The sequence below is a fragment of the Pholis gunnellus genome (genome assembly GCF_910591455.1).
Source record: "Pholis gunnellus genome assembly, chromosome: 5".
Taxonomy (NCBI): Eukaryota; Metazoa; Chordata; class Actinopteri; order Perciformes; family Pholidae; genus Pholis; species Pholis gunnellus.
In genome coordinates, this window is record NC_136531.1 from 25,444,819 (window position 1) to 25,554,173 (window position 109,355).

At 40.9% G+C, this 109,355-nt stretch overlaps 6 protein-coding genes across 9 annotated transcripts in view; 3 read left to right on the forward strand and 3 right to left on the reverse strand.

The window, feature by feature from the left end:
• dok1a (docking protein 1a) overlaps nucleotides 1–2,255 on the forward strand; it is a 9,055-nt gene extending 6,800 nt beyond the window's left edge. Inside the window, exons 6-7 of the mRNA XM_079159520.1 lie at nucleotides 591–757; nucleotides 940–2,255. Coding sequence (XP_079015646.1) covers nucleotides 591–757; nucleotides 940–1,866 — 1,094 coding nt within the window. The 3' untranslated portion in view covers nucleotides 1,867–2,255. The remainder of the gene's footprint in view (nucleotides 1–590; nucleotides 758–939) is intronic.
• Nucleotides 2,256–10,982: 8,727 nt separating this feature from the next.
• Nucleotides 10,983–36,951, reverse strand: LOC306695855 (neuronal membrane glycoprotein M6-a-like; the record flags this gene model as incomplete). Its single annotated transcript, XM_079159269.1, has 7 exons — nucleotides 10,983–11,135; nucleotides 16,905–16,970; nucleotides 17,104–17,180; nucleotides 22,633–22,786; nucleotides 25,102–25,258; nucleotides 25,975–26,167; nucleotides 36,915–36,951. 7 exons carry the CDS (start codon nucleotides 36,949–36,951, stop codon nucleotides 10,983–10,985), a joined length of 837 nt encoding a protein of 278 aa, XP_079015395.1.
• A 19,537-nt stretch (nucleotides 36,952–56,488) lies between these two features.
• LOC306695777 (uncharacterized protein) lies at nucleotides 56,489–76,388 on the forward strand. 2 transcript variants are annotated; one of them, XM_079159126.1, is made up of 13 exons: nucleotides 56,489–56,618; nucleotides 61,450–61,495; nucleotides 62,327–62,474; nucleotides 62,594–62,651; nucleotides 63,612–63,693; nucleotides 64,599–64,714; nucleotides 65,692–65,860; nucleotides 69,692–69,822; nucleotides 70,247–70,330; nucleotides 70,484–70,513; nucleotides 70,708–70,902; nucleotides 71,604–71,687; nucleotides 73,058–76,388. In XM_079159126.1, exons 2-13 carry the CDS (start codon nucleotides 61,450–61,452, stop codon nucleotides 73,178–73,180), a joined length of 1,266 nt encoding a protein of 421 aa, XP_079015252.1. In that variant the 5' UTR covers nucleotides 56,489–56,618; the 3' UTR covers nucleotides 73,181–76,388. The 2 variants fall into 2 exon arrangements, with proteins under 2 accessions (XP_079015252.1, XP_079015253.1); XM_079159127.1 differs by lacking the exons at nucleotides 71,604–71,687; nucleotides 73,058–76,388 and having other exon boundaries at nucleotides 70,621–70,720.
• A 5,181-nt stretch (nucleotides 76,389–81,569) lies between these two features.
• tmem109 (transmembrane protein 109) lies at nucleotides 81,570–86,304 on the reverse strand. Its single transcript, XM_079159373.1, has 3 exons — nucleotides 86,012–86,304; nucleotides 85,136–85,238; nucleotides 81,570–83,808 (listed from the first exon to the last, which is right to left on the reverse strand). Exons 1-3 carry the CDS (start codon nucleotides 86,213–86,215, stop codon nucleotides 83,438–83,440), a joined length of 678 nt encoding a protein of 225 aa, XP_079015499.1. The 5' UTR covers nucleotides 86,216–86,304; the 3' UTR covers nucleotides 81,570–83,437.
• A 919-nt stretch (nucleotides 86,305–87,223) lies between these two features.
• tmem176 (transmembrane protein 176) lies at nucleotides 87,224–96,299 on the reverse strand. Of its 3 annotated transcripts, XM_079159353.1 has the most exons (8): nucleotides 96,176–96,299; nucleotides 94,824–94,952; nucleotides 93,550–93,660; nucleotides 93,294–93,350; nucleotides 92,827–92,973; nucleotides 91,083–91,199; nucleotides 89,721–89,804; nucleotides 87,224–89,615 (listed from the first exon to the last, which is right to left on the reverse strand). In XM_079159353.1, the coding sequence occupies exons 2-7, from the start codon at nucleotides 94,947–94,949 to the stop codon at nucleotides 89,748–89,750; spliced, it is 615 nt and encodes a 204-aa protein (XP_079015479.1). In that variant the 5' UTR covers nucleotides 94,950–94,952; nucleotides 96,176–96,299; the 3' UTR covers nucleotides 87,224–89,615; nucleotides 89,721–89,747. The 3 variants fall into 3 exon arrangements, with proteins under 3 accessions (XP_079015479.1, XP_079015477.1, XP_079015478.1); XM_079159351.1 differs by having other exon boundaries at nucleotides 87,224–89,804; XM_079159352.1 differs by lacking the exon at nucleotides 96,176–96,299 and adding an exon at nucleotides 95,485–95,553 and having other exon boundaries at nucleotides 87,224–89,804.
• Nucleotides 96,300–96,392: 93 nt separating this feature from the next.
• LOC306695918 (uncharacterized protein) lies at nucleotides 96,393–107,940 on the forward strand. The gene is made up of 6 exons (XM_079159355.1): nucleotides 96,393–96,558; nucleotides 103,201–103,285; nucleotides 103,400–103,510; nucleotides 106,086–106,142; nucleotides 106,532–106,702; nucleotides 107,063–107,940. Exons 2-6 carry the CDS (start codon nucleotides 103,205–103,207, stop codon nucleotides 107,168–107,170), a joined length of 528 nt encoding a protein of 175 aa, XP_079015481.1. The 5' UTR covers nucleotides 96,393–96,558; nucleotides 103,201–103,204; the 3' UTR covers nucleotides 107,171–107,940.
• The last annotated feature ends 1,415 nt before the right edge of the window (nucleotides 107,941–109,355 follow it).

Below are 109,355 nucleotides of genomic sequence, written 5' to 3' on the forward strand. Positions count from 1 at the left end.
ATTGTGTGTATGCATTGCTGCCCCCTCATAGTTGACTAATAGGTCGCTCTCTTAGTAGACTAAGATTTCTTTAAATGCTTTTTCATTCTGAATGTTGTATTTCCAAGAAACATATGAGCAAATCTCTGGTTAACACAAGATTTAAAGTGGTGCTTTTGTGTGATTCTTTGTGAAGAAACTCCATTTTACAGGTCTGTCCATTAAATCAACTATTATAGTATTCGACTCAGAATTTATTTTGGCGAGGACTGCCCTAGTTCATCCTTGAGGCCTAATAAATGTGTTGCATGTATTTACATCCTCGTAAAATATTTGCAGTCTTCTTCTTCCCTGCCTTTGTTGGCGCAATGCTACCAACAAGAGGAATGGCATTAAGCCGGCAGTTTATCTTCTTAAGATAGAAACTAGACCCACTCCTTAAACAATAGCTCAATGGCACAGCTAGTGACCAGAAAGTCCACAGGGCGTTTCTTAGAAATGGATGTTGTCACTCTATTTAATAGTATGTTTACTTTACGGAATCAAACAGTGATTGGCTTTATCAAACTACAAGTGGTTGTAATGTCAACAAATATTCTCTTCATCCTCAGACTTCTGGGTGACGGTTCAGAGGACGGATGCAGCGACGCGGTGCGGCCTGAAGGGGACATACTGGCTGCAGGTGGGGCGAGAGGCACTGCTGCTGAGAGAAACGCAGAAGAAGAACATTGTTAACGAATGGTCGTACGAACTGCTGAGACGATATGGAAAAGATAAGGTAAGGTTTTCAATATCAATAACATTCCCAACTTCCCATTTACCCGCTCATAAGGTATCAATTAAAACGGAATTATACACTTTCACACAGGTAGGAATCATGACTGGGCTGTTTTGGATTGCTTTTCATTCTTAGTTGGTCACATGAACATACTTGTGTGCCTTTTTGTTTTTTCTTACCAGCTGGCCATCACCATTGAAGCAGGTAGACGCTGTGACTCTGGTCCTGGAACATTTACCTTTGAGACACAGCAGGCTGAGAAAATATTCTCCCTCATTCAGAGTACCATCAATCGAAAGACTTCAACTGTTACTTTAGGCAACCAAAACCAAGAAGGTGAGAAAGTTCCCGTAGCAAAAATACGGGCTCATTCCCCCCTCCCTAAAATACCAGATGTGACCAGTATGGCTGTCAATCTGGAGCATGTGCACTCTTTACAAAAGAGTGCACATGCTCAAGAAGCATCAGTTGGTTCGTCAGAGAGTGTATCAGTGCAGCCAGCTCCTATCACCCTCATGCCTCTTCCACTGGTCCCCACACATGGCAGCCACTCTGGAGGTCATCTTGGTGGCCAATCAGAAGCTGTGTATGCTGACCCAGCTGATTGCATCCAATCTGTACCAAAAGCCCAACCGACCATGGCTCTGTATGTAGACCCTGCAAGTTTTCTCCCACTCAAACCCCCCAGCTCAGGAGAAACCATCCCTCCCCCTACTAACCCTTGGGCTCCACATCCCTGTGTCACAACCGATCACCCAGATCCAGTCTACTCGGAGGTCTATGACAAAATCAGTCAAGTCCAGAATAAACAAACTGAAATTCAGAGCAAAGGAAAAATTGAGTGTTTTGCAGATGATGACCCCATTTATACTGAGCCCATGGCCAAGAAGGATGAAGTTTCTCCTAAAAATGAAAGCAAACCGGACCCATTTGCCCATCTTTATGCCCAAGTTTGTAAAACAACATCAACATTAAGTCTTTCTTCATCCTTTAACACTATCCCCTCCTGCTCTTCATCCTCTTCCTCGCTTACTGCCAGTATGAGCACAACAAAGGCCACAGACCTGTCTCTTGATGATGTAATCTACGAAAACCTGGGCATCATTTAATTTTGTTGACATATTTTGGTACAGTGACTGCTAGAGACATTGAGTTCATTGAGAAACACTCTGCCTGCAGTAGTAAGGACTCCTCCCGTATGTGTATATCTGTATACAAACTAGTATTTATTATTTCTAAAAGGTACAAATAGGGCTGTGTGACTGGCTATTCAAAAAATAAGCTAGTTGCATCAAACACATTATAGTGGGCTCCCTAAACTAACCTTTCCTAGTGAGTCACTTTTTAAGCACTGCACTCCGACTGATACATAATAGTATTTTTGTTATGCTATAACACTGACAATATATTAAACTGTTAAAGACTTGTTTGTTAGTTAGTTTATGATGTTGTTATGTTATGATGATGGTATGATTAATATGTGTATAGTGCTGTATAACCTGTGAAGATAAAAACTTGTATTTTTCACAGTGTTGAGAGTTGTGCTTTCTAAGTCCAGTCCTCTTTCCTCCTTTCTTTCTCAGCGACATCATTTGTACCACTAACACATACTGCAACGCATCCTCATACAACAGCTCTCATATCTTACAAAAAGTGACTGAGTATGATTGAAACAAGACTATGTAAATGAAAAAAAAACATTCCATTTGTCATAAGCAATGAAATGATGGTCAATTTAATACACTTTGGAGTTTTTGCTGCTACAGCCTCACTTAGTCTGGCATGACCAGTAGCTTATCATGGCTAGTGTTAGCTAATGTTTGCAACCTGCAGTTATAAAAGTTTAAAAGCTTTATGTCTATACGTTTTTCACTAATTCCTCTACATTTAGTACTGTATTTACCATTATCCTGCCACTTGTGGCCAGAGTGGCTGCTATTTCGTAAAGGTGACATAGTTTTTACAAGTTTTTAATAAAAAAAATAGTTAAACCTGACTTGAAGCTACTTCAAGGAACTATATGTTTGGAAAAAAGTTGGAAATGTTTCCAAGCACCAGATTCCCTTTAGAAAACCTCTCATTTTACTACAGCAAGGTCTGACAGTCCTGATTCTTGTTCTCCCACGCCTCACTTCCCTTCAGCGTGCCCAGCAATACGGCCTGGGCATCCAGCAGCGTGATGATGTTGTTGACTCCCAGCGAGGACTGGCGAAGCAGCGAAGGGCCGCTGGTGTCTGAGCTGAAGGAGAATAGGCAATCTTTTCTCTGATGGTCTCCTTTACTCATGCAGGTCATATCGAGGCATCAGTATTACATTGGAATCTCTGTGAGTTGTTAACAGGACAATATAACCTCTGATCAGAAGTTCTGTATCAGCACCAATTAAAGTAACTTGTCCTTTTGAAACTGTTGCAGCATGTGAGGGTAATTATGATTTGTTCCAAGTTAGTCCTTCTCAAAATATGAATATCTCATAAACACCTTGAGGGAGTTTCCTCAAATTCACAAACGTCCACCCATGGAGCTTTGAAACTGTGATTAGGTGCCATTACTTTTATCACTACATTAAAAAACATAACAATGGATACATGCAGTAGGATGCACTTACCTCGTTAATTAATTGTTGGCACAGATATGTACAAAAATGGAGGAGTGAATCAGATAAAGCTTGCTAGTAAGCATTCAGAGTGAGGTACAAAAAGTCGAGAATCTATGGTGAAACAAAAGAAAATGTATTCCCAACGTCCAAATGTCCAACCTGACATCGCGTGGATCTGAAACATGCGATGATCCGTTTTCAGATCACAGACATCATCAGCGTTCAGCTCTGTGTTTCAGTTCATGCTGGACAAGGGCTGAATATGGATCGGGTTTTCTCGTCCTGTGATACAGTGCTTAAGGTTTTATAGCTGCAAAGACAAAACAGATCAAATCTTTTTTTACAGAGGGTCAGAAATCACAATTTACGGAATTGAAATTCATGCTTTCTGAGTCCTGTCACAAATGCATGCGGTCAGGGGACGCAGGATTTGTTTGCGTCAGTACACATATCTCTCTTACAAGGAGTCATGGGTTAGAGCAGTGTTTGTCAACCTTTTCTGAGCCGCCGCACACTTTTTACATTAAAAAGATCCCGCGGCACACCAACAACCAAAAGCGTTACAAAATGACACCTTTTAGCATATAATACAGCATCTATGCCATGGTGTCAACCTCAATCTCAGAGAGGGACTAAACTAAAAATTGGGACTACGTTGAGGGACAAATAAATTACCATTTAATAAACAGGATAGAAGGGATATTGGACAAAGTGCAAAAAGAATACATGTTTAGGTAGCTACATTATTTTATGCATAGTACCAGAGCCAGATGTTTGGCATATTCTCTTGGCTGCCAGTTCATTAATATCTGGGGTTAGGTTCTGTGGAAACCCTCAATGTGGAGTGAAGGTGTGCATCAGTGATGACTCCTGTGTGGGTTTTGGTTCATCTTCATCACAGAGAAAAGCTGCTCACACAGGCATGTGCTTCCAAACATGCAGTAACATACAGTAGGCGGAGTTAAGGCATCGTTTCGGGGATGAAGCTTGTAAACTGTGCAGCGCCCACAGAGTCAAACTTTGCCTTGAGCGTCATTACACTGGAGGTCTATCAGCTCCATGTGGATGTGCACAGGTGCTCTTTCCACTTCAACTGCAAACGGATTGCTGAGCAGTTCAAATATAAATTTCTGAGCTGCAAAGTCGCCAAATCGCCGAGTGAACTGCGTTCCAAGTGCGCCCAGTTATCAGCAAAATGCGCAGTCGGGAACACAGCGGTGGAGACTTTTACTGCATCACACATGTCTGTGATCACACGTCCCTGAAGCTGGAGGTTTAGCGCAGTGAGATGCTTCGTTATGTTGCACATAAAGCCAGCTCACATCGCCACGTTTCGTCCCGGAGCTCTGTGGTGTGGTGGCCAGTTATGATAAACATATATGTTCTGGCGGGCCGTTGTACCGAGGGCCGGATATATGCTGACAATTTAATGACAAGTCTCTCAATGTGTTGATCCTCACGAGGCTTTTCTTCTGGGTTATTTTGTCCAGGACCCAGTTCAGAGTCTGCATTTTTCTTTTTCAAATATTTCTCCATCGCTGTTCGTCTCGTCATCACAACCTCTCCCGCGCATCATTTAACTCTACTGTCTTAAATGAACACGGTCATTATTGCGCTGCCTACTGCCACCCATTGGTATGGAAGAGTGTTATTACTTAGCCAGCCACTATATTGCAGCTCAGACGCTCAACAATGGCAAAGTATTTGCAACAACTAAATTATATTTCTTTTGACTCATTAAGTGAAATTGGACATTTTCCCACGGAACACCTGGCGATCTCTCATGGCACACTGGTGTGCCGCAGCACAGCCGTAGAAAATCACTGGGTTAGAGAGAGAGCAGCTCATATCGGCTCACTGATTACAAGAGCTTCTTATGTATAAACAGCACATTTCAGATTTGTCTTCATTTAGGTACCGCCTGGCATAGATGACCCATTTTGACATTTTTGCTCAGTATACATATTCTTTCATCTATTTTGGGCCAGATCCCATGTGGAGATCCAATGAAAGTGGAATCTGTTATCTACCGGTTTTAAGTCACTGCTGCCCACGACCAGGCTTCATTCTTCTTCGCCTTCAAATGTGATTGTGCAGATATAAATAGGCATTGTAAGTGACCTGAAATATTATTTGGCCTTAGCATCCATTACAGATGGTGATTTGGCTGTGTGAGCTGGGCAGACTGTGCTTGCTCCTATGGTTCCATGGAGCTTTACTTATGAATCAGTGGCCCACGGGAAACCCGACCTGGGCAACTTTTGAGTTCAAATATAGTCCAAAAAAAGAATGGGAATTGGACATCCGGAGCTATGTGATTTTAACCTAAATGGCCAGAATGAGGAAAAAGATGAGAGCAGAGGTGGGTGCATCACAATGGGTGGCCAGAGCAAGATAAGCATTAAAGAATACCATGATCATATCACTGAAGACTTGCAACCATTAATTCATGCACATGTATGCCAGAAATTTACAGTGTGGATTTCTCGTTTACATCTTGATTTCGTCAAACTGCTACAATATATTGCTCTGGTGGTAAACAACTGAGCAAGCAAGCTAGCTTAGCAACACCATTAGTAACAAGAACCGCAATGCTGCACGCTAAAATAAATGGAAAACAAAACAAAAACAGCAGAACAGCGCCAGTGGAAAATAATGTTTTTTGTATTGTTTTAATCATTGAAATTATGACCATTGAATGCATAACCATGCCACAAACAACAACTAGATTCATTGTCTTTTTTTATATATATATACCTAGAATAACATTACTGTATATTCATCATTATGAATTCATTTGTTTTCATCATTGTTATGTCTTCAGATAATAACCAATGCAAGACTATACACAGGTCCCACAATGGGGATCTCAATGAACTTACACACCAAGAATAAGAGAGAGGCAGAGAGAGAGAGAGAGAGAGGCAGAGAGAGAGAGAGAGAGGCAGAGAGAGAGAGGCAGAGAGAGAGAGAGGCAGAGAGAGAGAGAGGCAGAGAGAGAGAGAGAGAGAGAGGCAGAGAGAGAGAGGCAGAGAGAGAGAGAGGCAGAGAGAGAGAGAGAGGCAGAGAGAGAGAGAGAGAGAGGCAGAGAGAGAGAGGCAGAGAGAGAGAGAGAGAGGCAGAGAGAGAGAGGCAGAGAGAGAGGCAGAGAGAGAGAGGCGCAGAGAGAGAGAGAGAGAGGCAGAGAGAGAGAGACAGAGAGGCAGAGAGAGAGAGAGGCAGAGAGAGAGAGACAGAGAGAGAGAGAGAGAGAGAGAGAGAGAGGCAGAGAGAGAGAGGCAGAGAGAGAGAGAGAGAGAGAGAGGCAGAGAGAGAGAGAGAGAGGCAGAGAGAGAGAGAGAGAGAGGCAGAGAGAGAGAGAGAGAGAGGCAGAGAGAGAGAGACAGAGAGGCAGAGAGAGAGAGGCGCAGAGAGAGAGAGAGAGAGGCAGAGAGAGAGAGACAGAGAGGCAGAGAGAGAGAGAGAGAGGCAGAGAGAGAGAGACAGAGAGGCAGAGAGAGAGGCAGAGACAGAGAGAGACAGAGAGCGAGAGAGGCAGAGAGAGAGAGCTCAAAAATGTTCAATATGTGCACAAAAAACTTTTTTCATTTATCTGAAGTTAAAAACACTGACAAAACATCCATTGTCAGGCAATGAAATGATAGAATACTGTTACTGTAAAACTAGACCCTTAAAAATACTGACTGTATGCAGCCAAGACACACCTGAACAAGAGACGAGTCTGGTGGAGTCTCCCTTCCTTGACACTGATGGTAATTGTTTTTGTTTTGTTTGTTTTTTGTCAATTTCAGCTGCATTTACACAACACAAAGAACCGGGTTCGAACTGTGTTTTACCAAAATAATGCTGGAAGAAATTACATTCCACAGGGTTTGGGAGAAAAGCCCAAGAGAAGCAAAACGAGTGCCTGTATGGACACTCAGCCACTAAATGTGTTATTGCATGTTTTGTTGACTGGCTATGTCCATCAGTTTGGCATCTGTACGTGTGACACCTCAGGTCCGGCTTCACTATTACCAACTTAAAGGCAGAATGAGAAGGATATGTCTGTTGCGATTTGTAAACACAGCATTCTGATTTGCTTTTTGGGTCGAATGATGAAAAACAACCCACACGCATTTCTATCAGAGTCTGAGGTGCCATCATGTGACCAATTTTGCCTCTTGAAAGACTCTACAGGTGTTTTTACATTTTTTAAACCTATTTTACTGCAAATAACATTGAGTATTTTTTTTTATTATTGTAGCACATTATCCGATAAGTATGATTTTTAGTTATATTAATGTTCATGCTACCCTTAAATTAGCCAATATATCCACTACCTGGTGAAAATCCTCTTGCAGTGACCCGGACCTTATATGGATTTCTGGCACACATCTGTCTTTTATATAATAGTCTTCTCTTTCCAGCTTTCGATAACCATTGTGTTGCAAATACTTTCATGTGTGTGTAAAAGCAGCTCTCTTGGGGAGTAGAGGCTCAATACATTGGGACTCAACGGCCTCCTCCAGACTCTGTAACCAATAGGAAATCATTCTTCCTGGCTGCTCACCTCAACTGTTTCACATATATGTATATCTTTTTACAGAGTTAATGTAGGTACAGTGCTTAATACTGACCACAAAAAAACAAAAAAACACATTTACTTTCTTTTGAAATAAATGATTTCACATTTAAAAAGTCTCAAAGATTAAAAGTTGATAGTAAAATAGTGAAATGTAATAGGTGAAAAGTAAAAGACCGATGAATTTCGTCTCAGAGTAATGGCGGTGGTGGAGTGTGTGTGTCTGTGTGTCTGTATGTGTGTGTGTGTGCTGGTAGTCTCCAAATAAAACCCTTCAATTACTAATGTCATCAACACTATAACCATCATCATCATCATCAGCAGCACATTCATCATTCTGAGGATAAACTGAATTCCCTCTCAGTCATCTCTACTGGCAGATAGAGATTCATCCCTTCACAGCTAGAACCAGGACATTTACAACCTTCAATGATGCCACTCCTACACAACCGAAACACCACCCAGAATTCCTTTCAGTGATTCTTTTTAAAATTCAACTTGTAAATAAATGGTTGTTTTGGTCACATTAGTAGGACGGTGCATTAGGGCCATTGAAGGTAAAAAACATTACAATGATTATGTAGCCTGGAGAAGGGGTGATATTCCGAGAAATAACTAAGAATTTCTGAGATAAAATTAGTACATTTAGGAGAAAAAAAAATGAAATTGGATATTCTCTGAGAATAAAGTGGCGAATTAAAAGACACACACCTTTGTGTAGTCAAAGATAGAATGTGTTTGTCTCTACTTTCCTCTAACTTTTACATGTATTCATGTTTATAAAAGACAGAAAGAAAGAAAACATGTATGTATAACTGTTTTATTCTCATAAATTTGCCACTTTAAATCTCACAGAATATCCTTTTTTTCCTCATAAATTTACAACTTTAATCTTGGATGTTTTGACTATTTTGTCAGACTATTACCACCCTCCCCCTCTCCGTAATTATTAATATTATTATTATTTTTACGTAAAATGGCCCTGATATGCCGTCGTATATTACGGCTTGTGAGAGAAAGATATGAAAAAGAAAACATAAGTGAGAGAATTGAAACTCTCGAGAAGACGATTGGTGTATACGCATGTGTATGTGTGTTTGTGCGTATTTGTATGTGTGCAAAACCACTGAAACACAGAATTGTTACATAAAAATGTGAAAGTGATGTCACCCTACACCTGCCCCATTTGAAGAAAAACAAGGCTAATATTATACATAAATATTACTGGTAAAAAATGTGGCAACATTTTAAAAAGTGAGAAAAAAAGCATTGTTTATCAGACTGATGAGAACATGCCACTTTGTAAAAGACTTAATGCTGATAAGGTGTGCTGTTTCTGAGGACAAATCGTCAGCTTATACAAACTGGGATGAAAGGGGAAGAACACAAAGCCCTGTTTCATTAGGTGTTTTAAATGGCCTCTTTGAAATCCCCAATGGCATTGTAGGTGGTTTTACTCTGAATGTTCAAGTGACCTTAAGGAGCCTCACATATCATATAGAGTACAAATAAAGCGAAATTTGGGGGATTTGGACAATGAGCTCATTTATGACATCATCTTCATTATTAATATTTCAAAAACCCAACCCCCTGCGCCACAAATGGCTACTTGTGGAACGTACCGGTCAGTATGCGGAACAAGGATATGTGGAACAACTAATCAAACTGGGCTTTAAGATGAACAGGGGCACATAGAGAAAGAAGATGGGTAGGGTTCAAGGGAAAATGAGTCAAAAAGAGAAGGGGAGGAAAGGAAAAGGTATCAAAGCTACCCATTTGTACCTGGGAGGTAAACATTTCCTTGGGGATCATATTTCTCTGCAATACCAGTCATCATAATGTGGCGAAACGACACGACACAGCATGACAACAACATACAACACTGCCTGCACAACACCGACCATTCAGCCACATCTACGGTATGTGTGTGTGTGCGTGAGTGTCTGTGTGGGTGAATTCTGTATGTCTGTACTGCACATTTTGATGCTGTTGGGGAGATACAGTGACTTCGCCCTTTTGAACGGCCCCTACATTACGGGGTGAGCTCATAGACACTTAACTCCACCTTGTGTCTGCTGTAGATTGTTGACTTTAGTGTACCATGCTAACAACTCATAGCAGTTCTGCAGCAAGCTATGATGATCATCATGGTGACCGAGGTTAAGCCAGTAAAAATGACACCAAGAAAAGACCAACCTTTTAGCACAATATTTGCATTTGTTTTTAAAAGAAAAAGGCATAGGTGGCCCAAACTAATTAGATGTTTAAGACCACAAACAAGTGAATTAAAATTAAAAAAATCTTTGGGTTCTTCTGGTCATCATTGTTTCTTTCTGCAATATCTTGTATGTTTCTTGTGCTATATTATACACACACTGTACTTGTTTTGTTTAACAAACTCTTTAGTAGTTTTCCAGTTGATTGTTCTGCCCATTCACACACTGCAAAGCTACTTTGGGGAATTGAAGATGAAGGCAAGCTTCGGGCCAAAAAACGAGAGGCCAGCCCTGGTAAACTTAGGCCTTTATGACTTCTGAGTGAAGTATCATGAACTCTGTAAAGTCGATGTTGCCAGGTTTCCTATTTGGAACAATTTGAATTATGCGATCACGTGATTGTGGAGCTTCTGATCGGTGACTTTTAGCAGTATGCAATCTGCCATCACCAGCACCACTTCCTGTGATGAGGGTTGGTTCTGTGCTTGTTTTCTTTTTAGGTAATGGTAATGTCTTCACTCAAAAGTCAAAGTCACGGTTAATATAAGTATGAGGTTAACCAACAGAGCGGATGCTAAAGTGTTAGCACAGATCACCTGAGCCAATGATCTACTGCATGGTTTTTGTGTTTTCATCATTTTTATGTCATCAAATCTGCCTAATGTCCTAATTTGTCTTTGAATGTATGTTTGTCTTGTCGTTTTTTCTTTCATGTGTGTACTGTATGTTTCTGCTATCCTTAGGCTTTTGTCAGGCCTTGTGTGTGTCTGTGTGTGTATATCAGCTTGTGTGTGTGTGTGTGTGCGTGACTGGTATGCGTGTGTTGTTTCTCTCGTAAGGGTGTGTTTATGTGTAGGCATTGAGACGTTCTTTGGAGCGTGTGGAGTGGATGTCATGCAGCTCCTGCTCCTCCTTCGATTTGATGTCCTCATACTTCTGCATCCGGCTAGCGTCCTTCAGATAGCCCCAGTTAGCAGCTAGAGCCATCAGGAAATGGACCTGAAGGAGGAGAGGAAAAGCCAAGGTTGATTCAAGTACATATGAAGTAAACCAGAAAACAAACCTCTAGTTTGTTTTGCATATACTGACACTTTAGACCAGGGGTGTCAAACATACGGCCCGCGGGCCGGATCCGGCCCGCCACGTCATTTTATGTGGCCCGCGAATCTACCAGCAAAAAAAAAAAAATGGAAATCGCGCACGGCGGAGCTCCTCCCCGATCCGCGCGCACACACCTCCACCAGCGTAAGTGGCAGCCCCCCCCCCCCCCCCCCCCCCCCCCCGCCGACGACGACGGAGCAGCAGCACACACCCCCCCCCCCCCCGCCGACAACCGGCCCTTTGGGGGAAACCATGATGCCGATGCGGCCCCAGAGCAACAATGAGTTTGACACCCCTGCTTTAGACCAAAAGGTACACAAATGAGATACAGATAAAGTTTGGACAAAGTCTGCTTAAACAATAGATACTAGGTGTGTGGACACAATGATAATTCTACCAGGTGCATGTAGTAACATTTGTATTCTTTTGGAGAAAATGTCCGCAAATCTCTTTCAAATTTATTCCATCACTCTTACCACTAAACAGCAATAACGTGCAAAATTCATACTACATACCAATGGTATATCTTGTGTACTGTATATACTATATAGTGTCTATGGTCACAGTACTTTTTTTGCTTTCATACAAAGAAAACAAAAAACAAACATTGGATACTTTGTTTTTGTCTTTTAGATCTTGCTGTTGCCATCCCACCACCAGGTGCATATTTTCACATGTGCATTGAATTGCATCAACGATACACAATCTTTAGGGTGCCCTGATGGGGGTGGTAGATAAAAGAGAGGGTTGCTCTTCTCCCAGTAGTTGGTTAGGAGTGAGATCAATTGGGCTGTATAAAAGGTAGATAAATGAGAGGGAAAAAAGAGGTGGAGAAATCACAGTCCCTTAAATCCATCTTTAAGCTGCACAACCTAACCACACTAATGCTGCTCAGCCCACTTCTGGACAAAAATAACTCCATTTTAGCATTCGCTCACCCTGCAGCTAAAAATAATCCCTCATGGTATCAACAAGCATTTGTGTTAGAGTTGTAAACTTGAGGCAGAGATCTGGTCATGTTTGGCTAACTCAAGAGCCAAGGCAGCAGGCCCGAGTACACTTAGGTATCATCAGCTAATATTAGCTTGCTGCAGATACGGTGACCATCAGACCATTCTCAAATTGTGTGTATTCTTGCTCTGTTGTTAGTTAGTAGTTGGCTTTTTTAAAGTATGATGACTGAATTTAGATTGTGTGGACCCAGTAGTAGAGGTGAAATGCTTTTCCATGGCTGCCTGTTGTTTCCTGTGTTTCAGAGCCACCTCGATGTGAACTTATGCATCCGTTAAGTTGATTGTGGTGAACTAAGCCCAGCTGAACCAGTTCCAGTAACTGCCTGTTACTCAGCATGTGGAACGTCTTGCGGGTAATGCATTGGTTTAGGTTGCGTAGATCCAAACTGCGTTTGGAATCTTCTGGCCCATGGGGGGGGGGTCAACATGGGGGTCCAACCACCCACCCGAACAAATGACATTGATCAGAAAAGCCCATCTATGATGGCAGTGACTCTTTCCTTTTGAGTGTCGTGACTCCCAGCCACAGCTATGCTCACAGCTGAAATATTTTGTGGAAATATGTTTTTTTCCGTGCAAAATGAATGGTAAAGTTGACCTTTTGTTGTGTAGTTGTTGACGAACAACACTAACAGCTCACGTTAGTTGCTAGTCACGGGAGTCGTTAGTCAGTCAAGTTAACGTCAAACACGCTCTTTTCCCAAAGCTAACTAAGTAGTAATGTTGCCTAAACCTAACTTCCTGTCAAGACGGAAGTTTTATTTTGAAAAGACACATGTAACGAGCATATATTGACATGACGTCACTAACACGTGCACTGACCGAGCTGCGTTATTTGACGCATTGGTATGTTGCTCTCTTAGTGTAGTTTTCGACCACAGCAGGTAGCTGTTTTCAGTGAAATAGCTCTAAAAACCCAGTGACACAGTTAGTGCTGCATTCAAGAGCTAAAGAGCCAGATGTAGGAGTCGGTTAAGAACAGCACACACACGAGTCCATATGAGTGCTACTGATACTGTGTATATGCTGGATGTGTAATGATGAGTTTGCCATTGAATGTGAATATGAGGTGGTGTTTACGGCTTATTTTTGCTGCTCCCAAGTTGCCAAAAAATACGATATTGCAGTTTTAAATACAAGTTAAAATAGAAATGAAAATATTTGAAACACTTTTCTATTGTGAACACTTTATTTCTGGGTAGAGAACAGACAGCAGGTTTGAGACAACAGCAGCTGTATTGTGTTGACAGAACTCTCCCCTTTGTTGAACTTTGGTGCCCCCTACGGACCACATACAGTTAAGCCTAAACTGTGTATATATGTATATAGATCTATGTATACAGAGAGAGCATTATTGTTTGTCATTTTATATAACAATTAGCTGAAAACAGATATATTGAATCCAATGCTATTTAGCATGGATAAGTCTGGGAACCCGTGGTGTAAAGCATACATATGAAAAGGACTCTTTGTCATATTAATAAACTCTATATGTTCGACATCCCACCAGCAGGAGAAAAACCTACCTTATGGGCTCTATCAGCAGAGGACAGGAGGCTGAGTACAGTTGGGAGAAGTGTCAAATCTCTACTTAGGGAAAAGTAGCAATAGTACAGTGTACAATAGTGTGTTAAGTAAAAATCCTGCATTTAAAATGTTACACATAGAAAAGTATAAAACTGTTATTAGCTAAATATACTGATGCAGAATAATATGTTATTGTGTCATATTTATTATTTATTTAATTTAATTTAGGTTTTATATTCTCAGTCTGCAAAGTAACTTTAATAGTAAAATATTTCCCTCTGACGTAGTAGAGTAGACCTATAAAGTAAAACTTAAAAAAAATTGAAAAACTCAAGTAAAGTACTTCAGTATTGTACTTCAGTATTGTACTTGTCAACGTCATTCCTCCACAGACACCATGTGACCAATAGCTTCTGTGTGGTCCCGTTTAATTAGTTAGTTTCACTTTCACCACTTGATAGTTGATGCGTTTACTCTCTTCACTGACAGAGACAAAAGTGAAGACTGTCAATCAATGCTCAGCTTTGGGAGCGGAAGAGAAAGGTTACAAGAGAAGAAAGAGAGAAGGTGATGGAGATGAGAGAGGAAGAGCAGGCACTTCCCAGTGCACCCAGAATAGAATAAATATGCTGATTAACACAAACAAGAATTCTATCATGACATAAATATATATGTTCTTTGGGTTATACAGTGAAACCTGTAGGCTCAATTTCACAGCGCAAACACCTTGGATAATTATAGTGTAATAACATGCTATTATTTATTTTTCTTGTTTTGTTATTGTAAAACACACATTTTACTTACATTTATGTGCTGTGAGACATATTTCTAAAATTCAAAGATTCAAAGTGATGCAACTCAAACATAAAGATTGAATAAAGGTGTATATCATTTTAAGTAAATTATCTTTAGGAAAATCTAATTTTTCAAAAATTTCAGGTGGTATGCCGAGGAACTCAGTTTTTGGACCACTGTATTTCTGAAATACTGCATATGGCCATGGTTGCCATTAGGTGACATTATGACTATGTCCAGAGACAATCATTCCCAGCTGAAATGGCTACGCTGGAAACGATCCCATCTAGAGTGCAAAAGAACAGTAAGATCTGCAGGCTTGATCCTATGCTAGATGAAGGAATTATAAGAGTAGGTGGCCGACTGACTAGATCTGCAATGCCTGATGAAACCAAGCACCCCTGTATCTTGCCCAAAGATGCTCACATTTCAGTTCTCATTCTAAGACACATCCACAAATGCTCTGGACACAGTGGTAGAAACCATATCCTTTCAGAGCTTCGTAAGAAATACTGGGTTATAAAAGGAAATTCAGCCGCAAGGAAAAGCCCATAACCAAGCTGTGCCGCATTCTAGAGAATGAAGAATAGGCCTTCCTTCTAAAGCCACAAGACAGCCATGAAGGGATGTAATGTATATACTTTATTTTTCTAAAAACATTGATTAGTTCTTTATATATAGTTCCTTTTTTTTGGTAATACATTTAATTGACTCTTTAGAGAACAATTAGGGGCTGGTGTGTAGGAGCCGCATTTGAGTTCATGACTATGTATTTTAATTACTGATCTTTTTATTTTATTTTTGTTGAAAGCAAGTGTGCACCACACGTGAGGAGGGCAACCTATAAGATGGTGGTTATGGCGCATAGGGAGGTGGAGAAAGCGGGTGACGGCGATACCGTTTTTGACCTCGGCCTCAGCCTGTGACAGGAGCAGCTGATTGAAAGGCATCAGCAACGCTGAAGCAGAAACCCCAAAGACATTCAAACAATAGCGTCTTATGTTGGCTCTTTTTGTTTATGTTGCAATAAAAGAAAAGCAATAGTGAACCATCAGGTCCTTCTGGAGTTTCTTTTAGGAAAGGCTGCGAGTCTGACGTGAAGCACCCGAACTCCACATAGGGGCAAAACTATATAGGACAAAACATATAGGGGTTAAAGCAGTGGTCCCCAAACTACGGCCCGCGGGCCGGATGCGGCCCGCCTCCACATTTGGTCCGGCCCCCTGAACAATACCAGAGACGCATTATGATTTTTTTTCAGTCTGCACAATTAATCGAATTTTAATCGCGATCACGATTTTGGCTGCCACGAGTAAATGAGCATGATCGTCTGCGATATTAACGTTTAAAATACGTGCTCTGCGAACGAGATGAGAGCTGTCATGCGCGCACCCTGTAGAAGTAGAAGAGTAGAAGAAGTAGAAGAGCCGAGAGACGGGAGCTTGAAGGACGAGTAGTTGTGCTTAATTTATTTACACGCTGGCATGTCATGTCTGTCACTACATGGTCGCGGGTTTTCAATGCCCCTGCTCTCTGTATCGCGCACGGCAGTGTTCCGCCCCGATCCGCGCGCACGATGCAACAGTCGCTCACCTGCGAGTAGCACGCACGTAGCACCCCCCCCCCCCCTATAAATTGGCCTATAAATGTATTCAGGCCTGGAGTCTTATCAGACAGCTGAAATTTGGAAAGGATCTGACCGTGTGGATTCGAGTAACGTTTTACAGTTTATTCGTTCATGGCGAAGGTTCAAAATTCCCCAAGCCGCCAAGCCACCACCGTTCAACAATTACTTACAATCTTTGCAACGAAGCACTGTCGAGGTCTTGAGGCTTTTCTGACAAAATGTAAGAGGGATGTGACTGATCTTCTAGGAGGAGGATGTAAAAGTACACAACCTGTAGGTTCCTGTTGCCAGTAGGTGGCGCTATGACTATAATTCAAAATTGTCTTATAGATGACTTAAGGGACAGAATATGATGGAGCATTAGATATTTGGAGCAGATTAGACAAGGTATGGCCAAGTTACAACAACTTGATGTCTTCCACAAATGTCTAAGACAAATGGTTTATGGGTTATGAAAGGGGGCAGGACTAAACTATCGGTGGTGGGGAACAACTGCAAATCAAAAGACAGAACATTTAAAAAAAATTTAAAAAACATATTCAGTACAGTATAAGACATTTCGAGTATAGGGCACAAGAGCTGTTTCAGTGAGCTTTGTGAGTATTTTTTTCCTATTGTAATTTGACCCACGGATTGGAGGTCATACCAATGGCAATTAGTACTCAAGGCCCATGGCCAATTAGATATGAGAATAATGGTTCTCACCATGGCGATGACAGCTGCTCCTGCTCCTGCCAGTGTGCACACGAATAGATGGAAGGTTAAGTCCAGCTGTAACACACAACACAAGCCATTTTTGGTTGAGTTTAAATTTCTCAGCTTTTTGTTTTGAAACGGGTCACAAATCATATTTGCTGTCTCTATCACTTCAAATTTCTTGAAACGTCTCTCCATTTCTTCTTACCTCATTGGATTCACACATCTTGAAGAACTTCTCAGAACCAGTACACACCTTCCTCTCCTCAGAGATGGTCACCGCTCCTGATGAACAGAAATATTAGAAACACATATTCTTCATTACTCTGGCCATCTTTTTCACCCATCGTTGTTTTGCAAGAATGCTGATGAATATACTGAAGAACCTCTGGATATTATTTTCCTGCTGCTCTGAACAAGTATCTGAATTTAGTTAATAAAATGGACTGACATTTATGATTCACTGGCACTTCACTGTTAGTCACTGGAACTGTACAGTGTGACCACAGTGTGCTGCTGGTGGGAATGCACTCAAAGTGACCTGAAAATGATCAGTGTTGAATCCAAACCTTCATGAACCACCAATTTTATTCTAGTGAAATGTTGTAATTATTATCCATGAGAAATGTTTATCAAATACATGTATTAGTTTCCTGACAGGAGGCCAATTGGCAGTTAAAAACGTTGTACAGTAGAGGACAGTGCTGCAAGATACTCTACAAAATGCCTCTTGGTGTGTGTCTTCTGGTCTTATGTGGGCGCTCTGGAGAACAAGATGGTGGACAGAGCTGTGACTGCATCATGTAAAATAATATATAATCATTATATGTTGTTAAAATACAATATGTATTGATAACATGTATAAAGGTGTATACTAGAATGAATCATTATTTTCATACTGTGTGGTTTTCAGTTCCATAAACGAGTGTGTTCTCAATTGCAAAGAAAGTGCAAATCTGTGCTTATATGATTAATATTGGTGCCCAAGCACCAACCAGCATTCAGCGAAGGACCTATTAAAATTTAAAAAATGATTAGGGCCCGAGCACCGAGCACCGACGAGGACCTATTTTTCTTCTAATGATTGTTCTAAGGGCCCGAGCACTGACAAGCTACATTTTAGGAATTATTATTAGGGTTTAACATGGTAGGTGCTATTGAGTTTGTCAGTTTGATATAATTATAAGGGTCCGACCCCGAACCAGTGGTCAGCGAAGGCCCTATTAAAATTGCTAGAATTATTAGTGCCCAAGCACCGATGTAGTCAAAGTGGAGGACCTATTGTTGTTCTTATTAGGGCCCAAGCACCGACAAAGTCAGATCGGAGGACCTACTGTTCTTTTAATGTCTATTATTAGGGCCCAAACACAGACCTCGTTTGGGGAGGTCCTATTGAAATAGCTCGGATTATTATTAGGGCCCAAGCACCAATCAACGGTCGGGCTGCGAAGGCCCTATTAAAACTGGTATGTTTGGCCTGAGCACCAACGAAGTCGGAGCAGATGACGTACTGGTCTTCTTATTATTATTGTTATGGCCCGAGCTACTACGTCGGCGAAGGAATTATTAAGATCGTTAGGATTATTATAATTAGGGCCTAAGGGCATACTTATCAGGACTAGTGAATATTCACATATGTTTTGGGTCCCGTGCTTGGGGGGACTAAAGTCAAACTTTGAAGGTCTACGCTCCTCACACTGTATATCCGATTGACATGAAATTTGGCACAGCTGTCCGGCTTCGTGTCCTCTACAAACAAGCCTATTGGACCATTCAAGTCCTAGATTTTCTGCTATTTGGAATTTTTTTTAAAACAAGTTTTTCTATTCTATTCTACTCTTCCTGAACCCTAGATGTGATCAGATTTTTTTATTTCTTATTGCGTTTCGAAGATTTTGACCAATAAACTTCAAAAGGAGCAAAATTTGCAAGACATATCCACATAAGGACCTGAAACATACTGTGCAAGTTTCATTCTAATCGAATCCAAGAGGGCCAACTTGGTCAATTTTAAGGCATTTTGCCCATTTCCTGTTTTTACAGAGGTTGTACTTTAACAAACTCCTACAGATTCCATCACATCAACACCAAATTCGTTCAGTACTATCTTAACAATTTCATGATGAAAAGTTATTAAATGTGTGACTTTTGATGGAACTATGTTGCTGTGGCGTGCTTTGATTTTGTGCCATTCGCCATTAAACACAAAGTTGTTTTTGAGGGGCTAGTGAGGCTTATAAATAAACGAAACTTGGCATGCTTTAAAATAGCTAAAATATGGTATCTGTTATGCTTTTTGTGCTCGGGTGTGGCAAGGGGCATCGATAGCACCCCTACACATTTTCAATGAAGTAGCCCTCACCTTGACCTAGATGTATAAAATGTAGTAGGCAGATGTATCACATGTACACTGCTCTAAACCCAACAGGAAGTCAGCCATTTTGAATTTAGAGTAAATTTGCAGAATTCCAATCTGGTCAATACAAATTTCTCGGTCTGATTGCTTTTTTACTTAAATTTACTGTGGATCAGTACTGAACAAAGCTGATCAAAAGTTATTGAAAGCGTGTTGATATCTCATTGCGCTTTGATGATATTGAGCAATGAACTGCAAACAGGGCGTCGGTGTGGAGTTTGCATGTTCTCCCCATGGCAGCGTGGTTCTCTCCAGGTTCTCCGGCTTCCTCCCACAAAGACTTAAAGCTTAGGTTGATTGCTGACTCTAAAATTGCCCGTAGGTGTGAATGTGAGCGTGAATGGATGTCTGTCTCTTTGTGTCAGCCCTGCAATAGTCCGTGAGGAAATCGAAGCAGTGGACCAGTGAAGCTACGGAGGATCTTTGGGCATGTTTAGGCTGTACAGACTGGGATGTTTTCAGGACTGCTACCAACAGTCTGAATGAGTACACAGAGGCTGTGACGTCATACATCAGCTTCTGTGAAGACAGCTGTGTTCCAAAGAGCACCAGGGTGAGTTACAACAACGACAAACCCTGGTTCACAGCTAAACTCAGACAGGTAAGGTTGCAAAAAGAACAGGCATTTAGGAGTGGGGACAAGGACAGGTTTAAAGAGTCAAAATACAGGTTTAGCAAGGAGGTGAGAGATGCTTAACGACAGTACTCTGAGAAACTGCAACACCATCTCTCAGCAAGTGACTCTGCTTCTGTCTGGAGAGGCCTCAGACAGATCACCAACTACAAGCCTAAAACCTACCACTCTATGAATGACCTCTGCCTGGCAAATGACCTGAACAAGTTTTACTGTTGCTTTAAAAGACAGTGGGACAGTCCTGACCCCATCCCTCATGACCCCATCCACCAGCTATAGACCACCAGGTCCCCTTCCCCCAGCTCAGCAGGGGCCTGCGCCTCACATCCATACATCCCAGAGCCCCCCATCCCCCACCACAATGACGACTCTTTCTATTCTGGAGAGACGCTAACAGACTGTTTAAAAGTCAAAACCCCCGCAAAGCAGCCGGCCCAGACTCTGTCTCTCCCTCCACCCTGAAACACTGTGCTGATCAGCTGTCTCCCGTGTTTACAGACATTTTCAACACCTCATTGGAAACATACTACGTACCCCCCTGCTTCAAGATGATGCTTCACCATCATCTATGTCCTCAGAAAACCAAGGATCACAAGACTTAATGACCACAGGCCCGTCACCCTGACTTCTGTGGTTAAGAAGTCTTTTGAGGGTCTTGTCATGTCTCGCCTCTAAACCATCACCGACCCACTCCTGGACCCCCTGCAGTTTGCCTACAAAGCCAACAGGTCTGTAGACGAAGCAGTCAATATGGCCCTTCAGTTCATCCTCCAGCACCTGGGCTCCAGGTTCCTGTTTGTGGACTTCAGCTCTGTCTTCAACACCATAATCCTGTCTCTGCTGCAGGTCAAGCACTCCCAGCTGCACATGTCCGACTCCACCTACAAGTGGATCACAGACTTCCTGTCTGACAGGAAGCAGCATGTGAAGCTGGGGAAACACGTCTCTAAATCTTAGAACATCAGCACCTGAAGTTTGCGGATGACACCACCCTCATTAGACTCATCTCTGGTGGGGATGAATCCGCCTACAGGTGGGAGATTAACCATCTGGGGAACTGGTGCGGACTAAACAACTTTGAGCAGTCTGAAGACAGTGGAAATGGTTGTGGAAGAATGCAACCCCACCTGCACCTATGACCCTGTGTGACTCTCTGGTTGCCACTGTGGAGTCCTGCTTCCTGGGCTCCATAATAACCCAGGACCTCAAGTGGGAGCTGAACATCAGTTCCATCACCAAGGCTCAGCAGAGAATGTACTTCCTGAGGCAGCTGAAGAAATTCAACCTGCCAAAGACAATGATGGTGCACTTCTACACTGCCATCATTGAATCCATCCTCACCTCCTCCATCACCATCTGGTACACTGCAGCCACTGCCAAGGACAAGGGCAGACTGCAGTCTATCATTCGCTCTGCTGAGAGGGTGATTGGCTGGAATCTCCCATCCCTCCACGACTTGTTTGCCTCCAGGTCTCTGAGGCGGTCAAGAAAGAGTGGACACACTGTTTAAGTCCCTTCCCTCTGGCAGGAGGCTGCAGTCCATCAGGACCAATACCTAATGCCACAAAAACAGTTTATTCCTGTCTGCAGCCATTTTACATGATTTACCATTAAACATCAAGCTGTTGTGACTCGACTGTCCTACCTTGAATCTGGCCCAAGCTTCATAACAGCACAGGAATGAGGACAGCAAGATACCAATATTGACTTACCCGCCAGTTACTTGCAGTCAGACGTCTGCGTTACATGACAAACTTCATATCATTCTTATAAAATGAATATATTATATGGCTGACACTTCAGATACAGCAACGTAATGAATGTTTCTCATGCCTCATCTAGTGCCACGTGGTGGACAAAGGAAGTTGTGCCAACTTTGCACTACATCATTTCCATTGTGACGACTAATAAAGTCCAGGTTAGTTCAGTTTAATTAGTTTTGAGTAGGGGAAAGATCTGGGCTTCATTGTGGCACTTTTGTGGTAATTTTGTCACACACACAGGTTTTTATATAGTGTGAAGTAAGTAAGTAAGTTGCCTGCACTAAGTGGGAGGAAAAATGCAGTATGTGTTCTGTCAGTAATCAGTCACTGCAGGCGAAATTTGGTGTCCAGGATTATGAGAACCTGTATTTCTTAACACCCGAAACAACTTCTGTGGATAAGAAAACCATTTTCACTTTAATAAACCCAAAAGAGAGGAAATATAATTGCTTCTTTCAAAATGTATGACTTGTAGTTGTGATATGAATGATATCATCCAACAAAGATTTGTATGGACACCAGTACTTCTCAGGCAAGAACAGCACAGTATTATGCTCAAAAGCAGGTCATTATTAACCAAGCTTGAACTCAAAAAACCAAGAGAGATAGATGATTTTCTCTGTCCTCTCCATGCTTTTCAACTGAAGTGAGTGGAATACGAAAGCGTTGAAAGTTGACTGCACCATGGAAAGCAGTCTTTACGCCTTGTGGCATACAAGCATATACAATGCTGAGTCTCTCTTACCAGATACATGATGTCTTACTTTTATACTACTGGATTTGGGAGTTTGCCCAACATACCAATGGTATAGGACATTGCACAAGATAATGCTGAGATGGTACTCACTATTTCAGTAATAAAAATTGATATTACAATACATAGATATAACACATCATTTCATCTATTTCAGAGATGGCACACACCAAACTGACGCAGATCCAGGCAGAGGTTGGCTCCCTCCACCAAGCTGGTGTTCTGACACATGGACCAAACGTTGAAGTACATGAAGACCGGCAGGCTGGTGAATGCTGTCACTCCAAGCCATACTAGGAAGAACAGGTAGGCCAAGAACATCAACTGCAAACACAGAAAAAAGATATAATGAGTGACAAATATGATGTGTTTTGCATCAGTGATGTGCTTTTTAAACATACTAAAACAGTGAAAATATAATTATTAACTTATTTTTAACAAGGTTACTTATTGTATTCAGGACTGGTTATCAAAGTTGTAATTTACTTCATATACTGCATTTAGTAAGTAAAGTAATATTCAAATTGCAAAAAGGACATTATTCATTTACAAACTCCCATTAACACTAATCGTGTCAATTGGGCCAAAATCTTCTATTACGATATAGGTCATTTCATACATCAATCACAACAACCAGTCATGCTGCAGGTTAATTGAAATGTGATTGTGGTAAAAAAATGTCATGTTCATTAGAAGTATTACTATACCCAAATTGTGTAAACGTTATCATTTTTATCACTGAGATAATAACTACACCCTTTGTTTTGAAATATACAGTATATCCTACATTGAGGCGCCGCCCTCTTTGCTGGCGACTCTGTCACCTGTGCGACTCTGTTACCTGTGCGTCTGTGTTTTTAGTACTCGTGTTTTATGTTTTTATGTCTTTTAAATGCCTTCTGATTCATGATCATCAGCGTGATCAAACTTTGACGACGAGACCATGGCTGCACTTAACAATCACACTTTTCTTTGCCTTCTGTGGCTTTGTTTTATCCTTTTCTGGAGAGCCGCTCAAACACTTCAAGTTAGGAGCGAAACCGGCCCTTTTTTATCTCCTTTAGTTGGCAGGAGCTTCTTCACCTGCAGCCTCCTGCATCAAGTGGACAGAAGCTTGACTTCGATTTGATGGATACCAAGCCCGGGACCAGGAAGAGAGGCCGCAGAGGTGGAGTCCGGGTCAGGAACAGTCGGCGGGGGTACAAACCTGTGCTACCCTCCGCTATTATGGGGAATGTCTGCTCCTTGGCTAATAAGACGGATGTCTGACAGGATACCAGAGTCCCATGTAAAAATTGAAGGTTTTTCACTTCGCAATATCTTAATGGTAAATTACTGTAGATAGACTGGGTTGTTTCATAAAGTAACAGATGCCCTAAATTGACAGAGGTGAACCTCGAAGGTACTTTTCTTTATGTATTTTGACACAATCTGTCTGTTTTCTCACAGTTTAATCAACATTTATAAATGAATACATTATATACTCTAATTCGATACATTTTTACTGTAAAACCTGCTCTGTGTTTTTACAGTTCATAATGTTCAATGTATCTATCTCAGCATCACCTTGAGCAAATTTATTCAGATTTGGCACAAATGTCCACTTGGACTCAAGGATGAATTGATAAAAATATGGTGGTCAAAGCGCAAAGATCAAGGTCACTGTGACCAGAAGTCAGTCCCGTCCATTATCGTGAACGCGATATCTCAGGAACACCTTGAGTGAATTTCTGCAAATTTGGCAAAAATCTCCACTTGGACTCAAGGATTAACTGGTTAGATTTTGGTTGTCAAAGGTCAAAATCACTGTGACTTATTTCAAGTATTGATCTGCAGAAATGGATGTAAACTCCAACTTAACTTGTTGGCCGAGGCAACTCATGATATGCACTGAATTAAGAATCCAGTTTAATCAACTTAGTGACTGCAATTTATTATCCTATCCCATTATTGAAATATCATAATTCTATATAGAGAATAGGTGTAGAGATTCCATGTTTCTTAAATCAATAACATTTACAGCATGTAACCAGCTATCCCCTATATGTGGGTATATCACAAGATATTGCCTTTTTATGAATGATAATTCATTATAAGGGCATAACTTCTCCGATTTAACCTGAAAATGTTGTACTTTTTAATCAAACAAATAGGAGACAGTGCATTTTTTGGGGACTATTTTCAGTTTAGTCCACATTAGGTGCTCCAGTGAGTATTTGTGGTAGCAGCATGCTTTACGTGGAATTGTCAAAGTAAACTACTTTGGTTGTGTTCATGGTAATGATGTAACATGTCACCCAGTGCAACAATGTGGCACACTGATGTGTTTTTAACAACAATGGAGCTCTATGACAGAGGAAGAAGATTTACCAGGGCTTTTGATTCACCCGCAGTACGATTCACAATTCACTGTTGGTTTTGGTCTTTTCATGGTAATTATTGACCAAAGGAAAAATAGGATAAAAATATTTTTTTTCTAGCCTTAAACTATAATACATATCCTTATCCATTAGTAATGATCAGTTACTGCAAACTACCCAAAAACATCTTGCTACAAAGCGCTCTATCCAAAAGTGTAACAATAGAATTTAAAATGCCACTGTATCAAATTACATCTACAGGTTAAAAAGATCTCTTACGAATGCAGTCAAGCAGCGTCCGCAGGCAGTGATCTTGAACTCCCCATAGAGATCCCTAATAGCTCCGGTGGTGAAAAAGCCCTCAACCAGCAACAGCACTCCAAACACAAAGAATCCAGCTGCCAGGCCGTAGATGATGTACTTCAGGATGTCGATACTGTGGAGAGAACACACACACACACAGTGCCAGTGATTAATAAGTATTTGTTTATTTCATGCTACACTGCATCTTGAAATGTTATTTGTAGGCATAATATAAGTCAGAGATGATAATTAAAGATGGAAGATGAGTCCGGATGGTTTAGGCAGTGGGCGGGACTACCTGCACTTTTCCTCTTATATTGAGTGGAAAACATGTATGATTAGATAACTTACATTCACAGTTGTGTGACTATTTATTTTCATTTATAACAATTATGAGAAATGAAAACACTCTATAGCTAATTTTGGCAGAAATGGAATTCCATATATATCTGGTCGGTACCATGCCAGCAAAATAATCTGAATCTACTAAAACATGTTTTTTTCCATCACTGACAAATTGAGGCATTAGCACAATTCTCTCTACACATTTATTTATTTTCATTAACTGCCAAATGGACAGTTTGTTGTGTGTTCATTAGAAAGTCCCCAAAAGGCTGCAATGATCCTTACAAAAGTGATGGACAAAAAGCTACTACACTACCAGCAATGCACCTAGAAGAGATTGTCTTTTGATTCTGACTGTGATGAGTCCATCCTAACTGTGATGAGATATGTTTGGCATGAGTGGAATGTTATGTAATTTGCAAATCATCATCAAGTCATGCTAAAACCCACAGGTAAGGTCCTTTACTCCTCCAGAGAAATAAATGGGACAAATGAGTCACTTACATGGTAAACACATCCAGTGTTTCTCCCGGGGCTCTGATGACTTCAAAGTAGTTCTGAAGGATGGTGACGGTGCCGCTCAAAGCCTCGTGGCCACACCCACAGAACAAGGCCACACCCATGTAGAGGAGAATGGTAGCAATGAGAGAGGCCCAGGGCAGACTTCCCACACATCGCTCACAGCACTCCTTACAGCCTTGACATTCACAAAAAAACAGAATTGTAAGGTTTGGCAGCATCTTAACATACAATATGATGAAATCAATAAATAAAAGTTGAACAGCAAACTGAATAGCAATCGACAGAATGTCAATATATACTAATAAGATGATTCGGAAAGCTGATAGTTAGTACACACAATGGTAATGAAGATATAAGGTAAGTACGAGATCCTAAGGATGAACAGAGAGAGTTACATAGCTTAAAAATGAACAAATGAAACCAACCAACATCAAAACAGATCTTTCTAACAAAGTAGAGAAAGTAATGCAAATCAATGACACAAGCACCACCCCACTCCCAATGAATTTTACTCTTAAAGATTTAGCTCCATTGACAATGGAGAAAAAAGTATAACAAAACATGTCCGAACCGCATTCTGAAGTGTATTTATACATTTTTAATTTATTGATGATCAGTTTATGTTTATAATTATCTGGCTTTAGTCTAGAGCCTTTATCTCCTCTATACAGTAATATTAATTAACACACAAGGCTTGTATACATACATACTTAGTTACAGCTGACACAAAGACATACATCAATCTGTGGCAGCTGCAACACTTCAACTTTTTGGTGCCATCTTACCCAAAGTCAGCTGAGACAATCAATATCACTTTCTACTCTGTGTCCAGTACATATATACAGTACATCCATGAGCCTACATGAGCTCTTTAAATTACACTTGTCGGGCACTTATTAGAGAAGTTATGCAAACAGGCGGTTAGAGCACCATTTTCCATCCATTAATGAATCCTTTTGAAAAAATCTGATTAAACCAGAGCAACCAGATAATTTATGTAATGTGATGTTACTGTTGAAGTTATTGAAATAATTTCAACAAATTCCATCCACTTCCACTGTATTAGGGTGGAGGCAGAATATGAAAATCTGGTCATAGTCACTTACATAAAACTACAACCTAAATGTTGTCAGAAAAGGTTTGTTCTTTGAACTGCCCCTTTAACTCTGTGAGAGGTATTTCTTTCACATAACACACATTTCATGAGCTACATGACACAACATAACAGAGAAAGAAATGGTGTTCTCAGAAATATTTGTAGTTTTGATGAGGCATATCTTTAGCTTGCAGTAGATTTATGGTTTGGCCTCCAGCTCATTTTTATACAAAAACTAAAAGACAAACAAAGCCCTCTACATAAAGAGACTTCATACAAGCAATGATATTCCAAACGGCAACCTCAAACTCTTCCTTTCCCATTGTAAGGGTGAGAATCAAACTGGATTTACAATACAAGTTCTTACTCCACTGCTTCACACTGTACCATGCATTTTTGGAATGAATTGTGACGAGGCTAAATTCAATCATACCAACCCGCTGGTTACTTGAAATCAATCTAGACAGATTTGATCCTTTATTGCTTATGCAAGCTTTCAGTGTCACTAAGGCTACATCCACACTACTACGTTTCCATTTTAAAGCGCATATCTTTTGCTACGTTTACACTGAGCATCCACACTACTCCAGAGTTTTAGAGCACCAATAAATGAAGGAGTTTAGAAATTGTACCGAAGCCGGGTACGTTTTAAAACACCAGGGTTAAGTGTGGACAGGTAGAACCGCATACATTTTAAAATGATTGCGTAGACACCCGCGTTGGCTACTTGATTGGGTCTGTTGTGCAGTTCAATTTAGCATTTTATAATTCTACTACTGCCGACATGCGGAGGAAGCAGCTGTTATTGGAGCGATTAGCCAGAAACGTGTCCAGTGGCAGCATCAGCCCTACAGAGCGGATGTTTGAATTCACAGTTTGCGGATTTGAGGAGGACAATGGACACAAAACGGATGACTTTCCTTTTCTTAATAATGGTTATTGTCTTCTGCACAACTATTGTGAAGTCCGCACATAAACGGTAAAGGAACGAAAGCATAAATGCTCTCCAGTAAGACAGGGACTTCAGCCACCAGCCAGCAGAGCTCCGAGTGTAAAAACAGACAACAAAACCGAGGAAACAAGATTATGACCCATAATCTTTGATTTGTAAGTGTTCATTTTAAAGTAAATTGATGTGTGTGTGAGAAAGAGATAGAGCAGATAGACCTGCAGCATTGTAACTAAGTGTGAAATATAAAACTTCTAAAACTTTCCACGAAATTTGTCTGTTTGAATATATAGAGGAAGATTTTAAAGAAAGATCTTAAGTATCAAGCCCTACCTATAATACTCAACCAGTCTACTTCCTGTTTACACCGGCAAACAGTCATGTGATATTCATTTTCAGACTTGCTAGTATGGACAGAAATAATTTCTCAAACGACGCTAAAATGCTTGTGTGGACGGAGATCATTTTTTCTTTTAAAACCCCGTTTTTAAACGAAAACGTATTAGTGTGGATGTAGCCTTAGTCAGTGTTGATGAAGATTTACCTGTGATCACTCTTTGTCTTTTCTATGCCATCCTGCTGTGTTTGGCATATCTTGACGTGATCAAATAGAGTTCTCCACCTGCAACATTGTATAATTGTGCAGTGGCCTTGAATGATGAATGAATGAATTGGATTCAAGCAGACATTTTCACTTGTGTGGCTGCCTTTCCAACTGTGATTTGCTGCAGTTGCAACCAGATAAAGGGTAATCTATCCTCTTTTAGAATAGTGAGGGGTAAAGGCACAGTAAGACTCTTTTACTATGTAACTTAATCACACATTTACACTATGTGTCCAGCTTAACTGCAATAGGTCTGTAACAAATAATTAGATTCAATGCAGATTGTTGTATTTCACCAACTGATCTGCCTTGCATGTGCATATAAAGGAGATAATTAGACTACATGGTGAGGGCAGCGTTGGGATTGGGTTTAATGAAGTGACAACCACCACATCTGACTGGTATAATCACTGTGGACGTCTTTTAAGACGCAGATCCGCTCAGTGCTGCTAGCTGCTGAATCCAAAAATGATCTTAAGTGTAATGAAATCTATTTAAAATCTTTTACAGCTAGAAATACATCTATCAATGGTTTTCCACAAGGATTCTTGATCTATTGATTTAGAGTAGTTTCTTCTAATGTCAAGGTGATCTCACAAAAACATGTGAAATGACCACAACCTCCTAACAGCGCAATACTTGGTGGTGGTGTTAAAATTGCTTAATATTAGTTTTAGGCAATATAACTCATGTTATATTTATACAACAAAACAGTTAGGATTTGGAAAAACGTCAAGGTTGGGCTTAAAATTCAATTCAATTCAATTCAATTCAATTTATTTTTGTATAACCCAAAATCACAAATTACAAATTTGCCTCAGAGGGCTGCACAATATGTACACATGACGTCATCTTGTCCCGGAACCCTCACATCAGAACAGGAAAAACTGCCCCAAAAAAACCCCTTAACAGGGAGAAAAGAGGAAGAGAAGATAAGTATGTAAACGTTAGTTTAGTCAATAAAACCACTTTAAGTTTGGAGAAAACATCATGGCTGGGCTTAAAGTAAGTACGTAAACAGTAAAACATGTCACGAACGTAACTTCACAATAACTCAACAACACTTGGGGACGTGATCACATCTTTCGGTTGAAAGTCTGTCTTTGTTTGACCCATACACCTCCCCCTCCCCCTCCTACCCACCATAAGTAGTCGTTCTCACTGTTTATACTACGTCACTAGCTCTGAGCATTGCATGTTCACGGGGGTGCATTTAATATTTGTGTGTCCACCAAAGGAATCCTTGTTTACTTTCCATTGGCATTTTTCTTCCGTGAAAAAATGACGTACCGCCACCAATTAGCTGTGGTGGTCATGTCACATATTTTTGTGAAATCAGGCTGCGTGGTGTATGTATTTGGGAGGATTTTTAGATTCCATTTTGATTAAGAAGACATAATGGTTAAAAGAGGTATGTTTTGGTTGTTTGACAGCTGTTTCTGCCTATCAGAACCAGCTGTAACTGCTTTCTTTAAAAGTCTCCATTCTGGACTTTAAAAATCCGAATCAGCTTGAACACTCTGTCTTTAAAATAAGCCCACATGCAGCCATGCGGACTCACTGAAGCCTGCATGTAGACAGAGCAGCAATCCTACAGAAAGACAATCACACAAACAACGCTTTCCTACCCCCTCTCCCTGCTGTGTGTGTGTGTGTGTGTGTGTGTGTGTGTGTGTGTGTGTGTGTGTGTGTGTGAGTGAGTCATCGTGCTGCTCAGGTTTAATGGACCAGCCTTGTTGCCATGCCAACAGGGGTGTGGCAGGAGCCTGCTGACCCACTTTGCCTGTAGCATTGTCATGGCAACAGTGTGGCTCTGCGAGTGTTACAGTCACACTAATGCACATTTTCACACACACACACACACACACACACACACACACACACACACAGCAATGAATGCACAGAAACATTTACATAAACACAAAGTCAGCCTTCGGCCTCACGATTGTCTTAGTTTGTGGAAACAATCAATGTACAATTTCAATGTGCCTCTCGACAAAATATGAGCCGGTTATGGAGGAACAAAGATGTCTGCTATGTCCAGCAGGAAGGTACCATTTTGTGCCATTTTAAGATTCAGAATTTCCAAAATGTGCACCTGCCACATTCTAATGTTCGTTTTACACACACCTGAATCATTTCATGTTTGTAATGCCATAAAAGCCCTTCATAAAGAATCAGATCCAGGTCACATCATAGCAGATGGGCAGGCACAGAGAGAATTATGATATTGTGATATTAATGTGTTTTTACGAGCATGTGTGAATGTTGTTTTTTGAGAGAGAGGGTTTCATGCAATGTGTTTGTGTCTTGCGTATAAATATTTTCATATCTGCATGTATATGACTGTGCAATTCTGTTTCTGACACTGTCTGTGTGTGTGTGTGTGTTTTTTTTAATGTGTGCCGATCTCAGTCATGTTATAATCCTCACCATATTTCCGTATTTGGGCTTCACGACACAGGACAGACGCTGTGACCTGCTAGAAAGTGGAATAGGCTGAACAAAAAAAACAGCCGTGTGCTTCATCTGTGTGTGGAAGCTTTCTTTGTTTAGGAAGAGGGAGATAGTTTCAGATGTGCTATTACAACAAGAATCTATTTGCCGTCCTATTATTCAAAAGGACCGTAATGTATCTGCAACATTGATTTCCTGTTTTCTTTGAATCATTTTAAAATCATTTAAAAATGTATTCATTATATCCCTTTCTCCTTTACACAGGTTGGTGTTTACATTGTATTATTAATTATTTATTCCTTTTTTCATTCATTCATATTAGACATCGATGAAATCTTTTATATGTTACATATCGGTAATGTCATTGTATACGTTCCTGGTGGTTTCGGTGCGGATGACACTTCAACTTGAACTGGAAATATGATTTATGGAAAACCAACGTCTTGGCCTAATGATGGTAATGTCCGTCCGTCTATTTGTCCGTCCATCCAACACATTGATCCTGCGCATGAATTGTAATTGTTTCCAGAGGATCATTTCTCATTTAACCTAGTACCACCACCACCAGGACTTAATTCATATTCACATATTTACAAATCCATCCCTTTGATTTTGATCATCCAATGGTCTTTCCCATATCTATAGGACCAAATTTGACCAAATCATTCGACTCAACATGATGTTTACGTTCATTGTGTGTTATCTGGGTGTGGTTCACGCACACAGTTCTTTTCTAGCTTTTCCCACTCAAACACGCTTTTATAATTTCACATTGAGACTTGGTGCTCATTTGGCAAGCAATTTGGCCGATGCTGTCTAGCCTGATTGTCTAACGCACTGCTGTATGTGTGTGTGTCTGTCTGCATCACTGTGTCTTAGCTCTGAGAGAGGATTACTGAGGTCTCTCTCTCTCTCTCTCTCTCTCTCTCTCTCTCGCCTACATCAGAGACACACATACAGTGGCATGAAGATGCACTCAACAGTCAAAGGCCTGTTCTAACAGAAAATGACAAGTTCGTCCCCAATGCAGGCTTTCGAGTGAGATGCAGTTGAGCCCAATGGAGTATAACCCAGAAAAATGTAAATATATGATTATTAAAACAAATCAGATAATACTGTTTAGTTCAAGTCTGAAGATTTAGAGAAGGTCCTTTTGTGTGGATTGTGGAAATGTTCTGTGTGACTTACACACACACACACACACACACACACACACACACACACACACACACACACACACACACACACACACACACACACAGTTAACTGTAGACTCTGCTGGCATGGACTCCAGAAATGATTCTCCCAGCAGCCAAACAAATCCCTCCTTGCCTCTTCATCCATCACTCACTCATAGAGCCTGAGTTGTGTGCATGTGATGCCACAGAGACAGATACTATCTTTACCTGTATTATCTATTGATGCTGTATTTATTAATAACACTAAATAAACAGCTGCAATAGTTGTTAAAGCAACCAAGGAACCAGTCGATAATTTGGCGAGATATATTTCACCAGGAGTCGGTTAAAAAAAATGTAAATCTTAAATCCTGTTTGACATGCCAAGATTGTTTGATTTTTAAATGCACTAAACATTACAATAGATGTTTATTTGGATATCATTTGTTGTGCTGGATGCTTTCCACCTGCATTCACAGTAGCTGGAGATCAGTACACAGTGCTGACTGGATGAATAACTGGTTCATCACCAAGAAATTGTTCAGTTTAAACCACTATAGGAGAAGAACAAGTCAACAGCCAAGCAAGCAAGCATCCTCAGGATTCACCAGTTCCCCACTGTAGGATAATGTAGTCCTATCTTCTGTTAATGACAATATCGGCTGTGATATCTGCAGGAAGGCAGCCCCGCTCCAGCACCATCCTCTTTTTCATGACTGCTTTAACTTAAAGAAGATACAGAGCAGCTGTAAAAGAGACAGGAGGAGGGGGAAGCCCCAGTGACTCGCGAGACCAATCGCATTTCAGTGATGGATGCGTTTGAGACAGATTCTCATGCAGGCTGTCAACAGGAGACATTACAGCATTAATCAGCTGATATTGTCAACGGGCACACACATGGAATGGGCATGTACTGCTCATGTCTACCTGCCAAAGCGACATGTAATCATGATTGGGTAATTATAAAAAACACAACATGAACATTCTAGATGGACTATGTGTTTCCCTTTGCAGGTGAAGTTAAAACAAAAAGAATCGATTGCATTGAGTATTAAAGTTGTGCCTCTATGTGCCTCCCACAGCTCTCTGCTAAATCCTTTCTTTCAACTTACATTTCAGTTGTGTGACTGATCACAGTCAATAGATGGTTTCTTGTATTTCAACTCTCAAAACTCTGATTTACAAGTGTTCATAAATATTCCACCAAGACATTTTTAAAATTGACTCAAAACAGAAAAAATCTGCCTGACAACAGCCTGACAAATGGTGAACAGAAATATAAAGTGTGCAATATTTGTCGTTGTATTTAATGTATTTAACTGTATCTGTTTTCCAAAAAATCCTTCTGCAATCTAACCTGAGTAGACTGTGCACATATAAATACACCTAAATAAATAAATGCCTTAAAGGGGACATTTTGCATTGTCATAAAACACAAGTATTCAGAACAGTCTGAAACACCATTTCACACAACATAAATAAAATACAGAAAGCTATTTAAATTACAATTAATTTGCAAGATATTTTTACTGTTAAAAGGAAAATCCCCAATAAAATAGTTCTTGGAGAATTGGAACCGATCCCTCCTTAAGCCAAGTGGCAGAGAGATAGACTAAAGTGATGTTTTCATCCACAGAATAATGATTTTGAGCAGCTCCATCGACGAACTGGAAGCGCTGCCGAGACATTATGACAGCAGCCTCTGTGACAATGATATAGGATTCTCTGATGAAACCCTCCATTCAAATACAAGTAAACAATGCAAACATCTAAAAACAACCATACCCAGCAACAGGGTCAACCACAACTCCTCACCTACATATATTTGGTCCTTGAGCCTTGATGATGAAGAGCTGATGAGTGGGAAAGACACGCGATCATTGCAATAAAAAAATGTTCATTCCCTTGGGAAGATGAACGCCCCTGGAAAATGTCATGTCCATCTGCTCATCAGATTTTGAGATATCTTATTTAGAAAGATGACTCAGTGTATCCAATATGTGTTCAATAACTTCCACAGCAATCTGCCCATTATATGTTGATATATGTTATGTATGAGGGCAAATGTTGGGCTGGTGTTGGTGCAAGACATTTCAAGGCGGTCTGCCCAGAAACTGGTGATATCTGGATCAAAGTGTTGGTTGGACAAACCAACCACGAGCAGAGTAATAATTATACTGCAATCAAGGTTTGTGTTAACCTCTTCCACCCACTATTGGTCATAATACAGCCCAGTGAGCCAGCTGCTCATAGTGTGTAAATGCCATACACTCACAGGCAGCAGATTGGACCTTTTGATATGGTTTTGTATTTCTTATGTCAATGAAAGGTCATGAAATTAGCTTCAGAGAGATACAGCAGAGCACACTATTGCCACGGCTTCCTCCTCTGCTTCTTTCTCTCTCCCGTGCTCCTCACACCCTCTGTGGGCCTGCAAGTCAATTTGTATTGACTTATTCCTCTGTCCATTAAGCTCCTTTCTATTAGTGGTCATACTAATGAAATGGATACGAGGCCAATACACTAAGTCCACTTTCAGTTGCATGACTCCTGTCAGTTTTCCGTTTGATTTCTACAATAAATGATACGACTTAGGCAAGGCGTATGGATATGCTGTATAATAATCAGAAGAATTCTGCACTTTGCACAAATTATTTGTTGTTATTAATCATATTAGCCAGCAGCACATCTTTGGCAGTCATGTGTTCAGCCAAGTTCAGCAACATAAGAAAAGAAACAAACAGTTATCCTAAAACGTCAAAGATCACGAGGGCAGAGAACTGATGACCATTTGTGACACAAGATTAAGGGTTAGGCCTTGTGTGGAACTGATTTAAGACCCGAACCAGATCCCTGACATGGAACCGATTCCACACATTCTCTGGATAAAAAACGGTGCATCATTGCATTAGAAATGTGAAAATCACATTCAATCTCATCACATTGATATTAAAAACTAAATTCAAGGTAATTCATCAGTTTAAAACTAAGCCCATGTACGACATATGGCGCTGTAGTCTCTCTTCATGTCTCTATCAGCCACTCGGCATCACTCGCTGTCTCTGCCTAGATTCACATACTCCCCCATGTCTCCTCGTCGTCTAACCGACCACATTTCATCACACATGGAAACACACCTGTATTTTGTCAGATGTGCGCATCCCATTCATTAAAACGAGAAGATAAGGGGTAAAAAGAAAGCAATTACGATGGACAGAATGACGCAGATGTAGGATGGGAACTAATAGATAGGAAGAACAGAAAAAAAAGAAAAAGTGTCTGTAATAAAAAAATCACGTTTGCTTGAAACATCATGCCTCCCTCTTTAGCTTTCTGATTGGCTGAAACAGGTTCCTTCCAGAGAAAAATACATGAATCCGCCTATCACACAACGGGATACAATTCCAATAGCCGTGTTACCATGGATACAGTGTTAATAAACGTGAATAGTGTGACAAATGCAAATAATTGTTTATTTTTGATTAAACAAATCCATCCTCGATTATATTTCTGAATCAGTTTAAGCAGCAACAATATGACCGATTTCAGACTGAAGGTAAATTAAGGAAATGGACACGCCCATTTTTAACATTGACAGCAACAACAATACAATGCAATAAGAAATATGAATATGCTATTTGGCAAAAAAAATCTAAAACATACGGCAAGATTACTTGTTTCATTGTGTGAGATTAGAAATTGGCAAAAAAAATGGGTGGAGAAAGAGAGGGAGGGAAGTGACAGTGAGATGGTGAACATGAGAGGAGTCAAAATAGAGGGTTAGAGACAGAAAAAGATGGACAGCGAAAACAAGAGACAGAGCCATGAAAAGGCAGAGAGACCGACTGAATGTTGTTGGGAATATAGTGAATGAGAATGACTGAAGAAAAAAAATACAGAAAGGGAGAGGGCTAGTGATGGAGAGATGTGAAGAAAATGGAGGGACAGGGTAGGGAGTGACACAGACGGCAGAAAAAAAAGGGAGAGCGAGAGAAAAAGGAGAGGGAAAGGCGTTCAGACAAGCGTGTAGCACCAACAATGAAGGCTAACAAAGAAAACCCCAATGCAGGCATCAATCACTGAACCACTTGGCTGTTTTTTTGGAAGGTTTTGCCCCACACTCTTCTACCCCTCCTCCCCCCCCTTGCCACTCCCACCTACTCCTCCATCCATCCACCCAGCCATCCATCCATACATCCATCCGTCCATCCATCCATCTGTCCATCCATCTGTCAGTACAGCCTCCAAAACAACACCAACCCTCCGGTGTCTGCCATCTCCTCTCACCCTCAACCCAAACAACCTGCTTATTTATGCATCCCTTCATAAAAAAAAACGCACAGCAAAAAAGGGTTATATAATCTGTTATATTATCATGAGCAGACATATCGATGGTATGATTAAGAATTCAAAGCCCATCGTCCCACTTCTAGGAAAACAGGCTATTTTGGCAAATAAATGTACTGACAAAGATCTCTGCTTGTGTTTTTCTACTGCAGGACATGTATGCTGTCTTCTGTCTCTCTGCCCACTGAACACACAAAGGAATCCCATGATACCGAGAGGAACGGATGAACAGAACAAAAGGCACAGCTGATTAAAGACAAATGAGATGAACAAATTAGTCTTCTGCCTTACCTTTCTGGCTTTGTGATTCATCCATGTTTTCCTCCATTGTGGCAAGTTACAGTCCCTTTGTCTCTATAGTGTGAAGCTGTTTAAAGCCCCTTGCTAGCGCTCAGCACAGTGTGCGTGCGTGTGTGGGAGGATGTGTGTGAGAGTGATTTTTTTTTTTTATCTCCCTGTAGATGATGGAGGCTCAGGGAAGTCCCTGTTTCAATTTTCTGCTCTCTCTCTTCACACTGCCTATTTGGGCTTTTCTATCATCCTGTTTCTTTAATTATCTATAGCTTCAGCTTTCTGTACTGATATTGATTTAAATAGTGTTTGTATCAAAAAACAGAAACAAATGTAAAATCCAATACCATTTACTTGATATAAAGCTATTTCATTTACACTCAGCCAAATTTGATTTTCATTGTTGGGACATTATTAGAAAAATGAAGCATTAAAAACAAGGTATGAGGCAGGTAAGAGTTAACCCATTTCATTTAATAAAAAGAAATGTGTAAATGAGTTGATGTACGTCTGTATTCCCTCTAAGTGAATAAGGCACTCTGACAAGATCAAGAATTGCAAATACTGACACATAAAGAGAGCACACATGGACTAGAGAGAACACCTTGAAAGCACCATTCAATTGCGGGACTCTTCTGAGCAAAATACACTGAAAGACAACAAAGAGGAGCAGCCAAACAGCTCAAACAAGGCAGCTCTACACACTGAGACGACAAAACCTTAAAACGGTGTGTAGTACAGTGAGCACAGGATGAAAACACAGGTACCACAAGTGTAAGTTTCTCAGCCGTCACAAAGGAATACATTTTGAGAGATAGAAACCTCTGCATATACAACTCTCCCCAGGCTATTCATTATGTACTTAACTTTAGTAAAACACAAAAGGGTATTAAGATTGAATCCAGCCCTGTACTGACCAACAGCAAAAGTTAGAGAACAAACAACACTTCAATAAAAAAGCAGCTTGTTTTCTCTGTGAAATCATCCGCTAACATTAGCTCAGCAGACTGAGAGCTGCAGCAGGATCATTTCAAAGACATCTGACGTTTAAGACGTGACTTTAAGTTTATTTTTTCAGAATTAGTATATGAAGAAAACTACATATGGTATGACTACCAGCATCTTTCACTAAATTAATTCTGCTTTTGAATGCAATGATTATTATAATGAAGGTAATCAAAGTATTACAGCAATTTTGGTATTACCACTAAATGTGAGCGACAATAAATGAATTGGTTTTCAAGATACAAACTAATTATCAAGTTCAAAAATTTGACTTAAAGCTAAATATTAAATAACCTGTTTGTCAAGAGCACAATTAAAGCATGGAATTCATTTTAGAAGCACTTTTTGTTGTATTTGTTGAAATTCTCTTTGCATTCTGACAGCAACCAATAAATAAATTGACAAAATAAAAAAATCTAATATCCGTCCAATCCTTAAAAAAGGGTACTGGCTCCATTTTACCCCCTCTTGGACCATTTCTTTGTCATCAACCTGATAAAAGAAATAACTGAATTGTCCTGGCATCAGCAGTGATATGAAACACTTTAAATTGCATTAATCAAACTTATCCGTCATAAGAGGTATGAAAATATGAAACTGGTCCTGACACTACTCGGGTTACTACTACTACTATTATTGCTGCTGCTCCTATAATGTTAATATTACTTACTACTGTACTCTACTACAGCAAATGTCCCTATTACATTTACTCCTAGTCAGTGAAATGTGTGGACAGCATCTGTAAAACACAAACAATGTTAGAAGGTAAAGAGGGTCATACGGATTTGGGTAATTGTCAAAGGAAAACAATTTTATCAAATCAAGAAATCCTTCCGATGTGGTTTTCTTCTACACTCAAAAAATGTAGGGGAGTGAATTGTGTTTTATAATAAATCACTGTTGGGGCATTATATGATTGTTGATAAGTCCTTCAGGTGTATTTTCCAGTAAACCCAACAACCAGTCTTTATTATTATTATTTTTCTTTTATTGCAAGAAAAGAGACAAGACATGAACCGAACAACACAATGGGTCAGCGGGATCAGGCAGGCTGGGTCAACCGGGTGTTGTGGTTATTGACAAGAAATGTTATTTATTTCATTCATTCTTTGTTTTTAAAAGGCAATTTGTGTATTGTTGTTGTGTTTTTTCTCTTTTTTTGTTTGACTGATTGTTCCAGCTTTGGGTCGCCTCCAGACCCTTTAAGGAGGGGCTGGCCCATTGATCCCTTCAAATAAAAAAACAGCTCCCAGACCCTTAGGAGGGGCCTGTTTTTTTTTAGGGGGATTAACAGTCTCATTAGTCACTGGTGACCCAGCCTTCCATCCCCATGCCGCCCGCTCCAGAGGGAACTGTCAGAGTGCCCTGAATTAAGCTCGAGCCGCCAGGGACGGGACAGAGCACAGAGGAGTGTCGACAGACAGAGAGAAATACTTCAATATACCAAAAATAAAATAAATAAATAAAATAAAATAAATTAAACAAATTAAATAAATTAAATTAAATAAATTAAATAAATTAATAAATACATTGGTTGACAGACGGATGGGAGGTTGTCAGTACGGGGTAGGATGTGAATAACAGTTTTTTATAATTATTATCATAATAATAATTATTATTATGAGAGTAATATTGTTAATAACTGTAGTACTACTACTAATAATAGTAATAAACATAATTATCATCACAATAACAATATAACATTGTCAGAAATAATATTGACAAAAATGTAATTAAATAGTTTCAAAAATATATCTTCTGTAATAACAACACTGACCAAGTGAGCACAGAAAAAAAGTGAAGACCAGAAGAAATATAATATATATAAACATGCTATATATAAACATGCTATGATGGGATACATAATATATAATTAAAAAGGTAGGACCATAATCAATGTGTGTGTATGTATGTGTGATTGTTGATTTTAATTGGTGGACAGGCAAAAAGAAAATAATAAATATAAATAATAATAACTTAAATATTAATAAGATGGGTGGTGTCACGTTTATACATAATTAAGGATGACCAGATGGAGCGGTGTTCTGTTGTAGGGCATATGACGGAGGTGGCTACATTTTCCATTAAAATGTATCTATTTTGAAGGATCTTCACATATAGAACCTCCTGCCAAGGGCTTCCGGTTCCGCCACTGAGAGGATGACAGCTTCATTTTTGAGCTCCCCGACGGTTTTCTAAAATAACCTATACCCTAATCCCAGTGCAACCTTTGTTTAATAATGGAGAAAGGGGTTATTACTAGAAGTATGACGACCACAAACGTGACAAAATACGATCCCCAACTGGGACAAGACAGCCGAGGCAGCTCTCCGGGTCCGTACTCACATGAAGAGGATAGCTCCGAAGCTAGCCCGCGAAGCATTCTCAATGAACTTCAGGACTTCAGAAAAGATAACAGGGTACAATTTACTGACATTAAACAAGAATTGAAGAGAGCAAGTGACAGACTGGACGAGGCAGAGGGGAGAATAGAGGAAAACTGAGACTGTGCTTCAAGCAACATCAACGCTAATTAAGCGGCTAATGCGGCGCCAAGCTAATCTGGAAGCCAGGCTGATAGACCAGGAGGGCCGAGCGTGTAGGGATAATTTAAGGATTTACAGAATATCCAAAGATAAAGAGGGCACCGATATGGCTGGTTTTCTGCATAACCTGCTAAAAAACGCGCTCGACCTTCCCCGTGACAGAGACCTCAGAATAGAACGGGCACACCGAGCACTGGCACCAAAGCCCAACGGGCCGCAGGCAAAGCCCCGATCGATAGTGGTCAAGGTCGGGAGTTACCGCACAAAGGAAGAGGTGCTCCGGAGAGCATGCCAGAGACTTTTACAACAATGCTCGCTTCTACGTTGACCATGACTTCCCCCCGAAGTGCTTAAGAAACGCGGTGAATACGCCGAAGCCAAAAAAGTCTTGAAAGAAAAACAAATCCAGTTTCAGACACCGTACCCCGCAAGGATGCGGGTCTTCTACAATAATGGCACTCGGCTATTCTAGGATGCTGCAGAAGCGACGAGAGACATGGCCTCACGAGGATTTCCAGTTATGCTGACCAAGAGAAGATCCGGCTCCTGTCTACCTGGCAGGTGGCTGGGAGACGGCAAGACCGGAGTGACGACCAGGAACCCGGTGCAGCAGACGGCTTCACACAACCCAAAAAATCCCACCTCTCTCGATACAAGGATAAACTCCAGGAATTCAGAAGGCGATCCCCCACGACAGGACACTGATGATTCTTCACAGAAATGCAGAGTTGTAATAGACTCCAGAGTGATAATTATTCTGTTTGTTTGCCCGGAGGACTGCCTTGGCGTTCTAACTACTCCTACAGGTTTATTTTCTGGTTAATCAAAGCAGTCGGGACTCGTTAATTAGCTTGTTATCCATGGTTTATTTTATTTTATTTTGTGTGGATTTTGGCTAACATGCGGCCACATTTTGGGGCCCCACCACTGACACGATGTGGGACTTTTCCTTATGGGGGCTTTGACTTTATAAAGTCCTCTAAGGCTCATTTTAAACAAGCCTCTACATCAGAAACAACTGTTTGAAACTGTTTCGGTGATTTTCTGTTCAAATTGTTTGACCTTCTTGTTCCTTGGGAGAGATGTTTTCAGCTCTTTTATGTTGTTCGGGATATTGGGAGAGGTTCCATCTGTGATCATCGATGGCGGAAACTATGAATAAGAAGGTCCTGAAGGTCATTTCATTTAATGTGAAAGGAATTTTCAACCCAGCTAAGAGAAGTCAAATACTGTCAAAAATGAAAAGGAAAATGTTCAGAACATGACAAATTAAAGAGAATGGGCTTTTCAAAGGTATATTATTCATCTTCTAAATCAGGCTGTAGGAGTATCATTTGAATTACTTTCAAAGGTAACAGACAAGGAGGGAAGATATATAATAGTCTGGAAAATTAGATGGCATTACAATAACTTTATGTAACATGTATGCCCCCTGGAAGTGATTTAGTTTTTTACAGAAAGACATTTGATTTAATGATAGGGGCCCCAGGAATTGTCATATGTGGTGGAGATTGGAACATCCGTCTTAATCCATAACTAGATTCATACATTTATTTATTTTTCACTATTTTTTGTGATAAAGAGAGATCACCATAGAATTCATAGCTGTTATATAGGAAGTATTGATTTATCCGATCATGCATCTCTGTCCTGCACTGTGTATATTGGCGATAAGGTAGGAAAAACATTGTGGAGGTTGAACACAAGTATCTTAAACAACCTACAATTTAAGACCCAAATGAGAAAGGAAATTAAATGTTTCTGGAAGAAAATGATGACGGGGAGGGTAATTCAGCTATAATATGGGACGCATTAAAAGGTCATCAGGGGGAGGATTATATCTTTCTGTGCCCATGAAAAGAAAGAAAAACATTTACGACTACCAAACGTTAATAAAGAAATAAAGAAGGAAAAGATAAACTAGAATGTGGATCTTATAGACCAATCTCAGTGTTGAATGTTGACTACAAATTATACACAGCCATCCTGGCCAAAAGACTGGAAAAGATCCTTCCTCAATTTAAACATAATGACCAGACTGGCTTTATCTCACAAAGACAAACCCACGATAACATCAGGCGATCGCTGCACACACTGAACCACATTCAACAGAGTCATCTTGAAGTCTACCTAGTCAGTCTGGATGCTGAGAAGGCCTTTGATTCAGTGAGCTGGCCTTTCTTGTATAAAGTTCTTGAAAGATTTGGCATGCAAAACTATTTTATTAAAGGCATTCGTACACTATATGCTAAACCATCGGCCTGGATAAAAATAAGGTACCTCTCAGATATCATTACATTAGAGCATGGAACTAGACAGGGATGCCCAATTTCTCCATTGTTTTTTGCACTTTATGTAGAGCCTCTTGCGCAGTGGATAAGACTAACCGAAAGCATCAAAGGTATTTGTATAAATGGATCAGACCACAAGGTGGCCCTGTATGCCGATGATACCTTGATCTATTTAAGTACCGCCTCTAACTCTTTTTTTTAATTAATGAACCTGGTGAAACATTTGGTAGATATGCAGGATATAAACTAAATCTGCAAAAACACACATTTTTTACTTATAATTGTACACCTCCTAAATACATGAGAGAGAAATTTCACCTTAACTGAAACCAGAAGTCCTTGAAATACCTAGGAATACACCTACCAAAATATATCTCAACATTGGCAGAGATAAATTAACACAAATTAAAGATGACATACATCTATTTCTTTCCTCGGATTAAGTCATAGAATTTACTTTTGATTCCCCCAAAACAATTTTCTGAATTGGATAAAATCATTTCAAGATTTATTTGGCAAGGGGAAAAACCAAGGGTTAAATTTAAAACTCTAGAACTCCCAAAAGAGGAAGGAGGATTGGCTCTACCCAATTTTAAGGATTACTGCTGTCCAGATAAACCCGTAATTAACACGTGTACCCCAATTTATTGTGCCAGGTGGAAAGATATTGAACTCTCTGAATTATCCCTCAATTCATGCAGTATTGACCCACAACATTTTGGGAACATTTATAGACAAATTACAAAATCCATGGATCAAATTTAATAAAAAAATCTGGAACATGATAAGAGTAGAATATAAACTAAAAATACTGCCATGGTGTGCCTATGGTCCTGGGTTCAAACCATATGAAATGGATCATAGATATAAATCCTTGTTTGAGTTTCATAAAACATTAAAAATCATCCTTAACACTGCAATTTTCTACATTATTCTTAGGAAAATTAGTTTTTCAGGCAGGGCGTCCAGATAAATACATGTTTGTAAAAAAGCGTGAAATGTCTCCTAGTAAGCACAGTGAAGGGGATAGTGGGATGTGGGGATAGTGGGATGTGGGGATAGTGGGATGTGGGGATAGTGGGATGTGGCAGCCCAGGAAGACGGATAGTGACTCAGAGTTCTTCTTCCAAAAGTGTTTAGAAAATGTTTAAAAAGGGATTCACGTCAGAAATCTGTTCACATTGCAAACAAAATAGCCCGGATAGCGATGTTCACACATTTTGGAATGTCCCTGCTGACATTATTTTAAACAATACAAGTTGCCTATACATACACTATTATTTAATAATTATGTTTTCAATGACACAGCAGGGATAATTTTATTTTAAATATGATCTTTAAAATGTAGCATTCTGGTGTACTCTGAGAAGAAAATTAAGTGATAAAACATTTACTTTAAGCAAAAAACAAATGTATTATTCAGTTATTAATCAGTATTTCAGCTCTGGTTGAACAGCTGGATAGTTAGCTTTTTTTTCAATCAATATTATTATTATTATTATTAACCTTTTATGTAGACAAAATCCATTGAGAACGAGGTCTCATTTTCAAAAGTTTGTCATTTAAAAACAAAGATAGCAAGAGTAGCGAGAACCATCGCCTGTACAAATAAAGTGATTAGTTTTCATTGAACCCCGTTACTGTATTAACTTCCACTGTTACTGTAAAGCTGTTAGAATTGTGGCCTATCTTCTAATTGCAAATAATATGCATTCAATCCAGTTCAATTATTTAAATTAGAATGAAGAGTAAAGTAATAGCTGTGCTCTATACACACCTCTGCATTAGCAACCTGCTGAAATGAAGATACAGGCACCTTAACCCTCTCTATCATTACTTCAGGGCCCTGTTGGGACCAGAAGTACCCTGGCTGTGGTCATCACAGTGAACAGTGTCTGGGAGTGTGATGAGAGGGCACGTGAGCCCTTGTTACTGTAGTTCATCTCCTTGGAGCAGAGGCAGCATTTAGCATACCCTGCCTTATCAATATTTCTAAAACACTGCGACAGCAGGAAGCTGTACTCACGTCTGTTTAGAGTAGACCTCCACCTTTACCAAGGCCCAGCTCCACCTTTATCCAGACCCAGCTCCACCTTTTTCCAGCGGCGCTCAGTATTGACTTTCCTTATTTTACTTGACAACCATGACAGTTGAAGGGTCAGAGACAATTTTAAAAAGCCATACAGTTACAGAGTGGTGCTGCCACCATGAGGTGAAAAGAGGAATTGCATGTTGAATTTGTATGATTTATTCATTCCGTTTTGACTGTGCTGGCGGGCCATAAATAATGCATTTTAAGACAGAAGGCGTGGGCCGTATAAAATCTGACCTCGGGCCGTGATTGGCCCGCGGGCCGGACTTTGGACATGCCTGCCGTAAATAGTTCAGACACGTGTCGATAACGCAATCTCTATTGATTCCTTTGCCATTTTAGAGTCTCGCGCCATTTTGTGGTCTCGCGAGTTGTGGTCACGTGCAAGGCTACCCTTCTATTTTTGATAGTTTTATCTTCAACGTGTAGTCCCATGTGAGACGTAGCCACGTTTTAGAATCTATCTCATTACAGATCGATGGTTGATTTTTGATAGCATTCTCATAAATGTATAGTATTCGTTGTTAGTTGACTAGATCATTATCGTTGAAACTTAATAAACTCTGTTATACTTTAAAGAGCAGCTGTCTGTGATTACTTTGTGCATGTGTATTGTGATAGTAGCCTGATATGTGGCCCGTGCTCGTACTCGAAACCTTCACGTTTCACTCTGAATGTGTAATAGTACTTTGACTATTGACATTGTGAGTGAACACTAATGAGACTTAGTTTATAGTTTGGTTATTGGTCCCTGTTCTCAGGGTAGTGCCCCGTTATTATTAATAATTGTTAATAATCTTACTGACATTAATAATTCTATTAATGGAAGAAATGTGGGGGCTTTAAGTCCTCCTTGTGTTTTCGGTTTTTGTAGCGTACTGATTTTTTTCCCATCTGCATTGTGTGGGGGTGTTCATGTGAAATGTTTCTGTTGCTCGGGTTGTTCATTGTGGGAAAGGAACTTTGTGATGGTAGGGTAGTGTAGCCACCCTGTACAGTTTGGAGTTTGTATAAAAGGGGTCAGTCTGTCATCTCCCTCTCTCTGGCCAATCACGGGAATGCACTCTACGTGTTGGTCAAGGTGCGTGCCTGTGATTGGTAGAGCAGAGGGGTAGGGCTACCTGTTCTGTGACGGGAGCTAGTCAAGGTCGTTAGACCGGGACAGACGAAGAAGAGAGTTGTATGACACTGTATGAAAACCGAAGCAAGGACTTCACTCTGCCTCCGAATCGTAGGTGGAACATTACAATATATTAAAGTGTTCAAGACTGTGCCTGCAAACAACCAGTATGTAAACATAAAACTCGATGTTAGTTGTATCCCATCATAATGTTTACATTCAGTCAGGAATGTTTAACCATTTATTGCAACAAATGGAAATACAGTTAAACTTGGCACCGATGGCTCCGCTCTCCCGGATTAGCCATCAGCTACCAAGCCAAAACAGGGAGCACCAAGCATCATTTGTTTATATCGGGCATCTACTAGACCTTCTTTGACTCTGTGGTGGCATCAGCCATCTTTTATGGAGTGGTCTGCTGGGGCAGCAGCATCTCGACAGCCGATAGGAAGAGACTAAACAAACTCGTCAAGAAGGCCAGCAGTGTGCTGGGGTGTCCACTGGATACGGTGGAAGTGGTGGGAGACAGGAGGATGATGGCTAAGATATCATCCCTGATGGATAACACCTCCCACCCCATGCGGGATGCCATGGCAGCTCTCCGGTGGGTGAAGGAGAGGTACCGCAGGTCCTTCCTTCCTGCTGCTGTCAGGCTGCATAACCAGCTGTGCTCCCAGTAGACCACACAACACTACATATATACTACACAATACACTGTGCAATTATAAACAATTATTCTGTCTGTATATATTATATTTTAGTTATTGTGGATTTTTTACTTTTTTACTTAGTTAATATTCTTTACTGATTTGTTACTTATTTATAATACTTGTTTTTTTACTATGTCTCTTGTTTGCACTATACTAATGCTGCTGTAATCCTGTACATTTCCCCACTGCAGGACTAATAAAGGATTATCTTATTTTATCTTATCTTACTGTACATATGCTGAAATGTAAAGTTGCACTGTAGACTTGTATTGTAAAATAACCTGTTACAATATTGTATAGAGGTTTTACTAATTATTTCCATGTATATCTGTTTCAGAACCACACACACTTGTTTGACTGCCGTCAAACTTCTCAGAGGAACATCTTGTCTGGAGTGCATTCTAATCGATGCCCCCTGGTGCCCACAACTTTTAATGAACCAGTAGAATTATACAGTCCTTCCCAGTCAATCTATCGCACATCCACTGTCACAGTGGAAAAAATTATCTTAGTCTGTGGCCTAAACAACCGGGCCCAAAAGAGCCACTAAACAACAGCAGAGAACTCCAAAAGTGGCCAAACGCAAGTTCCCCTTTGCAGAAATCTTCATACCTGAAATCAACTTTTCCGCTTCCCTCCCACAGGGAACGGACACACCTGACACATCTCAACACACACATCATCAACCAGTGTGAGTTCATACCTGCAATACCAAGCACTGAGTTCAAAAACAGCGCCAGACAACATGCACTGGACCCATCCAACAGCTCACAAACTACTGAACCACTGGTGCGCTCACTTAAATGTCCCCATAAACCTGCTTAATGTTATTAATCTGACTAAAAACTTTAATTTGACTCAACAACAGTTTGAACTTTTTAACAGAGGTCTCAAATCAGAATGGACTCATAATGGCTAATTATCAATTTAGATCACTGCCCTGGTCGATGCTGAAATTCAGTACTTTGATACTGTTTTTAGTGTTTAACATGTGCCAACTAACCTCAATACAAAGGAGGTTCATGCTCTGAAGGAACTCAGCAGTAACAAACATATCATTAAACCAGCGGATAAGGGCAGCGCAATTGTCATTGTGGATAGAGAACAATATTCATGGGGCTGTAGACAACTCAAGGATCCCAAATACTACTCTAAATTGACTAAACCTATCTACCTGTACACCATTCCAATTATTAACAAAATCATCCAGGCCCTCAATGAGAAAAGAATCATGAATGCCAAACAGAAAATGTATCTCTTAGGGAGCTCAGTACCCAGAGCCAGATTATTCTACATGCTACCCAAGACTCACAAAGACCCTGTTAAGTGGAGCAAACCACATGAGATCCCTCCGGGCAGACCCATTGTGTCTGACTGCTGCAGTGAAACTCACTACACAGCAGAATATTTGGACTTTTTTCTCAAACCTCTCCCGACCGCGCACCCCAGTTACATCAAAGACGCAAATCATTTTCAAAAAAAAACTTCACATCCCTGACAACTCCATCCTATTTACTCTGGATATTGACTGACTTTATACTAACATCGACATTGTTGAGGGCATGCAATCCATTAGAAACATGTCTCATAAACATCCCAAAAAAAACAGACCAGATTTATTTCAATTAGCTAATCTTCTGAAGACAGAGTACATGACTCACCGCAGAGTCAGTCTGCCTTTGCCTGATGACATCTCGGAAATGTTGCAACAAAGGCAAGACTTTATGCATAAGTCCAAGATATTAGAGTCAAATGTTTTGAACCACTCCAATCCCGGCTGGGATGGCGTTATTATTTTGTGTGGATGGAATATTGTGCGCTTGTGCTTGTGTCCGATAATTTCAAAATGGACGCCCCATTTTAGGTTAGGGTCGTAATGAGTGGTGGCTGTTTCATTCCCAGGTTCGGAGTCATTTTTCAGCATTCAATCCCTAAATCTCCTAACCCCCTAATCCTACTCAACAGGATAGTTAAATTCTGAATACAATTCACAAATTGCAAACCAGTACATCCCCCACTACTGATGAGCCATGCCTTTAGCTGGGCACCGAGATATAAAGTGACCAGCCTGGCCACAGTACAGGCAGAGATTCCCCCGGCGGCGGCGCTCACGCTCCTCTGGAGTGAGGCTGGTGCGCCCCACCTGCACGGGTTCAGTGCCCCCAGGTTGAGGCCCTGGGGCAGGGGTCGGCAACCCGCGGCTCCGGAGCTGCATGCGGCTCTTCGGCCCTTCTGTTGCGGCTCCCTGAGTCCTCCGTCCACACGGCGTTTAAGCATCATTTTCGAGATGATCGCCTTAAACGCCTGAAAACGAATATCACGTGACTATTCACGTACACTGGGCATGCAGTGGGTGCCGGTCCTACTGGTTTCCTTCCGTGCGTGTGTTGTGTTCGCGTAACAGCAGCAGCTGTTTTCTGCCTCTGTTGCCAGATTCGTCACACATTCACAAACATAAATCTAAAAGATCTAAAAGCCACATCTCATATATATTGCGGGGATTACGATTGTATAAGTGAGCACTACATCACAGCCACGTATGAAGAAATACATTGAAGAAAATATATTTATGGAAAGATCGCATCAACCTGGATTCCAACTCTGTCGAGCAAAATAGTAATATATTCAAAAGCGACCGCGCTACGCGATGCGCCACTTGCATCTTACGTCGCTGTCTAGCGCCTTCCCCTGCTGTTGGCTCTTCATGATCTGCAGAGCGGCCCTCAGTAAACTATCAATGAATAAATCCAAAAACAGAAAAGTCACGGAGGAAAATAGAGAGTTTAATTCTGCGTGGACGTATTCATTTGCTTTCACTGCCAACGATGCTGGCTTACCTGTATGCTTGATATGTGGCGAGAAATTTGCAAACAACAAAAAATGTAATGTTGAAAGACGCTTCCAGAACAAACACACAGCATTTGCTGGAAAGTATCACGCTGGAGATGACCGAAAAAGATCGATTCCTCAACTGCTGCAGCAAACTCTCCTCTTCAGAAGAGTTTGATATTGTTCTAACACTTAACATAGCAATAAAATGTCAACAAGTGTCTTTATTCTTGTTCTATAATTTCATAAATACAACAAACTATAGTTTTTGTATATATAATCAAATAGCTTTTGCGGCTCCAGACGAATTTTATTTGGTGGAAAATAGATCAAAATGTCTCTTTGGACAGTAATGGTTGCCGACCCCTGCCCTGGGGTGATGCTGGTAGCTGCTGGAGGACCTTGAGACCGGGTGGAAGAGTGGCGATCTGTCTCCCCCTGGCGTCACTCCTGTCTCCTTGCCTGGATGCGTCTATCCACTCTGGAAGTCAGTTCAACAAGTAGAGTGAGGAGGGTGTGGAGCGGAACTGTGACAATGGTCTGCGCATAAATATGACATAGGACCGGTGAGGGGTGCGACACCTCCGGTGGTTCACCCAAAATCTGATTTAAGTCCATGCATGAAGCAATATCCACTCAAACGAGAGGCTATTGATGGTATTACACCAGTTTTTGAGTCTTTGTTGAAGGCTGGTGTAATAATCAGTTGTGATGATTCACCGGTGCGCCCCCCCCAATTTTTCCGGTAAAAAAATTACGAGATCTGGGGGAGCCAACTAATTTGTCCAAGATTTGCAAGCAGTTAATGCTTTGGTGCACCCGCGAGCACCTCAAGTTTCTAATCCACACATCATTCTGCCTTTGGTGACATAAAGAACGCATTACTGTCGATAAAATGTGATGCTCACTCTCACTCTTTTGGCCCTGGCACCCGATCATGATAGCTTGACTATTGCCGAGGTCTGTGACCCGGTCGTAGCATCTTGGCCTCGTCTGAAAGAAGGGGGAGACGAGATTGTGTGCAGCAGGAATTGCAGTTCAGCCTGCGTGATGCATATATACTCCACAAAAACGTTGACTAGTTGTTAGACCTGTGAACCATCCATTGGGAAGTCTATTCAATAAAATACATAAAGACATTTGAGAGTTTCTCATCACGTTTATTTCTCACAGGGAAATCATTACAAATAATTTATACCACATCTCTGAAGACACTTTTCTGTTGTTTCTTCTTTCCTGGCATGGTTTCCTGCATCTTTACATGCATCCCCTATGGGAGGGACTAAAACACAAGGAAGACATGCTCGAGATGGACCTTATGAATTAAGCTTGAGCCCAGCCATGGACATGACAGTTGATTATGCACCATTCACCATTCACAAAATACACTAAATGTATTACTGTACATTAATGAATGAATCAATGCATTACACACCTACGTACATACACTTAATTACAGAAATGTAACTAGTAATATTCAACAAATACCTTTTAAGATCTTTCACACTATCCCAATAATCTTAATTGAAAGATTGGATATTGATGATCAATAAACTTTTTGGGGGTTTATAGCAAAAAGAATTTCTCCATTACTTTTGGTTTGATATTCGTGTTTTTGTCATAAATGATTCTTCCTGAACATGAGTAGTGTTTTAGTGTTTGGTTTGCAGGCCTTGCCATAACCAAATCCAGGCACCACTATATTATTAACTTCATAATTTGCATATTTGCACATTCAGAATAGTACATTTACCAAAAGTATCACAACACCTGTTTTCATGTGGTCTTATATACACATAGCAATATATGCATACAGTTCTTTAGGTCGTTGAAAATGCAGTTAAACAATACATAGTAAATACCTTCAATATTTATATCAAGTCATTTATTAATATATACAACAATATTTATATTTGAAAATCAACAATTCCATTAAGTGCTCCTGTGCTGTCTTAGTTTTTGGATATTCCCGTCATGTCCTGATCATTATCTACTAGGTTTCTCGTGATTGTTTATTTTTTGTGAGTTTAACATTAATTTAAAAATACAATACTAATACTGGTTCTTCTATCTTTCTCGGTGGCAGCCAGTAGGGGCATTGGGAACGGTTTTCACTTGGTGTGGCATTTGCAGTGGACTGGTGTTCAGCGGTGGCGTGTGGTCACCTGTAGGTTATTTTACCCATCTGCCATTGTAACACACTATGCTGCCTCATCTGACTACCCTCTCTTCATTCAGCCTCTCTTCCTAGCAGCAACAGCAGATCATTTATGATCCATCTTGGTCACTCATCATAGTGCATAACAGCTTGTGTGAACTGTGTTTAGGCTACGGCTACATTGTGATATTCCAACCATGCCTATCTGCGCTACTACAGCTGATGCCGGCTTAAAATTAATATCGACATCATATTTCCTTCAGAAAACCCTCGAAAAAGAAAATTGGAGAATCAGTTTTTCCCCCTTATGCTTCTAAACTGTGGAACAGCCTCGCCCAACACATAGAGATGCCCTCTGTTGACATTTTTAAGCATCATTTATTTCAAGTATGTTCTTTTTGAACAGCCCTTTATGTGAGTCCCACGTCTGTCTTTCAAATGATCTTTTACGTATTTAAACACTTTTATGTTTTTGGTATTTTATTTATTTATTTGTCATTTTAAATGTAAAATGTTTTCCAGTTTTTTAATTGATCCTTTGAAATGTTTTAATTACATTTAAAATGTAAACGCAAAAAGCATGCTCTGTAAAAAGAAGATTTTCTGTTTTTGTTTATTTTTTAAATGTACAGCATCTTGAGCTACATAGTCTGTATGAAATGTACTGTATAAATAATGATTATTATTAATATTTTGTTTTATCAGCACATATATGTAGATAAGGCTATTACACCAGAATTTGTGTGACAAAGGCTAATTTGTAGTCTTTTTTTTTACCACAGGAAAACACAATACAAGTTTAAATAAACAGATGACAAAAGATTTGTTGTGAAAGTGGTGGATCTCTAAACTATGGAAGCCCATTTCCGCAGCAAAAAAAAAGAAAGAAAGATACAAAGTCGAAATTGTAAAAAGTCATAATCATGAGATAGAAAGTCGAAACGATAAGATACTTAAACACAACAGTCATAGAAGCAGCTCTTTGGCATAGGCTACCCTACATTTGACATAGAAATGGATTGTGACATTGGAGACTACTTTAAACGTGACTTTACAACACATGAAATACTTCAATTGTTTGCTGTTTCACGTGGGATTGTACTAAGCAAACGCACCCTTGAAAGAATTTTAAGCAAGAAGCAGCTCAGGCGTAGAAAGAATAAAACCGATGTGGCTGAGGTGGCGACCTTCATTGAACAGCAACTGGAAACATCTGGTCAGTGTCATGGTTACAGATGGATGCACCAAAAGTGTTGGTTACATGGAATTGTGACTGACAGAGAAACAGTTTGAATATTGCTGCAGTTATTGGATGGTGAAGGTGTTGATCTGAGGTCAAGAAACAGACTGAGAAGGCGTGTTTACCACAGCTGTGGTCCAAACTATGTCTGGCACATTGATGGCTACGACAAGCCATTTGGAATTGCAATCAATGGATGCATTGATGGGTTTTCCAGAAAGATGATATGGCTTGAAGCTTGACCCAAAGATCATTGCTGGCTACTTTATGGATGCTGTGATCAATGCTGGTGGATGCCCTGCCAGACTCAGGCTTGATTTAAGAACAGGAAATTGACATGTGGCTGAAATGCAGCGGCTTTTGCATTTTTCTGGGATCCAAGCTGAGACAGACAGTGTAACCTCTGGTCCAAGCACTGGAAACTAACGGATTGAGCGATGGCTGCTGGTCTTGTGAGTGTGTCCAGTTTTGGATGGACCTATTTGACAAACTGAGAGATGATGGCTACTTCTCAGACAACTTGGACAAGTCCTTGATCCAGTTTTGCTTTCTTCAAACAATACAGGTAATTGACACAAACAGGGGATTGCCCAATAATATTTTTAAGAGCCACAAATGACCATGTGTAAGACGGTCATTGCCTATGTTCTGTGTAGAGATTAGTGTAATAAATGGCATGACATAATGATGTAAAAGACCCTTTTCATTTGTAGGTTCTTCAGAGACATTTTGATAGCTGTGAAATATTATTGCAACATATGTTGCACTGCAGCAAATTACATTTCGCAGGTATTAATATTACTGTATTGTGCCATCCCACCATACAACCAGGAGGCAAATCCAGAATAAAACTATAGATAAATATGCCATCAATCGGATCGATCTGTGATCCGTTTGTTTTTTTACAGTTTAATCATCATTGGGTGAAATCCCCTCACGCACCCACTTCAGTATGAAGATCGTTCCCGGCCTCTATGAAAAGGAAAAGACTGTGACAGCTCAGTTCATCACAACACATCCATGGAGGGAGGCAAGACTGATTCAAAAGACATTTCCTGAGAGAGAGGCAAGGTATCATCAAGACTAGAGTATCCATCCCAGAGATGCTTTCTGTGTGGAAAGTTACAACGCCACGATCCTCTAAAGCAGGGGTATCCAATTGAAGTTCAGCGAGGTCCAGTTAGAGAGAATTTCCTCATCCAAAGAACACCTTTGGATGAGGAAATAGTGTCTTAACTTGCGCTATGATTTAGTCCCATGTATATTAAATTAGCCAACAGTTGTATTAACGTCTGTATGTTGTCAACAGCTGACTGTCAAATCAAATAAAGAAAATTCAATTGAATAATATCTAAACAATATTTATTGTCAGATTTCAAATTGAACTGGATTAATTATAAATAATATATACTCTGGTAATAAATACATGTGTTTTGCCTATTAGTGACCCCTGCTCTAAAGCATCCCCATGATGTAATGTGTCAAGTTCTGGCAAACTAGTTGGGTCGACTGCAGTGACTGTGTAAAGGGAAACACTCTTACAAATACTGTGCGGCTTCCAACATGAATGACATCGGAAATATTTATCTCCACAACGTCTGTTGCAGAAGTATTTGGAGAATAGACAGCAGGTCTGTCATGTGTCTTTTCACCTTCTTACGCAGTGGCATCATTATTCTCCTCCTGAAGATGTATGTCACTGACAATGTCTTTCTTCTTGGTTGTGAAATAGAAACGTAAGAGAGGTAACTTTGTCTTTTTCATACAGTTCCCCAACTGTGATACTACTATCTAATGAATGCTGCTGAAAGTCAGTTAAATCAATGTCAGAATCAGTTAGGCTCCCCTCTGCATTTATTCCACCTGGAAAAAACAACAGGGCGGCCTTTTCAATCAAGTCCTGTTTGTTACTGTCCTTGGAGACACTCTCTTTTCTGGTTCCCCCTCCCTTTTTGGTGCGTACCTGTACAAATTCCCCTTCTCTGAAATTCATCCATCCTACCTCAGTTGTCTTCTGATTCTTCTGTGCATTCTTTGGAAGAGTTTCATGCTTTCTCTCAGACACTTGATCATCTTTGTTTCTTGAGAGCTTTCTTCTAAGTCGCTCAAAGATCTTTTCCTTCCGTCTGCAGTATCCAAAAAACAGCCAGTCGATCACCTTAGGGTGGCAGGTACTCTCCGTCTGTCATGAGGTGTATGACACTGGAATCAATCTACAATGAAGGAATACTTTATTCATTCTAAGCCATGTGCTTTCAATTGTAACAATAAACAACCTGCATATGCGACACCAGATATTTACAAATCTCTTCCGTACGTTTTAAATGTTTAAATCAAAATGAAGCATTTCCTATATCGGCAACCTTCTCCTGTTACATTTGCTGTATGTCTTCCTCGGGCACATGCCGTGACCTTAAGTAGTCACTTAGGTCCTCCATCTTGTGACAGTTTAAATAACCTCTGTTGAATAAAATGATAGATCAAGCATACATCTATACGTTTTATAAAATCTGTTTTAGTTTGTAGTTTTGGTTTTCAAGCATCTTGACAGTCAATTATGTGTTTAAGTAAGACAAAAACCCTTTACTATGCTCTAAATTCCTCAATTTAGGAGCAAAGGAGCATTATTTAATTGTATTACTTTTTTCTTTTAATATTTAAAATGAGTCTCTTGGTTTTCTGATTTTATAAAGAAATTCAATACTTTAATGAGGTTAAGGAGCATAATCGTGAGGCAGTTTATGACACCACAGGGTCATCTACACCTGTGGTGACTTTATAATAACATGTTTGGTTGGATGTTGAAGACATGATTTTTCCCTCTTTCATGCACATGAATGACCTATTAACATTAAACACGCTCATTGATGGAAACAGTATAAGTATAGTATTTTGTTTTATCACAATTATACGCCAATGGTGATAAGAGCAATAAAGCACAAAGTGTGTCATTTTTGTGTTATATTTGATTTGAGCCACTGCAAAATAAATTAGGCTGCTGTCAAACTGAAAGTAGTGTGTAACCAAACATTTCAGTGATATTGTATATTTTAATAAAGTACTACGACATAACAGGTTAATACACCAGTAAACCTAGCACAGGTGCCTGGTCTGTGGCTGGTGAGGGGATGAGGCGCCTAGATATCGAAGCACCTCTGGATTACTGGAGATCACATTGTGTGGTGCCTGATATAGTGTGAATGAGATTAGATGTCTGACTGTTTTAAAAATCTTATGACTGACTCAAATCACCAAAAAGTGTACTGAACAAATAGCAAAACATGACATTGTAAAGAGCATAATAGTGTAATAATAGTATAATTATTTTTAGGCAATGTGGAATCATTCATTGTTGAAGCTACAGAGTGGCACTGTCTTCCCAGTCATACATTGCATGTAATTAAGGCTCCAGCAGCTGAGCTATGCTGGAGACTCGCTGTTGTTTTTCATTCTCTAAATTGTATTTTGCTCACACAGAAATCGGCTTGCATAATAAACTAAACTTTCAGGTTATAACGTCGTGTTTCGACATGATTTACCTTCTGGTACATTGATGATATTTCCGACAGTATCGTGAAGGCAACACGTCTTGGCCACTCATTTCCACTCATATCACTCGCTGGTCTGACAGGTTAGGTCGGATGCAGCGGTGCGTCTCCAACTCCATAAATGTGCTTTGAGCTCTGAATAGACAAGACTATCGGGACGATAAGGTGAGTGAGACGGGGTTAAACGCGGGGGTGAGACTCTTCAATGGGAGGGTGCGGCTTTGCAACACGCTGAATTCGACAGAGACATGGTGTGTTCCTCCTAAACATCCACCGGTGACTCGTATTAAGACACAGGCGTGTTTTGGACATCCATCCATATGTGACTGGCTATTCAACAAGAGACAATGAAGCGAATTACTTCAGTATGAAAACTACTTTGCTTCTAAGGCATTCACAAAAAAGTTGGAACCGTATCGGGGGGTAATTGGAAACAGTCGGGTGTGTTTTTGTGTTTTTACGAGCCTGCCGTGACTACAGGCTGAGCGGCAGCATATGTGTCCGACACTCAACAGGAGCTTTAAAATCAGAGCCTGCAAAGGCAGTCGAATGTGATTTGAGCTCGTTTTTAAAGGCGCGTGAAGTCCTTTTTCTCCCTCCCGTGCGGCGCGCGCTCGGGGGGAGGACTTCATATTTTGGATAACCGACCGTTTCCTTTTTTTCTTTTCTCCTTGCACGCGGGCCACACCTCTTCGCTCTATTCATCCCAGTAAATGAGTAAAAACATCATCAGCATTGCATATGTATGTATGTATCTTGTTCTCTAATCGTTGGACATTGCAGTGACGACGGTTAAAGGCGGCGAACGAAAGGCAGCCGAATAGCTCCGTGTTTTTGTTCCGTTCATTGTTTATCAGACATAATGCGAGGCCTCACAGGGAGGGGAAGGTACACGCCTCTGCTCAGGGCTGGGGCCTGTGAGACCTTCAAGTACTGTCGGAAAGAAAAATGTGTGTGGGGGGGGCGGGGGGGGGGGGGGGACTTGTGGTGCAAAGGATCATAAAACTCTCGGATCGGATCAGCACAAAAGAAAAAAGGGAGCAAATATAACTTTTAGAGATCCCTGATTGCTGATCGTTTTTTTGATCGTAATTGCCGATCAGTGATGATCCATATTGTTGTTTGATTATAGCAGCTGGTCTACAAGGCTCCAAACTAAACATTTTGCCACCATCCCAAAAATCATTTCAACCCTCTGAAGTCTGTGAACCATCAAACATTCTAAATGTTATCGTTTTACTTTGTTATAGTCATTTATAATGTTTTTTCTTCTTCATAAAAACACACAATTCAAATGATTAGGAAATAAAAGATTGTATTTTTATTGATTAAAACAAATCTTGTCATTCGTAGTTTTATTGATGTATTATAAGCTTATTAGATGTTTTGTAAACAGGTCATAATTCATCTCTAATATCTAATTATGTGAAAACATCTTCAAACAACTGTATTTATTCAAGTTTCTCACCAAACCTATGTTTTACGAGATTACATGTAAGTGATGGAGGGTCAGTCCCAACTAGAGATCGGTCTGTAACTGATATCCTTTATTTGCTGTTTTTTAAATCCACCACTTGTCAATAATACAGAATTGAAAATGACACATTACACAGTGCTGTCAAACACACTCCAGTGATATTCATCAGAACGCTGCATGCATGACTATTGAGTCATCGATCGTCTATTGAAATTGAAGTATGGAATGGATCCGCTGAACGTAAACTGAACATTAAATGAATTGACACTTTAAAACAGTCTTATCATTTAACATAAGAATTGAATGATGTTATCTAGCCCCCCCCCCCCCCCCCATCCTGAAGGACACTAGTAATTAAGTGCTGTGATTTAGTTTTTATTTGTTACTTTATTATTAGCTTATGCACAAAACAATTGCAATTGTTGATCACCATTTCTTCCAGCCTATTGTTCAAATAGTATTGTTTTCATTCCAGGCTACAGTTTGTCCTTCATCTAAATCACATGGTCTTTACAGAGCAGCGTAATGTAAGGAATATTATTGGTGCCGCTTTTGCTAAATTAGGATCCAGCACTCCTCAGAATAGAAAGGCAGCTGCTGAGCTGCAAACAGGTGCAGAGTGAGCGCACGCAGCCCGACTGGACTAAAGACAAGTCCTCTTCCTGTCTGGAATGATCGCATTTAAAACGGATACGATAGCTTTGCCGGTTATCTAGACAGATAACAGAGGAAAAGAGTCATTTGACCTTCTGCACTAGATGAATTAAAGCATTTACTTAAAAAAAAATCAACCGGGCCAGCTGTTATTAAATACCTCCATGAAGGAAATGAGTGGAGAAGAAATGAATAGATGAGTCCAGTGCCTTTTTGAAGCTGTGCTCTTATCTGATCTCCTGAGTGTCGCGTGTGAATGTTTGAACACGGCGGTTTATTGGCGACCTATCAGAGTAGAGGTGGAGCGGTTTGAGAGATAAGGAGGTTCCATCGGCATTCTGAGGAGCAGCAATATGAGGAGAAAATGTGAGGATTTTTACACTTCTATTTCACGTCAGAACACAATGTGAAAAGCAACCATGTAAATCCTGAGTCCATGACAGCTAACATGTATCCAGACTTCAGATTAAACCCTAATCCACGGCAAGTTTTGACAATACAATATGTAATATGTTCCCGCAGGAAATGTTACAAAATTAAGAATACTTTTATTATGCACACTAAAAAAACGTTTTCCCACAATGCAATGCACATAGATAATGGAGGAGCTGCCTCCTCCTAAAACAGGAGATCTTTGAAAACAGCTATAAAACCTTTAGAAAAAGACACCTGCCTGCTACTTGTAAAGTTCAATTGGCAATCACCTGCCAAAGTAGCCGTTTGATTGATGCCCGTGAATAACTGAGCTTCATGGATGTCTTGAAGTCAAACTGCAAACATAGCATACTATGAGAATGTGTATACTATGTACAGCAAGTAGGTATCTGGGCCCATCTAACAGCATACTGAGCTGACGACGTGTGTCACCAGGGTGGTGCTAAGCAACATTGCTAACAGTATGGCCGGGTTAGTACACAGCACCTCTTTCTGTTACTTTCTGCCCAAATGTCAAACCAGAGTTGAAAGAATTACGAGGACGGTTTTGATGACTTTGTATTTGATCCCTGTCGAGTTTGAATGAAGCGTGTTTCAATGATCAGCGAGGCAAAACTGCTGTTTCTGTCAATGGAGTCTCGTGAATTTGAAGAGAGCATATTAACTGAATGTTTTTCATGTTAATAAGTCATATTCATTTTCCAAAATCCCTGTAGATTTAGTTTATTATAGTTTCACTTTGGCCTGCGTGTCCACCTGGTGTGTTTTCATTGTTCTCCCTTTCAGTGAAAAACATATTAAAATGATCATGGTGGGATCAATATTTTGATTAATTGTGCAGCCCTATCCGTATGGATCCTGGATCAACTACAGTCTGTTACAATATTACGGGGGGGGGGGGGGGGGTTAACTCTTCATTGTTTTATAAAAGGATTACAGAAGCGTATGGAGACTGAAATGCATATTTCTCTTGCTTTACCATCCCAGCAAAGATCTGCTGCATGTCATGCTAATGCTCCTGAAGTTACACCATTGGTTGGTGGAGTTGGGAGTTTCTCCGTTGGGCCGTCTTACTAGTGTTTCTGCTGGCGAGGCCTTTTCCTCTGGTATCAATCATCTGATCCACTTCCTCAATGCACATGCGGTTGTTGCTGCTGCTCCACACGTTTGTCACCGACCTCGCAAACCTTGACCCTGAAAGCCTCATTTAAAAAATATAGAGGGAGCTCTAAAATAATCGTGTTGTTCTGTATTCATATTTTGCCGTACCCTTGTTTCACATGTGCTGAATCCTATGTTTGTAGGGTGTTGACACAGTTTGATGCATGTTTTATAAGAAAGAAGAAATGAACAGATATGTTGTCAAGTGGTAGTAAATGTCCAGTGTGGGTTTCAGCTGGCCCATGAATATGCTTTTTACATTTTCTTTATCCCTGTTAAAGTTTTTTGGGGGAGTTTTTCCTTTTCTGATGCGGGGGTTCAAGGACAGAAGTCGTCGTATATGATGTACAGATTGTAAAGCCCTCTGATGCTAATTTGTGATATTGGGCTAAACAAATCAATTGAATTGAATTGAAAATGTTGATAATAGCACGATGTGGAATGTATTCAATGATAATCATGCCATAGAGTGGTAGGCTACATGTCTAAATACCTGAATACTAGTAATGGTTCATAAACTACTGTGCTGATGTGGATAGCAATGACTGCCTGTCAGTCAGTCCGCCGCTGGACCGGTCCAGACTCAAATCTCTCAACATTTGGATGGATTGGTGTGCAATTTTGCAAAGACTTTCATGTTTCCAAGAGGATGTCTGATAATGACTTTGAGTTTTCCTTTACTGCCATCATGAAGTAGACATTTCAATTCAATTCATTTTTATAGCTCAAAATCACAAATAACAGCATTGGCCCCTCAGAGGGATTTACAAGCTGTACAGCATGACACGTTCTCTGTTATTGGATCCTCGCATCGGAAAAGGAAAAGCTCATTTAAATTTTGCCAAATGTTATATGGCCAAGTACCTGCAAAACCTGCGACATTCCCATCATTCTCAGCTGTACTTTGTGTTTAGCGTTAATTAGCAAATGTTAGCATGCTAACACGCTAAACTACAATGTAAACAGGGACAGAAATCAGCACGTGTACCATTGTGAGCATGTTAGCGGGCTGATGTTAGCATTTAGCTCACAGAGCTGCAGCATGGCTGTACACTCTTTAAGTCTTGTTGTAGAATAACGGTGAATCAGATAATGAGACGGGTCACGTGTAGAGATGAACCCACAGAGAACGATCGAGATCCTTTGTAGCCTCTTTTCACTGATTGTTAAGGTTTCACAGCACATGTATTGACAGTTCTGTTAAAGTGAACCCAGTGAAGTCTACTTGTGATTAGCTTCAATGTAATCTCTTCTGTGTCTTGTCTGCAGATGATGTGGAGCGTCGTGATCCTGCTGGCCACTGCTCTCAGTGTGGGTGAGTAGCATCTCTTTTCTCACCGGCTGTCTTTGAAAGGTGTGATCTCAGTCCTGAACATGAATATCACATGAGCGCGCGGGTGCCGGTGTAAACAGGAAGTAGATTGGTTTCGTAGTTACAGAAAATACGACGTATTATAATAAATCAAAATAAATCACGAGTTTTACTAGATTATGGGTCAATACATTTGGCCAACACACGTCTCTCACTCGGTTCTGTTCTCACACTCGTAGCTCTGCTGGACTGAACTCCCCGTCGTACTGGAGAGCAGGCTTTTCTTATGCTTTTGTTCGTTTACAGTTTCTTTGTGAACTTCACAGTAGTTGTGCAGAACAATGTAGCCACATGGAAACCAACTACAACAACAGTGGAAGCAACTTTCAGCTTCACTTGCTCAACTCATACGCACCGATACGTTGCCTCGTGGCAATAACACAGAGTGGTTGTTGGTGGATACAAACACAACTCCAAAAGAATGATCGTGTTGTATTGATCACCTGTGCATCTTTTGCTATTAGGAGTCAAAAATGTCTGTTGTAGAAACAGGTCAGTAAAAGCCATGAATGTAGTATTTGACCAGTGAGTCAGAAAGGACAGTTTTCACTAGAATTGTCAGATTTCTATATAAACTATTTGATGGATGTGCATTGTTGCGTACACTTCCCCTTAGCCGTTTGAGATGATCACATTGTATATTGCAATTTTTGTGTCATAATTTAGAAATATTAACTGCGAATGTTTTCTTTAGTTTCACATTCTTTTTTCAACACGATGTTTTAGCAGCATGCACACTGCCTCATTGTCTTTCTCCCCCTGCTTTGGTTTCAGACTCCTATCATGTCCATGACATCCATGAGCGTTTGGCCCACGGTCGGCAGCTGAAGATCTACCTGCCTAAGACTGCGGACAGGCTGGAGTTCACTCCAGCTGATGACCCTGCCAAGACCTTTACGTACTGGGAGAAGGGCCATGTCAGGTCAGAATCATTCCGGGACGCCCCCGTGTTCTGACATGATGGTCATGGAGGGAAGCTGAAAGTTGCTTCCAGTGTTGTTGCAGTTGATTTTTCATGTGGCTATTTTTTCTGTCCTACAGGACGACCAAAGGCAGGGTGTCGGGTTCAGGCAGCGACCGACGCTGGTACATTGACAAGGTAACCAAAGTATATTTGTATCGAGTCTGAATTAATGAATTAAATCTAAAGTCTACATTTTATGTAATAAGTCACTTTACCTCGTAGCTTTGTCTTTAACTGCGCTAGCACAGTTTCTATTTGTGCTTCCTTTCTTATTCTACTTGTATATAACTTTTGATTATTGAGGCGGCTGTGGCTCAGGTCTTCCACTAATAGGAAGATGAAAAACGATACTGCATCCGAAAATTGATGTGCCATCGGTGTGTGATTGTGTGTGTATGTGTGTGTGTGTATGAGGATCCGTTTACATCCTGATGAGCAGGTTGGACAGCATCCTCTACCATTAGTGTATGGAAGTGTGTGTGTGTGTGTGTGTGTGTGTGTGTGTGTGTGTGTGTGTGTGTGTGTGTGTGTGTGTGTGCAAATGTATCATTTATAATTGTTTGACTTGCCGATCTATTTTGTCTTTAGTCTAGACTTCTATTATCTTCTCCTATCTTATTGTAAAGGAACAGTGTGTAGGATTTTGGCAGATTTACTGGCAGTAATGGAATATACTATTCATATCTAGGCTTTCATTAGTGAATAATGACCTATAACTAAGAAACGTTCATATCTACATAGCTCCTCTCCACCATGTTGCACCGCTATGTTTCTACAGTAGCCCAGCAGAGACAAACACAGACCGGCTCTGGCGAGTTGCTGCAGAAGGCCACGTTCTATTAGTGTGCACCCAAGTTTGTCCTGGGCCACTGAAAGACTTCCTAATCCACTGTCCTCCGCGTTAGAGGAGCTACGTGCTCATTAACTCTTGTTGAAGTGCGATAATAGATTCTCGTGGATGGAGTACACACAAAACACATCATCTGTTTTTTTCCCCATCAGCTGTCAAAAGTAAAAGCACCTGCTTATGTGTGACCAGAGATTCTAGATCTCCACAGCGTATTGATGTACTCTGTATATGTTTTTTTTTGTTAGGTGACCTATCAGGACCAGGGGACATACACCCAGAAAGACTACTGGAATAAAGAAATCTCCTCCGTCAAAGTAGCCGTCACACGTGAGTTAGCTCCGCCTTATTTTAGCTTTGGTTGCTGTAACTTTTGTTTCTTTGTGAACACCGCTTTAAAGTGAGTGTAAGTAACATTTCCTAGAAGATTGGTTGAAGAAGGTTGTGTCGGTAAAAGCAAGGGGGTATTTAATTCACCAGAAGGTTATTTCTTCTTTCAAAGTTCTGGCTTACCACGCTTAAGCAAGTTCGACAGAACTCAGATATGTTATATTTAAGAATCTTAACCTTTCTCTCTTTACATCATCATCAGAAAGCAGTGGTGATGAGGAAGACATCTTGTACTATAAAGACCGACTTCTTTTTCTCCTCTGTCTCTCTAAACTGAGCCAATTTTAATCTCACTAGAATAACAACAACACTTAAATCCTCAGACGATGATACGATGATACATGGAAGGCCCCATCTGCAGAAAACAACTATAACACAATACATCAAACTGTCAGGTTGATGGTCCCAAAATGTATAAAACCACAATTATTTTTGAATGTCACCTGTAGTTTTTAAATAGACATCTTATGGTGGTATGAGCACCCCGGAGGACATTCCATTCACATCTCTGTTATCTGGGTAAAGAAAACAAAGTGGTTTGCATGGCTTGATGCCACCGGATGTCCGTGAGAAAATGTGTTTTTGTGCCCTGAGATGACTTCTCTTATGATGTGGCATTATATAAATAAATTTAAAAAACTGTGCTACTGAGTGGAAAATCTTTTGAACAACAGTTCTTTCTTCAAAGTTATTATTTTAGGGAACTAAATTACCGATTACAACTCCTTAGCTAGTGATTATCAAGTTAGCCAGTAAGCTTGGTTACCGTCTGTTACACACACAGCTCCATATTTTGACTTTCTTTCTCGATATCTGTTTCTTTCTTCTTCTCCTCTCCGTTCCAGCCAGACACAACTATGCCAAGTGTGTAGCAGGACAGAGTCTCTTCATCCAGCTGGAGGGCATTGACCTGAACGACGCTTCCCTCTCCTTCTCTGGGGAGGCTGCCAATATTACACTGGTGAGATGGATGGATGGATGGATGGATGGATGGATGGATGGATGGATGGATGGATGGATGGATGGATGGATGGATGGATGGATGGATAAAAATGAGCAGGGGGATGGAAGCATTCAATATCTTGGGATTCATTGTTAAAGTTGCAGAAGTAGAGGGTTCAATTTATTTTCATCTCTCAGTATTTATGTGTACTCAAATAATATGAATATTATCATTTTCATATTTGTATATATCTAACATATATACAAACAGCTTTAGCTTGCCTGCCTGCGTATGTGTAAGCATATACAGTATGTACAGTGTGTATATTCAACAGAAGACTACATGTATATAGAACGCATTAATGGGCTTCTGTCCTATCTGCTCCCTCAGCAGTGCAAATCAACACTGGGTCGTGTTCATTCTTTTTCTTTAAATGCAGTAAATACAGTATGTACTCAGCTTAGTATTTCACATTACTGTGTAGTACATTACTAGAAGAGAGCCATTCAAATTGACAGGGAAACACATCAAAGCTAAATTAGAACAACGATTCTTGACAAGTGATATACAAGAGGAAGAACAGCGACGCCTGGTGGCCAAAGTCAACTAGTGCGTGGGGTGGAGTGACTTAACAGAGACAGCAAAACAATGAGAACGTTAAACAAAGGGAGACACATACCTGCAGAAGACAATATATAACACATGATTTGCCCTCTGGTCTCTCTCTCTCTCAGCACATCTGCTGCAGATGTCCCTAAACTAATTAACAATTTACAAATGAAATGAACAGAATTTAAACGAGCAAATAGAACCCAAAATCTCTGCGGCGCTACGTTTGTTCCATGACGCGGCAGCCTGGCGTAATACAAATGGCGCCTAGAAAGTTAAATGAAAACAAATTGGAAACATACACATTTTTCAGAGCTGGAAGGAAATGAGTTGTGATTCAGATGGAAATGCAGAGTGATGCTCTGACAGAAGTTTGTCTCCCTCAGGTGCACGACGGTGCTCGGGTGTCCCAGGACCTGCCGAGTTATTGGGACCGGGTTCACACCGAATCCACGAGAATCGAGATCACTAACATGAACTACAGTGATGTGGGACATTACACCCTAATAGACCGGAGAGACCGGGTGGTGTCTGTCACCAGGATGGACCTGACAGGTGGGTCCCCATGTGCCGTACACTTTCAGAATGGGCTTTAATTAGCTGAAGTGCAGAGGGTACCCGTCCTGTTGAAGCAGGCTTATGTTACCGACAGGCCTTTATTCATCTCTCATTCTGTTTGACAAGCATGTCTGGTCATATTTTGTAGTATGAAGCCTCCTGTTTGATCTGTTCCAGTTTGCCCTGCTACATTTGTGTTACTGGATTATGCCGTTAATACATCCTCAACACTTCCCGTATTTCAAATTAAGAGCCATTTAGCGTTTCAGTGGACAAAATCCATTCCCTTCTTAGCTGAGCTTTTGTTGTGAAACATTTATAGGACCGGCTTGTGGAAAAGTCAGCGAGGCTAACTATTAATATCATGGAGCAAAAACACACAACAATGCAAAACAAAAGTTCTTAAAACCTGCAGCTTCATACAATTTGCACCAAAAAAAAAAGAAGCACTTTCTGATAGTTGACCAAGTTGCCAAGTTGTTATTTCTCTAACACCTACAGTAGAGCAGTCATTGGTGATGGAATTATTTTTCTCCAGCTCCCTCCAAAAATGTGTTGGGGACGTGTATGAGCAGGGCCCCGTTCCTCGTACGTGGCTAACGGAGTTAGCCGGATCATTTTCAGGATGAGATTACATAAGTCAGGCTTTTCGGTTCCCCCGAAGCAAGTTTGGCAAAATCACCATAGCAACACATCCATAAGCTTGAACCTGCTCCAGCGCAGGCTAACTTAAGTTAGCTGGATTAGCTTGCCTCTCCCCCGGAAAAACATGTCAGCTCCCTTCCTCAGAGATCCATCAATGAAGGAGGATATTAGTCAGATTAGCGTTTTATAGGGAGAGAGTTCTTCGAGATCGCCAAGATCCGTTATCGCATCATGATGACTTCCTGTACGAGCGCTATCGATTCTGCCGACAAGGAATCATTTATTTAAAGACCTTCTCGAGCCGTACATTGAACACCACACGCCATCTACTGTCTCACGGACTGTATCACAGCCTCGCGCTGTGTAGCGAGTGGTTCATGTTTGTACAGTGTCGGTGACGCGGAGAACATCGGGAAAGCCGCTGCATGCCGTGCTGTTCATAAAGTTTATTTGGCGATTAAGAAACTTATGGATGTGTTCATTACATTACCATGGCACATGTTGTATCGACTCACCATTCTGAATAATGTTTGTGTGCTTAGTGTTTACTTGCTCCCGTGTCCTCTTGATGGCTGGTTGAACTACATGATGGTTGAAAGCACTCATAATGATATGACAGTATTATTAGTACACCATAGATATCATTATCGTAGAACATGATGAAGGTGGACTCGCGATAAGAATATAGAGAATTACACACAATTTATTTTTACTGCTTATTATGAATAATACATACATACTGATCCGCCCATACACAGATTCACACACACATATTCAAACTCCTATTCTATATGGTAATCTACACATACATGTATATACACATATATATATATATATAGTACATGATACATACGTGCATACAGTACATATATCCTCATAAGTATCTATTAATGCGTATCAGTTAGATACTCTTTGGGCTTGTTTTTATCTACTTATTCTGAAAGAGTTGATATAATTATTTTCGCTATAGATCTCATTGGATGATGCATTCCATTAAGCCTACTGCCAGCAGGCACATTTAAAGCCATATCTTCTGATTGATTGAGGTGATGAGGCACTTAAAATTAGCCGATACATTTTCCCAACACTTACGCATTTAACTTGTCTGTGATATGTCGCCATGCTTCTCGTCTAGCCCTTGCAGCGGTGGCGGTGTTAGATTGTGTCATGATTATGGTCTTGAATTCCTCATATGAGTTCATGATCTCCTGCTCGTCAGCGGAGTAAAAAGAGACTCTTTCTTTGAGTTTATTTGCCGTCGTACTGTTATAAAATCATGGTTTCGGTGATCGACGCTTCCCCCTTTTGAAGTAGGACGGACACGCGCAATGATCCTGATGACTGACATCTGGTTCGAATTAACGAGATTGTTTGAGCGCGGATCAGCCTTTGAGGAACCGAGATAGCCTGATGTCAATCATTGGGTTCATTTAAGCTGCTAATAGGACATTTGATCGACTTAGTTGAACCACGTACGAGGAACGGGGCCCAGGTGTGGTTATGAGCAGATATTAAAGATAATTATGAATATATATAGACAATTTGTAATATTATTAAAATTCTCAAAACGGGGCATCACAATGGTGTTGGTGCAGTAACACCAAAGGCATTATAATGGTTATCAAAAATGATTCATACTTACATCCAATAATATCATTTAATTTACTATAAAATCACCTTGGAGCACCACCTTTCTGAACAAAAGGAAATAGCCAATTAATATAGTCTCAAAGTAGACCAGCCTATCAATTTGGAACTCTGATGAATGGAAGGGTGGAGCCATGTCTGTATTCAACAACATTGACTCACTGACTCGATTACATCAAAGGCTGCATTTTCAGTCTAAAGCCAGAGCTTTGCTGCGTCATGTGTCAAACGTACCTGTGAGTGACGGCTGCTCCTCACAGGAAACGATTTACGTCACACAGCAGCTGGTATCAATCAGCATTGATCATCGTGCAAAGTCAATGAGCGAGTCCACAGGGATATGGAGAGACATGGTGAGAGAGAGTTACCAACATCGGTGTCCGTGCGGTTGGACCCGACCAGAGGGTCAGATGGGCAACATGGACGCGAGATGGAGGGAGAGGCTGGCTATACAATAAGGCGAGTCAGCAATTACGTTATGATGACCAGGTATTGTGGCTGGGCGATATGGCCAAAAAAGGTCATTCCATATCTCGATAACAATGTATGTTACGTTATTGCATATTTTCTGGTAATTCAATTAATAATTGATAAAACCACATGGTTTTGTATTTGCTTTTGCAAATTACATATATTAGATATAGTATTTTCTCCTTCAACTCATCCTTAAGTGCAAAATGATCCGATTTTCTGAGAAATTTAAGTTAGTATATGCTTATTATAATCAATTTGTCATATCACGTTATGATCATTTTGAAAGACTATGAATTATCATATTGAATTATGGCCGAGCAGACAAGGTTGCTGGAATGAATGATAATTGTTGGGGGGGGGGTAGATTGTTAGAGAACTATTTTCCATCCTTATAAACCCCCCAAAACCAACTGTGTTCAGAGGATACTGGGGTTATTTGGAGTTGACCGAGAACCTGACATCCCAGTGGTGTTAACAGAAATAAGGAGACGTTGGTGAAATGAGGGGATCGAATGAGAAACTGGCTAAACAGGTGCCAGTAACGGAATCAGAAAGAGAATGTTGAGATGTGGTGGTTAGCTGAAGATTTAACTGGCAACCCAGTGCCGGTACCAGAAATAGCATGAGGCTGCTGAAGTGAGACGAGAACAGCCGAATGACTAACTGCCAACCAGTATTCACAATGAAAGCAGCGGCAAGTTTCTGAAGTAGAAGGAGAAAAGCCAGACGAGTAACTGGTGCCCCCCCGGTGCTGGTGACTGTGAACAGCATGCCAAAATGAAGAGAGAATAACTCAACAGCTTATCTGGCAACCCATTGCTGGTGCTGAATTGTGGGGGGGAAATGGCAGAATAAGTACTGTTGCACACACATTTTTCAGAAAAGATAGTCATGGGCACCTTTCAGGTAGACATTTATGGACCTGTGAAGACTGTTAATGCTAAGTTAATAGTCAATGGTCCAAAACAGTGAAAATCATTGGTGTTGCCTTTACTGCTCTTGGATAAAAAGAATGTCCTATATCTATAAAGTCCTAATCACACACACTCTTCTCCGCTGCAGACCAACGTGAGGCCTCTGATGGAAACCCTCTCCTGGCTCTGCTCTTACTGCTCGGCATCCCTGCTGGGATTTGCTGCTGCTGTCGGAAGAAGATTTTCAAGAAGAAAGCCACCACCGCTGCAACGCTACAGGTACTAACAGTGGTCACAGCCAGTATGACTCTATCTGGAGACACGCTTTGTGATGTGAGGGTTTCCTGCTTTGTGTGGACTGAATATCTCCTCGGGTTTTGGGGTTGTTTGTTTGAACAACAGAAGTTATTGGAAGAAAATATTCAACAAATGATCGATCCGAAACAATGATTTGTTTCATCCTGTCTCTCTCTCTCTCTGTCTCTCTCGCTGTCTCTCTCGCTGTCTCTCTCGCTGTCTCTCTCTCTCTGTCTCTCTCTCTCTCTCTGTCTCTCTCTCTGTCTCTCTCTCTCTCTGTCTCTCTCTCTGTCTCGCTCACTCTCTCTGTCTCTCTCTCTCTCTGTCTCTCTCTCTGTCTCTCTCTCTCTCTCTCTCTCTCTCTCTCTCTCTCTCTCTCTCTCTCTCTCTCTCTCTCTCTCTCCAGTCCACACCAGTTGCAGTGCATCCTCCTCCCAGTGGTCCTGGGGGACCTTGTCCTTCTTACAATACTCCTGGACAACCGGGAATGGTGAGATTATACAACATTTTCTTTCTTACTTCATAAACATGTCCTTATATTCACTTCAATTCAATACAACTTTATTAGTCCACAAAGGCTATATGTTGTGTGTGTTCGGTGTGTTTATACTGATGTCTCTGCGTGTTTATTCTATGTTTGCAGGCGTACTACCACGGCCCAGACGCTAACACGGTACATAAGACAGTACATTATACACATTTATTACATAACTACACAGAGTATTTATCTATTTACACAATTGTTATGCAACCTATAGCTCGTATAAACTTTATCAACAGTGGACTATTAGTTCCCTGACTTTCCAGATTTCCTGTTTTCCTGCTTCCTCCTTCACCATTTCACAATCTAATTCCTGATTGTCTCAGGGGTATAACCCAGCCTATCCACCCCAGAACCCTGGCTACCCACCCCAGGACCCTGGCTACCCACCCCAGAACCCTGGCTACCCACCCCAGAACCCTGGCTACCCACCCCAGAACCCTGGCTACCCCCCTGCCCAGCCTCCACAATGGAACGGTCCACCACCAGGCCCCTATCCCCCCGGACCTGCAGCTCCAATGGTATCTCTTAACTGACTAAATTCCTAAATGGAATGCTGGTCAATTCAATATTTCACCTTGTTCTGGCCTTTTAACTGTTAGTGTTTACAAACTTCAAGTTCTGAAACATACCCTAGCCTTTCATCTAATAATGGATTATAGAGTGATTATGAAGTTATACATATTGACTTCAGTGCAGCATCAATAATGTACATCGGTTCTGCACACCGGTGTGTTTCAATGAGCAGCAGACTGTCATTTTGTGTCAATATTCGCTGCGTTTGATTTGGACTGAAGTGTGTCCTGCGAGCCTTTTCGAGTTGAACACACTGCAAGACACTCGTAGCCATCTTTCCCCCGTAGGAGGCTGAAACAAAGAGACAATGTCAACGAGATGTGATGCAGGAAAACAAAAAACTGTTCTAGTTCCTCTAGATTTATGAATTTGGAAACCTGCCAATCATTGAATGCAGTTTTGTGTTGATATGACTCAGTAGCCCCCCAACCTCTGTTGAGTCATTCAGCAGGACACAAAGTCCTCAACAGAGGTGTCAGGGGATGAATCAAATGTTCAAATAAGATAAAACCAACGTGTCTGTGTGTGTGTGTGTGTGTGTGTGTGTGTGTGTGTGTGTGTGTGTGTGTGTGTGTGTGTGTGTGTGTGTGTGTGTGTGTGTGTGTGTGTGTGTGTGTGTGTGTGTGTGTGTGTGTGTACTGCATAGGGCTATGCTCCAGCTCCAGTCATGTATAGCTCTGCACCACCAGCTTCCTCACCTGCCGACCAACTGCTGACTACCACACAACAGGTACACACACACACACACACACACACACACACTGTAAGCCCTATTTGTTCCAAGGCGCTGGCTGTTTCTAACAGTGAAGACCTGATATTTTATTGGCAGTTTTTTGTGAAAGAGATTTGATATTGAGAAATCAAGAATATTTCCATTTGATGGAAGGGTGTCATAAAAACATTGAGTATTTGGTTTGAATATTTCACCTGGGCTGCGGTACGCTATACCAAATATAATTGTCTGTATTGTTTTCCAGTTTGGGTGTGAAAGATTAAAAAGCAGGCTTTCAAATGAGTTATAATTTAGTTTAGGTTTAATAATAGGCTTGAGTCAAAGATGGCTCCTCGGCCGGTGCCTCGAGGAATGTGAGTATTAATATGACTCGAGGAGTTGATTCATTCAGGCTGACATGTTCTTCATTACACAGCCAGGTTTCAGTCAGACAAAACAAATCAACATGATTATCTGATATTAACTCATTTACTAATACAGCTTTAGATGACAGAGATCTCATATTTGAGAGTCCACATTTAATTCTTCTATTGTGTTGCACTGTTGCGTTGGTGTTAACTTTAATTAGGTTATTTTGTATAACTCCTCTTCTGTTTACTTTTGATTGCATTTCTGTAAGTGGCCGTGGGGCAGACACAGTCTCTCTGGGTTTAGGGTGGGTAACTGCTCTAATGGAAGACTGCAGCTCTGCTTCCTGGTCTGCACTCTGGGTGGTCATGGTTTAGGTCCATTAACTGGGTCAGATTTCTAGATATGAGATCCGCTCCATCCAGAGCCATCGATGATGACATACGGCTAAACATTTCATCATTGGTCAGGTTTGGGAGGGGGCCAGAGAAAACTTTGTCTTTGATTAATGCCAGTGAGCTCCAAAGGGCGTAAGCGGAAGTCATTACTGCGGATGTGAATAACAATCTTACTGTATGTACGCTTATCTTTAGCTAACAGCTTCAAATAGGATTGAATGTCGACCGGTCTGGCCACAGGAATGCATGTGACTGTGGCCCTGTGGCCCCTGGGAAACACGTTTCTCAGAATAGAGCTGCGGATGATCAGAGTTGGTTTCTCAGCGGGTCTGTTGCTGAGAGGTGAGAACCTTTTTGAAATGTGAGGTGGTTGGTGGTGAACCGTAGGCTTCTTCTTAGATGGATGCTTCCTTCAGACAGTCACCCAGCACGGGGGTTGCCAGGTTGGTGGGGCATTTCTGCTCTGCATGCACAAATGCCCGGCAAGCTCCACCCTCCCAATGCACTCGCAACTACATCTGGCAAAACATATACAAGAAATAGTGAAAGAAAAAAGGCATTGTCAAATGTGTTCAGATGAATGCGGACATAAACATGCATTTTATCCCCCCCCCCCCCCAGGCTGAAGCTGCTTCCTCTGCTTTGAATCCTGTGCCCCCCTCCTCCACCAACACTCTCGGCTCCTCTGATGATGCCTATGAGTTCAAGATCGAGGGAGGCAAAAACTCCACCAACTTCCTGTAGGGACGCTGACTCCTGGAGCAGCTTCCCCCCAGTCCATCCTCACCTGGATGCTTCTGGGCCCATCTGGGACCAGGTGCAGGTGGAAACAGTGGACAGCATTTAGACAGATTGTATTCTTTGTCTCCTTTTCCCTTGATCAGTATTTTATCCCCTAACTGACGGAAGATAATGCGTTATTATTTCTTACTGGAACAAAATCTACTGACCTAGCCAGCTGAGTTTTACAGTACTCAGTTATTTGGGGATCAAATTCCCAGAGCTGAGGAATGACATTGGGTGTTATCTTGAAGTGTTAGCGTGTGAATTAGAAATGTATTATCGACATCTGATGAGTCAATCTTAAAAACAGGCCTGGCTCAGTTAACCAAACGATTAAGAGACGTCATCATGGCACATGATTGTTGTTTTTATCTACATTTTCCACTGATTCCAATCTTCCTCTTTTTATTCGATTCATCTGATTAGCCATAAAAAAACAAAAAAATCAAGAAAGACTCACATGCAAGGAGCAACAAAAGGAAACAAACCACATGGCTCAACTTATTCCACCCCTGGTCTTTTGCAATTATAGTCACTATCAGGATCACTACCTACTCAATACCGTGTCCTGCTACCCACAGTCCGAGGTCCAGACTGTTTTGTTGCTGTATATCTCAGGTTGCCTTATTTTCCAATGTCATTTAGTAAGCAATGTCTGCATAGCTAATGTGTTGAATTAGCCTGGTCAAGCTTTGTGCCATCCAGTCAACAAACCAGCTACAGTGAAATGGCAGCAGACAAGAGTGTGGATTTTTTGTTCTTATATAAACCTGTTCATGGAAGGATCAATCTGCCGATCTCCCCTCCTCCCACTCAGTGTGCTGTACTCTACACCTGTACAGTACTGTAGTACTACACATGGTAGAACACGCATGACATCTTAATGATATTTTGCCTGGAGCCCCAGGTCTGCTGTCCAGTTGCCTTTTGACTTAAGGTGTGTTCACACCAAACACGATGAACGTGGCGTGAATGGCGTTCATCGCGTCATTCGCGCCGCCGGTCTCGCCGGGGAGTATTTGTGTTAATTCGCGTGCATCGCGCTGGACGCGCCGGAGAGGGGGCGCGGCGCGGCTTATCGGCCTGAAAGCCGTTCAACTGTCCGCCATCAACCGTAGAAAAATAACCTCTATTTCTGCTCAGTACGTGTTGTGGAAGTCCCAGATATCACGGGGAACTAAACACTAAAATGTCTGGTTCATAACATAGTCCGGAGGAGCTCCGTGGATTTCATCGAGCTCACTGTGTCTAGCAAGCCACACGTCGGCTGTTTACTACAGCTGTATGAACACACAATAAACTGACTTGGCTGTGATTTAACGGCAATAAACCGACAAAAAGGGACTCCGAAATAACTAGGTGATGATGCCGATTTGTACTTGTTTTCTCAATGGAGCTCGGATCGATCGGTGCTAGGCTATGCTAACATTGTAGCAGCTCCATCAACACTCACAATAACGTCATATAGACGTAAATACGGTAGCGTCTATTTCATTGTTTGTACCATATGGTTTACACACACACATGTCTACACATAGTTTGGTCCGGTCTCTACTGATATGAGGTATCGTAGAGCTCTGGGTGAACATTGGCGGCTACAGCATTTATTTCCTGATTCAACAACAGCAGAACTTCACTGATGACATGGGGAGCAACTCAACGCTGATAGGCTATCGCGCTGGAGCGTCACGCGATTTTTTCACAGAAGTTAAAATATTTCAACTTCTGCGTTTGGGGCGATTCGGCGATTCGGCGTTTTGACGCGTCAATCGCGGCGCGCCAAACGCGCCGCACCATCGCGTCTGTACATAGACTTTGTATGTAATCTCGCCGCGTTCATCGCGTTTGGTGTGAACACACCTTTAGCGCTTCCAGATAAACCATGACCTGGATGACTGAGAATCGTCATAGACACCAACGTCTTACAACTTTATTTAAAAGGCTCTATTTGGACACAAGATAATACAGGACCCACCTCAAGGCCGTTAGTATGTCAGGAGATGTTGTGCAACTGACAAATAGGAAAACCTGGCCCTTTGAGGTCCAGGGCCCGGGACTAGCTACCTCGATCGCTTTGTCAGGTTGGTAATTGAGCGTTAGCCCTGCTTTTGGAGTCAGAGTTGGCACTACAGTTGGGTTCAGCTGGGTCGGGTCTTAAAGACCAAGGTGTGGCCTGGGTAAATGAGAAGAGCTGTATGAAACAGAATACAATACAACAGCTACCTCATTTTTGGATTCTATGCCTCTTCTTAGGTCAACAGTCTTGAGTTTGCATCGGTCATCGGCATTAATTTGTGTGTCAAAGTCAAATAGAAATCACAACAAACCCCTTGGATCCTCTAAAAGTAATAATTACATTCAAATAACCCGGGTTTGGTGCGATGTCCGTCTGTGGTAAATGCTAACAACTGAACCGTAAGAATGCTACCAGAAGAACCACTTGACTGCCTTTCAGGGTGGCCTCATGCCTCCTTTACAGCAAAAAAACAAAAACATATCACTCATCCACTCAGAGCCTTCGTCCCGAACATTTATCACCAAATCACAGTTAAGCAGGAAGTAGCAGCATTCATCTAGAATGTTCCCCTTAAAACCACTAACTAATTAATTCAACCGTGAGTAGAATCACAAATGCCTTTCTTTACAGTATCGTAATCTTTCATTTAGTTTCTGGAGGTGGGTAAATACACTACTAAATACTGGAATCACTTTATGTCCTGCATGATATCGAGACGACTGGGTTTTTGGAGTTGCATATTAAACTGGGACAAACTCTGGACCGGTCTGTTTATTTTATTTTGTATTCTTTGTATCCTATATCTGATGTTCCTCACACCTAGCAATGTTGCTAGATGTGAGGATGAATTGTTATTCACATAATCTTGAAAATATGATTTATGTATTTAGTTTTTTTTTGTAAATGTAACCAATTATATTCACTAAGTGTAGATGTTGATGTGTATGGGTGTTAACGGAGTTGGAGACCACTTTTGATGTACTTTGGTCTCTCCAGTTCCGTCCACCTCTGGATAATATGCCAATGAACCGTGGTTTCATACCTCTCATTTTATACCTGACATGATATAGTATACATACTGTATTTGGATGTGTAACTCGTGTTCTTTCATTTTCAATAAGACATTCACCATTAAAAGAATTTTACACGAGACAGCCGGAGTGAAAATCTGCAAGCGGATGACTTCATATGATACTGTTGATAAACTCAGTGGAAGTTAAAGGGACATTGTGCCACCTTCTATAGACGTCCAATCAGTGCTGATGGAAAATGTAGTCCACTGAAGAAATAAATTCCTGTGTGTTCACTAGTGACTGAGAAAGCAGATTTCTCCTGCTGCGCTACATGTGACTACATTTATATATATATATGTATGTATTAGTGCTGGGCAACGATTAACATTTTAAATCGCGATTAATCGCATTGTTATGGAAAGTTCAATAATGAATTCAAAAGGAGTGTATTGCGCACTTTTATTTTAAAAGTACTGCTATATGAACAAAAGGTCAATAACATTTGGTTTGCAAACACTTTAAACAAATAAGGTACTTTTTAACAGCAGCAGTTATATATCTGTGCTCTGTGTGTGGCTTTATTTGAAACGTTCCACTGCTGTGAACATGAATAAAATGTTTCAGCACGTTTCATCACAATGTGTGTGTTGTGTCTTCATGTGAACAATGTGCGACAATTCCTGTGTCCAGAGGCGTTATCGGCCCTACGTGGAGCGCCGGTTTTGGGTGAGGCCAGGAAGAACGAGCGCCTGGTGGAATAATTTCATCAACGAAGTTATGATTCCCGAAGAATGGCGAGAAAAGTTTTGAATGTCCAGATCGTCATCATCCGACAAGTCTGTAAGGCCATCGCCGTCTTCCTGGGTTCCAAGTACATCCGAAACCCGAGTCCAGAGCCCGAAGTGAGGGACCTTGTGGTCAACTTCTTCCAAACACACGGTATCATTGACTGTCCACATATCGAAGTGAAACAACCACGTGCTAAATCTACAGACTCCATCAACAGAAAGGGGAAACATTCTTTGAGTGTACAGGCCGTGTGTGACAACAAATACTGTTTCATGGACGTAGTTGTGAAATGTCCGGGAAGTGTGCACGACGCGCGCCAACTCGAAATTTAGTTGTGACTTAAAAGATGGAGCAGTTCCCCCGTGCCCCAAAGAACTGATAGCGGGCGAAGATGCTGTCCCTGTTTTGTGCTGGGTGATCCAGCTTATCCCCTGATGCCGTATCTCATGAAGGATTAACCCAATGGCGGAGTTACACCACAGGAGCAGTATAATGGCTATCACTTTGCAAGGCACGCATGGTGATTGAATGTTCATTCGGACGTTTGAAGGCAAGATTTTCGACTTTGAGGAGGGCAATGGACGTAAACATGGAGGACCTTCCCTTTGTCATCTATGCTTGTTTTGTGCTCCACAACTATTGTGAGGTTCACAAAGAAACTGTTAGCGAACAATGCATAAATGCTGCTCTGCAGTACGACAGGGACCTCCAGCCACCTAGCAGAGCCACGAGAGCAGACAACGAAACCGAGGGGACGCGCGTTAGACGTGTGCTAACCACATTTCTTGACCCATAACATAGTAAAACTTGTATTTGCTAGTGTTCCTTATACATTTTTTTTTACCCAAGTTCATCTCTGTCTTGAGTCTGATGTACCAAAGAGGGGCCTGCAGAGTACAGTGATACAGCACAAACCCTGATTATCTGCTGCATGCTGGCTGATCTCACTCCAGTAAACCTCATATTACAACATGAAGAAAGTGCATTCAGTCTTATTTTATTGTTTACTTTATCTAAACTTACGAGCAAAAAACATACACCATGTTTGTAGGTTGTAGATGTGTTTTGAAGTATTTTTGTGTGTGAGATAATAACCGTGTAGCATTGGAGTAGAAGTTAAAAGGATTACTTTGCTTTTCGGTGTCCTCTCGCGTGCCGCCCATTTCCCTGGATGCCAGCTGCGTTCAATCACTGATCAGTGCCAAGGTGGTTAAAAAGAGAGGAGCTCCAGAAGGACAACCCCTTGAACACGTCTGCACTAGATTTAACTATTGTATCAAGACATTTAGCAGCGATATGTGAGTGGGATATCAGTGGGTAGTGATCACTTCCCAATAAGTTGTAAAGTATCATTACAAAGGAGTAAAGAACAGGAAGATATAGTAGGTAAGTGGGTATTTAGAAAGGGCAAATTGGGAACTTTTTGAATATATATGTGAGTGAGAAATGGATCAAATAGAAATAAATGAAGATATTGAGGAGATTGATACAAAAATAACATTTACAATACTGGAAGCAGCAAATCAAACAATTGCTAAAAGTAAAGGAAGGATGAAAAGAAAGGCAGTCCCCTGGTGGACTGATGGGTGTGGGAGAGCAGTGAAAGAAAGGAACAAAGCTCTTAAGGTATTAAGAAGATCACATCATTTCCAAAATGTAATAGAATACAAACAAGCATAAGCAAAGGTTCGTAGAACCATTCGTAAAACAAAAAGGGAAAGCTGGCAGAATTGGAAGATCAACACCTGTGGGGGGATGATTAGGAGAGTGCGGCAGTATCCAGTGTTGAAGAGGGGGGAGGATGGGGAGAGGGCAGAGATGATTGCAAAAGCATAAACAGAAATCCACAGCTCTGCCAACCTGACAGTAGAAGGTAAGAGAGGAAGGGAAAGGACACAATCAGCTCATCCTGATATTCTTGAAAAAAGAGACAATACTAATAGTCTTAGTGATGCCCCGTTTACTTTAGAAGAACTGAAAAGAGCCATAGAAAGAGGAGGACTTACATAAGGTTTGGGAAGTGGGGACACTACCTAGTTCTTGGAAAGAAGCTGTGATTATCCCAATCAGGAAACCAGGCAAAGACTCGTCAAACCCAATACATTACAGACCCATAGCATTAACATCCCATGTAGGTAAAATAATGGAAAGAATGATTACAGATAGATTAACATTTTATATGGAGTCCAGGGGAATGATATCGCCTCATCAAAGTGGATTTTGGAAAGGTAGAGGAACTATGGACTCAATTATTTGTTTAGAAATCAGAAAGGCCAGGTGAATAAGGAGTCAGTGATGGCTGTGTTCTTTGATGTGGAAAAAGCTTATGATATGGTTTGGAGGGAAGGGCTATTGATTAAATTAAATATGATTGGAATAGGGGTGAGAACATATAATTGGATTAAAGTTTGTTAACAGATTTATTTAAGTCGGAATTGGGGCAGCACGATCTCTAGACGATACCTGGTAGAGAATGGTACACCACAGGGTAGTGTCATCAGTCCGATACTGTTCTCCATCATGATAAATTATGTTTTCCTTCAAGTTCAGGGTGATATTGGGTGATCTCTATTTGCTGGTGATGGAGCACTGTGGAAGAGGGGGAAGAATATAAACCATATTAAAGGGAAAGTACAAGAGGCTGTGAAAGTGGTAGAAAGATGGTCTTATTCATAGGGATTCAAATTGTCTGTGGGGAAAAAAAACAATCATGTTTACTAGGAAGAGAGGAGTTGATGCTCAGATAAAGATGTACGGTCAAAAGATTGAACAAGTGAGAGTTTTTAGGTTCCTTGGTGTGTGGCTCGATGATAAATTAACATGAAATGAACATATTCAGAGGATAGCTATGAAATGTAAAAAAATTCTAAATGTAGTGAGGCGTCTAACAGGGTCAGAATGGGGAGCCAGCAGGTCTGCAATTAAAAATATTTATATCGCTCTGGTGAGGTCAGTCCTTGATTATGGCTGTGTAGTATTTGGATCAGCTGCAAAAACTTCACTAAAGAAGCTGGAAGTGATGCAATCCCAAGCTCTGAGTCTGTGTTGTGGTGCTTTTAAGACAAGTCCTGTGGCTGCTCTGCAGGTGGAGGAGGGTGAAACGCAGCTGCATTTGAGACGCAAGCTCTTAACTATGAACTACTGGGCCAATCTGCAAGGACATTCTGGAGATAACCATCCAACCACAAAAGTGCTTCTGCCATGTTGGGAAAGAGACAGGGCCAAACAGGAGTGTTTTGCATGGAGCAGTGGGAAATTAGCAAAAGATATGTCATTGGATCGGATAACATTCACTCCTAAAATACCGTTATCAACTACACCACTGTGGCTATTTCCCTCTGTCAGTTGATCATTATTTTTTGGACAAAACCCAAGCATTTAAAGACATTGATAACATGGCAGGAATAGACTGCAGACAATATATCAAATATGTATTCCAGCATTCACAGATGGGTCTAAAGACCCTGATACAGGTAGAACTGGGTTTGCGGTCACCATACCAACCTTGCAATATGAAGTCAAAAGGAGAATATCAGATCATCTGTCTGTTTATTGAGACGTTGGCCATTTTAACAGCACAGCAGTGGGTAGAGGAGGTTCGGGTCGAAAAGGTCATTGTCTGTTTAGATTCCAGTTCAGCACTATCCTCATTACAATCATTCACATCACATAGCAGGCAGGATTTAATTCATGAAATATACGAAACACTGTTCCGACTTAAGAATATGGGTATTTTAGTAGCATTTATGTGGGTACCAGCACATGGAGGGGTAAAAGGAAACAAAAGAGCAGATAAATTAGCAAAGCAAGCTTTAGTAAGGCAGCACTAGACATATTTTACTCAGCAAAACAGAAGTTATCAATAATCAAAAGAAACATTCTTAAGGAATGGCAGCATAGTTGGGATGTAGGAGAAACAGGAAGACATCTGTATGCTGTTCAGAGAGAAGTTGGCAAAGGGAGGCCATCTAGAAGAAGCACCATAGAAGAAAACATATTAACCAGACTGAGGATTGGGCACACAAGGCTGAACAAAACAATGTATCTAATAAATACACACCCAGCAGGGCTATGTGAGCACTGTCAAGTACCAGAATCTGTAGAGCATATCATTTGTCATTGTCAGAAATACACACTGGAGCGAGACACGTTGAAGAGGAAGCTGGGAGTTGAGGAACTAAACCTAACAGATGCATTAAACTTTGGGGCATTTACTACAATATATGAAAGAAACAGGATTGAGCAATAGAATTTAAATCACTGAAATGATGGATCTCCCTGTTTTGTTTTGTTTGTTTTATTTTGTAAGGGGATAGGGTACTCTGGTCCACACTCCACTACAGTAGGTGGTGGGAATGCACCTTTCACTGGATGCCATCCGCCATAAAACCTAAAAGAAGAAGAAGAAGGAGGACAACCCCTTAGGTCAAAACCGCAGCAGTGAAGCTGTGTGGACGCGTGTTGCTGTGGATCAGTGGATCACCCGTTACAGCAGTGTGGGCTGTTGTTGGCCGTATAGTGTTCAACTAGTGTCGCTTTCTTGTTATAAGAAAGTTGTTTTCATTTGCTGCCGTGTAAGCAGTTAACCGTTTTTGATAATAAATACTCCTTTTGTTAAACCTCATCCGTTGCTCATTCTCTTTCCCTGGGAATTCAACACCGTTACTCCCCGCATCCCGTAGACGCTAAAAGGGGAACGTAACAACATCCATAATGCCAATCTCCCGTTCCACCACATCCCAGAGGTGCTCTGTTGGATTGAGATGTGGTGACTGTGGAGGCCATTGGAGTACAGTGAACTCATCGTCATGTTCAAGAAAGCAGCTTGAGATGATTTGAGCTCTGTGACATGCTGCATCATCCTGCTGGAGGTAGCATCAGAAGATGGGTCCACTGTGGTCATAAAGGATGGACATGGTCAGCAACAGTACTCAGGTAGGCCGTGGTGTTTAAACCATGCTCAATTGGTACTAAGGGGCCCAAAGTGTGCCAAGAAAATATCCCCCCCACCATTACACCACCAGCAGCAGCCGGAACCATTGATACTAGGCAGGATGGATCCAGGCAACGTTTTTCTAATCTTCTATTGTCATGTTGGTGAGCCTGTGCGAATTGTAGCCTCAGTTTCCTGTTGTTAGCTGACAGGAGTGTTACCCGGTGTGGTCTTCTACTGCTGTAGCCCGTCTGATTCAAGGTTGGACGTGTTGTGCGTTCAGAGATGGTATTCTGCATAAATTGGTTATCAAAATGGTCATAAGTTGCTGCCTTAAAACAACCTGTTCTAAAAATAAGGACACAAGAGACAACGCATGGCGTGAAGTGGTTGCTTAGCTCTGTGAGCACAAAGTGGGGTTAGTGCAATATATCATCTAGTTCTGCACATACTCCAAGTCAACAAAAACTCTTCTACTCAGATCACAACCTTCACACCTGTGACATGTATATTCTTTTACATCAGAACATTTTTGACAGCTGTACATATTCATCTCAGAAACTCTCCAAAATAAAAGTAGAGTCTTTGGCTTTGTATTCCTTAAAGTTATTTAGCACAAAACTGTTTTCTATCCAATAGTTTCACAATGTCAGCTGGTGGAATGTGTTAAATACAAACATTACTGAGGAAACATACAGCACACAGCCCAACTGCTCAGGTCACTAATGTATAGAATAATAACTGTCATACTGGCAAATGAGCAACATTCAAGGCACAGGCAGCATTTCAAACTTAGGACTTGTGTTTGTTGAGACAGATTTGAAATGATGGGTGAAGACTGTTCAACTCCCTGTAAAGCACTGTTCATGGACCATGTGGAATGTCAGTTAACTAATGTGGTTTTCTTTCCCCTCAGAATGGATCCAAAGCATTACGGATTACTTCATGAAGCATATAGCCTACCATATCCAATCAGAGCACGGCTCTGTCCTCTGGGCTACGACCCACCAGCATGGCTCATTATGGGAAATGCCAGAAAGGTGGACTTGATCAAATTTTTAAACAACTTTGAAAAACACGCCAATTGGCTTTCTTTCCGAGAGTGAGAGGAGAAGATTGATATCATGTTCATGCGAGAGCGGGGCATCAAGCTTCTCATCTAACTTTCAAAAATAAAGCAAAAACAAATATTTCCCAAAATGTCTCTTTAATGTAATGTGAAGACGGTCAGAACATTGGACGTAAAATCTTTTTTCTTCACACTTTGAGAAACTCAAATCACTGTTTCCCGGAATGACTAAAGTACTGATATCAGATAGTAACGAATCATGAGGAATAGATTACTTTTCAAACGCGTTATAGAAAACATCCAAACTGTAGAAATGTTTCTGAATTGAAGTTCCAGAAGCCCTTAAAGGTCAGCGGTGCTGGTGGCATCAGGAAGGAAGACAACAGACTTCCCTCCATCACTCCTCCTTCCTCCGCCTCTCCATCTCTCTCAGCCGTCTCTCCAGCATCTCCACCTGCTCCTCCAGGTGAGCCGTTGTATCAGCCGCGTTGGAGTTCCTCAAAGTCCCGACGCCCAGCATCACGCAGACGCACACCAGCACGGCCAATCGGACGGCCATGGTGTCGTTGCCCACGCTGCGGTCGCTCAGGATGAGTCCGAAGCCAACCAGAGCCAGGCCCACTTTAAGCAGCCACAGAGCCCGCCTCAGAGTGGAGGCAACCAATCTGAAGACTAGGGAGATCAGCCAGTAGCCAATGAGAGCTGCGAGGACCCACTGGGTCACAAAGATCAGCCCCTCTGGGGTCACTTTGCTGATGGGGAAATCACCTGTGGCAAACAGGAAGCCCAAGAGCAAAGAACAGTTTAGTAACACGCTGCGATGTCTAATAATGGCAGGTTTTGATTCATTGTGGATTACAAAGACATTGTAATTTAATTAAAATCATTATGAGTCAGTCTGTTGCATGTTGTTTAAGTAAACCCATGTCCTTCATAGTCAAGTCGATTGCTTGGCGATCTGCGAGCACAGCTTCATCTCCATAGCCTACGATGTGTGAACGTTAGATGGTCCTGATGGGCACGGTAGCCCCAAGTACAAGTCCATTTACCACTGCAACAAATATTATATATACACTTCTATATAAAAGTTTTATATTTTCAGATTGAGAGTTTATTATTTTACAGTTTCAAATCTTCAAATCACAGTCCTCAAAGTTATATTCAACCCCAACAAACTTTTCCTACACTTATTTTTAGTTTGAATACATTAATATCATTTTCAAAGTTCAAGGCCAAAACTTAAACTTTCGGTTTGAAGTTGTTTTGTTTTTGTAAATGATCAAAACTACTGGCCTGGATTTGGCTCCATAGAAACAAGCAGAAACAGTTCATCAAGTTGATCCGGGCCACTTTATTTGAAGGTCCTACTTTAATGTCACTAATAGTCCCTCGTTGCAGCGGACAGAAGAAAACTGTGACTACAACTCAAAGCTGGAGCAGGAAGTGGGTTTGTAAAAATGTGATGGGTGTATAAAAAACAGGGATGATTTTACTGTTCACCTTTGTTTGTTTTTCTTCTAAATGAGTTGGACGAAACCTGTTTAGTTTCTCATCTGTCTGATCACTTGACTGCTTGTGTTTCTGACTCGTCTGACTCTTTTAGTGAGGTGAGTTAAGGTAAGTTAAGGTACGGTAATCCTTTATTAGTCAGTGGGGGAATTTGCAGGATTACAGCAGCGTAGTGGATAGGAACAAGCTAGAGACATAGGTAGAAAAACAAGCATAATAAATACGTAATCACACAGTAGTGGTATAATAAATAAGTAAAACACGTTAAAAAGTAAAATATGATATAATCGGACTGAATGGTTGTTAATATTGCACCTGGACTCATTTAAGACTGAAGACTGTCCTCGTGTCATCATCAGTCTGCAGCATTACAGGAAATAATAATGATATGGTTGGAGCGTGCGCCTTTTGAAGATCAGTAGAGAGATGGGGTGTGTGTGTGTGTGTGTGTGTGTGTGTGTGTGTGTGTGTGTGTGTGTGTGTGTGTGTGTGTGTGTGTGTGTGTGTGTGTGTGTGTGTGTGTGTGTGTGTGTGTGTGTGTGAGCGTGTGTGCGTGCGTGCGTGTGTGTGTGTGTGAGATGTTCACCTTGGAAACCAGCAGCCTGCAGGAAGTGTGAGGCGTACTGTAAGAGCACGTTCAGGCCCGCGGACAAACTTCCTGCCACGGCACCTAGGACCTGAGAGAAGGCCTGGAGGAGAGGTGTAACACATCATACAACTCATCAGACTATTTATTAGACATCCCACAAATCATTTCAACTGCTCTGAAGTCTGTAAACCATCAACAATCCTCACCAACGTTAAAGGGAGTTCCTCACCAACACATTCACCCAATACTCATTTTCACTGAACAGAGCCTGAACGCATCATAATAGAACGAACAGAACCGTCAGTTTAAACACGGATTGGTTGTTTATAGTGTAACATTATCAGAGAATAGAGAATCATAAATCATGTCCTGATCGCATATTTTACTGAATATTGGCGGAGAACGTTCGTCAGTACAACTTCATCTTTTACCAGGATGGAACCAGAATGGAACGCTTCCCGTTGCTCCCTATTCCTGACCAATGTTGCATCACACGTGACAGAGACCTTTCCCCTCAGAGACCTCTGTAGCCCATGTGTTAGTATGTGTTATTACAGGTCCTAGCTAGGGCTACGTGTGTAAATAAAGCGCATTGATGAAGAAAATGGACATATTCCCTTAGCTTCCACGTTATTTGTTAGTGTGTTGTTCGGACAGTTACGAGTTCTCGTCCAGTCAAATGTCCATAACATGTTATTTCTCTTTAGTTAGGTGCGAGTCTCTCTCTGTCTTTGCTGTGTGGATATATTTAAATATGTATGTCCCCTATGTCAGACATGAAAACATATGCAAATCCATGTGTTGCATTGCCTTCTCCGATAAGCCGCAAACTGTTGCACTCTTTTGACCGACTCAGTTCTTTCCACCTCTCACCTTCTGTACCGACAGCACCGTCTGTTCCCCGGCCAGCCTGCCCAGGTAAGTCCTTCCCTCCCCGGCCAGCTCAGCCAGGGCCGCCCGGAGCTCCTGGATCGTGCCGGAGCGACTCTCGAACTCTTTCTCCGCCGACACAGACAGCAACAAGGCGCTAAGAACACACAGCCCGCCGAGAGCTCTGTGAATCGAATGGTCAAACATACTGAAAGTAGCTAACCGACCAAAAAATAACAATCTTCAAGTAAAAAAACTAAGTTATGAGCGATAAAAAAGTGACTCCATCTACAGGTAAACAGCGACGGGGAGGCTGAACAGGATGTGGAAAGACGCATGGGGACAAAAAGAAAGAAAAGAAGATGTCTGCCACCCACTGGGCTGAGTGTGCTACAGGTTTCCATGACGGCTTTACTTTCTTTATTAAAGTCTTCATGAGACACATTTCACTCATATCTATACCGTGACATGTTTCAGTGCTGGTGAGAAAGTCCGACCTCCAGTTAATGAACTGTTTTCTCACTCAAACTCAACCCACCGAACCTCTGGCTGTATACACTGCATTCTGTGCGTTTACATACTGTTACTGTACTCTTTAAAATATGGACTCATGTGTCTGAAAATAAAGATGAATTATACTATACTATACTTCTAGACTGCCAGGGGACTTCCTAGGATACACTGAGCTGCTCTCTCCTCTTCTTCATCTCCTTCTGTATGAATTCATGTGTTAATGCTCATTACTGACTTTGCTTCTTCCCCGGAGTCTTTGTGCTTTCTCTCCTCACAGGATTTCATGGATCCTGGTTGTATCTGGACCCTGGTCCTCCCTCCTGCCGTGGCCCTGCTGACACCTGCTGCTACTACCATTATTATTATTATTATTAGTCACATTACTATTTCTATTACTGATACCATTACTGCTTTTATTATCATTATTCTGCTATGTCCACTGCTGCTGTTACTACTAGTAGTTGTAATTATTCTGCTTACCACTATCACTGCATGAGTCATTTCTGTCATATGCATTGCATGTGTAACTCTGTTATGTGGTTCATTGTGTACACATGGCATCTATCACACATCTGTCCATCCTGATAGAGGATCCTCCTCTGGTGCTCTCCCTCAGGTTGCTTCCTTTTCTCCCTGTTGTATATATATATTTATATATACAGAGTCCTGGGACAGAGGATGTGTACAGATTGCAAAGCCCTCTGAGGCAAATGTGAATTTATTACACACTAAAAGATAACACACAATCAATTAAACTGCAATTTCCCACATTCGTTAATGAACTCTATGAAAGACTTGTGCCATGCTGGTGCAGGAAGAAGGATGATGAGGCAGAACCCAGGGTTTTCTGATTGTATGGCACAAGGTGGCGTTTCACACACTTCCAGTCACAGGCTGCTTTACAGCACATTCCTCACCTTACTCTCCATTCTTCAACCTCACTAACCTTGGTTCCTGCTCGATAATAAATAAAAGATACTCAAACAAAGACAGCAGTGTAAAGATTGTAATACATATTCAACAATTCCTTGTATTTCTTTTTTTTTGAGAACTTGCAATTTTGCCCAATCTTTATAATATTTCGTCAGAAATCAGTCAAACTGGAAGAACATTTGTTTTCCATTATCGCTATTTTCTGGATTATAGAATATATTCCAAAACCAAATCACGTCTTTCCTCCAACTCAGCAGGACTGCAGGTGTGGTGTTGAAAATGGCGATGTTTACCCCTTTTCCTCGGAAACATGTGAAAACAGCTGTTTTTTAATCCCAGTTTTGTTCTGCCGCTTTCCTGCCATCAGAGTGTGCATTTGAAAGCCTGTTTTATCCCAACAGCTGTCTCATATATATATAAATACTGTATATAAATACTTTTTCTGTCACACACACACACGTGTTTAAAAAAATTCTCTCAGTGGACTATAGGTTTAATTCATATATATTTACATACAATTTTATTTGCATAAAATTAACAAAAATATATTAAAAAGTTAGTACAAAATGAAGAAACTTGTATTTTATAACACTGTAAATAGTCTAGAAAAACCAAAACAGTCCTTATGATAATGTATACTTTGTAAAATACACAAATCTATTCCAAAAGTGAGGAAAAGCTGAACACTGAAACAACACCATGAAACCATTTTCAGATTAAGAAACACATTGGAAGTCACAGCTCTCGGAACAAAGTGCAGCACTGCTAGTGAAGAGAGAAGTCAGGCTACCTCCTCACCTGCTGTCAGGTTCCTCAACGTTTCATCCTCACAGGCAATGACATTCCTGCCTCACCTGCAGTGGAAGTTTCTCCTCAGGTGCAATGAGGTCTCTTCCTCACATGCAGTGTGTTTTCCTCATCATGACTTTTTTTTTTTAATGTCCACAGATTCTAGACTGGATGAAGGTCTGGACTCTGAATTGGTTAATCCAGGATACTAACATTGCTAAGTATGAAAATGAATTCTTGACCTTGGAAAAAAAAATCCAATCCCAACTCAAAGCTCAGAGCTTCCATGTCAACCTGAACAAACTCCATAAGCTCAACACCATGTAATACAAAAGCACTGGGAAAGAAAGTGAGCCTAGGAATTGCTTTTTTGTTTGTTTTTCAAATGAGTGGTGCTATTTATATGTACTTTGGCTCTTTATTGTGCTCACTGACTTGATGGTGAACACTGTATATTCCCCACAAAGCGGCAGGTTTACTACAGACTACATCTACATGAGGTTTTCCTCCAGAGTGTCATTTACCCTCAAAAGGTGTGTTGCAGTGAAGCATCCCCTCAGTATGAGTCCGCCACTATGGGCTTCACTGTGGGAGTACTTTGATTACACTAAGAATGTTGATTATGTTGGTCTAAAAGGTAAAAATGTTATCTCAGCAGACCATTAAACCTTCTGCCCTCTGGCCCTGATCTCATGTGAGTTACACAACAGTCTTGACCAGTGAGACACTCTGGAAAGGTTAAACACACCTGAATCTGACCTGTTCAAATTCAGGTGTTTTTAACCTAAAATCACTTCAGTCACCTTGATTACACACATGTTGATGCAACGTTTAATGCACATTTCACGTGGTAGACAGTGGTGTGCCATAAGGAAGGAGAATAGATATGCAGTCAGTGATATTGTGTAAATGACAGACTGTTCCTGATCCCGCGCTGTCTCCATCGGCGCCCTACAGCCACAGAAATGTCCTCTACTTTCTGCACACATGGCTGCACTTTGCATCCTGCACCACCCAGAAAGTGTGCTGCCATTATCAGCATAGATGTTCACATCGAATGGCCGTACTAATGTCTTATGGTAGTTTTACCAAAACAATCTCTCTGTCGATTCACGTGTCAGAATTTCTTTTTCCATCTTTTCTCTGTCTCCTTTAATACATTTGTAAATGTGTCATATTTGAACCATTATGCCAGTGTTTAAGAGGTATTATTTCTGCCATTACAATACATTTTACTACAACTCTGTTGTTCATTGAAGATTTGAATTATTTGGCTTAAGTGTACAAATAACATAATAATCGGCTCTCGACAGACATTCATAAGGACACTAACAAAGCAAATGCTCCTCAATTGGTGGCATTTCAGGTAGAGCTGTGGATAAACCATAGATACAAGCAGATAGACAAAATCAATACACATACAACAGGCGATCAGTCACCTTTGTGAAAGAGGTCTTGATGGGAAGTGATCCATCACCTCAAAGACTAGTGGTCCAACGATTGATCAGTTCAGCTCGGTGGGTGAGAATGATGTGGTTGATGAAGCAGCTTGAGTGAGAGACTGTAAAACACAGAAGGAGAGAGTCAGCATTCATGTTAGCGCTCCCTCTCTTCTTCACATAGCACAGACCAGCCATGTCCACTCATGCGGTACTGAAATCAGTCTTTAAATGTGGACTTTGGACGAGGTGGTCTCTGAACTGGGACACATCTCCAGTGGCTGAATAGGTTGTATTAAAGGTCAAGGCTAATATTGGTGGAAACTTCATTCATTTTCAATGGGTGGCGCAAACTGGTAGGTTTGGAAAGAAGTAATGTCTGTTAAATTCAAAAAATGACATTGATTTAACTTATTATTTGGTACAAACTATAAGAAAAATAAACATTTCCTTCGTAGAAAAGATACATTTTAATCCACAGAAATACTATTCATTGTTAGTATCTCTATAAGCTCTCTTGGAGGATATTTCAGGCGCTCTTGGGGGCCCTCTGGTTGCCACGGGAATTTAAATGGCCGCTTAGTTCATTCATGCTTTGGGCCGGCTCTGGTGCCGCTGTTGCCCAACACACTAATGATGTTGGAATCAGCGGCTTTGGCACGAGTGGTTCAAGTCCTGACAGTTAAACGAAGTAGCTCCATTTCCTCCATCTCCGATGCTTTCTCGTGGTGTACCTCAAGGTTTGAGGGCGGGACTATTGTTTTGTCACTTTGTGTGCTTCCACTTGATCACATCATTAGTAGAGACAACTAATTGTTTCACTTTGATGCAACTTATACACAATTACATCTTCCTGTCAACCATGCTGATTCTTTGGTCAGCCGCTTGCTGATATTAATTGTCGAATGCTTTGTACTTCCTGCCAACTATACCAAGCCTTCTGCCAGAATGTATTAATGAAGTTATTTGTGATTCAGATCTGAATTTTGAAAACCAAGTACAAAGGGTTATCCAGTCCTGTTTGAACCGGTTTAGAAGCCTCTTTAAAATGTCACTGACCTGGAGAGAGTATTAGAACCATAAGAAGAAACACACAAGCCACATGTTAGCACCACAATACAGGTCTATTAGTCACTTACAAAGCCCAAAATGGATTTGCACCAAACTATATCTGTGACCCGCTAATCTCATATACTGTATCTATCTATAGACTACTGTATGTGTGTGTGTGTTATACAGAGTCACACAAAAAGCCCTTCTCACTTTTCCTACGTCGAGTTTTACTTTGTAATCATTTCTTCATTCCTTTTAAATGAGCACTGAAACAGTTGTGATGTGATTTGGATGTTCTTTGATTCGATCAATCAAGTCTTCATTAAGAGAAAGTGTTGGAGTCTTACAGCGTACTGTCCAAAGTTGCGTCTCTGTCTGAAGAGAAGGAAGCAGACAATGACAGAGATGACTGTCTGGGCCAGGGTGAAGAGGAGGAGGGACGACTTCAGCCCTCTGCTCAGCGTCTGTTACAAAGGACACGCAGCGACACAAACACAGCGCATTCATTAGGAACGACAGCAGGCTGTCAGAGAGGAGTATTATTTACTCAACATTTCTCATTTTTGTCAACTCATCAATTGTCTGTCACAGTACAGTTCATTGTATTACACTCATAGATGAAGCTATCCTGGCACCCCATACACCACACAGTGTGGCTCAGACTGTGTTTGAAATGTACTCTATCACAGCTGTTTCACTGCAAGAGAGTAAATGATCAACACAATAGTGTGTAACATCAACACTTAACACATGCACGTTCACGTTTAATAGCTCAATGCTGTGTTAATGGCCATTGGAATTGAACTCAATCAGAGTTAATACGTGATCACAGGAGACGGCATTATCAACACTACTGTTATTTAACCTGTGGTGTTAAGTTTAAAACACAGATCATGAACAGATCTGTGAAGTTGAAGTTAAAAATCTGTATGTAACATATCGGTATTCATTCAGATTGTGATGCGTGCATTTGTTTCACACATCTTTAAGTTGCTTGGTGTTTGTGTGTAGACTGGAACATGAATTTGCTACGCACAAATCGTTGAGCACATTTGTAAATCTTATTTCTTTGTTTGTAGATCATGTAATACACATTTGTGATGATTCTTTGACTAATTCCACTCCGTAGTACTCCGTAGAGAGCGCAGCAGCACGGGACCCAAACACTGACTGGTAAACAGGGTCCGTATTATTATGAACTACTTCTATAGCTTCTTCTTAACTAGATCCATCTAAATCCTGGTGAGCATGATAGCAAGGCCTTCATGGTGCTAAATAACTACCATCTTGAGTTTTTCCTGAAACAGCGTTAACATGGCAAAGCAAACAATCCGTTTCCCCATGAGACAGAATGATGTCTATCACACACTCATGTTTCCAGTAGAGGACTCTGCTTCCTTGCTAATGGATATAAAGCCTCTGTCATGTGGCTGCTCAGACGTTGGCCAGTTTGCACAGTGTACTTGCATAATGTGTTATTTAAGTAGCATGCATTTTCATACGAGCACCGTATACATTTCACAAATGAACATCAAAACCAAAAGGTTTCTTTGTTTCTTTCTTCTTTATACCTCATTCTGTACTAAACAAGTCATTGTACAACAAGGTTGCGAAATGAAGTAATAATAATGATATACTGTACTGTATCATACTTCACCATGTTTTGCTGTACCGTTTTACTACATCATATACTTGTATATTTCAATTTGATAAATCAAGACAAACAACACTCAGTATCATTACTACGTATTATTGTGGTGTACACTGTTTAATCATATCATGCCGCTTAATCGTGTCACTTGTCACTTTCACTTGTCACTACTTTGCAAATGTGTCTTTTATTACGCTTGTTCATTTTTGTATAGTTTCTACTCTTATACTAGTTGTATTATTATTATTTTATTTGTACACTTGTTTTTACTGCTATATTTATTGTACTTATTCTGTCTTTGTGCTGCTTACACCTGAATTTCCCCTCTGGGGATCAATAAAGGCTAATCCTATCTTAACACTTTACACTGAAGTATTTCAAGTCTTAAGGTATGTTGTTGGCACAGAAGCATGGTGATATGAAATGAAGCAGGTACCAACCGAGGCGTAGTGTTCCTCGTTACAGCTGGCATGTGGCGTCTTGACGCAGGGCGACTCCGGATTCCTGTTGATGTCCACAGAGTAGATGATCACAGCCACCACTGACAGCACGGTGGACACCCCGCTCGCTATCAGACACACCCGCAGCTGAAAAACAGCCACAGTTCACCTCTTTAAAATTAGAGGGGGCAATAAAGAACATGGTAGTAGTTATATGAGCAGCTGCGGTAGTACAAGTATTGTAGCAGCGACACAGCTGGGATTCTTTCTTTGGGGGGGGGGCTTTGGATCGGTGACAGAATTTTTGTATGTGTTGAATAATTGCAGGTTGTTGTTCTTTGACTCCAGACTCAGTGAGGAGGCCAGATGGCCTCTCATGTATCTCAGTCAAAGACAGCGTGTTTGTATTCAACCACGCATTACACACACACACCTACTGTATGTGTGTGTGTTGTCTATAGACTCACAATCTTCATGGTGCCGTGTTTGTCCAAGACGATAGCCACTGCTCCCGCTGTGATGAACTAAGAGCACACACACACACACACCCAGGAGACATGGAAGTCAGCACAGACAAACATTACGTCACAATGTTAAGGTCCCTGTGCTTTTCCTAGGTCGTGTTATGGGTTTTATTTTATTTAAGAACACATGATCTAAATCTGAAATCTAAAGAAAGAAGAAAAAACAAGAACACACACACACACACACACGCAGACTCACCGTTAAGCCGCTCCACCAAGGAACTCCAAGGTTGACCACTTCAGTTAGGACAGTGAAGTGCAGAGGAATGGAGTAGGACATGACCATCAGCCCCAGCATCACCTGACTCACCTGGCACACACACACACACACACACATACACACACTAACTTAGTGACACCAGTGATCCAGGATCCAGTTGGCTAACAATTTAGCACGACTGTTTCATAGGATAAGCCATGGCTTGCCAAAACACAGCAAAGAAGCGGTGCAGGAGGTGAGTGAGGAAAGCCTTGGTTATACTCTCTGCACGGACATGAGCTGAAATCGAGACATAGAAATGTTTGGATCTTTAATACTCCCGTGAGGGGAACCAACATTCTCAAAGCTCCTCAATTTTCTCCACCCATCCAGATAATAGATAAGTTGGAGGTCCACGGAAACATCACAGCAGACAACGGCCCTTCTAGGGTTCCATGTGGCAGGTGTTGCCTGTCCGTGCACATCCAAACATTTCCAACAGCGGAGAGAATTAAAAATGTTTAGGATCTTTCAGAATGTCTGTTTGCTGCTCGTCACAATCACGCATCAGCTCATGTCCTCTGTGGACAGAATAAAAGTGACTCATGACGCTGACAAGTCACCTGACAAAATGTCAACGTTTACTTTTTCGTTTGGCATAGAACAAGAACAGCGCTCTTCCGGGGCGAAAAGTCTAAGTTTGTCTGAGTTGTTACCTGTATTGTTTATCGCGTGCACACGCAGAAGGACACACATGCAGTGCACACATGTAAATCATGTTTCACAGTATTCCACTGATCTACAGGTGGCTGTAAACACACCAAGACGTGCTACAATGTGCCAATGAAGATAGGGAAGAAGAAGACTGCAAGCCAGTAAATATAGGTGTAATCAATGCAGGATTGAAAAGACTTTTTGAACAAAATGACTTGGCAAATGTTAAATGAATGAGCTAGGCTAGCAGTTTGCTCCTGCCTCCTGTCTTTGTGCTAAGCTAGGCTAAACACATCCTGGACCTCTCTCTACAGCGGGTAGAGATGAAACAGTGATCTTGATGCTCTTGTCCACGACAGCTAAAAAGTGTATCACAAGTGTATTCAAGAATGTTTGACTTTTCTTTTACACAAGCAAATCTTGGTCCATACTTAAAACTTTCACTCATCACTCTACAGATCTGTGTGCCAACGGACCTGCACTCACACACAGAGAGAGAGAGAGAGAGAGAGAGAGAGAGAGAGAGAGAGAGAGAGAGAGAGAGATCTGCCTGCACTCACCCCCAGACATTTTGGCTCTCCTCTCTGGATGGCAGAGCGCAGAGCTTGCTGTCTGTCAATCAGCTTGACAACATTTGTATCCTGCGACACCTGCACCGTCAGATCCCTGGAGACTGCCACCGACATCACCTGCGGAGGCAGCAGAGCCCACTTCTTTACAATCTGATCTGATCTTCAGATCAGGTCGTGCAGAAAACCAACAGAGCTGAACGTTGCATTGCAAAAACAACAACAAATGAAGTGAAATACAATACACATTGTTATAGGCATTCTTTCTTTTTATGTCATTATTCAATGAAAACTGCTGATGGGATTGTAATTATGAAGCAGTAACAACAATTACTACAATATTCACATAATATTAACTTACCTTAATGACCAATAGCTTTCAGTGTATAGTGAGTGGGACTAACAATATGTTTTTACAAAGTTTGACTTTGTGGCCAAATCTCCTTTAAAAATAGAACTTGAAAATGTTGAGAATGCAATCTCTTAAATAAATGAATACATTCAGCTTTTATTTTGCAGGAACTTGTCTGCATGAAGACATGAAAACGTGTCTGAACAAATCTCCAACTGGAACATCTTCACACAAACTCAATTCAGATTTAATTGAAAAAAATCAATATAAAATTGAATAGGAAAAATATATGAATCATACCTGTTGTGCATGTTTGAGCCCATAAAGCAACAGCCATGTATTATTCTATCATGGCTATTCATCGGTGTGGTCCGTTAAGACTGGTTCACATTGCTGGCACCCTTCAGACTTCTGACAGCTCTTTTTGAACTGCTTTGTAACATGGCACATGCTCGATATTGTTGCGTCACTAGATTCGCGTTGTTTTGCAAAGGGGCCATTTCATGATTACAGAAATCCGCCTTTGGATATGATGAAGACTGATTCCCCCCAGAAGGATCAATCCCCACATTATTACAGATGTGTATAACAATCAAAACCGACTGTCACTGCAAATGATTGTCATGAGCTTTACGCAGTAGGCTACTGCTGCTGCTTCTGCCATAGTGCAGTGATTTAATAGGTGGTGTGCGTAACACCACTGAGCGTTGACGCACACAAGGTTTCGCACACATTGATGAGAGTATTGCGTAATCTTGTCAACTCACATGACTTGGGCTGTTGAAGCTCATGGTGTTTTTGGGAAACAGTATTGTGCGCCTGTGCTCCTACAAAGTTTATCGACGGACCATCTCCTTAATCAGAAACTCATTCTACATATTAAATGAGACTTTACGCATCGTGTAAATACCAGTGTCCTCTCACTTTAACGGGGACAAAACGCATTTAGGTCTGTCTAGTTTTTAGAATGCACAAAATATCTCATTCCTACCTTTTCTTTCCTCTCAGGATAAATTAATAAATCTGTCCTCCTTTCTTTCTTCCGACCACTCCCTGCTTTCTCTTCTGTGCAAGCGGGTAAATGCGGGGATACGTTTAGAAAACGGACAAGAGACAGAGAGAGAGAGAGAGAGAAAGAGAGAGAGAGAGAGAGAGAGAGAGAGAGAGAGAGAGAGAGAGAGAGAGAGAGAGAGAGACTGTGTTCTCCGTCCTTGGATGAGAATCCAGCGGAGCTCCTCCTACGCTTCCTCTCCTAGTTTCGTGCATTCCAGAAGTCAGTTTGTTGTCGTGAGTCTGTTCCGTTATAAGTCCATCGACTGTTTTCCTCGGAAGGATATCTCAGGCAAACCTGCACTTGTAAAACATTTAGTCGAGGTAAGTAACCAGCGGAAACCTTCTGGGGTCACACATGGCAGGACAAATAAGTCTATATGTAAATCGGGTGGGGCGGTGGGGTCGGGGGGGTGTTTGGGGGCGCGTGTTTAAGTCACATTGGTTAATTTCTCGAACTGCAGTGTCGCATTTGTTTTTACGTGCGTAGAGTGTCTTTTGCAAGTTATTTTGGGGTACACTGACGTAGCATAGTAACACAATTCAACCCTTTTAAGATCTAAACATCATTATAAATCTGAAGCTGTGTGGGGCTATTGGTGTTTATTGCCCTGTGGACCAGATTGTAGGCCAGTTTCACGTGTTCGATCCTCCAGCAGTCGCGACATGTCTGTTGTTGTTGTTGTTGTTTATTTTATTTGATATGGACATCACAGTAGCATTAGAATTGTAACATACATTTATGCACAAAGCCCAGATGCACTGTGTTAAGTGTTTGTAGCAAAATGCTAATTTACAACACCTGTCCACAGGAGGCTTTTTTTCTTTTTAAAAAGAAGTTTAAAATGGAAATAAAAAGAAGTTAAAATAGAAAACAGGAACAGAGAAAGAAAATATATCCACAGATACATACACAAATACAAATACAGATTCATACACAAAGTGCAAGTGTGGTAACTATGTCATGACAGGTGTATTGCTCAGGACCCAAGGAAACACAGTGTTGAGTGTGAAGTTGTTTTAATTGGCCAAGCATTCGCCCGTTCTGATCAGCAGTGTTCTTAACTAACACTGCAGTTTTAAGTAAATTCAAAGACAATCGTCTCATCTATGTTATGATTTTAGGTAGCAGCTATAGGGCAAGGAAGCAAACACGGAGACAGCAGGCAGGTAACACTCAACAAAACTCCATGTAACAACCAACAGTGAAAAGACAGGACTAGTAATTCACAAGAAGCTAATGACACCAGACACAGGTGGGGAGACATGTGGTAGAAATGATGGGAATAGAGAGAGGCTGACTAGGCTTATTAAACACAGGTGACACGCAGAAAAAAGGAGGGAAACTCAGTCAAACACAGGACACATGAGGCACAGAACCTCAAAAATAAACAGGAAACAGACTAAATTAATATACCAGTACCACGACAAAGTCTGTTTTCCAATGCATTTTGTCCAATATTTTTGTCTTTTCCATTTCAGCCAAGTGTAAAAACTTTATGTTGCAATATTTAAATTTTGTTTTAAATTTTTGGAATTTCCACAAACAGGTGAATGGAAACTTACCTATTGACTGTGAGCTGTGAGGTTAAAGTGCCAAATTGTACTTCTCCAGCGTTTTTACACCTTTTAGAACCTGTATGCGCCCTCTCTGTATCCTATCGGTACCCTGTTTATACCTGTCTGTACCCGTATCCACCTGGTCAATACCTGTATTCCCCTTCTGTCTGTACCTGCATGTACCCTGTCTGTACCTGTTTGCCCTCTGTCCTGTCTTGTAACTACCATTTTTATACCCGTATGAACCCTGTCTATCTCTATATGTACCATTTACACCTGTACCTGTTTATACCCTGTTTTTACCTCACATGCCTAAGATATTGGGCAATGATGCCTCACAGAAGAGTCTGCGACAAACAGCTCATGAGTTATACAAGTTGGTGGGGCTAATTTGTAGGGGGTTGGGCCAACCGTCACTAATGAAAGAGGATCTCTCTGCTGAGTGCAAGTATGCCTCTCACAATATACTGCAACAAACGGTTCATCAATTATGAAAGAAAGGGGGGGGCAAATGTTTTTGGGGCAGGGATAACGGCAATCATAAAAGGGTACTCTGCTGAGTGCAAGGATGCTTCAACATCAACAAACAACAAACTGTTCTGAAGGTGGCTAAAGTGTGCGGGGCAGCACTGTGAGTCAATATTCGGCATGTACATAGATGTGTTCAGGCCTGGTCTCTTAATGAAGCATGGAAGATTTGGGGAAGTTTGGACAATGTATATTCGAGTCACACCAACAGAAAGTTGGAAGGGGGATTATACCAACCAAAGTTCAAAATAGTTTGCATAAAATACCAAAAATGCACAAAAATCTAAATGGCTGACCCCTGGTTGAGTGGGGAAAAGAATATATATCCAAAATCATGAGAGAATTGTCAGTACCAAATTTTGGACCAAACTAAGGGACATATTAGGGGGAGCTATGGAGCCTGCTGAATGTCCACAGGCTTTGAGGTGTATGCCAAGTTTTGAGTTTTCCAGAATACCAAAGATGTGTTTCAATGCTAAAAGTGTTAAGGAGGTGAAATGAAAATACACACAAAATCCAAAATGGCTGACTTCTTACCAGGCAAATAAAACAATTTGATTTTTGACATTGAAGATGACAACAATGATCTCACCATTTTTTTCTGAAAAACTCCACACCTGTTAAGTGCCCAAAATGGCGTATTGTCACATGACCTATGACATCATCGATCAAGGTATCGACTATTCCTTAGCAATTAAGCGTCACATTAGTCGGTTGACTATGTCCCAACTAAGGCCTTCGGCAAACGGCAATAAACCGACAAAAAGGGACTACGTAATGATGCTGATTTGTAATAAGTCTGAATTCATGTTTAGTTAGTTCTCTCCGCAAGGTTTACGCACACACACACACACACACACATATATACACATAGTTTGGTCCGGTCTATATTGATATTAGGGGTGGGAATCGCCAGAGATCCCGCGATACGATATTGTCACAATACTGCGATATTATCACCATACTGCAATATGCTGAGTATTACGATAACATATATTGCGATTTATTACCTTTTTTCAACTGCAAATGATGTCTCCAAAGGAAAACTGTGTCAACATGTTTTATCTAATAAGATAAAGTTTTCAGTCTGTTCATCTCACTTCAATCATTTTTATTGCAGCAAAATGGGATTGTCAAGCAGACAGACTGACCAACACTGTCATAGATGTTGCATGCACCTGACAAACTTAACTGAATGCAAACGTGTCTATAACTTCTATGAGTACGATATAAGAGTTATATAACTGGTATAACTTGCGATGCGTGGACGTCGAGGGCAGAGAGACAGTTATGCACTGCACTCTCCCCATGAGCCTGGCTGCTGTTGGCAGATTTAACGCCCGTTGTGAGGCCAGATTGCAGAATTGCCAGAAACACATGCACCATATGGTGCAAACAATGAAAAGATGCTGCCGTATTTACGTCTAGATGACGTTATGTTGAGTGTTGATGGAGCTGCTACAATGTTAGCATAGAATAGCACCGATCGATCCAAGCTCCATCGAGAAAACAAGTACAAATCGGCATCATTACGTAGTTATTTCGGAGTCCCTTTTTGTCAGTTTATTGCCGTTAAATCATAGCCAAATCAGTTTATTTTGTGTTCATACAGATGTAGTAAACAGCCGACGTGTGGCTTGCTAGACACAGTGAGCTCGATGAAACCTCTGGACTATGTTATGAACCAGACATGACGGCGTTTAGTTTCCCGTGATATCTGGGACTTCCACAACACGTACTGAGCAGAAATAGAGGTTATTTTTTCCACGGTTGATGGCGGACAGTTGAACGGCTTTCAGGGCGATAAGCCGCGCCCCCTCTCCGGCGCGTCCAGCGCGATTTACACGAATGAACACAATAAATAGTCCCATTTCTGATTTCTTTCTCCGATCGATGTCTCTTTGTTTTGACCAACTTCCTACCAATCTCACTGACCCATGACCTTTTCTGACCTCACCAGAAAACAACTCAGCACCATTAGTGGACTGAAAAAGCAATTGAGTACTAGTACCAAAAAGTTTATAGTTTATATAATAAAAGATCGATACTTGGCTTCCGTGTATCGATACAATATCGCCACGCAAAATATCGCGATACTGTGCTGTATCGATTTTTTCCCCCACCCCTAATTGATATGAGGTATCGTAGCGCTCTGGGTGAACGGCTACAGTATTTATTTCCTGATTCAACAACGGCAGGAAGTCAGTGATGACAGGAGAAACATCTCAACGCTGATAGGCTATAGCGCCGCAGCGTCACGCCATTTTTTCGCCAGTTTAAAAATGTCAACTCACGCTTTTGGGGCATTTTGGCGTTTGACGCGAATTTGCACGACTTCGCCCGAATTCAAATTCAATTCTTCGCCATCGCAAATTTGCGTCACTCCAGTCTCATCACGTCTGTGCATAGACTTTGTATGTAATCTCACGTGAGTAATTCGCGCCACGTTTGGTGTGAACGCAGCATCAGGGGGGCGCTATGGAGCCCGCTAGACAGACCTCAACGTAATCACTGTACATGCTCATAATATTCACTGTTTTTGATGTTTTCACCAGTTTTGTACGTTTTCAAGTACACCAAGGGTGTGAAAAATGGGTTTGAAGGCTAAAAATTATTATGGAACACTATAGAGCCGACGTGCCATGCTCATGCCCAGTTATGACTACTAGTTTGAATTTGGTTGCAACGTTTATGTGTATCTTAAAGTCCTCAAATGTGTTTATAAAATTGAAAATAATGCACCAAATTTCAATGGAACTTTATCCTCACCCTGGTGTGCATTTGGGGGCGATACAGAGTCCACTGGCCACGCCTGAGCCCAATCATTGCAAAACATTGCAATTTTTTCAAGTTCTGAAGCATGTGCCAATTTTTGTAACTTGTCAAGCATCCCCAGCCCCTTGAAAATTTAATTGCGAAACAGAATAACTATAAAAACAATGGGTTCCTTGCACTTTCAGTGCCACTCGGGCCCTTAAAACAAACAAACAAACTCAAAACTCGATAGCCCCATAGGGGCTACAACCCTATTGATAATAATCCTTTAAATTACAATGGGGCCTCCACTGACCAACCGGTGGTCGGTACTAATGACATCAGTGACAAATGTGTGCATGTTTCTAGACAACTCATTTACTAAATGTTCCTCCCACTTCTGGTGGGCCTTGTCAACTTATTTTATCATTAACCTCTCCTTCCCTCTGTCCTCTTATTCTCAGACCCCACTCTTTTCTTACCCTCCCTTCCTTCCTCCTCCTCCTTCTCTCCTCTTCCTCTCAACACATCTGCTTCTCATCCAACAGCATTCCTGTCTTTCCTAAGAGGATTGCGACATGTGGTTTTGATGAACTAACAGACTCACACTCTCTCTCTGTTCCCTTTCCCCCCCACTTTCACTACCTCATTTTGGTCTTTATTTTGCAAATCCTTTCTTCCTGTCCAAACAGATACGCACAAATACTACACACATGCTTCTGAGTTTCATTGGCTTCCCACTGTCCTTTCCCCTTTCTAGTGGTGTGTCTCATGATCATGTGGTCTGTTTTTGTTGCTCTTTGGGTTTGTTCATGTCTTTTCTTTTATTGTATAGTCTGCTCTCCTCTTTCTCTCTGATTATGGTATGCAGTTTTAAACATTGTTCTCTCACGAAAATGTTTGCCTTGGAAAGTTTCCTTTCTGCAGTTGGACTTATTTTAATGAACCATTTTATTGTGTCGATCTATGGTGTAATGATTTAATATTAACTGGCAGTTAACGAAGTATTTAAAGTGTAATTTATTACCTGGTGCCTTCTAAATGCAAGTTTGTTACCCATCTATGTTTGAAGATGGGATCAGGAGAGTTTTGGTCTGAGGATTGAGAGAGTCTTAAAGTCCACCAGTGGTGGAGGAAGTATTCAGATCCTGTATTTAACTGTACCACACTGTAAAATGACTCTGTTACAAGTAAAGGTCCTGCAGGGATAGATCAGGTGTTTTGAAGTGGGGTTGTATTAGGTACTACAAAACAAATGTCAGACTCCTAGAAAAGCTAATCTTAAAAAAATCAATATCCATTTAGGTGTACACTATATTTACTAATACTTATCCTACCTTTGTCACACCAATGCTACTACTGCTACTACTACCACCAGCACTGATACTACTACTAATAACAGCTACTGCGGCTCAGAATGTAGAACAAGTCGTTCCTCAATCTGAAGATGGGGGGTTCGATCCCCGGCTCCTCCAGTCCTTAGACACTTAACCCCAAATTGCACCCGAAGACTGTGCCATTGATGTATGCTGGGCAGGTTGCATCTTGCTTAGTAGCGCCTGCCATCAGTGTATGAATGGGTGTGAATGGGTGAATGATGACATGTAGTGTTAAAGCGCTTTGAGTGGTCAAGAGACTAGAAAGGTGCTATACAAGTACAGTCCATTAACCATTTCATAATGAAGTGGCAGTACATTCCTGACCACTTGCAGCAGGATCAGTAGTTTAATATATAAAGACATCATATTTATATGTTTTGGATTTAAAAATCTTGATTTGTAAAATAACAAGTATATAACAAGTAATATGAACAATATTAACCTTTGAAATGTAATGGTGTAGAAGTAGAAAAAAAGTACCTCCATTTTTACCTAAGTACAGAACTTGACTAAATGGAATTAGTTCCGTGTTCAGCAACTTTCAGTTGGCTGGTGGTAGCAGAATGAAAGTTGACATTGTACATGCAATGCAACATTGTATTGTGTATTTCTTCATATGGACTGTAATCGAGGGTGGTAGCACTTGGTTTGATTATAATAGAAGTGGATTTGTGGAAAAAACTTCAAATTCTTCACTTCAAATTTGTTCCCTTGTTGTATCTGACTAACGTTTCCTGTTTTGCAGTAACATGTCCTCTGAGGGTGTGGTGGCAGCAGTTGAACCCAGGTTACGTAGTCTCTTTGCCTGGTTTGACCATGAAGCCGCTGCGGTAAGATCAGGACACCATTCAGTTTGGGTGAAGTCACCTTAACTTGAATTTGAAGTCTAACTTCCTAAAGATGATTATTCGATAATGTGTAATGCCAAAACTCTGTCTGTGTAGGTGATCACCATCCTGTTGGGGCTGTTCCAGCTGCTGTTGTCTGTCCCACTTGTGTACACTGACCCAACTCTGCCAAAATTCTTCATACTGCCACTTGTTTTAGGAATTCTAGTACGTACCTCATGATTCACATTCTAATTCTTAGTCTGACTGTGTTTGTGTGTGTGTGTGTGTTTTTCTTTTTGGGGGGGGGGGGGGGGTTGTACATACCAAACTGACCGAACAGCACCAGACATTGACAAATATATTTTATTTTTATTTGTTTTTGCTGTTGTATCATATCGAGGATTTGTAAGAGTGCCGCTGCTGATCAGAGTAGAGTAGCAGTCAACGCTGGTTAAGGGAGGTTCCATTAGGAACTAATAGTATATGATACATGGTAAATGGACTTGCATTTGTAAAGCTCCTTTCTAGTCTTCCAGTTACTCAAAGTGTTGTACACTACATGTCAACATTCTCCCACTCATACACACATTCATACATTGATGACAAAGGCTACGATACACGGTGCCACCTGCCCATCAGGATCTAAGCTAATGCACGTTCACGCACGCTCATACATCGATGACACAACCATCAGGAGCAATTTGGGGTTCAGTATCTTGCCCAAGGACACTTTGACATGCAGACTCGAACCGCCAATTTTCTGATTAGAGGAGGACCCGCTCTAGTTCTGTCTCACAACCGCCCCTATTATATATACATATATATATATATGCATATATGTATACCTCTTGCAGATTAAATCCAATTTTTAACAACATTTCAGTCATTAAAACACCACCGGGCAAGAATTAGATAACCAAAGACAGCAAAATATATTTCAAATCTGGTTAACAAATGACCCAAACTGATCCATAAGAACAATCAAAGCAACGACAAGAAACTTTCATTTTGTAAGGGTTTCGGCAGTCCCTGTGGCATTTCTGTCCCAAATGACCGTACAGAAATTGAAAAAAGGGTTTGACATGAAATATATTACAGAAAGACTTGAATAAATTATTCTTGTTAAATGCTTTTAAATCCAAAATAAAATGATTAGAGGCAGGTTCCTTTTTTCTATGTATCCAGTTACGAAACAAACACATTTCTCTTCTGAAATCTGAGTCTTGATTTTCAGTTCCTTTAATTTAAGCTTCATGTCATCAAAATCTTGATCTGGCTAGCACATGCATTTTAATCAGGAAGTGAGTGAAATAAAGACGTACTTCAGTGGTCTGGCCACTCAACTTTACACTAACTACTGTTGGTTGCCCCGGTGCATGTTGGTAATCACAAAACGCTTCGCGGTGCGCCTGATCAACAAATGCAGCTAATGTTCTGCTACATTCAAGTGACGTTAGCCAAACTTTAGCTAGCTTTGTGTTACCCACTAATGTAACTTCATATGTTGATGTGAAACTATCTCTCTATGGGACAGCTGCAGTAGCTTGGAAAATGGCAATATATGTGGAACTGAGTTGGAGGAATTTACTTATCAGACCCCGAATGAGACAAGAATGTGGAAACATAGGCAATGTACTGTATTTCATAAATGAAATAGACGTTACATACCAATGTAGGAGCAAGAGGGCTGTTTCATAACCAGTTAAAAACTCCCTATTGTAACTTTAAATGTAAGGGTTACAGCTGTACACTCAATCCTAAAACTGAACTGAGTGTATTGAATCATTGAAAACAACCACATTCAACCGCCAGCTCACCCCCTTGCATACAGCATGTTACCTCCCGGTTACCAGCTTATTGAACGATCTGAAAACCATGGTTAATAATGTCACTACTGTAATAATTATCTGGCTCCTTATATGATGAATAGCCTATACACACAATAATCCTGCTGACACAACAGAGTGTGTTTTGATTATCCAGAGTAAATGGCTAAGGAGTAGATTACTGAAAGTAAAAACGGAGGTTATTTTAAGAATACAGCCTCCCTTTTACTGGAAATGAAACATAATATAAGTGTGTTCAAAAAGCACGGAGGAATAATCGATGAATAACCCATTAAAAACCAGTAGCAGACGCAACACACACCTGCTTTTGCATGATGGCTAGAGGTTTTCAAGAAGGAACCAGCAACAGACTGACCTTACTCTGATGGAATATATAAGACTGCAGGATAGATTTTTGGGATAAATCTCAGACAACACTCACGTGTCCGTATGTAAATTGAAAGGGTCATTGCTATAATCATACCACAACACTGTCACACTCTATCACTGGGAAATATGAACTTGATTTAACTAAATCAGACCGCTGAAGCCTCAGGTTAGCTTCATCTCAAGTCTAAAAGTATCTTTTTACACAGAACAAGGATTTTGTCCTTCATGAGTATGACCAGGAAGAATGATTACAGCCACCAGTAACCTTTTAAATGTGCATGGACATGTGACTGTTGTCTTCCTGTAAAGAGATGTGAAGCTATTCTTCAACGAGACAAACAAACATAGTCTGTGATCTTGAACAAATTGTATTATTTAAATCTGCAAAGTGATTCATGCTTCCCACCTCTACCTTAAAGCACTAAATCAGTCCGTGCATGGAAAGGATGTCGAAATAGATGAAATAATATACTGTAAGAAAAGAAATCACATGATGAAATACAAGGCTCTTTGCTGCATGTGCTTTACTCTGATGAAAGCAATTTTAGTCTGCCAGTTAAAGTACAATATTGTGTGTATTACAGATTGTGACAGGAGGATCATTCACCATTGCCAATGAAAGGAACTCCAGCAGACTACTGGTACGGTCACATAAACAGCTAATCTCAAGATTTATGGGAGATTTTGGGCAAACCAACACCTGATACATCATCAAGTCTCTGTTACATTGTATAATCTAAGAATACAAATCATTGTTTGTCTGCCATTTCTATCTTCTAAAACACTCTGTAACCTTTGTATTGAAAAGTGCTGTATAAATAGTGTATTCATTTATTATTATTATTATTGTTATATGCTAAGCTAAAATTCACAGTCAGCCAAAGGCATAGATTAACTTGACACGCCGAGCCCAAAAAAGACAACAGTAATACTTGGCTTACAGTAAATTCATATGTTCAAATCTGCAGCAATACAGTCAGTGTGTGGGTGTAAGTGCACAGTGATGGAACTTGACTGCCCTCCTCCACAGCTTCGAGGTTGCGCGTGCAGTCACGCGGTTGGCCTGCTGGGGGCGCTGCTTGCCTTCTGCCTCTACTGCTACAACCTCAGCACCTTATCCACTGAGCTGTGTGTGGAACCTGCATCCACCCATGGCTACAGAATGTCAGATGATAATTGTTCTCCCCGGGAACGCCTGGCGGTCAGTTTGCTGTTATCAAACTTTTCTTTTCTTTCTTCTCCGTTCTTTCCTCAGGGTGAAGACAAAGAACAAGAAGAAAAAAAACTGATCATAGTAATGACAGATGAGCTGAATGGGGATTGGGTTGGGGGGGATGGATAGATGAGCGAGATGGAAGAATGGTGATGATGATAAGGAGAAATCAATAGGTGCATAGCTACCATAGAAGGGTGGAAAGGAATGAGCGCAGCACCAACACATTTCTGACAGAAGAGATCAGGAAGAGTGGATGAAAAGAGTCAGCGTAGATTATTGGAGATGACTGCAGTTTAGTCACTTGGGTACGTATAGTTGTATGATGTGTTTCATTGTCTCCTGCAGGCCTATTGCTGGAGTCTGACACTGCTGCTGCTGCTCTATGACATTGGGGCCGTGGTCCTGCACTGCCTCCTGACTGTCTCCGCCCTCAGAGCACTCAAAACAGACTGATACACACATGCTATGTGATGAATTACTCCATATCAGCATTTCATTTTCTTTAAAAACACATCATTCTCCTAACAAAAGTGTCAATCCGGCAGATTTCTGTTTTAGTGGATTTGATGACATTTGATATTGTGACAGGTAGCAAATTACTCCTCCTCAGTCAATGGAAACTGACTTTCCAACATAAATGGAAAAATAATAATATAGTGGGATAATACACGAAAAATAAGTTATTTTCATACCAATGATATTATCGAGCCACACAGTCAGCCCATATATTGGCGTATTGTAGATATATCAATACAGGGGCGTTTCTAGGATTCAAAGAAAGGGGGGGCTTAGCTCCAAGCAGAGCGGCATGTTTTTGCGTGTTTTTGGGGCCCGTTTGGGGCCGCGGATATCCATTGTTTCAGACAGTTCATAGATTGGTTCAATCAGAAAGAGTGTGATTTTGCTCTGTAGTTTTGCTTGCATTCAGTATATGATATATTTTATATGATATGATATTGATAATCAATATCAGTGTATACGTACACTGAGATAAAACTCTGGGTTTTAAGTTCCAGAAAAAGAAGTAACTTAAATTCTGAGTCTGTTCCCATAGTAACTGATGATGTTCACCTTTTCTGTAACAAACCCTGAGTCTCTCTCTGGGTTTTTCCTGTTCCAATGTGAGGATGTCCCATGTGTACAGATTGTAAAGCCCCCTGAGGCAAATTTGTGATTTGTGATTTTGGGCTACACAAAATAAATGAATTGAATTGTGTCCTCCCATAAAACACTGTTTTATATCCCTATTCATTCATATATAAGAGCTTCTCGTCGCTAATTAATTAGTGGTGGCTTACCGTTGTTTAAGATGGTTGGATATTAATTTAATATCAGAAAAATCTAAAGTTACTGCTTTTATGTGTCGACAGTCATTTCTTTGAAGACTCAAATATTACACAGAGCTAAGTCAGCCTCAGCTCAGAATAACACCTCTGCATGTCCTTTGCTTTTATAAATATATATATAACATTGTGACACGGTTGATGTCAGCTGTGGAACTATGGAACATAATTCCTAAAATATTGGAGATTATATGTTAATATTTCTAAGTGAGCAGGATCGTGGTGAGCTTACACAATCTAGTTGTATAAACAGGCTGCATATAGTGTTTAATGTTGTTACATTTATTAAAGTAGCCACTGAATGCTGTTGAGTCAAGAACAAAATAGGTGTCTAATATTTAAAATCCACTGTATTTGAACCTTTAAATCACCCAAAACGTTATTATCATGTCTCTTATCTCCGTTGCTTTATTGAGCTAAAATGTCAACTAGAGCTATAACCCACAGTTAGATTCAACCACTTTATAATAGTCTGGTAAATCATGAATTAATCGACAATGCAGAATATAATGTATTTGTGTTAACTATTGACTCTTCCCCTCTCTGAATTAGACACTTTTTTTTAAACTCAGAGTTCAGGGTTATGGCTCAGAGCTTGTTAAACCTGCTTCGTGGAACAGGGCCTTGATCAGGAACAGAACACATCAGTAAGGCCAAAAAACAGTAGTTTGAGGTCAGTTTGTCCCAATCAGTATATGCATCACAAAAGTAAATCAATTCCAAGGAACCCTCGTCAAAATTGTTTGTTTAAGGTATGTTAACAATACCATCAGAGGTAGAGTGGTTCATCCTCCGATCGGAAGATTGCCAGTTCGATCCCCGGCTGTCTGGGCTGTGTCTTCGGTGTGTGAGTGTGCGTGAATATGAATTACTTGCATGGCAGTGTTGAATGTGTGTGTGTGTGAAGTATTTGAGTTGTCGGAGGACTAAAAGGCGCTATGGAAATGCAAGTCCATTTACTTAGCCTACATGCCAAGAAACTTAGTTTGACAGCTGTCTTTGAAACATAACCATGCCATGGTCAAAAGAAGCTTGCAGCAGAATTAGTCATACTATTTAAAGGAGAACAAATGACATTCTGGGAAACATACTTATTTGCTGTCTTGCTAAGAGTGAGATGAGGAGACTAGTACCACTCTCACGAGCCATAAAGCGATCATCTTAGCTTTGCACAAAGACTGGAAGCATGGGGAAATAGCTCCATAAGCTCCATCCAAGACTAAAATAACATCCATCCACACCTCAAAAGCTCTGTTAAAATGAAATATCAACTCCCCCAACAAACATTTCTACAT

Coding starts and splice junctions, on each gene's coding strand:
- LOC306695918 (XM_079159355.1), top strand. CDS start 103,205: ATGTCCTCTGAGGGTGTGGTGGCAGCAGTTGAACCCAGGTTACGTAGT. Junction 103,511..106,085: donor CACTTGTTTTAGGAATTCTA/GTACGTACCTCA, acceptor TGTGTATTACAG/ATTGTGACAGGAGGATCATT. Junction 106,703..107,062: donor CTCCCCGGGAACGCCTGGCG/GTCAGTTTGCTG, acceptor TGTCTCCTGCAG/GCCTATTGCTGGAGTCTGAC.
- tmem109 (XM_079159373.1), bottom strand. CDS start 86,215: ATGTTTGACCATTCGATTCACAGAGCTCTCGGCGGGCTGTGTGTTCTT. Junction 85,239..86,011: donor CGGTGCTGTCGGTACAGAAG/GTGAGAGGTGGA, acceptor CCTCTCCTCCAG/GCCTTCTCTCAGGTCCTAGG. Junction 83,809..85,135: donor GCAGGCTGCTGGTTTCCAAG/GTGAACATCTCA, acceptor TGTTTGCCACAG/GTGATTTCCCCATCAGCAAA.
- LOC306695777 (XM_079159126.1), top strand. CDS start 61,450: ATGATGTGGAGCGTCGTGATCCTGCTGGCCACTGCTCTCAGTGTGG. Junction 65,861..69,691: donor CACCAGGATGGACCTGACAG/GTGGGTCCCCAT, acceptor TCTCCGCTGCAG/ACCAACGTGAGGCCTCTGAT. Junction 70,331..70,483: donor CTCCTGGACAACCGGGAATG/GTGAGATTATAC, acceptor CTATGTTTGCAG/GCGTACTACCACGGCCCAGA.
- tmem176 (XM_079159353.1), bottom strand. CDS start 94,949: ATGTCGGTGGCAGTCTCCAGGGATCTGACGGTGCAGGTGTCGCAGGAT. Junction 93,661..94,823: donor GAGAGCCAAAATGTCTGGGG/GTGAGTGCAGGC, acceptor TGTGTGTGCCAG/GTGAGTCAGGTGATGCTGGG. Junction 92,974..93,293: donor AACACGGCACCATGAAGATT/GTGAGTCTATAG, acceptor GCTGTTTTTCAG/CTGCGGGTGTGTCTGATAGC.